This window comes from Capricornis sumatraensis, chromosome 11 (genome assembly GCF_032405125.1).
Source record: "Capricornis sumatraensis isolate serow.1 chromosome 11, serow.2, whole genome shotgun sequence".
NCBI classification, from domain to species: Eukaryota; Metazoa; Chordata; class Mammalia; order Artiodactyla; family Bovidae; genus Capricornis; species Capricornis sumatraensis.
In genome coordinates, this window is record NC_091079.1 from 75,118,362 (window position 1) to 75,257,208 (window position 138,847).

At 37.6% G+C, this 138,847-nt stretch overlaps 1 protein-coding gene and 1 non-coding gene across 3 annotated transcripts; both read left to right on the forward strand.

Moving 5' to 3' along the window:
- Window positions 1-61,787: 61,787 nt before the first annotated feature.
- EIF3E (eukaryotic translation initiation factor 3 subunit E) lies at window positions 61,788-109,272 on the forward strand. Of its 2 annotated transcripts, none has more exons than XM_068983371.1 (13): window positions 61,788-61,887; window positions 67,149-67,263; window positions 68,832-68,949; window positions 73,137-73,179; window positions 74,480-74,584; window positions 79,956-80,081; window positions 80,765-80,889; window positions 90,978-91,104; window positions 92,117-92,218; window positions 93,425-93,534; window positions 107,562-107,664; window positions 107,947-108,081; window positions 109,113-109,272. In XM_068983371.1, exons 1-13 carry the CDS (start codon window positions 61,798-61,800, stop codon window positions 109,149-109,151), a joined length of 1,338 nt encoding a protein of 445 aa, XP_068839472.1. In that variant the 5' UTR covers window positions 61,788-61,797; the 3' UTR covers window positions 109,152-109,272. The 2 variants fall into 2 exon arrangements, with proteins under 2 accessions (XP_068839472.1, XP_068839473.1); XM_068983372.1 differs by having other exon boundaries at window positions 107,947-108,013; window positions 109,142-109,251.
- An 8,281-nt stretch (window positions 109,273-117,553) lies between these two features.
- On the forward strand, window positions 117,554-117,656 carry LOC138088829 (U6 spliceosomal RNA). Its single transcript, XR_011145738.1, has one exon. It is a non-coding gene; the product is annotated as a U6 spliceosomal RNA (small nuclear RNA).
- The last annotated feature ends 21,191 nt before the right edge of the window (window positions 117,657-138,847 follow it).

Sequence of the window (138,847 nt, forward strand, 5' to 3'; positions counted from 1 at the left end):
AATGATCTTAAAGGAACAAAAAGCTATTTGTCAGGCAAGAGAAGGAATGATAGTAAAGGTAATATATCGATTGTAAAGACTCCCAGTTCTGTTTCAGTGGAAAGATTAGCCTGCAGGGCTCAACCACCAGAACAACCAAACCTAAGGGATGATGATGTTGACCTTTTTTGACCCTCATGGTTTCAATCAACTAAAGCCTGGACTCTATCTCCACCCAAGCCCCTTCATGAATATGTGTATACCCTTAACATTGCTGTTCAGGAAGACACTATTTTGGAAAAGACCCTCGTGTTCTTCTTACTACAAGTGATAAATTCTGCCTTCTCCCAGTCTTTGGCTTGGTTGTGTTTTTTGGATAGATGCCCACCATCTAGAGTTGAACCCAGTTTTAGGTAATAGTTGGACATAGTATGATCTGATCAACTCAGAAGGATTTCCCCTCCTATTTCTGAAACTGTTCAGTCCAGATTGGGACTGGGTCGGGATTTGAACCCAGCCAAAACCTGGACTGGGAGTTGAACACACTTTAACTGAGACCTAGCATACCTGGTCTCAGGACTTAATGAAACTCGGGATCTTGATGATTCAACACAGAAAGAATTTAGACAGAGACAAAGTGATAGGTAAGAAGCAGATTTATTTGAAGAGAAATACTCTCCACAGAGTGTGAGCCATCTGAGAAGGCGGGAGCAGCCCCAGGGTATGCAATTGTCAGTTTTTATAGGAGTGGATAGCTGGCACCAACGGTAAAGAATCCGTCTGCCAATGCAGAAGAAATAAAAGATGCAGGTTTGATCCCTGGATCAGGAAGATCCCCTGGAGAAGGGCATAGCAACCCACTCCAGTATTCTTGCCTGGAGAATCCCGTGGATTCAGGAGCCTGGCAGGTTACGGTCCATAGGATCACTAAGAGTCAGAAAGGATCGAAGCCACTTTGCATGCTTGCATGCATGCATGCAACTGGTGGGTGGGGTAGTCTAGCTATTTTAGGAAGTGGTGGGGATTTCCAGGAATTGGGCTACCACCCACTTTTGAACCTTTATGGTCAGCCTTGGAACTGTCATGGCAACTGTTGGTGTGTCATTTAGCTTACTGATATGTTACAATGATCATATTACTGAGGCTAAAGGTCTAGTGGAAGTCAACTCACCTGCCATCTTGGACCTATTTGGATCTCATCAGTTTATGTCTTGTCCTTGTGCTATGTCATTCTTTCAAATATTGTGCCCTGCCCCCTTCCTTCCTGTTTCATTTCTACTTACTTAATTTCTGGAGAATGCTCTGAAAAGTGCTACTATTTTGGCATCAACTAGGTAAGTTTAAATTCTCAGTCTTTGTCCTATGATATGAAAAGCATAGTCACTAATGATGATTATTCTTACTTAAGAGGTCATGCTTGATAAAACTAATATATCCTAAACAGCAGTCTAAAGCTTTACCATACTTACTGCATGTCGGCACTCATTGATTCCCGTGAGATCTGTATTGTTTTCTTTATAGATACCTTTTAAGAATATGGCTCTTCTATTATCTCCTTTTTACAGTTCAATAAATTTTAACTTATTAATACATAAAAATTCACAGTTTGATTGGAACAGAGATGAACTAGAAACTCTAACTAATGACTCCAGATCCATGCTATAATAAGATCAACACTATATTCCTGAAATGGTTAATACATATTTTTTCCTCTAAGATAACTTATCTTCTAGGGTTGTTGTTGTTGTTGTTCAGTAGCTAGGTTGTGTCCGACTCTTTGAGACCCCATGGATTGCAGCACACCAAGCTTCCCTGTCCTTCACCATCTTCCAGAAAGGTGTTTTTTTGATTTGTTTGTTTGTTTTTGTGAAAGTGTTAGTGCAAAGTCCAACTCTTTGCAATCCCATAGACTGTAGTCCACCAGCCTCTTTGTCCATGGAATTCTCCAGGCAAGACTACTGGAGTGGGTTGCCATTCCCTACTCCAACCCAGGGATTGAACCCAGGTCTCCTGCATTGCAGGCAGATTTTTTACCACCTAAGCCACCAGGGAAGCCTCACTATCTCTCAGAGTTTGCTCAAAAGAGTCAGACACTACTGAGTGACTAAATCACCAGCACTTCTCTTGGATGTTCTGTCATTACAGAGACTCAACTTGATGAAACTGAATGCTTCTTTTTCTGAAATAACTTTCTCTTTCAAACTGTCCCCTAATCACTCTGGAGTGGATTTTTCCTTCTTCCTCCTCTAATACATCCTGTCAGTCACGTAATCTTGTTAATTAGTTAACTGATTTAGTCTTTACATAGGTCCTGGATATGCCCTGTGCCCCTAAGCATGGGTCTGGGAGCTAAGAATATCAAGGTAAGTCTCTTCCCTCTAGGCCCACAGTGAGTGGATTTCAAATTCTTATTTAATGTCTTTCACATCCAATACTTCCTTTTCATTTCCACTAACCATATTTTAATACAGTTATGATCTTGTGAGGATCAGACCTTTGCAAGAGTTGTCTAGCTCATGGCCTGTCATCTTCTAGTCTCCCTCCTCTTCCCCAGTCTGAGCCCCCATCCATTGTGCCCCATCTAACCATCCTATTCACTACCAGCAGAAGAATCTTCCTGAACCTTGCTTTGCAACGTTGCTTCTTTGCCCATATGCCTTTAAAGCCTGCTATTGCTGGAAGAATTATGTTCAAAGACATTAAACAACTTCTTTTTATTTTATTTATTTATTTATTTTTGGCTGCACTGAGTCTTCATTGCTGTGCGCAGGCTTTCTCTAGTTGCGGTGCAAGGGCTTCTCACTGAGGTGGCTTCTCTTGCTGCAGAGTATAGGCTCTAGGCATGTGGGCTTCAGTAATTGTGGCTCACTGGCTCTAGAGAACAGGCTCAGTAGTTGTGGTGCACGGGCTTAGTTGCTCTGAGGCATATGGAATCTTCCAGAACTAGGGATCGAACTCATATCCCCTGCATTGGCAGGTGGACTCTTAACCACTGGACTACTAGGGAAGTCCAATTGCTGCTTCTTTACCAATTACAGTTCTAGCATTGCTAGGTTCTTTTCACCCCTAGGTAAAAATTGTTGAGATACATAAGAATTACCCTTGCTTCTCGACAGCATCTAATCCAGAGCAAAGCCCTGCTTCTTTGGACCTTCCCCCAAATCACTAGCACAAACCTAAGTCCTTTTTTTTTTTTAATTTCAACATTTTATTTAATTTTATTTTGCTTTATTGCCATGAATTTTTTTTTTTTACTTTACAATATTGTATTGGTTTTGCCACACATCAACATGAATCCACCACAAGTGTACGCATGTTGCCAATCCCAAACCCCCCTCCCATCTCCCTGCCACACACACCATCCCTCCGGATCATCCCAGTGCAACAGCCCCAAGCATCCTGCTCACTGCATCGAACCTAGACTGGCAATTCATTTCATATATGATATTATACATGTTTCAATGCCACTCTCCCAAATCATCCCACCCTCTCCCTCTCCCACAGAGTCCAAAAGACTGTTCTATACATCTGTGTCTCTTTTGCTGTCTCACATACAGGGTTATCATTACCATCTTTCTAAATTCCATATATATGCATTAGTATACTGTACTGGTGTTTTTCTTTCTGGCTTACTTCACTCTGTATAATAGGCTCCAGTTTCATCCACCTCATTAGAACTGATTCAAATGTATTCTTTTTAATGGCTGAGTAATACTCCATTGTGTATATGTACTACAGCTTTCTTATCCATTCATCTGCTGATGGACATCTAGGTTGTTTCCATGTCCTGGCTATTATAAACAGTGCTGCAATGAACATTGGGGTAAATGTCTCTCTTTCAATTCTGGTTTCCTTGGTGTGTATGCCTAGCAGTGGGATTGCTGGGTCATAAGGCAGTTCTATTTGCTACTTTTTAAGGAATCTCCACACTGTTATCCATAGTGGCTGTACTAGTTTGCATTCACACCAACAGTGGAAAGGGTTCCCTTTTCTCCACACCCTCTCCAGCATTTATTGCTTGTAGACTTTTGGATCGCAGCCATTCTGACTGGCGTGAAATGGTACCTCATTGTGCTTTTGACTTGCATTTCTCTGATAATGAGTGATGTTGATCATCTTTTCATGTGTTTGTTAGCCATCTGTATGTCTTCTTTGGGGAAATGTCAATTTAGTTCTTTGGCCCATTTTTTGATTGGGTCGTTTATTTTTCTGGAATTGAGCTGCATAAGTTGCTTGTATATTTTTGAGATTAGTTGTTTGTCAGTTGCTTCATTTGCTATTATTTTCTCCCATTCAGAAGGCTGTCTTTTCACCTTGCTTATAGTTTCCTGTGTTGTGCAGAAGGTTTTAACTCTAATTAGGTCCCGTTTGTTTATTTTTGCTTTTATTTCCAGAATTCTGGGAGGTGGGTCATAGAGGATCCTGCTGTGATTTATGTCAGAGAGTGTTTTTTAAAACTCTTACTGAGACATCCCTCGGTTCTCCATGGTGTGTGGTCTCCCTCTTTGCAATAAATTAATAAACGCAAACTCCTTCAACCATAGGTGTGTTCCTGGTTGTCTTTGAATGGAGGGCATTGATAGATCACATGAATTCTCATTTTATTGAGCTTCTCAACTGAATTCAAAAGAAGTTGAGAATCATTGCTATTAATACAACCAAGCTATTCTTTATGTTTTCCTGTAAACAAGTTATATGCATTATTACCTATCTAAATCCTTTCTATCTCTTGAAGCTAACTCATGCTCCCCTTCATCCCTCAGGGCCTCAGACCCTGCCATTGCACATCACTTCCTCCTTCACTGCACTCATACCAGTGCACCCATTTGGAACTAAGTGCAAAACATTTCATTGCTTTCTCATCCTTTAACATTGCTTGGAGCTCCTCTACTTACAAATTGTGGCTATTCAACGTCAGACTCTCCAAAGAAGAATCAATTCTAACCAATATCAACAGAAGAATCTTCCTGAACCATGCTTTGCAATGCTGCTTCTTTTCTGGGATAGCTTTGATGGTTGCTATTGCTGAGAAAACTAAGTCCCAATATTTCAGCCTGTGAGGAATGAACAAATTGGGCTGTTCAATATCAGATCTTTGAAAGCAAGAGATAGGAAAGAGAGCATGTACAGGAAAGTCAGGTCTCTGCCAGGGCCAAACCTAGGAAGAGACCCCCAAGAAGGCTCCAGAGGACAAACAGGAGAGGCAAAACCTGGCCTTGTTTACTATTAAGGAGGGAGAAAGAATGAAAGATAATTAACAAGTGCTTGTGCTTCTGGCAGGTTTATCATCAGACGTACTTGAATAGCCTTAGATGTTGATTTCATGTCTTTCTGATGGTTTTCTTGATATTCTGTTTTGAAGAAAGCATAAATATGATAACTGGTCTTTCTTTTTTTAACCCTCTTTTACCCCCATTTATTTACTCATTTTTTTCACTACACACATGTTTTGAGAGCACTTTCTGTGTGTGAGACACTGTGCTAAGGCCTGGAGGCACAAAATCCATCAAGAAAGACAGGCCCCTGTTCTCATTGAAAGCCCACAATATACTGGATGGAAACAGACAATTAAATATTAGATTGCTCTAAATTATGCTAATTATAGGACCAGGGACAATTGGACTACATATGAAGGATTCTTGGAAGAAACAACTTTAAATGGACACCTAACAGATTAGAAGGAGCTAGTCATTTTATAAAATTGTAGTGAATCATTTAATATAAGTGAAAGTCACTCAGTCGTGTCCAACTCTTTGTGACCCCATGGACTATACAGTCCATGGAATTCTCCAGGCCAGAATACTGGAGCGAGCAGCCTTTCCCTTCCCCAGGGGTTCTTTCCAACCCAGGTCTCCCGCTTTGCAGGCGGATTCTTTACCAGCTGAGCCACAAGGGAAGCCCTGATATCTACTACTTGCTCAAATAAAAATTTTCAAATACCAAGGTTTAAGAACTTATTTTCTAAGGACTTACCTCCTCCCTTCAATATGCTCTGACAGTTATGCTAGCTGTGACAATATGCTAACTGCCTACTTTTAAGACACAGCACTATTCTGTGTCTCCAACATTTGTGTTCTTTGCATCATGTTATGTGAGTGCATCTTTCTGTCCTACAAAGCATTCTGTGTTGCAAGATCTTACAAAGTTTTCTTTGGTGGGAAATATCACTTATGGCATGGTGTCAGATTGAAAAATGTATCCTCTATTGGGGAATATCATGGCATATCACGAGTATTGCCTTCACATATTCCCAGAAGCTGCTGCAGGTCCTGTGTATTATTGATTAATTAATGTTTTACCAAATACTGTACAGACTACTTGGGTAGCAAAAAACAGGAAGGCAGGGTCCATGTCTATCCTTATCTATAGAAGTATGGCCTCCTAACACCTAGTGCCATTTCTTACACTACGTCATAATGCCCACAATATAAAGAAAATGATAATACCCTTATGCAAAAATTGGAGAGAATGTAACCAATAGTATAGAAAAGCAGAAGAGGGGTAGAAACGTATAACCCAAGGGTGTTGAATTTTACTAGAGATAAAATGATGGCAACTTGAAATCATTCATGCATAATGATCCAAAATTCTTGTGGTTTCAGAGAAGGTATACAGAAATAAGTCCACATAGGCTCATATTTCAAATGAGAAGAACTTGTGGCTAGAGGAGGATTACTGACTGAGACATGATCCTTTCTTTAAACAGCCTCCAGTCTAGCTGAGAAGACGAGGCTCAAGAACAAGAAACAAGCTGGTAGCAATTAAGTGCGAGGCGTGAGGTGCTGAGAGCCTTAGTTGTGACAGAGGCAGGAGAGAAAGAAGAACATGCGTTTCAGATTTAGTGCCACACCCTTTTATATGCAGGGCTCCCTGGTGGCTCAGATCGTAAAGAATCCACCTGTGATGCAGGAGATCAGGTTTGATTCCTGACTCAGGAAGATCCCCCTGGAGGAGGGCACAGCAACCCACTCCAGTATTCCTGCCTGGAGAATCCCATGGACAGAGGAGCCTGGCGGACTACAGTCCATAGTGTTGCAAAGAGTCAGACACGACTGAAGTGACTTAGCACACACATTTTATATGCTTGGTAGCAATTGTATCTATTTAGATGACTAAACTCTGATAGCGAGGACAACTTTTAAATCAAATGTCTTACAGAGTCTCCTAACCTATGAGGTAATTCTAGCTTCTCTATAACTTCCTCCTGTAGGTCACTCATCTACATCCTCTACTAACCTTTGGGGTTAAAACTCTTTGGTGCCAGCTTTTCCAGAGTGTGCCAGTTTTGCTGGCTTCCAAACCTCTAGCCTTGACACAGTGATGGTCAAGGCCTGTGGCATATATTCGCTTCTCTTAACTGACCTACTGAAACATGATATATTCCTGTTTAGTCCTTCTGCTGAGATGCGTTCTTGGCCTGTCCTTTCCAGCCTAGACTGTGTGTTATTATTCCTGCCCCCTTGTATGAGTTACCTATTGTTGCATAACAACTTACCCCAATGCATAAAGTGGCTTAAAGCAATGAACGTTTATTATCATACATAGTTTCTCAGGATCAGGAATCTGGGAGAAGCTTAGTGCAGTGGTTCTGATTCAGTGTCTCATGAGGCTGCAGTCAAAGTGTCCATTGGAGCTGCAGTCATCCAGTGGCTGGCATGCGGCTGCAGGATGCACTTCCCAGCTCATTCACATGGCTGTTGGCAAGAGGCCTCAGGTCCTTGCACATGGACCTCACTATAGGGTTGCTCATGGTATTAATACTGCAGCTGGGTTCCTATAAAGTTAATGATATGAGAGATAAAGACAGAGAGAGAGAGAGAGAGAGAGGCAGGGAAGGAGGGAAGCACTGCCTCTTAGGACATACACCATTAGTTCCACCTTATTCTGTTCATTAAAAGTGAGTCAGTCAGTCTAGCCAACACTCAATGGGAAGGGATTACACAAAGATGTGAATATCAAGAGGTATGAACCATATGTGGTAGTTTTATAAAGATACCACTTTATAAAGTGACTCCTCCATTCTTCATTTAAAATAGTTACCTTAGTTTTCTCATATATGTATAAGTTTCTGATGAAATTAAAGTGAATTCTAATCTGTTTGCCTGTGAAACTATATGAAGTCAGTATTTTATATGGTAGACTCAAAATAAGAGTTCCCTTTTCCTCCTACTTTTCGAGAGTGAAAATGTATGTGTCTTTCCCCCTAACATTGTCTTCCAGTGAAAGCTGTAGGTTACAATTTTGTAAGTATGTCAGGATAACAGCACAAAACATTCCTTAAACTCACCATGTCAAGAAGCAAATGGAGAACTCTTTCTCCTTGCTGCCAACTAAAAATATTCATATCCAAATCCTTCACCACTTAGCAGGCCAAACCAAATTCACTGTAAAAGCGAGCATTTGCCAAACATTTTCTTTGTTTACTTATATCAAGTAAATAATGAACTGTATTAATGTGAACATTTGTTCATTTCATAAATAACTGAAATAATTCAGGGCTTGAGTCTTCAGTGTTTAGAGGAAGCAAGAATTCAGTAACTCAGATATATTCTACTGTTGCCATGGTTTGACATGTGGCAAGATTCCTTTAAACCAGGTATAAATTGGAAATGGGAAGTCAAGGTCATGGCCTCTTGTCATTCAGGAATTTACAGCTGGTGAACACTTTAGAACTTGGTTCCTGAAACCATACCTGTTGCCACTAAGAAAACAAAGACTGGTCTGATATCCCCTTCTTCTAAGGAAGCAGTGGAGATTTCACTTTCTTAAATGCATGCCAACTTGGACAGCAGTGAAAGGACTGTCTGATGAAGAAATAATGTTGAAATACTCACGATGGTTGCTCCACCAGAAGTCATCTGCATTCATAGATTTGGACATAGATCCCTGGTTGTGTGTATGAATAGAAAGAAGACAGAATTGTACTCCAGTCTCAGTTCCATCACAGCTGTATTAACTTCAGCAGTATTTCTGACCTTAGTTTCCTTAAAAGTGAAATGGGAAAAATGAAGAAGTATACTTGTAAATTTGTTCTGAGGACAAAATATGTTAAAATACTAGTAAAAGGGTTGACACGGAGACATTCAGGAAATGCTGATTCTTCTTCCCTTTGTGTCCCATTGAAGTGTTCTGGAAATACCTCTACCAGAGTGCTTTTTCATGTAACAGCTGTCTGATTTTGTGTCTGTGCTGGTGAATCTGGTGTGGAGGGAAGGTTTTCTGTCTTCCCATGCAGGACATCAGATTGTTAACTGTATTCTGGAGACTTAAGAGAGAATTGTGCTGAATATTTAAGTACTCCCTGAAGTCAGTGCATGATTTAGGAAATTATGTATATTAGAATGTTATGCTGCAACACGATACAGTAAGTCCCAACGAAGCTGTGGTTCCTGGTTCAGACTGTATTAAGTTTCTCTGCTTAAATTTTATTATAGTGTAGATCATCGATATCAAGTGAATCAAGCCAACTATGAAAGCATCACTAATAAGAGAAACACATTTTAATGTATCGAGAAACCACTCTGTGAAATTTTACACAAAATACACCACTTATTTCAGAGACATTTGCTGGAAAATTGCTAATGTTGACCTTTATATTAATTTATGTTTACCGAATGCTTTGCAGTCACCTTTGTTTCCCATCTCCAAGGACTGTTGATAATGGATCAAATCAAACCATCACCTTGGAGATAAGACTTTGCTGAGATGGAAGGTACCATCACACCACACACCAAGTGAAAATTTAGGATAATCTGGTCTACAGTATTTTGCAGAGTCCCTTCTACTGTCAAAATGGGCCAAGCTCTAGTCTTGAACCTTCTCTCAAATACTTTATCCTCCATGTTTGGGAACACATGTAAAAATTAAAGATTTTAAAATTAAAAAAAAATAAAATAAAATAAAATAAAATAAAATACTTTATCCTCCATTAATTGAGAACAATTAGTTATTGTCTCCCAGACTTCCTTCACTTTGCCCACAGAGCCAGGAAGAAGAATCAGCACACTCTTTGCACCTTTTACTCCTTCCAAGCCATTTATTTCCACTGGAAACTTTCTCTCAACTGCCTTCTCTTGCTAGAACTTAATGTACTCAACTCTCTCCTTGTCATATCATCTTGATTTCCTTGTCATATTCTTGCTTGATATGCTCAGCCTTTTCCATCTCACACCATTCAAGTTCACAAAGGACTACTCTGTAAACCACAACTCAGTTTTGAAATGTATAATGATAGATATGATAATGAAGAGAATGTAGTTATTCATGATGAAAATGTCTATCTTACCCCTGTAGACCAGGAATTTATGAGGAAGTCTGGATAGAACCTGATGCTGCTTAGTGAACATGCAAGCGGAGTAGATAAAGTTAGGTGATATTTCTAGTTAATGTCTCTAATACCATGTCTCTAAGCAATGATTGCTTGATGCTCTTCTTCACCAAATACCATGCTGCTAAGAAGACTAAATACTCAACCAGTTCACAGGAGACAATATAGACAATAACTCTCCTGAAGGCATGCAGAGCTTCTATAGTACATTTTGCCTTCCTCTTAATAGGTCCTATGCAGACTTGAAAAAATGGGATATATTCTCTAACTCTAGCCTATCTTTCTTTACTTAAACACAATATGGTCATTTGGGCTTAAGCATTCTTATTTATGACTTCCTTGGTGGCTCAGATGGTAAAAAATTTGCCTGCAATGCAGGAGACCTGAGTTTAATTTTTGGATTGGGAAGATCCCCTGGAGAAGGGAATGGCTACCCACTCCAGTACTCTTGCCTGGAGAATCCCGTGGACAAAGGGGTCTGGCAGGGTACAGTCAATGGGGTTGCAAAGAATCGGACATGACTGAGTGACTAACACTTGGATTGGATTCTTATTTATAGTCACCTTGATAAATCTTGGGTATTCCTATATTACCTTCTATTTGAAAGTAACCACATCTATTGATGGTTATGCCATGTTATTTTTCAAAAATTCATCATGAAAGGGTGTTCATCATCTTGCACCCCACCTCACATTCTCTTAACATACTTCTAGCCTGAGTGTTGGAGAAGGCAATGGCACCCCACTCCAGTACTCTTGCCTGGAAAATCCCATGGATGGAGGAGCCTGGTAGGCTGCAGTCCATGGGGTCACTAAGAGTCAGACACGACTGAACGACTTCACTTTGACTTTTCACTTTCATGCATTGGAGAAGGAAATGGCAACCCACTCCAGTATTCTTGCCTAGAGAATCCCAGGGATGGGGGAGCCTGGTGGGCTGCCGTCTATGGGGTCGCACAGAGTTGGACACGACTGAAGTTTCTTAGCAGCAGCAGCAGCAGCCTGAGTGTTATTATAACAACCAGGCGCACACAAGCATAACGTGACAGCACCTTACAACCACTGCAATTTGTTGCTTTCTACATCAGGAAATTTTTGCTGTAGCACCTGTAGGAAACTGTTCGGCTAAAGTGTGACTCGTACAAATCTGGAACTGCAAGGGATTAACAAAACACAGGACAAGAATTGGTAGAGAAGTAATACTCTCTTCCTCCCCTTGGGTGGACAATTATGGCTGAGTTTCTCAGACCATTCCCAAATGATAAGATCACACTGGTTGATTTGCCATGTTTCTTAAAAAGAATGTTTTTCCCCCTCAGTTGATAAATGTAAGATTTAGGAGTATTTTAGTTATGCCCATTGCTATAATACATTGGCAAGTAGATATGCCATCATGACTTTAAGAAATATTTTATCAGTTCCCAACTCAATATGCATATTTTCAGAATATTTAAACCAATCAGAATATTTGGACTATTAAATAAACACAGCATGAGAAAAGTTTTAATGAGAGACATTAAGTAAATCAAATGTTGAATTGCATGATTCTCTCTTTTCAGTGTTTTGGCATAAAAAAGCAAAAAATTGTGAAGTCCCTGATGGTCCAGTGTTTAGGACCCTGTGCTTTCACTGCCAACAGCTCATGTTCTATCCCTGGTCAGGGGATACCCCAAGTGGAGTGAAGTAGCAAAAAAAAAAGATGAAAATTGAAGATTTGCCCTTAGAAATGTATTATTGTTTTCTCTTTAAATAATGGAAACATGTTATAGAAAATAGTAACAAAGTAAAATTACTGCAGTAAAATATAAAAAGTATAAAAACCCTAGTACATGACATGGTCTTTGATTTTTGCCTCAAAATGATTTCCCATTTAATACCTTCCCTTAAATATTGATATAAAATCAGGGGTCAGCCAAACATCTTGGTAATGCTAAGAAGTTGTACTTTAAATGAAATATGCAAACACTTATTTTCATTTTCTAATCTTAACTCAGAGAAGATAGAAAATACAAGTATTCAGTCCCCAAAGAAATATTAACTCATCAAACTGGGCTGCTTTGGAATAAAAAGACCTACATGTGTGCCCTGTGAACTTAGTTAATATAACTATGAGTACTGTAATTTTTGCATTTCCTGATTTGTACTAAAATTGCAAGTATATTAGTTTAATATTTTATAGGGGGTTTGGAAGACTGCTCTTGAAATTTTTAAGGTATAGGGTTGTTTTTCTTCTGGAAGGAGAAACCCAGCATCTGACAATAATTCTCTGTAATCTTTTACTTGGCCAAAGGCTCTGATTGGTTATAGACATGGCTTTTCCTCACACACAAATTGAACAATTTCACAAGTAAAGAGGCTTCACTTTTTTCCTGTTTTGTTCAAAATAGTAAAAACTATGCATCATACCCTCCTTTTGTGTCTGTCCTAGAGACCCTAACATATTTGATCTAATACCAGACATTCCAATTAGTTACCCAGTCATCATAGTTAGTGTTTTGTATTTTTCTTTTTTAAAATTTTTGTAGGATCTTAATTCCTCAACCAGGGACTGAACCTGGCTCTGGCAGTCGAAGTGCACAGTCTTGACCACTGGGCCACTCAGGCATTCCCCATAGCTACTTTTTAAAAGGTATGGGGGGAAAGCTACTTTTTGTTTTTTACTTTTATTTTCATTTATTTTTTGCAGCATTTATTCCCAAGCCATAAATTTTTGTTTCTTCAGTTTCTTATGGGACAACTTTTTCTTCTGTGAAGCCTCCTCTTCTGGTTTAGGAACAATCTGTTCTTTTTCAGTAATGATCATCTCAGAGTGTCAAGAAGAGCTCACGTACAGGTTGATCCTATCATGAGCTCTGTAAGTGCTGCCCCACATCTTGGGTGCTTTGTTCACCTGGATGTTCTCAATAACCAGAGAATCTACACCTAAGCCCTTAAGTTCAGCATTATTTTCTGAATTTTTGAACACGTGCAGTAAAAATTCAGTACTCTTTTTGGGCCACCCACCCTGCGTCCAGCCCCACTGCTTGGCTTGTGCACACCTGCCAACTCCACCATTGTAATGATGGAATGTCACACACTGCTTCTTTAAAGTGACCTCCTTCAGATACTTGGTGGCTTTTCAGATATGCATACCCTTAATGGCCTGAGTTTCATGCAGTTTCACATGTTCTTAAAGTGAACATGAAGATTTGAACCTCTGGATTTGCATGATTTTGTGGTGTTTCCTGGGTCAAGTGAATAGCATATCAATTTTAGAGGTCACCTCAAGCCATTTATGAGAAAAAAAAGGAAAAGGTACTTTTTGAAAAAACTTTTAATTTTATTTTGGAGTATAGCTGTTTAGCAATGTTGTGATAGTTTCAGGTGGACAGCAAAGGGACTCAGCCATACATATACATGTACCATTCTCCCCCAAATTCCCCTCCCATCAAGGTTTCCACATAACCCAGAGCAGGGTTCCCTGTGCTATACAGTAGGTCTTAGTTGGTTATCCATTTTAAATATAGCAATATGTACATGTCCACCCCAAACTCCTAAAAAGGGAGAGTTTTGATCTGAATGCCTAGAGTGCTTCATGCCTTGCAACAGTTCCACTGACATTATTCTTTGTTCTGTGTGATGTTGTTTGTCTTTGTTTTTGTGACCTAGCACATCCACAGAGCACTCTGTTATTGACTATAGACAAAACTCTTCTCAAATAATAAACATTATCATAATTGTAAATTATTCTGTGGAAATAACAGGTTTATGTTTAGATGCATAGACTGCCTACATAAACCTCTTTCTCCCCAAAAATGTATGTAATTTTGTTTTCACATGGTCATAAGAAACAGTAAACTTCTTGTTTATTTTTCACAGCAACATTCATGGACCTTACATTTTGGCTATATTTATTAAATTACCTAGAAACTTCCTAGAAATCAAAAATTCAATTAAAAATTCAATAAGGTATACAAATGATTTTTATAATTATCAAGGGCTGATTTTATAAACAGTACAAAACAATTGGAGTAGCTGGCACTTACTAAACACTTCTTTTTAGGCATCTGTGACAAATAATAATTAGGCCTCCACAAACACTCTCTCTATATTGGTGATTTTCATCAGCATATTATAATGTCTACCTCCATTAAAAAACATCCTTTGTGCCTTTTCCCTCAAGATATTGATACTGTCTTTTCCTTTACTTCCCTGTAAACACCTTAAAAAAAAAGTTTTATTGGAGTATAGTTGACTTACAATAGTGTGTTCGTTTCAGATGTATAGAAAAGTGAATCAGCTATACATATACATATATCTACTCTTTTTCTTATTCTTTTCCAATATAGGTCACTACAGAGTATTGAATAGAGTTCCTTGTGCTGTTACTAGTTATCTATTTTATAGATAGATAGATAATAATATCTATTTTATAGATAGATAGATAATAATATCTATTTTATAGATAGACAGATAATAGTATCTATCTTTATTAGTTATCTATTTTATACATAGTAGTGTGTATATGTCAATCCCAATGTATCCCTTAAAAACATCTATATACTCACCATCTTCACTTGCTCTCCTCATATTCCTGTTTTCAAACCTGTGTTTAACCCCTCTAGTCAGGCTTTTGGGCTTCCCGGATGATGCTAGTGTTAAAGAACCCGCCTGCCAATACAGGAAAGATAAGAAATGTGGGTTTGATCCCTGGGTGGGGAAGATTCCCTGGGGGAAGGCATGGCAACCCACTCCAGTATTCTTGCCTAGAGAATCCTATGGACAGAGGAGCCTGGCAGGCTGCAGCTCATAGGGTGGCAAAGAGTGGGACATGGCTGAAGCAAGTTAGCACGCACACAGTCAGGCTTTCATTCTTCCACTCCACTGAAATATACACTCTTTAAGGTCACTGTTCTTGCTGAATCCAGTGGTTTATCTTCAGTCTTCATATTATTGTACCTGTCTTAGAGCAGCATTTAACAGTAATTGATCAAGCCTACCTTTTGAAAATTTTCTTCTTTTGGCTTCAGAAACATCATACATCTGTTTTCTCTTCTATGAAATTGTGTTTTTTTCTTTTTCCCCTAGTTTTTCTTATTCTTCCTGGCCTCTAAATTGTTAAGAGTCCTAAAGTTGATCTTCACTCAGATTTTAAGGTTTCTTTGTTATTGTTTACATAGAGTTAAGGGCTCTGTGGGTATAGAGATCGTGATTCTCAGAGGGAGAACTTTTCAACCAGGGGACATATCAAGAGTCCAGTTGAACAACTATGGCTGCTGTTTGGGCACTTCAGCTCTTAGAGTCCAGGGACCAGTCAGCAAGATAAGGAGTCACTATTCTTTTGCAAAGGTAGGACTGGTTAAAATATGCGAGGAGCTCAGGTAATCCACTTGGGCAGACCCTCGGTACTCCTTTGACCAATCATTTTTTTTCCTAAGATTTTTTTTTTTTTGATGTGGATCATTTTTTCAGTCTTTAATGAATTTGTTACAATATTGCTTCTGTTTTAGTTTTTTGGCTGCAAGGCATGTGGGATCTTAACTCTCCAACCAGGGATAGAACCTGCACCCCCTTCATTGAAAGGCAAAGTCCTGACCACTGGACAGCCAGAAGAGTCCCCTCTCTTGAGTAATTCTGATGGTAAATTGAATTTGTTATTGTTGTTGAGTCATTAAGTCATGTCCGACTCTGTGACCTCATGAATTGCAGCACGCCAGGCTTCCCTGTCCTTCACTGTCTCCCTCTGTTTGCTGAAACTCATGTCCATTGAGTCAGTGTTGCCATCCAACCATCTCATCATCTGTCACCCCCTTCTCCTCTTGCCCTCAATTTTTCCCAGGTGTAGTAACTCTGACCAGAGAAAGATATGGTAAGCAGTGCACAGATACCTGAAAAGAAAGGGTCTAGGTCATGTCAGGTAAACCATCGAGACCAGCAGAGCTGCTAGCTGAGGGTGAGGGGATCTGGAATGTATAGCAGAGGGGAGATACAGCCAGTGTTAGCTGTGTCCCCGTGACCAGCTGCAGCAGTGAGAACTGTTGCTTGTCTCACTAACGTTCCCTTTCCGAATTTCCCTCAGGAAGAAAAATTCATGAGGAGCTGCTTCGGAAGCTGTTCAAAGAGTAAGAAATGCAGGGGATGGGTTATGGTGACTCTGACTTATTTCCCCAGCTTCTGAGAATGCTGCTGGAAGATGATCCTCAGCTGTCAGCCTTCTATAGGAATTTCCTCAGAGGAAAACTGCCTTGCCCAAGGTCATGACTCCTTTCCAGGATAGCTGGTATCCTGTGATCCATCAGAGTGGGAATATAAAGGTCTGAACCCATGTTCCAACTCAGGACAGTTCTGAAGGGCTGTCCCGCTGCACAGCTACATGTGGGGTCAGCTGAGGCTTCACTGGGACTGCATTGCAGCTCAGCTTCTACCTCTGCCCGATCCTACTTCATTCTCTTCTCTGCCATGAGTATTGATCCTGAACACACTCCTCAGTAAGCTTCCCACACACTAATCTCCTTCTCAAACTCTGCTTCTGAGGAAATCCAATTGGAGACAATAGAATATTGTCTCCAGTATCCTGAACTCACTACATGCTTGTAACCAGGCATACAACTAATTACAGTTCCTCAACATGCCAAAAGGATCTGTACATGTCCTCCCTGCCTCAAGTACCCAGGCCGTTTTGGTCAGGCCCACTCACATTCATGGTCCAAGACTAAGCTCAAGACAGTTTCACCACCTCCTTGAAGCCTCCTCTAACCCCACTGCCATTCCCAACATGTGTTCCTCCAGAAGCCTGTGCCTCCTTTGATCACATATTTCACTGTACCAATCTGGAATTATAGATTTACTTGTCTGTACAAGACTGAAACTTCCTTAAAGTCAACATTTGTCTGGTCTTTCATTTTTGTATTCTAATGCTAATAACAGGGCATCTGATAATGATGGGCATTCAATAAATGTTTTTTAAATGACTGAATGGAATAGAGACTTTTCTCTATGTCACAGGCAAATGTTTATGCAATATAGATTTGAAAATATAGATTTTGGAGCCAGCCTGTCTTATAATGGAGACCTAGCTCTATATTTAATTAGAGCTCTGTTTAAATAACCTTGGGCAAATTGCTTAACCACTCCAAGCCTCATTTCCCTTAGGCATAAAATGGAAATTATAATAACACCAATTTTATAAGGCTGTTATAAGAATTAAAACAATAATCATAATGGGTATGATATTATGAAATACCATTTTCATTTGTTGCAGCCTACCATACTGCAGACAGAGTGCCAAGGCTTTTTTTTTTTTAATGGGATATAGTTGCTTACAATGTTGTGTTAGTTGTGTTGTGTACAACGTTGTTGCTACAGCAAAATGAATCTACTATATGTATACATATATCCCCTCCTCTTGGACCTCCCTCCCAACCCCACCCCTCTAGGTTATCACAGAGCACCGAGCTGATCTCCATACACTACACAGTAGCTTCCCACTCACTATCTATTTTACACGTGGCAGTACACATATGTCAATCCCAGTCTCCCAATTCATTTCACCCCCCTCGCAACCCCACCCCTTGTCCACACATACATTCTCTACATCTGTGTCTCTATTTCTGCCCTGCAAATAGGTTGATCTGTACCATTTTCCTAAATTCCACATATAGGTGTTAATATATGATATTTTTTTCTTTCTGACTTACTTCAGTCTGTATGACAGATTCGTTTCACCTGTAATTCTCATTCAGTCTTCCAGACAAATCTACAGAGTTAATGACAACACCATTAAGATCAAAAAAAAAAAAAGAAGAAGAAGAAGAACAGCAAACTTAGACTCACAGATGATATTTAGTTTATCTAATATGCACAGTGTGTTCACGAAGATAGGCTATGCCAAGCTGCCGTAACAAATCAACCTCAAAATTTCAAGGGATGAATAAATAAAGGTTTACTTCTTACACATACAATGTATACTGTGAATCCAGTGGTTCTCCTGGGTACCTTCATTCCAACTTTTCTTCAGGGTTATAAGACTGTGTCTTGCATCTATGCCATCTTGAATATATGGCTTGCAGTTCACTGCAGCAGGAAAAGACTGACCTGTGGGAGGATGGTGGCTGCATGTGGGCCTTTAAGTACATCAATCAACTGACATACATCCTTCTAACAATAGCATATTGACCAGAACTACTCATGCGGTTTTACCTGACTTCAAGGAATCTGTAAAATGTGATGAGGGAACATAAGGCTGTTTAGTGAATAATAAATGTTTCTGCTATACCTGGCCTGTAGGCCAGATTCAAAATGGTGATATGTTTGCCTTACATGGGGGCTTCCCTGGTAGCTCAGTGGTAAAGAATCTGCCTGCAATGCAAGAGCTTCAGGAGATGTGGGTTCGATCCGTGGGTCAGAAAGATCTCCTGGAGGAGGGCGTGGCAGGCGACTCCAGTATTCTTGCCTGGAGAACCCCATGGACAGAGAAACCCAGCAGGCTACAGTCCATAGGGTCGCAAAGAGTCAGATACTACTGAAGCAACTTTGCACGCACACACATGCATGCTGTATATGCTCCAAAGCTAGGTTTGCTAGATAAAGTACAGGACACCCAGGTCACTCTGAATTCCAAACAAATTAATATTTTTAGTGTAAGTATACCCCATGCAATGTTTGGAACATTCTTGTAATAAAAAAAAAAATAGCCATTTCCTAATCTGAAATTTTGATTTCAATTTGCTAAATTTGGCAACCTTACCCTAAGGCCATAGGTTTCACACATGACTAAAACTTGGTACTCTTTTCAAGTAGAGAAGTACTTCTTCACCTAAAGTTACTGAAAAATGTTTAGCTAATGAGGACATATTTGCAGGTTGAAATTTGTTAGTTGCTCAGCTGTGTCTGGTTCTTTGCGACCCCATGAATGGTAGCCTGCCAGGCTTCTCTGTCTATGGAATTCTCCAGGCAAGAATACTGGAGTGGGTAGCCATTCGCTTAGCCATTTGCCAATTCACAATTTCAACCATATGTACAATTACACCATATTAAGGTTTAAAAAAAAAAAGTTGAATTTTAAAACCTGGATCTATGTAAACTCCATAACCACCTAAGGATGTAGCTAACTTTCTGCAATTTCAGTTGCCTAAGTCTAACATTTCCTTATTTATTAAAATTAAGAGGTTTGACTGGAAAATCTTGAGTGCCTACTTCCTCTTAAAATCTAGTATCCTATAACTCTATCATGTTTCTTCTGTAGCAAGGTGTCAGGGTATTAATGAAAACATACCACAAACAGTACTTCTCTCACAAATAACACGTTATCTCTCAAAGTTCATTCCTCAGGAGGCCATATTCTTATTTTAATTATAGTGCTGTTGCTTAAATCATTTTTAGAGAACATAGCAACATATTGAGTATCCTCTCTGGTGGCAAATTATTTTTCCATGAAAGTGGATTTGATTTTTGTAACCAAACCAAAAATTATTCAGAGCCAAGTCCGATGGATGGTAAAACTGAAAAATACATAGAAATTGTAAATAAAATATGATATGAGTTTATCAAATATATGGAACTGATTTATTTTTGAGCATCTTAAGCCAGAGGTTTAAAGCATTTAGGAGAACCGATACTGAGCAACAGTTACATCCCTGGAATAAGTGCTTGGCCTCCAATTTTAAGTGGCTCACACTCAATGGGATGTGTAAGTTCTGCCAGTTAGTTACCAAAAGTCACTCTCTATCAAGAAGCTAGGGATTCATGGCTCTTCATGATAAAGTATTGAAAATATGATCCACATGATTTATTACCCAAATGCTCTTTTATCCTGAGATAGTTCCTTTTCGGTGAACTTTTCAACTATGTTTAAGAAAAGAAAGGCCAAGTCCTGATGGTTTTCCACCTCCCAGCAGAATACATACATACATATATACACATGAAACCTCCCTTCGCTTATTCATCAAATGATTTTAAAAGTACCAGGACCTATATTATACCATGTAAAGATGCTATGACAATGGAAGAAAACAGAAAAAGTGCTTCTTTCAAACGGAAAATGTACCATGTTATCATTGAAGATGATTTTACATAAAAGGCAAAGGTTTGAAAATAAAACATATTTCTAGACAGAAACAAAACAGAGATAATCAAATAAATAAATCAAAATCACACAAATTTGGCTGTATCTCTAGGCCTAGTCCAATAGCCTATGTTTTACTGACACAACTGTGGACAGATAAAGGAGTAGAGCTGAAAGCCTTCTGCCTCCACATTTTTTTATTTTCTCCCCACCTCCAATTTTCTCTTCTCTTTTCTTTCCTTTTTTGATTTTTATGGATTACACCTACATTTTTGCATGGTGCAAAAATGCACATACACATATGTAAAACTACATTAAAAACACAATTCATAGTCACGCTCAAGCATGATTTGGAAATATTTATCTAAAAATATTCAATTTTTTACATAACCTGAACTAATAATTTTAATTTTAGAAATTTACCTTAATAAAACTCTAGTGGGTTGAATGGTGCCCCCACAAAGTTATGTGCATGTTCTAGCCCAGCATTTGTTAATGTTACTATATGAAGAAAAAGAATCCTGGAAGTTAGAATTTAGTTAACGATCTTGTGATGATAAAATCATTCTGGGTCGGCCCTAAATTCAATGACAAGTGTACTTGTAAGACTAAGGCAGAGGGAGATTACAGAGACAGATGAGGAAGAGCAGTATGAACACAGAGGCAGATATTGAAGGATGCAGCCACAAGTCAAGCAGTGCCAGCAATAATGCAACGAACCTTATCTCCCTTAAAAGCCTGGCGTATGGGAATTCCCTGATGGTCCAGTGGTTAGGACCCTGTGCTCTCACTGCCCAGAGCCAGGGTATGACTCCTGGTTGGTACACTAGGATCCCACAAGCCACAGGCAAGGCTGGAAAAAAATAAGCCTGGGATCAGTGTGGCTCTGCCAGACATATGATTTTTAACCCCTAGAACTATAAGAGAATAATTTATGTTGTTTATACTGACCAAGTTTGCAGTAATTTGTTATAGCAAATTCTGACAACTATACAGAAACTACCATAAAATCAATAAATATGATAAGCATAGTTTAATATATAATAGCAAGGTGAAAACAGCATCTTATAATATACCCTGTCTATAATAGAGGGACCATTATATCTACTACTGTGGGCAAGAATCCCTTAGAAGAAATGGAGTAGCCATCATAGTCAACAGAAGAGTCCAAAATGCAGTACTTGGATGCAATCTCAAAAATGAAAGAATGATCTTTGTTCATTTCCAAGGCAAACCATTCAGTATCACAGTAATCCACGTCTATGCCCCGACCAGTAATATTGAAGAAGCTGAAGTTGAATGGTTCTATGAAGACCTACAAAACCTTCTAAATTTAAGACCCCAAAAAAGACGTCCTCTTCATTATAGAGGACTGGAAAGCAAAAGTAGAAAATCAAGAGCTACCTGGAGTAACAGGCAAATTTGGCCTTGGAGTACAGAATGAAGCAGGGCAAAGGCTAACAGAGTTTTGCCAAGAGAATGCACTGGTCATAGCAAACACCCTCTTCCTACAAAACAAGAGAAGACTCTACACATGGACATCACAAGATGGTCAATACCAAATTCAGACTGATTCTGTTCTTTGCAGCCACAGATAGAGAAGCTCTATACAGTCAGCAATAACAAGACCAGGAGCTGACTGTGTCTCAGATCATGAACTCCTTATTGCCAAATTCAGACTTAAATTGAAGAAAGTAGGGAAAACCACTAGACCATACAGGTATGATCTAAATCAAATCCCTTACGATTATACAGTGGAAGTGACAAATAGATTCAAGGGATTAGATCTGATAGACAAGAGTGCCTGAAGAACTATGGACGGTGGTTCATGACATTGTACAGGAGGCAGTGATCAAGAGCATCCCCAAGAAAAAGAAATGCAAAAAGACAAAATGGTTGTCTGAGGAGGCCTTACAAATAGCTGAGAAAAGAAGAGATGCAAAAGGCAAAGGAGAAAAGGAAAGATATACCCATTTGAATGCAGAGTTCCAAGGAATAGCAAGGAGAGATAAGAAAGTGTTCCTCACTGATCAATGCAAAGAAATAGAGGAAACAATAGAATGGGAAAGACTAGAGATCTCTTTAAGAAAATTAGAGATACCAAGGGAACATTTCATGCAAAGATGAGCACAATAAAGGACAGAAATGGTATGCACCTAACAGAAGCAGAAGATATTAAGAAGAGGTGGCAAGAATACACAGAAGAACTATTCAAAAAAGATCTTCATGACCCAGATACCCACAATGGTGTGATCACTCATCTAGAACCAGACATCCTGGAATGCGAGGTCAAGTGGGCCTTAGGAAGCATCACTATGAAAAAAACTAGTGGAGGTGATGGAATTCCAGTTGAGCTATTTCAAATCCTAAAAGATGATGCTGTGAAAGTGCTGCATTCAACATAACAACAAATATGGAAAACTCAGCAGTGGCCACAGGACTGGAAAAGTTCAGTTTTCATTCCAATCCCAAAGAAAGGCAATGCCAAAGAATGCTCAAACTACTGCACAATTGCACTCACATCACATGCTAGCAAAGTAATCCTCAAAATTCTCCAAGCCAGGCTTCAACAGTACGTGATTCATGAACTTCCAGATGCTCAAGCTGGATTTAGAAAAGGCAGAGGAACCGGAGATCAAATTACCAGCATCCACTGGATCATCGAAAAAGCAAGAGAGTTTCAGAAAAACATCTATTTCTGCTTTATTGACTATGCCAAGCCTTTGACTATGTGGATCACAAGAAGCTGTGGAAAATTCTAAAGAGATGGGAATATCAGACCACCTGACCTGCCTCTTGAGAAATCTGCATGCAGGTCAAGAAGCAACAGTTAGAACTGGACATGGAACAGCAGACTGTTTCCAAATCAGGAACGGAGTACATCAAGGCTGTATATTGTCACCCTGCTTATTAAACTTACATGCAGAGTATGTTGAGAAATGCCGGGCTGAATGAAGCACAAGCTGCAATCAACATTGTCGGGAGAAATATCAATAACCTCAGATATGCAAATGACACCACCTTATGGCAGAAAGCAAAGAAAAGCTAAAGAGCCTCTTGATGAAAGCAAAAGAGAAGAGTGAAAAAGTTGGCTTAAAACTCAACATTCAGAAAACTAAGATCATGGCATCCGGGACAAAGGACAACATTTCTCCAAAGAGGATATACAAATGACCAAAAAAACATACCAAAAGATTCTCAACACCACTCATCCTTAGAGAAATGCAAATGAAAATCACAATGGGTTATCACCTCACACCCATTAGAATATCTCCTATCAAAAAACAACCAGAAAATAGTAATTGTTAGCAAGGACATGAAGAAATTGGAATCTTTGTGTACTGTTGGTGGGAATATAAAATGGTTCAACTGCTGTGGAAAACAATATGATAGTTCCTCAAGAAATTAAAAATAGAATGATCCAGCAATCTCACTTCTGGGTTTATATCTAAAAGAACTGAAAGCAGGATCTGAGAGATATTTGCACAGCCATGTTCATAGTATTATTCACCACAGCCAAGAGATGAAAGCAGGGAATATGTCACTGACAGATAAGTGGAAAACCAAAATTTGGTGCATTCATACAATGGAATAGTATTTAGGCTTAAAAAGGAAGGGAAGGAAGGAGTATTTGCTATATACTGTAACATCTATGAACCTTGAGGACATTATGCTAAATGAAATAAACTAGTCACAAAAAGACAAATACTATATGGTTCCATTCATGTAAGTTGCCTAAAGTGGTCAAATTCATACAAACAGAAAGTAGGATGGTGGTTGCCAAAGGCTGGAGAAAGGGGAATTGGGAGATGTTGACTAATGGTTATAGAGTTTTGGTTTTGCAAGATAAAGAGTTCTGGAGATCTGTCATACAATGATGTGAATATACTGAACACATCTGAATCGTATACTTAGACATAGTTAAGATGGTTAACAAAACAGCAAAATATACATTTTAAATATTTTCAGTTTATTGTACATATAAATAAGCTGCTGCTACTGCTGCTAAGTCGCTTCAGTCGTGTCCAACTCTGTGTGACCCCATGGACTGCAGCCTACCAGGCTCCTCCATCCACGGGATTTTCCGGGCAAGAGTATTGGAGTGGGTTGCCATTGCCTTCTCCTGATAAATAAGCTATTGGTAAGCAATTTTATCAAGTGACTAAGAATGCAGATTCCAAAGTCAGACTGCCTGGCCTCAAATCTCAGCTTTGCTACCTACTAGTGATGTGGGCAAGTCATTTAATAACTCTGTTCCTCAGATTTCTCTGTAAATAGAGTTTAATTACAATAGTACCACTCTATTATTGTTGTTGTTTAGTTGCTAACCATGTTCGACTCTTTCATGACCCCATGGACTGAAGCCCACCAGGCTTTTCAGTCCATGGGATTATCCTGGCAAGAATACTGGAGTGGATTGCCATTTCCTTCTCCAGGGAATCTTCCTGACCCAGGGGTTGAACCCACATCTCCTGCATTAGCAGGAAAATTCTTTACCACTGAGTCACCAGAGAAGACCCAGGACCACCTTACAGAATTGTTTTTTGAATTAGATGAGCTAATATTCATAAAACAAGGTCTAGAACACTGCTAAATAAATGTGGTGACCTATCAATCTCACTCCTGATGTATTTCTACATAGAAATATTAACAGATTATTTCTAAGGGGATGGCCTATTAGAGATTTTAATCTATTTTTCTCAGCTTATATGCATTTTAAAATCTTATTACACATGTATCAGTTCCATAATAAAAGCAATAGAAGATTTTTTATGAATACAAAATAAGTCAGATGGTCCATCTAGTTTGGAAGTTTGTCTCTCTTGGTAATACTTAGGAAATAATTTCTGAGCCAACATGGATTATTTATTATCTTTCAAAAAAGTAAAAACAAGTGTTAGTTGCTCAGTCACATCTGACTCTTTGAGACCACATAGCCCGCCAGGCTCCTTTGTCCATGGGATACCCCAGCCAAGAATACTGGAGTGGGTTGCCATTCCCTTCTCCACCCAGGTGTTCTGCATTGCAGGCAGATTCTTTACTGTCTGAGCCACCAGGGAAGCCTGATATTTCAAAAATCTTTCTAGTATTTTTAGCACTATTATTGAAAAAAAAAAAGAGAAAGATACTATTATATGTGAGTGAGAATAACAAAGTCTACAATAACAGCCTGTAACTGTTGTTATAAAAATTATGGTCTATAATCCCCTAATTATTTTTTACAGTTATTAACTATGACTGTAATTTCCTCACTGTTTGTAGGCTGGGTGACAGTAACAAATTAAATGCAAGACTGCAGAGGTATCCCATAAGGATGCCTTCCTGACCCATTATTTTTGCAACACTGGGAAAGGCCATGGTAGATTTGGTGTTGATCCTGCTTTTCCCCTGGACAGAGTCAGCTCTGGCCTGCTCTATCTCTCATTACTGTGATGACGGCCCTGTCCAGATGCTAAATACACAAGAGACACTCCAATACAGTAAAAAAACACTCTGAACACTTCATCCCCAAAGAATGTAGCATTCCAAGAGAAAACAGGCCTCCTTCTGACACCAGTAAAATTGTGAAGGTGTGTGATAAATCAGGCATCAAAATGAGAGGCCTCAAATTCTTAAATGTGCTCTGCCCCTTACAGTGAGTCCCTGCCCTTCTATTTCCAAAACAGAGTCATATATTTTAAATAATGATACTAAAGCTTGCAAATACACATCAGTAGAAACAACTGTAAAATATGTTCAACTATAAAGTGTTCCAATCATCTACTATGCAGTTAAGAAGGCTGTTCTAGATGGGAATAAGAATAAATAGAGATGTTCACTAACAAACTGTGTGAAATATCTTAAGCCCCTTGAGGTGATTTATTTTGAGAGGATGTGCAGGAATGTTTTGTCTTAACCATTTGTCTTAATGGTTTCTTCCATTTTCTTTCTTTCATTTCCTTTCTTTTCCTCCCTCCCTCTATTCTTTTCTTCCTCCCTTCTTTCACCCAAAAGTTTTTAATTCTTAGTGTACCATTTACTTGAAATATCAACTTTCTAAAGAAATACAAAATTTTTAAAATCTAAAATAATGACTTTTACTTATATCAAAGAAAACAAAACAATGGCTTGTTTTTCAAACAAATAGATTTGGTTATAAGCTAGAATTATTTTTCCATTAAAAAATAAACCTATTTCAACCAGAAATATATAAAACATTGTTTCTGAAATGACCAGTGCTTAGTTTTCTAACAAAAATGCAAAATAATCTGCCTCAGAACAATGGAAATATATAAATTATGACTACTAGTATTAACTACAATTTGCTAAACATTAGATTTACTTATTTTGCTAAAGCAATATATAATTCCTAGTATTTTTATTCCTCTTACTTTTTACTGAGATAATGTGAAGTAAAGAAGTGTATGCCTCAATGAATTTTTACATCCATGATCCACCAGCCAGATCAAGATAGAGAACACTTAAAAGATTATGTTTCCCTTCAATTTTGGGTGTATAAGTCTCTCCCTGAAGATGTAGACAAAAATGTAGATACATAGGCCACATTCCCAGAGATTCAATAATAATAATCTGGGATAGAGTCACTAAGACTGCATCTTAAATAAACTCCTCTACTTGGAGAATCTTTGCCCTTGAAGGAAGCCTAGCTTGACTTATGACTCAAAGTTCCACTACTCTCAACTTCAAAGATTATTTTTTTTAGGAAGTCTAGGTGTTTGTTTTTTTTTTTTTTTTTTACTGAGGAAGAACATAGATAGGACATTTGGTATCCTTGTGTAATTTTAAGTTTTAGTGTTATTTTCTCTTTTTTTGAGGCAGTCTCCCAAATGAAGTTTCTATCAATCCATGACAAAATGAATAATTTTAGTCCTTAGTGAATATATCCTAGTAATATATCCTTTCTGTAGAAAATTTTTTAAAAATGGGAAAACTTAAATCAAGACCACTAAACCATTGTTTATATAGTGATTTATCTTTTTCAGTGCTTTTCTATGTACAGTTGTTTTTTTTTTTTTTAGCAAGAATATGTGTGTGTATGTATATATATATATATAAATTGAACCTGCTATTACCACCCAATGCGGGAGACCCAGCTTTGATCCCTGGGTCGGGAAGATCTCTTGGAGAAGGAAATGGCAACCCACTCCAGTATTCTAGCCTGGAAAATCCCATGGACAGGGGATCCTCTTAGGCTGCAATCCATGGGGTCGCAGAGTTGGACACGACTGAGTGGCTTCACTTTCACTTTACCACCTGATTTTTCTTCAGCACTTTGCAACATTATTAAAAATTATTTCAATGTAGTTTTATCTAATAGAATGTTCTAACTTTTGAAAGCATCATAATTTATTACTCTGTATTTAAAATTTTAAACAGACACTGTTTCCACTTTTAAAAAATGTAAAGAACACTGTAATGAATATTTTTGTACACATTTTAAAATTTCATTTAAAAATATTTCTTTAAGATAGATTGTTAAAGAAAGAAATTGATATGGAAAGTATAAGCATTTTTAGGGCTTCCCAGGTGGCACTAGAGGTAAAGAACCTGCCTGCCAATGCAGGAGCCACAGGAGATGCAGTTTCGATCCTTGAGTTGGAAAGATCCCCTGGAGGAGGATATGGCAACCCACTCCAGTATTCTTGCCTGGAAAATCCTGTGGACACACGAGGCTGGCAGGCTGCAGTCCATAGGGTTGCCCACAGTCAGACACAACTGAAGCAACTCAGTACACATGCACACAAGCATTTTTAAAGCTTTTAATATATATTGTGATTCAGTTATCTACTGCTATATAACAAAATTTCCAGAGCTTAGTGGCTTAAAATAAAATCATTTATTATATAGATAAATAGTATTGGCTGAGTTCACTCATGCAGCTGCATTGAGCTGAAAGCTTGACTGAGGCTAGAATGTCTAAAATGGCTTCACTTATGTATCTGGGACCTTAGCTGGGGTAGCTGGAATACCTGGGGACTGGTTTGACCTGTTTCTGCATAGTGTCTCATCATTAAGTAGTCTAGCTTGAACTTATTTATATCACAGCTGGATCCCCTAAGAGTAAAAGTGAAAACTGCCAGGCTTCTTAAGATCTGTACCTAAAAGCCAAAGCAAGTCATGGCGCCAACCCAGATTGAAGGAGAAGAGAAACAGACTCTACTTTTTAATGGAAAACCTCCAAAATCATGTTGCAAAAGGGCATGTGAGGTTGAAGGTATTGCTGTGGTCATCTTTGGAAACAATGACCACCTACTGCCATATTATTACTTTATAAAGCACAGCCATTTCTCATCTAACAGATTTATTATAAAAAGTATATGCAAAACATACTTCCATCAGATTGGTATAAATTAAAAAGTGTCAGCAAGGATGTATAGCAATAATACTATACTTTCATATACTCTTGATATGGGGACAATCTTGATGCTCACTTTATAAAACAATTTGGCCTTAATTGCCAAAGGTCATAGGTATATACCCTGATGAAACAGGCATACAGGTAGGCCAAGGTATATGTATAATAAGGTTCATAGCATCATCATTCATACATCATTACATCCCCAAACGAAAACAAACTTAAAGTTCACTGAATCTAGAATAGATTTTAAGAAAGTGTGGAATATTATAGAACAATGAAAATGAACAAACTATACTCACAGCAATATAGATGAATCCTCTAAACATAATGTTGAATATAAAATACAAGTCATAAAGTGATTCATGTAATTTGATTTCATTTATTTAAAATTCAAAAACAATCAAAAGTAAATTGTGTTGTTTAGGGATACATACATAAATAATCAAACTATAAAGAGCAGAGAAATGTTTACTATATTAAAGTCAAAGAATGAGTTTGGTCTAGTAAGGGAGAAGGAGGATGGAGAGTAGCATCCAGGTAGAGGAAAAAGAATAACTGTGTGACAGATGAAGTTGACTGGATTTGAGGAATTTAAAGGAAGCCCATGAGCAACAGGAAGAACAAGAACTCAGAGGCCAATGTAAGGATTTTCAGACTTCATGCTAAGAGAAATGAAAAACCACTGATTGGCTGTAAGCAATATGATCAGGTTTTCATTTTCAAAGAGCTATTTTGTCTGTCATATATAAAACAGAATAGAGAAAATAAAAAATGCCTTCAGGAGTAATATTAGGAATCTATTGTAAATAGCTTCAGGTGAGAGATAATAGGGCTGCAAGTGGTACAGTGAGAGTGAATAAAAAAAGGATGGATCTGAAATGGGCTTGGTGAGTGGAATTAAGAAGACTTGATGATTAGGGGCACATCCCTGGCAGTCCAGTGGCTGAGACTTCGCCTTCCAATGCAGGGGCTGCAGGTTCCATCCCTCATCAGGGAGCTGGGATCCCACATGCCTTGCGAAAAACCAAAACATGAAACAGAAGCAGTATTGTAAGAAATTCAATAAAAATGTAAAAAAAAAAGAAAAAGACTTGATGATTAGGGAGTTCAGAAAACAGAATGAGTCATCATGATTCCTATTTTCTGGCATGATCAGCAAGGTGCCATTGATCCAGAAAGGGGACATTAATGGGGAGTTCGGTCTTGATTTGGATTCCTGGGAAATAAATTATTTGGAGTTCAGACTGAGCTAGAGAGAGAAATGTAATATTTTTTCTTTTAACGTACCATGGTAGTAAATGACATAGAGCATACCTGAAGTACCCAGAGCAGATAAAATGACTCAGAAAGGACAGACGGAAGCAAAAAACAGTGAAAATGATAACATTATCTATGTGCAGGACACTACACATGATTGCAGGATCACAAAGGTAAGCTATGGTGCCTAGTTTACCATGAAGTGGAGGAAACAGACACTTAGATTATACAAATCTTACCTGGTAAATGATAAGAACTAAAAGATAACTCTGGGATCCCAGAGCAGGACAGTTAAGTCTGGAAAGCTGAATAAGAATCAGCAATAAGGGGAAAGATGGAAAAGGCATTCCAAGCAGAAGCAATAGGATGTACAAAAGCACTGAGTCCTGAAACAATGTGGTATATGTGCATAATCACAAGCAGACTAGCAGCATTTATGCATAGGGCTTGAAGTTTATGCAACAGGAGGTCAGACAAAAGAGAGAAAAGCCCGATGATGGGTGGTTTGATGTCCTCCTATAAAGTTTAGGGTTTATCAGGTAGGAAAGAGAGTGTATATTCCTATGTTTGGGAGATTGCTTAGACCAAGCATGAAGGATGAGGGCAAAGCTGAATACAGCAAAGCTGGTTAGGACACAAATAAGCTGCTACATGTATGGAAAATGGTGATAGGGATAAAGAGGTGAGCAACATATTTGATAACTATTTAAGGTTACTCTTTAACTCAAGGAGCCTGTGTGAGGTTGTATGTGCTTAGTTCCAGGTTTCTCCCAGCTTTAAACGCAGTTGTCAGGTATACGAGAGAGATGGCAGAAGCCCAGGTTTAAAAATTTTGAATTTCTACAAAACAAAAAGGAAAAACAAGCAACCAGTAACAAGTAACCACTACATAAGCACAGCAACCACATGGAGTTGCTGTTGCCAAAGCACCTGGGTAACATTTACCACAAAGCTGTTGTTTTTCAGTCACTAAGTATTCCACTCTTTTCCAACCCCGTGGACTGTAGCCCACCAGGCTCCTTTGTCTGTGGGATTTTCCAGGCAAGAATACTGGTTATTCAGTCACTCAGTCGTGTCCAACTCTGTGACCCCATGGACTGCAGCACACCAGGTTTCCCTGTCCTTCACCATCTCCCAGAGCTTGCTCAAACTCATGTCCATTGAGTCAGTGAGGCCATCCAACCATCCCATCCTCTGTCGTCCCCTTCTTCTACCGCCTTCTGTCTTTCCCAGTATCAGTGTCTTTTCCAATGAGTTGGCTCTTTGCATTAGGTGACCAGCGTATGGGAGTTTCAGCTTCAGCATCAGTCCTTCCAAAGAATATTCAGGGTTGATTTCCTTTACAATTGACTGGTTTGAGCTCCTTGCAGTCCAAGTGACTCTCAAGAGTTTTCTCCAACACCAAGTTCAAAAGCCATTAATTCTTTGGTGCTCAGTCTTCTTTATGGTCCAACTTTCACATCCATACATGACTACTGGAAAAACCGTAGCTTTGACTATACAGACATTTGTCAGCCTAGTAATGTCTATGCTTTTTAATACACTGTCTAGGTTGGTCATAGCTTTTCTTCCAAGGAGCAAACGTCTTTAAATTTCATGGCTGCAGTCACCATCTGCAGTGATTTTGGAGCCCGAGGAAATAAAGTATGTCACTGTTTCCACGTTTCCCTATCTATTTGCCATGAAGTGATGGGACCAGATGCCGTGATCTTAGTTTTTTGAATGTTGAGTTTTAAGACAGCTTCTTCACTCTCCTCTTTCACTTTCATCAACAGTCTCTTTAGTTCCTCTCCGCTTTCTGTCACAAGGATGGTGTCATCTGCATATCTTAGGTCATTGATAATTCTCCCAGCAGTCTTGCTTATAGCTTGTGCTTCATTCATCCCAGCATTTCGCATGATGTACTCTGCATGTAAGTTAAATAAACAAGGTGACAATATGCAGCCTTGACGTACTCCTTTCCCAGTTTTGAATAAAACGATTTCAAGATGGCAGAGTAGAAGGATGCATGCTCATCTTCTCCTGGGAGAACACCAAAATCACAACTAGCTGCTGAACAACCATCCACAAGATAATGTTGGATCCCACCAAAAAAAGATACATCACGTCTAAGGGCAAAGCAGAAGCCACAACAGGACAGTAGGAGGGGCACAATTGCATTTAAAATTAAACCTCAAACCTGCCAGAGATGCAAATAAAGGGTGCAAACAAAACCTTGTGCACACCAAGACCCCGGGAAAGGAGCAGTAACCTCCACAAAAGACTGAGCCAGATCTTCCTTTGAGTATTTGAATGTCTCCTGTGGAGGTATGGGTCAGCAGTGGCCTGTGCAGAAATAGGGTCTCTGGCAGTAGCAGTCCTGGGAGGTGCAGTATGCTGGCATTAGTACTTTTGAAGGAGGTCTCCATTACTGCCATTACTCCTACCATAGTTTAGCCTCAGGCCAAACTACAGGGAGGGAACACAGTCCCATCCATCAGAAGAAAATTGGGTTAAAGATTTACTGAGCATGGCCCCTAAAGGAAACCAGTCCTGAATATTCATTGGAAGGACTGATGCTGAAGCTGAAGCTCTAATACTTTGGCCACCTGATGAGAAGAACTGACTTATTGGAAAAGACCCTGATGCTGGGAAAGATTGAAGGCAGGAGGAGAAGGTGACAGCAGAGGATGAGCTGGTGGGATGGCATCACCAACTCGATGGACATGAGTTTGAGCAAACTCTGGGAGTTGGTGATGGACAGGGAAGCCGGGTGTGCTGCAGTCCATGAGGTCACAAAGAGTCAGACAGGACTGAGTGATTGGACTGAAGTGAACTGAGCATGGTCTCACCCACCAGAGCAAGACACAGTTCTCCCCACAGCCTGTCTGTCCCATCAGGAAGCTTCCACAAGCCTCTTATCCTCATCCATCAGAGGGCAGACAGAATGAAAACCAAATTAACCAAATTGACCATGTGGATGGCAGCCTTGTCTAACTTAATGAAACTATGAGCCATGCCATGCAGGGCCACCCGAGACAAATGGGTCATGATGGAGAGTTCTGCAAAGTGTGGTCCACTGGAGAAGGGAATGGTAAACCAATTCAGCATTCTTGCCTTGAGAACCCCATGAATAGTTTGAAAAGTGGTTTGCCATTTCTCCTCCAGGGGATCTTCCTGACCCAGGGATCGAACCAGCAAATCCTGTGGCTCCTGCATTGGGAGCACATTCTTTACCACTGAGCCACCTGGAAAGCCCCAAAATACAAATGGGTGTGGCCATAACAGTCACAGATTCTGAGTTCTGTGCTGGAGGAAGGAAGCTGGCTGGCTAAGGCTACAAAGCAGTGGAATTCAGTTGCAGGCAGGTGTGCCTGGCCATCAGGAGTGTGTGGCTCCCAGCATAGCAGCAACAGTCCCGGCAACAGGGCAGTGGGCGAGGGAGCTTGTGCTTTGTTGGCTCTGCCCCCGCCAGCGCATGCCTGTGCAGGGCTGCAGGGGTCAGAGCAGCTGAGCTACTCAGTGACTCCAAAACCTGAGACTGGCTGGTGCTCTGATATGAGGCACAGCAGCCATGAAATTAAAAGATGCTTACTCCTTGGAAGAAAAGTTATGACCAACCGAGACAGCATATTCTAAAGCAGAGACATTACTTTTTGCCTACAAAGGTCTGTCTAGTCAAGGCTATGGTTTTTCCAGTGGTCATGTATGGATGTGAGAGTTGGACTGTGAAGAAAGCTGAGAGCTGAAGAATTGATGCTTTTGAACTGTGGTGTTGGAGAAGACTCTTGAGAGTCCCTTGGACTGCAAGGAGATCCAACCAGTCCATTCTGAAGGCGATCAGCCCTGGGATTTCTTTGGAAGGAATGATGCTAAAGCTGAAACTCCAGTACTTTGGCCACCTCATGCAAAGAGTTGACTCATTGGAAAAGACCCTGATGCTGGGAGGGATTGGGGGCAGGAGGAGAAGGGGACGACAGAGGATGGATGGCATCACTGACTCAATGGATGTGGGTTTGAGTGAACTCCGGGAGTTGGTGATGGACAGGGATGCCTGGCGTGCTGTGATTCATGGGGTCGCAAAGAGTCGGACATGACTGAGCGACTGAACTGAACTGAACTGAAGGAGGTAGAAGCCTCTGAGAGTAGAGTATCAGCAGCACCTGAACAAGTAGGACAAAGTAAAGGAAAATCCAGGGGGTAGGAAAGAGGGAGAGAGTAAGACACCAAGGTTTTGACCACTGCACAAAACCAACAGAAGAGGGAGCATGCTGGAATTGGAAAAGCTTTTCTCCACCAGTCTCACTGTAAAAAGGCAAGGAGGGGTGGGGTGGGGACACACACACACAAAACCCACAAACCTCCCTGATTTCCCATAGAAATGAGCATAAGGAAAGTAGCCAGGGAAAATCTCATACAACATTTATTATAAGAAAAAATAAGGAGCACACTAGCATCTTTATAGGCGGGAAAAGCAGGCCAGGATGTGCCCACAAAAGAGACCAAACTAGAACCTACCATTTCAAAACAAACCTAATAGACATTAAGCAAATGATTCAAGATGTGAAAGAACATCATCAATCAGAATCAGAAAGGCTCAGCACTGAGGTGACAGAACTCAGAAAAGAATTAATTAACTTATTAAGAAGAATTAGGTTAATGAATGCCTTAAAAGTAATAGGAAATAAAAAGTGGGAGTTCTTCATTTTAAAAGAGAAATTAGAGAATTCTCTGGCAGTCCAGTGATTAGGACTCAGTGCTTTCAAGGCCATGGCCCGGGTTCAATCCATGATCAGGGAACTAAGGTACTGAAAGCAGTATGGCTCAGCCAACAAAAAAGAGAGAAAGATAAATTATTTTTAAAAGATAAACAAAATGAAGAAATAGATTTTTTTAAAAAAGTGACTCTAATACATAGATGTGTTCTGGCAGCTACAGACTGGGAGCCCTGCTTTTTACCTGTTGCTCCATCTTTGTATATTGTGGCCCCACTCAGATCTTGTTACATGGCAAGTATAGAATTATTGTTGTTTAGTTGCTCGGTCGTGTTGGACTGTTTTTGCAACCCCATAAACTACAGCCTACCAGGCTCCTCTGTCCACGGGATTTTCCAGGCAAGAACCCTGGAGTGGGTTGCCATGCCCTTCTCCAGGGGATCTTTCCGACCCAGGGATCAAACCTCTGTCTCCTGCTTGGCAGGCAGATCCATTACCATCTGAGCCACCTGGGAAGCACCAAGAATAGAATACCTTTGTTAAATAAATGGTGCTTAACCCCTATGACAACTCCCTTATTCCCCATCTCCAGGACCCAGAGGAGGCTTCAAAGGTAAGAATACCTCTTCCTCCAGGGCATTGAGTTAATTTTCTAAAGTCACCTAGGAGAATAAAAAAGGGGAGATCTCTCTTTCAGAGATGAAATACCAGGACTCAGGGCATTTTTTTCATGTTTTTTCCTTTTTCAGTATTTCTACTTCTCCTGTTATCCACTGTGTCCTGGTATGTAAGCAGACTTTTCTATCATGTAAGAAATGTTAAGGATAGAGACATATTCATTTGGCCTAAATCACACATATTAATTCATTCAAAACTTCAATCAGGGGCAGTCCTAAGATGGCAGAGGAATAGGACGGGGAGACCACTTTCTCCCCCACAAATTCATCAGAACATTTAAACGCTGAGTAAATTCCACAAAACAACTTCTGAATGCCGGCAGAGGACATCAGGCACCCAGAAAAGCAGCCCATTGTCTTCGAAAGGAAGTAGGAAAAAATACAAAAGACAAAAAGAGAGAGAAAAGAGGTAAAGATGGAGCTCTGTCCCGGGAAGGGAGTCTTAAAAAGAGAGAAGTTTCCAAACACCAGGAAACACTCTCACTGCCGAGTCTGTGGCGAGCATTGGGACCACAGAGGGCAACATAACAGGGAGGAAAAATAAATAATTAATTAAAACCCACAGGTTACGAGCCCAATGGTAACTCCCCCAGAGGAGAAGCAGCGCAGACGCCTGCATCTGCCACTAGCAAGCCGGGACTGGGCAGGGAGGCGCGGGCTGCATTGCTTAGAGTTAGGACCGGGCCTGAATGCCCCCAGGGCAATCTGAGGGAACTAACTTGGGCTAGCAAACCAGACTGTGCGATAGCTACCACGCAAAAAGCTCTAACCTAAGAGCGCCAGGCCCGCTTATAGAACAAAGGACTGAGCAGAGCTACACGAAAAGTCCTAACCTAAGACACCGTCAGGCCCACTCACAGAACTAAAGACTGAACAGAGATAGCAGGCGGCAGATCATCCTCCTCCAGTGATAGGCAGCCAGAGCAGGAAGGGGGCAATTGCAGTCCCGGAGAGGCATTATCTACCAAACTGCAAGCAGGCCTCTTTGCTAACTAAGACTTCTTGGGGTTCTGGACGGTCAACATCCACCTGAGAAGGCGTGCTGGTTGTACACCTAGAAAACCGAGCGGCAGGGACAAGGGAGGTGATAAGTTGCCGTGACCGCGCTCGCCAAACACCTCATCACCTGAGCTGCTTGGACCTGGGAAGGGCACAAAACAGGCCCAACCGAGTCTGCACCTCTGAGGACTACCCGAGTGCCTGAACCTGAGCGGCTTAGACCTGGGAGGTGCATGCAGCCCAGGGCCAGCCTCAGAAGGTCCCGGGCGGAGCAACCTAGAACCTGAGCAGTGTGGGCAGGGAGAGCACATGCGCCGTGAGCGGGGGCAGGCCCAGTGAAGCTGAGACACTGCGAGCACACACCAGTGTTATTTATTTGCAGTGTTCCTCCCTCCCCCCAACAGCGCGACTGAACAAGTGAACCTAAATAAGTGTCCACCACCACCCCCTTGTGTCAGGGCAGAAATCAGACACTGAAGAGACCAGCAAACAGAAGAAGCTTAAACAGAGGGAACCATCTTGGAAGTGACAGGTGCAACAGATCAAAACCCCATAGTTAGTACCAACTACATAGGAAGGGGCCTATGCTGCTGCTGCTGCTGCTAAGTCACTTCAATCATGTCCGACTCTGCGTGACCCCATAGACGGCAGCCCACCAGGCTCCACCATCCCTGAGATTCTCCAGGCAAGAACACTGGAGTGGGTTGCCATTTCCTTCTCCAATGTATGAAACGGAAAAGTGAAAGTGAAGTCACTCAGTCATGTCCGACTCTTCCCAACCCCATGGACTGCAGGCTACCAGGCTCCTCCATCCATGGGATTTTTCCAGGCAAGAGTACTGGAGTGGGTTGCCATTGCCTTCTCCAGGGAAGGAGCCTATGGATCTTGAGAAATATAAGCCGGACCAAGGAACTAGCCGAAAATGACCTGACCCCACGATGCCCACAACAACACCAGAGAAAGTCCTAGAAATATTTTTACTATCATTTTTTAACTTTTAAAAAAATTTTTTAAGTCTTCTATTTCTCCTTTAATTTTCATTTTTATAACCTACTATTACTTTGCAAAAAAAAAGGAGACCCTATTTTTTAAAGCAAACTTCATATATATATAATAATTTTTGTGACTTTGTTTTTTTTTTCTTTTCTTTAATATTGTATTTTTGAAAATCCAACCTCTACTCTAGATTTTTAATCTTTGCTTTTTGGTATTTGTTATCAATTTTGTACCTTTAAGAACCCAATCTACAGTACCCATTTTTACTTGGAAGCGAGATTACCGGTTTGACTGCTCTCTCCCCCTTTGGACTCTCCTTTTTCTCCACCAGGTCATCTCTATCTCCTTCTTCCCCCTGCTCTTCTCTACCCAACTCTGTGAATCTCTTTGCATGTTCCAGACGGTGGAGAACACTTAGGGAACTGATTATTGGCTGGATCAGTCTCTCTCCTTTTGATTCCCTCTCTTTATCCTCCTGGCCACCTCTGTCTCCTTCTTCCCTCTTCTCTTCTCTGTATAACTCCATGAACATCTCTGAGTGGTCCAGACTGTGGAGCGCACATAAGGAAGTCATTACTGGCTAGCCTGCTCTCTCCTCTTTTGATTCCACCTCATCTCATTCAGGTCACCTCTAACTCCCTCCTCCCTCTTCTATTCTCAATATAACTCTGTGAACCTCTCTGGGTGTCCCTCACTGTGGAGAAACTTTTCATCTTTAACCTGGATATTTTATCAATGGTGCTGTATAGATGGAGAAGTCTTGAGGCTACTGTAAAAGTAAGACTGAAAACTAGAAGCAGGAGGCTTAAGTCCAAATCCTGAGAACACCAGAGAACTCCTGACTCCAGGGAACATTAATCAATAGGAGCTCATCAAACACCTCCATACCTGCACTGAAACCAAGCACCACCCAAGGGCCAACAAGTTCCAGAGCAAGATATACCTCACAAAATCTCCAGCAACAGAGGAACACAGCCCTTAGCTTCAATATATAGGCTGCACAAAGTCACTCCAAACCCATTGACATCTTATAACTCATTACTGGACACTTCATTGCACTCCAGAGAGAAGAAATCCAGCTCCACCCACCAGAACACCGACACAACAGGAAACCTTGACAAGCCACCCATACAACCCGACCCACTGTGAGGAAATGCCACAAAAGAGAGGAACCACAAACTGCCAGAATACAGAAAGGCCACCCCAAACACAGCAATATAAACAGGATGAAGAGACAGAGGAATACCCAGCAGGTAAAGGAACAGGATAAATGCCCACCAAACCGAACAAAAGAGGAAGAGATAGGGAATCTACCTGATAAAGAATTCCAAATAATGATAGTGAAATGATCCAAACTATTGAAATCAAAGAGGAATCACAGATAAATAGCCTGGAGACAAGGATTGAGAAGATGCAAGAAAGTTTTAACAAGGACCTAGAAGAAATAAAAAAGAGTCAGTATATAATGAATAATGCAATCAATGAGATAAAAAACACTCTGGAGGGAACAAATAGTAGAATAATGGAGGCAGAAGATAGAATTAGTGAAGTAGAAGATAGAATAGTAGAAATAAATGAATCAGAGAGGAAAAAAGAAAAACGAATTAAAAGAAATGAGGACAATCTCAGAGACCTCCAGGACAATGTTAAATGCCCCAACATTCGAATCATAGGAGTCCCAGAAGAAGAAGACAGAAAGACCATGAGAAAATACTTGAGGAGATAATAGTTGAAAAATTCCCTAAAATGGGGAAGGAAATAATCACCCAAGGCCAAGAAACCCAGAGAGTCTCAAACAGGATCAACCCAGGGCAAAACACCCCAAGACACATATTAATCAAATTAACAAAGATCAAACACAAAGAACAAATATTAAAAGCAGCAAGGGAAAAACAACAAATAACACACAAGGGGATTCCCATAAGGATAACAGCTGATCTTTCAATAGAAACTCTGCAGGCCAGGAGGGAATGGCAGGACATACTTAAAGTGATGAAAGAAAATAACCTAGAGCCCAGATTACTGTACCCAGCAAGGATCTCACTCAAATATGAAGGAGAAATCAAAATCTTTACAGACAAGCAAAAGCTCAGAGAATTCAGCACCACCAAACCAGCTCTCCAAAAAATGCTAAAGGATCTTCTCCAGACAGGAAACACAAAAAGTGTGTATAAACTTGAACCCAAAACAATAAAGTAAATGGCAACAGGATCATACTAATCAATAATTACCTTAAACATAAATGGGTTGAATACCCCAACCAAAAGACAAAGACTGGCTGAATGGATACAAAAACAAGACCCCTATATATGTTGTCTACAAGAGACCCACCTCAAAATAAGGGACACATACAGACTGAAAGTGAAGGGCTGGAAAAAGTTATTCCATGCAAATAGAGACCAAAAGAAAGCAGTAGTAGCAATACTCATATCAGATAAAATAGACTTTAAAACAAAGGCTGTGAAAAGAAACAGGGATAGACACTACATTATGATCAAAGGATCAATCCAAGAAGAAGATATAACAATTATAAATATATATGCACCCAACATAGGAGCACCGCAATATGTAAGACAAATGCTAACAAGTATGAAAGGGGAAAGTAACAATAACACGGTAATAATGGGAGACTCTAATACCCCACTCACACCTATGGATAGATCAACTAAACAGAAAATTAACAAGGAAACACAAACTTTAAATGATACAATAGACCAGTTAGACCTAATTGATATCTATAGGACATTTCACCCCAAAACAATGAATTTCACCTTTTTCTCAAGGACACACGGAACCTTCTCCAGGATAGATCACATCCTGGGCCATAAATCTAGCCTTGGTAAATTCAAAAAAGTTGAAATCATTCCAAGCATCTTTTCTGACCACAATGAAGTAAGATCAGATCTCAACTACAGGAGAAAAACTATTAAAAATTCCAACATATGGAGGCTGAACAACACGCTGTTGAATAACCAACAAATCACAGAAGAAATAAAAAAATCAAAATATGGATAGAAATGAATGAAAATGAAAACACAACAACTCAAAACCTGTGGGACACTGTAAAAGCAGTGCTCAGGGGAAGGTTCATACCAATACAGGCATACCTCAAGAAACAAGAAAAAAGTCAAATAAATAACCTAACTCTACACCTAAAGCAACTAAGAAAACGAGGAGTGAAGAACCCCAGGGTTAGTAGAAGGAAAGAAATCTTAAAAATTAGGGCAGAAATAAATGCAAAAGAAACAAAAGAGACCATAGCAAAAATCAACAAAGCCAAAAGCTGGTTCTTTGAAAGGATAAATAAAATTGACAAACCATTAGCCAGACTCATCAAGAAACAAAGGGAGAAAAATCAAATCAATAAAATTAAAAATGAAACTGGAGAGATCACAACAGACAACACAGAAATACAAAGGATCATAAGAGACTACTATCAGCAATTATATGCCAATAAAATGGACAACGTGGAAGAAATGGACAAATTCTTAGAAAAGTACAACTTTCCAAAACTGAACCAAGAAGACATAGAAAATCTTACAGACCCATCACAAGCACAGAAATTGAAACTGCAATCAGAAATCTTCCAGCAAACAAAAGCCCAGGTCCAGATGGCTTCACAGCTGAATTCTAACAAAAATTTCGAGAAGAGCTAACACCTATCCTACTCAAACTCTTCCAGAAAATTGCAGAGGAAGGTAAACTTCCAAACTCATTCTATGAGGCCACCATCACTTTAATACCAAAACCTGACAAAGATGCCACAAAAAAAGAAAACTACAGGTCAATATCACTGATGAACATAGATGCAAAAATACTTAACAAAATCCTAGCAATCAGAATCCAACAACACATTAAAAAGATCATACACCATGACCAAGTGGGCTTTATCTCAGGGATACAAGTATTCTTCAATATCCGCAAATCAATCAATGTAATACACCACATTAACAAATTGAAAAATAAAAGCCATATGATTATTTCAATAGATGCAGAGAAAGCCTTTGACAAAATTCAACATTCATTTATGATAAAAACTCTCCGGAAGGCAGGAATAGAAGGAACATACCTCAACATAATAAAAGGTATATATAACAAACCCACAGCAAACATTATCCTCAGTGGTGAAAAATTGTAAGCATTTCCCCTAAAGTCAGGAACAAGACAAGGGTGCCCTCTTTCACCGCTACTATTCAACATAGTTTTGGCCACAGCAATCAGAGAAGAAAAAGAATCCAAATTGGAAACGAAGAAGTAAAATTCTCGCTGTTTGCAGATGACATGATCCTCTACATAGAAAACCCTAAAGACTCCACCAGAAAATTCTTAGAACTAATCAATGAATACAGTAAAGTTGCAGGATATAAAATCAACACAGAAATCTCTTGCATTCCTATACACTAATAATGAGAAAATAGAAAGAGAAATTAAGGAGACAATTCCATTCACCATTGCAATGAAAAGAATAAAATACTTAGGAATGCTGCTGCTGCTGCTAAGTCACTTCAGTCGTGTCTGACTCTGTGTGAACCCATAGACAGCAGCCCATCAGGCTCCCCCGTCCCTGGGATTCTCCAGGCAAGAACACTGGAGTGGGTTGCCATTTCCTTCTCCAATGCATGAAAGTGAAAAGTGAAAGTGAAGTCATTCAGTCATGTCCGACTCTTAGCGACCCCATGGACTGCAGGCCCCCAGGCTCCATTGTCCATGGGATTTTTCCAGGCAAGAGTACTGGAGTGGGTTGCCATTGCCTTCTCCGACTTAGGAATATATCTACCTAAAGAAACTAAAGACCTATATATAGAAAACTATAAAACACTGGTGAAAGAAATCAGAGAGGACACTAATAGATAGAGAAATATACCATGTTCATGGATCAGAAGAATCAATATAGTGAAAATGAGTATACTTCCCAAAGCAATCTATAGATTCAATGCAATCCCTATCAAGCTACCAACGGTATTTTTCACAGAGCTAGAACAAATAATTTCACAATTTGTATGAAAATATAAAAAACTTTGAATAGCCAAAGCAATCTTGAGAAAGAAGAATGGAACTGGAGGAATCAACCTTCCTGACTTCAGGCTCTACTACAAAGCCACAGTCATTGAGACAGTATGGTACTGGCAGAAAGACAGAAATATAGATCAATGGAACAAAATAGAAAGCCCAGAGATAAATCCACACACCTATGGACACCTTATCTTTGACAAAGGAGGTAAGAATATACAATGGAGAAAAGATAATCTCTTTAATAAGTGGTGCTGGGAAAACTGGTCAACCACTTGTAAAAGAATGAAACTAGAACACTTTCTAACACCATACACAAAAATAAACTCAAAATGGATTAAAGATCTAAATGTAAGACCAGAAACTATAAAACTCCTAGAGGAGAACATAGGCAAAACACTCTCAGACATAAATCACAGCAGGATCCTCTGTGACCCACCTCCCAGAATATTGGAAATAAAAGCAAAAGTAAACAAATGGGACCTCATTAAACTTAAAAGCTTCTGCACAACAAAGGAAACTATAAGCAAGGTGAAAAGACAGCCTTCGGAATGGGTGAAAATAATAGCAAACGAAGCAACTAACAAAGAATTAATCTCAAAAATATACAAGCAACTCCTGCAGCTCAATTCCAGAAAAATAAACGACCCAATCAAAAATTGGGCCAAAGAAGTAAACAGACATTTCTCCAAAGAAGACATACAGATGGCTAACAAACACATGAAAAGATGCTCAACGTTACTCATTATCAGTTCAGTTCAGTTCAGTTTAGTCGCTCGGTCATGTCCGACTCTTTGCAACCCCATGAATCGCAGCACGCCAGGCCTCCCTGTCCATCACCAAATCCCGGAGTTCACTCAGACTCACGTCCATCGAGTCCGTGATGCCATGCAGCCATCTCATCCTCCGTCATCCCCTTCTCCTCCTGCCCCCAATCCCTCCCAGCATCAGAGTCTTTTCCAATGAGTCAGCTCTTCGCATGAGGTGTCCAAAGTACTGGAGTTTCAGCTTTAGCATCATTCCCCCCAAAGAAATCCCAGGGCTGATCTCCTTCAGAATGGACTGGTTGGATCTCCTTGCAGTCCAAAGGACTCTCAAGAGTCTTCTCCAATACCACAGTTCAAAAGCATCAACTCTTCGGCGCTCATTATCAGATAAATGCAAATCAAAACCACAATGAGGTACCATTTCATGCCAGTCAGAATGGCTGTGATCCAAAAGTCTACAAGCAGTAAATGCTGGAGAGGGTGTGGAGAAAAGGGAACCCTCTTACACTGTTGGTGGGAATGCAAACTAGTACAGCCGCTATGGATAGCAGTGTGGAGATTCCTTTAAAAACTGGAAATAGAACTGCCTTATGACCCAGCAACCCCACTACTGGGCATACACACCAAGGAAACCAGAACTGAAAGAGATACGTGTACCCCAATGTTCATCGCAGCACTGTTTATAATAGCCAGGACATGGAAGCAACCTAGATGTCCATCAGTAGATGAATGGATAAGAAAGCTGTGGTACATATACACAATGGAGTATTCAGGTCAGTTCAGTTCAGTCACTCAGTCGTGTCCAACTCTTTGCAACCCCATGAATCGCAGCACGCCAGGCCTCCCTGTCGATCACCAACTCCTGGAGTTCACTCAGACTCACGTCCATTGAGTCAGTGATGCCATCCAGCCATCTTATCCTGTGTCGTTCCCTTCTCCTTCTGGAGTATTACTCAGCTATTAAAAAGAATACAGTTGAATCAGTTCTAATTAGGTGGATGAAACTGGAGCCTATTATACAGAGTGAAGTAAGCCAGAAAGAAAAACACCAATACAGTACGCTGCTGCTGCTGCTAAGTCACTTCAGTCATGTCCAACTCTGTGTGATATACTAATGAATATATATGGAATTGAGAAAGATGGTAACGATAACCCTGTATGCAAGACAGCAAAAGAGACACAGATGTATAGAACAGTCTTTTGGACTCTGTGGGAGAGGGCGAGGGTGGGATGATTTGGGAGAATGGCATTGAAACATGTATAATATTATATATGAAATGAATCGCCAGTCCAGGTGCAATGCAGGATACAGGATGCTTGGGGCTGGTGCACTGGGATGATCCAGAGGAATGGTACAGGGAGGGAGGGGGGTTCAGGATAGGGAACACGTGTATACCCTTGGTGGATTCATGTTGATGTATGGCAAAACCAATACAATATTGTAAAGTAATTCAGTTCAGTCAGTTCAGTCGCTCAGTCCTGTCCGACTCTTTGTGACCCCGTGGATTGCAGCACGCCAGGCATCCCTGTCCATCACCAACTCCTGGAGTTCACTCAGACTCGTGTCCATCGAGTCAGTGATGCCATCCAGCCATCTCATCCTCGGTTGTCCCCTTCTTCTCCTGCCCCCAATCCTCCCAGCATCAAAGTCTTTTCCAATGAGTCAACTCTTCACATGAGGTGGCCAAAGTACTGGAGTTTCAGCTTTAGCATCATTCCTTCTGAAGAAATCCCAGGGTTGATCTCCTTCAGAATGGACTGGCTGTAAAATAATTAGCTCCAATTAAAATAAATAAATTTATATTAAAAAACTTCATTCAGCAAATAGTTATTAAGCAACAAATAGTTATTGGGCAGTAATGAACAAGACTGAAGATTAGTTTCCTGCTTTCATGGAATTACCATGAGCTGAGAAGGATGTGGCTTCCCAGCTGGTACTAGTGGTAAAGAATCTGCCTGCCAATGCAGGAGATGCAAGAGACACAGGTTTGAATCCTTGGTTGGGAAGATACCCTGGAGTAGGGCATGGCAACCCACTCCAGTATTCTTGCCTGGAGACTCCCTTGGACAGAGGAGCCTGATGGGCTACAGTCCATAGGGTCACACAGAGTTGGACATGACTGAGGCAACCTAGCATGCACGCATGAACAGGATGTAAACCAATACTGCACAACAGCATAGGCTGTGAAAAGAATTGGGAATGAAGTTAACAAGGTGAGGTAATGTTGGAGGGAATTATTCTAACTAGGAAAATCAGGGAGGACCTCTCTAACCACATGCATAGTCTCAAATCATCTGGAAAGCTGGATAATATTTTTCTTAAATATCCATTTATTTGGCTGCACTGGGTCTTAGTTGCAGCATGTGGGATCTTTCATTGCATCATGAAGGATCTTTCATTCCAGCGCAAGGAATCTCTAGTTGTGGTACGTGGGCTTCGTTGCTGCACTGCATGTGAGATCTCATTTCCCTGACCAGGGAAAGGACCCACATCCCCTGCACTGAAAGGCAGATTCATAACTACTGGACCACCAGGAAAGTCCCAGTTGGTTAATATTAAGATATTTAAGTGCTTTCACATGAACCCCAGTTGCTGTTCTACTCTAAGGGCCTCCTTTCCATTACATCATTTTCTTCAAAAGGTACATGGGTATAGACATAAATAGACATAGACATAAATGATCTTAAGACCATTCCTGATCTTAAGAACTCATAGTTTAGCAGAAAAAAACAGACATGTAAACAGTTAAGAAAATACAACATGGCAAAGAGGATACCACCAGCATGAACAAGGTTTCTGTTCCTCATTAACTCTTCTGCTTTAGCCTTCTGGTGTCCCTGAAAACTCTGTTTACCTGTTTGGGTTTTAGGCTGAAAATTCTGCCTGTCTCCCTATACAATCTTAATATTTACTTCTACATTGTTGGCTATATCAAAAGTAACTTGACTTGCATGCTCTGCTAGCTTAATTCCCTCACTGGCGGTAGATTCTAGTGTTGGCTTGAGATATACATAACAAAGTACTGGGGAAAATATTCTAAAAACTTACTTTCTTAAAGAGACCATTTTTTCATGTCAGATTTTTCAAATAAATGCTAAATAAGATGTCTGGCCAGATAATTGAAGCTGGCTGTTATCACACAAGATAATGTGTTCAAGTGATAATTGTCATGATTAGAAGCCTGTACTGCATTTCAGTATTACCATTTCCTGTCAGTAATCATGCTAGTCTGGAAAGCAGGCAGTGAACGTTTATTTGGACTGCAGGAATTTTTAAAGACAGATAACACAGGCACAGAATACTCTATGAAAGACACACAGAGTTAAAAGTATTTGAACAGATACCTAGGTATTTGAATTATGTCCTGAAGTGGCTAGTGGTTTATATTAGCTTGTCAACTCTTAGACTCATCACAACTCTTTCAGATTCCTCTGAGATACTTTTGACTACTGGGAATTGCTACTTTCCCCCCAAGAATGGTGTCGCCACATTCCAGGTCCTAGCATCGGGGAAAGATAAAAAGAGCAGTGATGGTTCCCTTTTCCCAATATCCTTCACTTCACATATTACAACGTCTCCAAATAAGGTAAATTTAGCTGTCAATCCTAGCTTTATATGAGGTGGTAAGTGAAGAAAAAAGGGGATTTAAGTCCTCCAAAGGCACCTTTTCTCTGTGTGATTCTTTAATGAGGATGACAGCAGAATTGAGCTTTCTGGAAATGCTCACAGGCATTAGGTGGAATCAGTACACAGTTCCAATAAGGCCCCCCAGAGAAAAGGAATAAGGTCAGGAAAAAGTCAGCTTCTGAAGATACACACTCCAAAAAGCAATAATTATTTGGAGGCAGAGGGAGACTTAGAAAACACACAGACGTAAGATGTGTCTGTGCTTATGATTTAATTAAACCACTATATTAACACTCCATGCACACCTTCATGATTGCACTTACCACACTGAAATATAAATTGTTTAGGTATCTGTCTCTTCTGCCTAATTATGAGTTCTTCATGTTGTTGTTGTTTATTCACTAGGCCATATCCAACTCTGCAGTCCCAAGGACCGTAGCCTGACAGGCTCCTCTGTTCATGGGATTTCCATGGAGTGGGTTGCCATTTCCTTCTCCAGGGGATCTTCCCAACCCAGGGATCGAAACCGTGTCTCCTGCATTGGCCGGTGCGTTCTTTACCATTGAACCACCATGGAGGCCCTCCTTCATGTTGAAATAGCATTTTAGTTATTTTCTCACTCTCAGGATCTAGTACTGTGTCAGGCATGTTGAATAAATGAGTGGGAAATATAAAAAGGCAGACATATTAAAATGCAATAGGTATCTGCATGCAGTATGTAAAAAGGGTAGCTGGATTAACATAATGTTATTTAGCATTATTTAGAAATATCGAAGAGAGCTATTGAATAAGAAGACGTGAGAATTCTGAATATGTGTCCACTATAGTAGTGACAGGTATTCATTAGACTATTCCAAAATATGGATGAATTTCTATCAAGCATATGTTGTCTGGATATCCAGGTTCTATGCATATCTATTCATTTCTATAGCATTTGTTGAGTACTTGGACTGCAAGGAGATCCAACCAGTCCATTCTGAAGGAGATCAGCCCTGGGATTTCTTTGGAAGGAATGATGCTAAAGCTGAAACTCCAGTACTTTGGCCACCTCATGCAAAGAGTTGACTCATTGGAAAAGACTCTGATGCTGGGAGAGATTGGGGGCAGGAGGAGAAGGGGATGACAGAGGATGAGATGGCTGGATGGCATCACTGACTCGATGGACATGAGTCTGAGTGAACTCTGGGAGTTGGTGATGGACAGGGGGGCCTGGCATGCTGCAATTCATGGGGTCGCAAAGAGTTGGACATGACTGAGCGATTGAACTGAACTGAACTGATATATGTTAGGTACTAAGACAAAAATTGGGACTACAAAGACATCTATTTCTGCTCTAAATCTTTACTATTTCCTTTCTTCTGCTAATTTTGGACTAAGTTCTTTCCTCTAGTTCATTAAGGTATAGAGTTAGGTTGCTTTGGGGGAATCTTTCTTGCTTCTTAATATAGAGAAACAATAAACTTGGTGACTTATAAGAGCAGAACTTAGCATGGAAGGAGTATGTGGCTCCAGAGAGATAAGGTTCTAAAGAACTTTATAGAGTATGAACACATTTTTATAATATACTCCATGAAATAGGAAGTGCAGAGTCTATTAAATACCACAGATTGTGTGGCCTAAACAACACAAATTTTTTGTGTCACAAATCTGAAGACTAGAAGTTCAATGTCAATATTTTGGAAGGGTTGTTTCTTCAAAGGCCTCTCTCATTGGCTTACAAATGGCCATCTTTTCCCTGTGTCTTCACACAGTCTTTCGGTTGTACATGTTTGTATCCTAATCTTTTCTGCTTATCAGGACACAGTCATCTAGGATTAGAGCGCACCCTATTGAAGTCTTTTTAACTTAATTACCTTCGTAAAGATCCTATCTCCAAACATATAGTTGGAGGCTTGGCATTCAACTTATGAATTTCAACAGTTGTTGTTTAGTCACTAAGTCATGTCTGAATCTTTTGTGACCCCATGGATGGTAGCCTTCCAGGCTCCTCTGTCCATGGGATTTCCCAGGCAAGAATACTGGAGTGGGTTGCCATTTTCTTCTCAAGGGGATCTTCCTGACCCAGCGATCTAACTGGAGTCTCCTGCATTGGCAGGAGGATTCTTTACCACTGGACCACCAGGAAAGCCTGAATTTCAGGAGTTGTTATTTAGTCTCTAAGTCATGTCCCACTCTTTGCAGCTCTATAGACTGAAACACGCCAGGCTTTTCTGTCCTTCACTATCTCCCAGAGTTTGCTCAGACTCATGTCCATTGAGTCAGTGATGCTATCCAACCATCTCATCCTTTGCTGTCCTCTCCTCCTTTTGTCTTCAATCTTTCCCAGCATCAGGGTCTTTTCTAATGAGCTGGCTCTTCACATCAGGTGGCTGAAATACTGAAGCTTCAGCTTCAGCATCATCCTTCCAGTGAATATTTAGGGTTAATTTCCTTTAGGATTGACAGGCTTGATCTCCTTGCAATCCAAGGGACTTGCAAGAGTCTCCAACATGACAATTCAAAAGCATTAATTCTTTAGTGCTCAGCCTTCTTTATGGTCCAATTCTCATGTCCATACATGACTCTGGAAAAACCGCTGGCTATATGGACCTTTGTTGGCAAAGTGATTTCTTTGCTTTTCAATATGCTGTCTAGGTTCGCCATAGCTTTCCTTCCAGGCAGCAAGTGTCTTTTAATTTCACAGCAGCAGTCATCATTAGCAATGATTTTGGAACCCAAGAAAATTAAACCATCACTGCTTCCAATTTTTCCCCTTCTATTTGACATGAAGTGATGGGACCTGATGCCATGATCTTAGTTTTTTGAATGTTGAAATTTAAAACCAGCTTTTTCACTCTCCTCTTTCACTTTCATCAAGAGGCTCTTTAGTTCCTCTTTGCTTTCTGCCATTAGAGTTTTATCATCTGTGTATCTGAGGTCATGGATATTTCTCCCTGCAATCTTGATTCCAGCTTGTGCTTCATCCATCCTGGCATTTCACATGATGTACTCTGCATATAAGTTAAATAAACAGGGTGACAATATACAGCCTTGTTACTCCTTTCCCAGTTTTGAGCCAGTCAATTTTTTCATTTAAGGTTCTAATTGTTGCCTCTTGACCTGCGTACAGGTTTCTCAGGAGATAGATAAAGTGGTCTGGTATTCTCATTTCTTTAAGAACTTTCCACAGTTTGTTGCAATCCACACAGTCAAAGGCTTTAGCATAATAAAGGAAAGCAGAAGTAAATGTTTTTCTGGAACTCTCTTGCTTTCTCTATAGTCCAACAAATGTAGGTAATTTGATGTCTGGTTCCTCTGCCTTTTCTAAACTCAGCTTACACATCTTGAAGTTCTTGGTTCACATATTGCTGAAGCCTACCTTGAAGAATTTTGAGCATAACTTAACTAGCCAAGAGAACACACCACTCAAAGCAAACACCCTCTTCCAGCAACACAAGAGAAGACTCTACACATGGACATCACCAAATGGTCAATACCAAAATCAGACTGATTATATTCTTTGCAGCCAAAGATGGAGAAGCTCTATATAATCAGCAAAAACAAGACGGGGAGCTGACTGTGGTTCAGATCATGAGCTCCTTATTGCCAAATTGAGACTTAAATTGAAGAAAGTAGGGAAAGCCACAAGACCATTTGAGTATGATCTAAATCAAATCCCTTACAATTATACAGTGGAAGTGACAAATAGATTCAAGGGATTAGAGCTGATAGACAAGAGTACCTGAAAAACTATGGATGGAGGTTCATGACATTGTACAGGACACAGTGATCAAGCCATCCCCAAGAAAAAGAAAGGCAAAAAGACAAAATGGTTGTCTGAGGAGGCCTTATAAATAGCTGAGAAAAGAAGAGGCACAAAAGGCCAAGGAAAAAAAGGAAAGAGATACCCATTTGAATGCAGAGTTCCAAGGAATAGCAAGGAGACATGAGAAAGCCTTCCTCAGTGATCAATACAAAGAAACAGAGGAAAACAATAGAATGGGAAAGACTAGAGATCTCTTTAAGAAAAGTAGAGATACCAAAGGAACATTTCATGCAAAGATGGGCTCAATAAAGGACAGAAATGGTATGGACCTAACAGAAGCAGGAGATATTAAGAAGAGGTGGCAAGACTACTATACAAGAATATATACAGAAGAATTCAGAAGAACTATACAAAAAAAGAATATATACAGAAGAACTATACAAAAAAAGAATATATACAGAAGAACTATACAAAAAAGATCTTCATGACCCAGATAACCACGATGGTGTGATCACTCACCTGGAGCCAGACATCCTGGAATGCAAAGTCAAGTGGGCCTTAGCAAGCATCACCACAAACAAAGCTAGAGGAGGTGATGGGATTCCAGTGGAGATATTTCAAATCCTAAAAGATGATGCTGTGAAAGTGCTGCACTCAATATGCCAGCAACTCTGGAAAACTCAGCAGTTGCCACAGGACTGGAGAAGGTCAGTTTTCATTCCAATCCCAAAGAAAGGCAATGCCAAAGAATGCTCAAACTACTGCACAATTGCACTCATTTCACACTAGCAAAGTAATGCTCAAAATTCTCCAAGCCAGGCTTCAACAGTACATGAACTGTGAACTTCCATATGTTCAAGCTGGTTTTAGAAAAGGCAGAGGAACCAGAGATCAAATTGCCATCATCTGTTATGTCATCAAAAAAGCAAGAGAGTTCCAGAAAAACATCTACTTCTTTATTGATTACGCCGAAGCCTTTGACTGTGTAGATCACAACAAACTGGAAAATTCTTCAAGAGATGGGAATACGAGACCACCTTACCTGCCTTCTAAGAAATCTGTATGCAGGTCAAGAAGCAAGATTTAGAACCGGATATGGAACAACAGACTGGTTCCAAAACAGGTAAGGAATACGTCAAGGTTGTATATTGTTACCCTGCTTATTTAATTTACATGCAGAGTACATCATGTGAAATGCCGGGCTGGATGAAGCACAAGCTGGAATCAAGATTTCCAGGAGAAATATCAATAATATCAGATATGCTGATGACACCAACCTTTTGGCAGAAAGTGAAGAGGAACTAAAGAACCTCTTGATGAAAGTGAAAGAGGAGAGTGAAAAAGTTGGCTTAAAACTCAACATTAAAAAACTAAGATCACGGCATCAGGTCCCATCACTTCATGGCAAATAGATGGGGAAACAATGGAAACAGTGAAAGACTTTATTTTTTTTGGGGGGGGGGGCTCCAAAATAACTGCAGATGGTGATTGCAGCCATGAAATTAAAAGACTTGCTCCTTGGAAGAAAAGCTGTGACCAACCTAGATAGCATATTAAAAAGCAGAGACTTTACTTTGCCGACAAAGTCCATCTAGTCAAAGCTATGGCTTTTCCAGTAGTCATGTATGGATGTGAGAGTTGGACTATAAAGAAAGCTGAGTGCTGAAGAATTGATACTTTTGAGCTGTGGTGTTTGAGAAGACTCTTGAGAGTCCCTTAGCCTCAAGGAGATCAAACCAGTCAATCATAAAGGAAATCAGTCTTGAATATTCATTGGAAGGACTGTTGCTGAAGCTGAAGCTCCAATACTTTGGCCACCTGATGGGAAGAACTGACTCATTTGAAAAGACCCTGATGCTGAGAAAGATTGAAGGCAGGAGGAGAAGGGGACAACAGAGGATAAGATGGTTGTATGACATCAGCGACGCAATGGACATGAGTTTGAGGAAGCTCCAGAAGTTGGTGATGGACAGGGAACCCTGTGTGCTACAGTCCATGGTGTCACAAAGATTTGGACACAACTGAGCAAGTGAACTTACTAGCATGCAAAATGAGTGCAATTGTTCAGTAGTTTAAACATTCTTTGGCATTGCCTTTCTTTAGGATTAGAATAAAAACTGACCTTTTCTGATCCTGAGGCCACTGCTGAGTTTTCCAAATTTGCTGACATATTGACTGCAGCACTTTAACAGCATCATCTTTTAGTATTTGAAATAGTTAAGCTGGAGTTCCATCACCTCCACTAGCTTTGTTCTTAGTAATGCTTCCTAAGGCCCATTTGACTTCAGACTCCAGAATGTCTGACTCTAGGTGAGTGATCACACCATTGTGTTTATCCAGGTCATTAAGACCTTTCTTATATAGTTCTGTGTATTCTTGCCACCTCTTTTTAATCTCTTTTGGTTCTGTTATATCCTTCTCATTTCTATCGTTTATCATGCCCATCCTACATGAAGTGTTCCCTTGATATCTCCAATTTTCTTGAAGAGATCTCAAGTCTTTCGAGTTCTATTGTTTTCCTCTACTTCTTTGCATTGTTCATTTAAGAAGGTCTTCTTATCTATCCTTGCTATTCTCTGAAACTCTGCATTCAGCTGGGCATATTTTTGCCTTTCTCCCTTGCTTTTCAGTTCTCTTCTTCCCTCAGCTATTTGTAAAGCCTCCCCAATCACTTTGCCCTCTTGCATTTCTTTTTCTTTGAAATGTTTTTGGTCACTGCCTCCTGTACAGTGTTCTGAACCTCTGTCCATAGTTGTTCAGGCACTCTGTCTACCAGATCTAATCCCTTGAATGTTTTTGCCACCTCCACTGTATAATCACACCAGATTTTATTGAGGTCATACCTGAATGACCTAGTAGTTTTCCCTAGTTTATTCACTTTAAGCCTGAATTTTGCAATAAGGAGCCAATGATCTGAGTCACAGTCAGCTCCTGGTCTTGTTTTTACTGACTGTATCAAGCTTCTCCATCTTTGGCTACAAAGAATATAATCAATCTGATTTCAGTATTGACCATTTGGTGATGTCTATGTGTAGAGATGTCTCTTGTGTTGTTGGAAAAAGGTGTTTGCTATGACCAGTGTGTTCTCTTGACAAAACTCTGTTTTCCTTCGCCCTGCTTCATTTTTTACTCCAAGGCCAAACTTGCCTGTTACTCCAGGTATCTCTTGACTTCCTACTTTGGCATTCCAATCCCCTAAGATGAAAAGCACATTTTTGTGTGTGTTTGTGTTAGTTCTAGAAAGTCTTGTAGGTCGTCCTAGAACCAGTCAATTTCAGCTTCTTCAGCATTAGTGGTTGTTGCATAGATTTGGATTACTGAGATGTTGACTGGTTTGCCTTGGAAATGAACTGAGATCATTGTATCATTTTTGAAGTTGCACCCAAGTACTGCATTTCAGACTCTCTTGTTAACTATGAGGGCTACTCCATTTCTTCTAAGGGGTTTTTGCCCACAATAGTAGATATAATGATCATCTGATCACCAGCAGATACATCCACAACTGATCATTGTTTCCACTTGGGCCCTTCGGCTTCCTTCTTTCTGGAGCTATTAATAATTGCCTTCTGCTCTTCCCCAGTAGCATATTCAGTTCAGTCCAGTTGCTCAGTCGTGTCCGACTCTATGTGACCCCATGAATCGCAGCACGCCAGGCCTCCCTGTCCATCACCATCTCCCGGAGTTCAATCAGACTCACGTCCATCGAGTCCGTGATGCCATCCAGCTATCTCATCCTCGGTTGTCCCCTTCTCCTCCTGCCCCCAATCAGAGTCTTTTCCAATGAGTCAGCTCTTCGCATGAGGTGGCCAAAGAACTGGAGCTTCAGCTTTAGCATCATTCCTTCCAAAGAAATCCCAGGGCTGATCGCCTTCAGAATGGACTGGTTGGATCTCCTTGCAGTCCAAGGGACTCTCAAGAGTCTTCTCCAACACCACAGTTCAAAAGCATCAATTCTTCAGCACTCAGCCTTGTTCACAGCCCAATTCTCACATCCATACATGACCACAGGAAAAACCATAGCCTTGACTAGACGCACCTTTGTTGGCAAAGTAATGTCTCTGCTTTTGAATATACTATCTAGGTTGGTCACAACTTTTCTTCCAAGGAGTAAGCATCTTTTAATTTCATGGCTGCAGTCACCATCTGCAGCGATTTTGGAGTCCAAAAATATAAAGTCTGACACTGTTTCCACTGTTTCCCCATCTATTTCCCATGAAGTGATGGGACCGGATGCCATAATCTTAGTTTTCTGAATGTTGAGCTTTAAGCCAACTTTTTCACTCTCCTCTTTTACTTTCATCAAGAGGCTTTTTAGCTCCTCTTCACTTTCTGCCATAAGGGTGGTGTCATCTGCATATCTGAGGTGATTGATATTTCTCCCGGCCATCTTGATTCCAGCTTGTGTTTCTTCCAGTCTAGCGTGATGTACTCATGATGTACTCTGCATATAAGTTAAATAAGCAGGGTGACAATATACAGCCTTCACATACTCCTTTTCCTATTTGGAACCAGTCTGTTGTTCCATGTCCAGGTCTAACTGTTGCTTCCTGACCTGCATACAGATTTCTCAAGAGGCAGGTTAGGTGGTCTGGTGATTCCCATCTCTTTCAGGATTTTCCACAGTATTGTGATCCACACAGTCAAAGGCTTTGGCATAGTTAATGAAGCAGAAATAGATGTTTTTCTGGAAGGGGCTCATCTTCTGGTGCCATATATTTTTGCCTTTTCATAATTCATGGGGTTCTCTCAGCATGAATACCACAGTGGTTTGCCATTTCCTCCTCCAGTGGACCACGTTTTATGAGAACTCTCCACTATGACCTGTCCATCTTGGGTCGCTCATAGTTTCATTGAGTTTTATAAGCCCCTTCACCACAACAAGGCTGTGATCCATGAATGGGGATTTTCAGGAGAGGGGGGCGCAATTCAGCCCATAACAAGGTTAGATATACATTTAGGTCATCCAAACAGAAGGGTGGATGACAGACTTGATTGGTGCAGGACTTGGGACAGGAAAACCCTTTGGAAGACAATCACAATAATCTGTGTGAGTGATGATCAGAGCCTGAGCTAGAAAGTGGACAGTGTATTGAAGTGAGATGCTAAAAGATTTATCAGGAAAAAAGGGCTTGCAGGATAGAATTCAAACTCCTCAGTATAGTCCGTAGAGCCTTTGACAATTCAGCCCTGAGCCCTCAACGCAGCTGAATGTTCTGCCACTCACCATCAAGCATGCTACCCTCTAGGCGTAAAGACCTTCTCAAAGTCTCCAATCACTTTTTCTCCAGGTCAAGTCTGTGTGCCTGATCTTCCCTCTTCAGGAAACATTCTTTTCCCTTTTCTTAGTCAGCTAAACATCTATTCCGGCAGAGGTAGCCCAGTGTTATCTTCCCCATGAAACTCCAACTTTATCTGGCAGCGAATCACTTCCTCCTCCAGACACTCTGTGCATAAACTCTCTCACATGGTGCTCTGATTCTTTTATATTTTACAGCTTGTCACCCCCACTAAACTGTAAACTTCTTTTGGGCTGGGATTGGTTCTCTTTCTTTGTTTCCCCAGAGGCTGACATGGTGATCAGGAAATGGAAATTGTGAAGGTATCTGATGAATGTATGAGAATACTACTGATATCCTACGAGGTGAGGCCTTGCCTGTCATTCCTCTGTAATATCTCTTTTTAACTATAACACTAGGAAGAGACTAAAGCAAGAAAGTCAGACTTTCCATATTTGGGGCTTAATCTCTCTTATAAAAAGAAGCAAGATATTTTCACAAACCAGCAAGGAAAATTCCAAGGGAAAAGCCAGGCAAATCAGCAGAGTTTCCAATTTGTCACCATTTTAATCCTTCTTGTAAATCACTTCCAGTATAATTTTAAAGGACAAAAATACCACTGTCTTGATGTCTTTTTCTATTGAAGAACTTCAGGAGTGACTCCCATTGCCTATCTGGTTAAATCCAAGTTTCCCAGTCTGGTTTTGAAGATTTTCTACAGCCTGGCTGTGTTTCACCTATCCAATCCAATGTCCACCCAACAGTCAGAATTAACTTCCTGAAACACAGATAAGATTATTACTCTCACACTCAAAAATACTTTAAGGCTCCTCATGACCACAGATAAATGTCACATTTCTCACAGAAGCTTTCTACTATTTGGCCCTGGTCTTGTGTTTTCTACAACATCTAGTTTTCTATATAACATCTAGTTTTCTATCTCCAGCTCTTACCTTTCTCCTGAATTCCAGATTCATATGCACCACTGCCTAATCAGTATTTCAACTTACATGTCTAATAGACATCCAAAACAGTGTGCCCAACTCTTGATTTCTCTCTTTTAAATATGCAGCTATCACATCCTTCCTTACCTCAGCAAATGGTCTCTAAGTCTAGAAAGACCTTAGAGTTATCTTGGACCCTTGTCATCTAATCTACTGGAAATTTTTGCTAGTTCTGCATTCAGAAAATATTCAGAATTTCACTACTGTCCACAACTCTTTCAGTGCTACCACTCTGATCTAAGCCACCATCACCGCATTTGAGTTATTTCAGCAGTCCCTTAACTGGTCCGTCTGCGTATATGTTTGTTCTCCCACCCTCTTTCAAGCCCTCAAGGCTGTGTATTATATTATTACATTCATATGACAGTCCTGAATAGTTATGCTTTTTAAAGTATAACTCTGATTATATGCCTTCTCTACTCAAAACCCTCCGATAGCTTTCCACCTCCTTCAGATGCAATCCAGTCTTTAATATGGCCTACAAAACAGTATGTCATCTGTCCCACCCCTCCCTTTCTGAACTCATCTTCTACCACACTTCCTCTTGCTCAATCAGCTACTGAATTTCAAGCATCCTTGTTATCCCTCAAGGATACAAATCGCACTTTTGCTTCCATACCTTTATACTTAATATTCCTTCGCCTGGAATTTTTCTCTTCTAGGCAGCCACAGGCACCCTCACTTCCTTCAGATCTCTTCAAATTCTACTTTATCAGAAAGGCCTTCCTGACAACTTTATATAAATCAACAACCCTTCCCATCATTTTCTAACTTCTACCTTGCATATTGTTCTTCATAGCATTTGTCACCACCAAATTATGCATTTGTTAATATGTTTTTATCTGTCTCTCCCAACTTGAATATAAGCTTCTTTAGAGAAGGCAGTTTGTTTTCTTTACTGACATATTCCCAGGACCTAGATCAGTGCACAGCATATTGTAAGCACTCAATTTATACTGAATGAATGAATAATTGCCCCTCATTAGAGTGAAAGCTCCTGTGGCCAGAGACTAGCTCTCATAAATTATATATCCCCTTTAACACCTAGCTTAATACCTTGAATATGGTAAAAGTTCAAAGTGATAATCAAATTGAAGTGCATCTTATTTCTCTCTGCTTCTCAAAGATGCTCACTGTTCCTTTTTGACAAGTTTCCATACTCTACCTGCTTCCTTCCCTCCTTTGTTGAAGCTCCCTTCTGGTGGAAGCCTCAGTTCCTGCAATTTCTCTCTTTAATGTCCTCTTTCCTACATGCATGCTAAGTCGCTTCAGTCACGTGGGATTCTTTGCAACCCAGTGGACTATAGCCTGCTAGGCTCCTCTGTCCATGGAATTCTCCAGGCAAGAATACTGGAATGGGTTGTCATGCCCTCCTCCAGGGAATCTTCCCAACCCAGGGATTGAACCTGCATGTCATGTGACTTCTGCATTGGCAGGTGGGTTCTTTACCACTAACACCACCTGGGAAGACCCCTCTTTTCCTGTCTATATTGTTAAAACTTTGGTCTCTGGTTGTCCAGGAAACTTCATATTACAACTATAATTTCTCAACCCTAAGAGGCTACAAAGACTATTCCCTATATTACAGCACGCTAGAATGTCATTTATTCTCTGCTTCATGGAAATTCAGCCTTGCTTTCCTGATAATACTGAAGTGACACTATGGCAAAGATCATGTTGTACTTCCAAATCCTTGAAAACAGCTAGTACAAGGCTCTACTCATGATAAGTGATTAAACTATATAGATCCAGAATAGTATTTCCCTTTGCATACAAGACAGCATCACTTGGATATCTAGTAGGGATCTTATTCCTTCTGAGACAGAATTCCTGATTTTAACACTCATACATATTCCTTTGTCACCCCCCACCCACCTGTCACCAGTAGGTATTCAATTTTTTAAGCTCAAAGTCTAGGAATCAGTTTTTTAATTAAACTTTAATCTGAGATCATAGATTCACAAGCAGTTGTAATAAATAATATAAAGATTCCATATATCCTTTACTCAGTTTCCTCCAGTGGAAAATTATATGCAAAATGATAGCATACTCTGACAGTTCCTCAAATGATTAAACAAAGAGTTACCATATAACCCAGCAATGACACCTCTGAATATTAAGAGAACTGAAAACTTATGTACACATAAAAATGTGTACACAAATGTTTATAGCAGCATTATTCATAGTACTCAAAAAGTAGAAACAACCCAGATGTCTATCAGCAGATGGATGGGTAAACAATATGTGGTATATCTGTGTAAGGGGATATTATTCAGGCCTAAAAAGGAATGAACTACTAATACATGCTACAACTTGGATAAACATTGAAAACATGGTGCAAAGTGAAACAGATCCAAAAAGTCATATATTATAGTATTCCATTCATATGAAAGTCCTGAATAGGAAAATCTTTAGAGATAGAAAGTAGAGTAGTAGATTAGGGTAGAATGAGCAAGAAGAGGAGATGGAAAAGTTGAAGAGAGGTAATGTGGCCAGATGATTTAGGGATTTCTAGGCTATTTAAGCTGAGAAGGTGATGGCACCCCACTCTAGTACTCTCGCCTGGAAAATCCCATGGACAGAGGGGCCTGGTAGGCTGCAGTCCATGAGGTCGATAGGAGTTGGACACGACTGAGAGACTTCACTTTCACGCATTTGAGAAGGAAATGGCAACCCACTCCAGTGTTCTTGCCTGGAGAATCCCAGGGAGAGGGGAGCCTGGTGGGCTGCCGTCTATGGGGTCGCACAGAGTCGGACACGACTGAAGCAACTTAGCAGCAGCAGCAGGCTATTTAAGGGGCTTCCCCAGTGGCTCAGTGATAAAGAATCTGCTTGCAATGCAGGAACTGCAAGAGATGTAGGTTTGATCCCTGGGTAGGGAAGATCCCCTGGAAGAGGGCATTGGAAAGCACTCGTTTTCTTGCCTGGAGAATCCTATGGACAGAGAAGCCTGGCAGGCTACAGTCCATAGGGCCACAAAGGGTAGGACTCAATTGAAGCAACTTAGCATGCACAGGCTATTTAAAGACTTACACATTTTTCTCTGAGTGAGATAACAAGGCCTGGAGGGTTTTGAGCATAATTTGACTTTTAAAAGTCACTTTGTCAGACTTAGAGAACAAACTAACGGTTGCCTGCACAAATTTAAAATGGATAACCAAGGACCTACTGTACAGCACATGGAATTCTGCTCAATATTATGTGGCAGCCTGGATGGAAGAGAGTTTGGGGGAGAATGGCTGCATCTATACATGTGGATGAGTTCCTTTACTGTTCACCTAAAACTATCACATTATTAATCGGCTATACCCCAATACAAAATAAAAAATTTATTTTTAAAAAGTCACTCTGGCTGCTGTATGGAGTAAAAATCAGAGGATGAAAAGAGGGAAAGCAAGGTGATTAGTGAAGTAAAGTAAGTAAACTCGCTCAGTAGTGTCCGACTCTTTGCGACCCCATGGACTGTAGCCTGCCAGGCTCCTCTGTCCATGGGATTCTCCAGGCAACAATACTGGAGTGGGTTGCCATTTCCTTCTCTGATTAGTGAAGAGGTTATTCTAAAAATCACAATAATGGTGGTTTGGAGTAGGCATTAACCTTGTAGGTGTTGTGAACTGATTGATCAGGACATGCTTTAAAGGCAGAGCCAGGGAATTTGTTGATGGGATCAACGTAGAATAAGAGAAAAGTCAAGGATGACTCGAAGATTTTGTCTGAACTGGACAGATGGAGTGGGCATTCACTGAGATGGGGAAACGTGTAAAAGAAGTAGGTTTTGACCAGAGAATTACATAGGGAATTTGGTTTTGGACACGTTATATTGAGTTGGCTGTTAACTACTAGTCTTGTTGGGGCTCTAATTAGGGAGTTGTCAATGTGTAGATTGGCCTTTTGGTTGGATGACATCACTTAGGGCAATGGCCTAGAGCACTCTCTAGGAAGAATGAAGAGGTCAAAGATACCAAGGCACTCCACAATGAAGAGGCCTGAAAGATGACAAAGAGGGCAAAGGAGACCAGATTCCTTAGAATAAAGCTCACATTCCCTACCTTAGTCATCACCTGGCCCTTCTCCGTATCTTTAACCTCACTCTCCAGTCACATAGGCTACTCAGTTTTTGAAGAACACCAAGTCCTTTCCTGTCTCATTGTCTTTGCTGTGCTTCCACCAGGCATGTTTTCACCCAGGCTCTAATTTTGTTCATCTGCCCCTGTTACCGTAACTTCGGCTAAATTGTAACCCTGAGTTTTCTCTAAACTCCGTAATTAAAAAGGACCAATCTGGCATCGCCCCACTCCATGACCCACACACACATCAAGTTGTGATTCTTACTATAATCTCAAATTATTTCACTTGTTTTTTGTCTAGAAACCAATCCTACCTTAATTTAACAAATGCTTATGAAGTGATTACTATACCCCGAATATAAACTCAGCTGTTCCTCCTTGTATGTGATTTTCTGGAAAGCAGGAGCCTCAGTATCTTGTCCTCCCCCGCACCTCCAATACAAATGACATTGCCTCAGCCAATCAATTCTTGAGTTTTCAGTATTTGTTAATGGAACGGATCGCAAGGGTGGCTCAGCCGTAAAGGGATCAGCCAGCAATGCCGAGACTTGTAGGAGACGCGGGTTCCATCCCTGGGTTGGAAAGATACTCTGGAGTAGGAAATGGCAACCCACTCCAGTATTCTTGCCTGGGAAATCCCATGGATGGAGGAGCCTGGTGGGCTGCAGTCCATGAAGTCACAAGAGTCGGACAGGACTGAGGGACTAAACAACAACTTCAAGACATTTATTAGCCTTGAAGAAATTTCGCCTGCCGCTCCACCCACGCCCATAGTTGCTAGGAAGGATGGAGGGACGAGGCAGGGAGGATCTCACGCATGCGCTATTGTTCTCTGAGCGCTTGCGTTTGAACCCCGCCCCTTTCTTCGACTGGTTTAGCCACTGCACTTGCGCAGTTCAGGACTGTTTGTTCCTTTGTCGGCGCTATCAATAAAGTTTTAGCGAGCGCACACTTTCCTTTTCCTTGGCAAGATGGCGGAGTACGACTTGACCACTCGCATCGCGCACTTTTTAGATCGGCATTTAGTCTTTCCGTTGCTTGAGTTTCTCTCCGTAAAAGAGGTAAGGGTTTTTTTTGAGCGCGCGGAAGGCGTGGGAGTGCGTGAGATGCGAGGTAAGGCCAAAAAGCAGTGGCGATAGCCTTAGGCCTGACACGTGGGAGGCGGCCGCGAGTTTGGTCTTGAGACGAGCTGTAAGGACCTGCTAGTAGTTTAGCGTCAGCCCTGTTGATTAGCTACGCGGAATTCTGCCGTGAGCATGGGTAAGGTGACAATACGAAACTCAGGGGCGAAAGGGAGTGATCTCTGCTTCACTTTTTGAGGTGCCGGTGCCGTAGGGACTTCCGCGTCATCCCTCTCGGAAGTTTACGATTGGCTGGCTCTGCTGTAGTAATGCTTGACTAGCTGGCTTCTAGAAGCAAAAAATTAAATTTTTTTTCGGGCACTGTAGGAAGGGTGGCTTTGGCTCTGTGCTTTTCATTGCCGGATAGTTTGGAATGATTTTCTTACACTTAAATATCTAGTCCCTTAGTTTCCGTAAAGTTATGAGTTCTTTGCGAGTAGTTTAGTGTTTCTGTCGATAGCCACTTCCTAGAAGCGTCGCATGTTTTGTTCGATGGGAAGGGGGACCCAAAAAATAACAAACCAGCAATTTTTATCTTGAAAGTTGGTTTTCAGCGTATAGATGTATGGACTTCGAGTGATTGGAATTGGTTGCTAATGTTCATTTAGCTATTCAAGATACCTTGAAAAAGTATTTGGTTCTGGACCTCATTTAAAAACATGTCTCAGCCCTAAAAGTTTGAAACTCTTAGGCTTAGTTACACTTTCGTTTATTGGGAAATTGGTGCATTTTAGTAGTTACAATAAAGCGATAGTGTGAGGAAAGAATTAGAATATTGACTAGAAAAAATAGACGCGTTCTGTTTCCAGAAGCAGATTAAAACTCGAGTCTACTTAGGGCACTCTAGATTTGGGGAGTAGATTTTGTGTGTCCGAACAGCAAAAAAATTAAAAAGCCCTACAAATAAACATTAAATTGTTCTGATAAGTTTTCAAATTTTCCCATGGTGCATTGGACAGGTATAACCCTCAAATTCGTATGAACCTTTTCTAAAAACCTACAGACAACTCTATAGTTGTTGAAATTAGAGAATAGCCAAGTTTATTTTCAATACTGTTCAAAAATGTCTTGCCATATAACACTTTGTTCTGTCTTGGTTTTTCTTTTATAGGATGTAGTTTATATTATAGAGCTTGAATAAAACAGTTTAGTTTGCCATCTGTTGTCTTTTTTGGATAATTGAGGAAGATTCATCAAAGATCAAGGAATAGAAAAATATCAAACTAGCCAGACTTCTTATTTAATGGTCTTTACACTTTGGTTTTTCAGGGCAGACAGATGAAAGGGAAGAATACATAAGTGTAAATTAGTTTTTCATTGGACAAGACCAAAACTGAACAGCTGAGAATCAGTGGGAAATAACAGCTCAAAACATGTTTTCTTGGAGAGAATATTGGTAATTTGGCTGTAATACTTCGAGAGGCAGAAGATGCTGGAATATTTATCAGCCATTAAGTATAGGATTACCATGGAATTATGAGAAATCCAAGATAAAATCTCATCACTAAAAAACTTACCCTTTGGTGCAGAAAGGTCTGTAATTATAAGTCCAAGAGTAATAAATGTCAGAGAAGTACTAGCGGAGTGTTATCAAAATTGAAGAGGTACTATTCTGTGGGCAAAAAAGGATTTTGAGGAGGGGAGTCTTTGAGTTTTATATGCTAGATGGTTAGGATAGATACTCAGTGATGATGAGGGTATTAATTAAATATATTTATTGTATGTTGGAGAATATAAGCTCCATGAGAGCAGGAACTGTGTTTTCTCCCTTGTGTTCTCAGTAAAGAGAGTCTGGTATAAAGGCTTTTCATGATTATTTAATAAATGTGTGAATACTTATTTGAAGCTTGATGTTCTTTATTCTCAAGTGAAGTAGAAGGCCAGATAATTTTTAAGAGCCTGGGGAATGAATTGAGACCTGGACTAGGATCCTGTCTCTGTCAGTACTCTGGTGCACTTAGGAGCTGTCTTTCCCATCTTGACTAAACCTTTTCTCATGCATCAAGTGTTGGAACTGCCATCACCCTCATGGGGTAAGTTAGAAAAATTAATGAACTAGTGCGTGTAAAGAATTTAGCCTTCTGGTACAGAGTAGCTACTCCAAAGTGTTTTCATATAGGAGGCTGCTGCTGCTGTTGCTAAGTCGCTTCAGTCGTGGTTAGGCCGTGCTATATGAGGGGAGCGAGGCATTCAGTTGGGGTTTTGAGGAATGAGGTCAAGCATGGAAATGGTGACTGAAGAAACTGACCAAAGACAAGTGCAAAGATTGGTGAGTGTGAAGAGCCTTTGATTGGAAATCTTACATTTGTAAGTAGTCATTCTTGGAATGAGAGAAACAGTAGGTTATTTGAGTAGCATAGACAATATGGTGGATAAATGTCATCTCAAGATTGATGAAAAAGAATTGCTGATTTGAGAAAAGCAGAGATTTGATTGAATAACATTATTGCCTCTTTCTGAAATGTTTTATGATTAACCTTAGCCAGAACATAGAAAAGAGAAATTTTTCCAGTGCTGGCGATTGACATTGAATTCTATTTGGTTGGAGAAAATGAATGAAATAAATGATTACTACTATAGAGAAGAGCTTTAAAATAGCCAAAACCTGGTGGGCTACAGTCAGTCCATGGGGCCACAAAGAGTCAGACGCAACTGAGCACACATTAAAGAGAAGAGCTTGGAAATAGCAGAACTATCCAAACTAACGTGGAAAGTGACAATCAAAAACTGTAAAAATTAGAACAGAGGGTGTGCTGAGGGTGATCAAGCATTTCAGAAACAGTGGTAGAAGAGGTGATGAATTTAAGTTAGAAATGTTAGAGATGAGGTACTGGATGAAAGTTGTTATAATTTGCAGGATAAAGAAGCTTTAAGGCTTGAGTTTTTGAAGAATCATCAGTGTAGATGTTGGATTTGTAAAGGATAGCAGGAAGAGGTGTTGAAAGACTTTTAGTTTATTAATAAGTAGGAGTTGTTTTCAAGAGATAGATAGACTGAGTTGGCCGACTGTATCATGTGAACCAAATACAGCCTTCTCTGCCTGTTTTGTATGGTCTGAGCTAAAAAAACAAATTTAACATTTGCAGCTGTTCTCAACTATAGAACACTAACTGTACACCAGTTGAGTGAAATTCTTTCTGTCTAGAAAGAATTCCATTCTTTTCATTAGTAGAACTGTGTTGCAAAAAATTTTATTGTTATTTTTTTTATTTCAAAAAGAAAATTGTAACTCTTCTTTCTTATCGTACTTATATATAGTATTCTTGATTTTTGCGTTTTGGCTCACAGAATTTAAAATGTTTACTATCTTTTCTTTACAGAAAAAGTGTGCCTATAAGATAAAATTTAGAGAGAATGATATAAGTGGGTGTAGATTTAAGAAGGGGCCCTTGAGGTCTGATGCAGAGCAACAATTCTCTGGATCTACAGTTGGGAGAAACATTACAAATTAAAGGCTATTGATAAAGTGATGAGGAGAGGTGACATGCCAGGAAAAGGATGTATTCCCCTAAGGTTAGAGTTTCCATAGGGCAAACTGAAAGGAAACTTTGTTGTTGTTGTTGTTTTAAGTAAACTTCTTACCAAGTATAACATACATACAGAAAAATGAGCAAATAAAATGCTTTTTTTCCTCCTAAGGAAGCACACTTATGTGTGACCACCATCCAGATCAAAAAATAAAATGTTGCAAACATCCTAAAAATCTTTCTTCTGACCATTCTTAGTCATTACTCACTCTTCCCAATGGTAAGCACTAGTTTGATTAGTTTGGCCATTAAAAATTTTATATAAATGGAATTAAGCATTCACCAGCACCTACTGCTTTGTATGACTTCTTTCAACATTGTGAGATTTATCAATTTGGGGCATTAATCCATCATATGAATATACTGCTGTTGATTCATTCTAATGTTGATAAACTTGGCTGTTACAAATAATGTTTCTGGGAACAGTCTTGGTGATGTCCTTTGAATGTATACACCCATTTATTTTGGGTACCTAGGAGTAGAATTGCTAGGTTAAAGAATATTTTAGCTTTGGAAGATAAAAACAGTTTTCCAAAGAGGTTGTAGTTCTGGCAGCAGAGTAAATTGTTCAGTTTCTCTACATCTATACCAACACTGATATTGTCTGTTTTTTTAGATTTTAGTGTGGTTTTACTTTATATTTTATTTTTATGAGGAATTAATGAGGTTGAGGACCTTTCTCGGTGTTTATTGGCCATTTGGGTGTCCTATTGTGGAGTGCCTATTAAAGTCTTACAGCCGTTTTCAATTGGATTGTATTTTTCTTACTATTTTGTGGGAGTTCTTCATGTAGTTCAGAAGGTTCAGGTTTGATCTCATGGCTGTACCATTTGACCACCTTTATCTTTTCTTTTCATTTTGTAGAAATTATCTGCATTTTTCTTTGCATGGCAAAACTAGATTTAGTACAAAAATCTTTTGCTGAAATGTTATCATCTTGACTAATTAAAAATTGTTTTTGAATTACTTTACCGTCTCTCTTCCTGAATGCCGCTATGTAAAATCCTTACATGTTGCTCAGTACACGTCTGTTTATGTGAGTTTGCTTGTGTATCTATTTGGTCCCAGAACTGTGGGCTGAATTAATGTTTATTGAACTTTTTGCCAAAGCGAAACCTGTTATGACAAGATTGGCAGAATGGGTGCTAGTTTTGTTTCAGGGGTGTGGATGGAAGGCATTATGAAGGATTTTAACTATTTAGAGAAAAAGTATGTGGAATATAAAGGAGAGACCACCTCAATGAGAAATGGGTAGGCATCTTGTGGATGTGAGAGTGACTAAGAAGGTAAAACATTTAAGAATTGATTCCTAATTACCTGATTGTGGAAAGTTGTCAGCTATACCATGTGCTTCTCAGTGGGGTTGGTATGGTTGTTTACCAATAGCCTTGTTCTTTCTTGGCTAAAAGGTGACTTGTAGGAATACATAAAAGATCAGAAGTTGGTGAGAATGGTTTTGCTTTAAAGTTGATAGGTAAACAAAATATTTTGTCTGTGTAAGTTGATTGCTTGCCTTTCTTGTAGGAACATGAATTAATAGTATATGATATTTTACTAAAATTTTGTAGTTTAGGATATGTTTCCAGATACACTCATCTTACTATTAACTACTTTTTTTGAGGGAACTTCAATTTATTCATTGGAAAGTTTGTGGGTTTTTTTTTTTTTTTGCAGATATATAATGAAAAGGAGTTGTTACAAGGGAAATTGGATCTTCTTAGCGATACCAACATGGTAGACTTTGCTATGGATGTGTATAAAAACCTTTATTCTGATGATATTCCTCATGGTAAGTTTTGTCATTACATCTGAAGTTTGACATGAGAGCTGAGGGCACGTGTATTAAACATTTTGTGATTTATAAAAGAACTTTAGCCAGAAGTTTTAATAATTATTTGAATGATTTAAAAGTTGTTTGAGTGAAAAGTAAAAATATAAAGGCTACAGGTCTTCAAAAAGAGTATTTTCTTTCATAAAAGGTGCGAATCTACTTTAAAACATGGTCATCAATGCTTTCAGTTCATAGTATGCATCATCAGAGTGGTACTTACTAATCAGATTGTTTCCTTAGAATTATCTGGGAATGTTGCAGGTTTTTTGGCTTGCTAACTTTATCAGTTAGCATCTTGTATGCCTTAGAGATTTCCTGTTTGTCTTGAAGCATCTGAGAATAGCCATGATTCTCAAAAGCTTGGTCCCCAGAACCACCATCTTCAGCTCACCTGGGAGAGCTTGTTGGAAATGCGAATTCTTGTGCACAGATTTACTTAGCCAGAGAAAGTTGGCCAAAGACCAGCCCTCAAATTAGGGAACTACTGTGGTATAGTGTTTTCTAAACCCCTGTTTTCTGTAGTATTAAGTAAGTAAAGTCGCTCAGTCGTGTCCGACTCTTTGCGACCCCTGGTAGGACTCTTTCCTACCTGGTAAGATGGTAGCCTACCAGGCTCCTCTGTCCATGGGATTTTCCAGGCAAGAGTACTGGAGTGGGGTGCCATTTCCTTCTCCAGTAGATATTCTTTAAAAACAAAAAAACACTGCAAGTAGTAGTAAAAGATTCTAAGAACTCTTCAGTAGAGAAATAACAATTTGCTCTGTTTAAATTGACATTTCTCCACATTTGATCACAGATTCCCTCTGTGTGTGAGAAACACTCTTGTAGTATATACTTTCTAATATAGAATGTAGAAATTATCTTAAACATAATCACTGTTTTGACTTCTACTAAAATTTCCTGCAAGAACCATAGCTCTTTAAATTTTAATTTGTGGTGAAAAAGTAGACTTAATATTTCTCTGAAACTTTAAAACATGCTAGCAGGATAGGTTACGTGCAGGTTTCCTCTGACTTCATAGTGCAGTAAAAAGAAACTATAGAATTGTTTGTGAGAGATTGCCGAACTAGATTTATAGTGAAAAGAGAAGTTACTGATTGGATTTAAATTCCATTCAATCTAGTTGAAAACCTGTGGTAATAATGTATGTAAACCCTTTTGGGCCTCTGTTCAGAAACTGTGATAGTCTGCTGAGAGAATGCAATGACAGCGAATATAAAAACACCGAGAATGAAGTCTCTGAAATGTAAAGTTAGGTAATTGGTTCCTCAACAGCTTCTTTCAGACTGTATCTGTATATTCCTCAGTTTTCTTTGAGAATAAGAAGAGGATTCCCTCTGACTTTGTGATGCTAGAAAGAAACAAATTGGATCTAGGGGAGTTACTGATGTGGTGGCTTCTGGCATGTGAATATATTGGGGAGAAATAAATATGTGTATAATTTAGATAGATTGAAAACTGTCCAAGACATCCTCATAGTTAGCAGTGTAATTCAACATTGTAGTACTCCTTTGCATTTTTAATAGCTTTGAGAGAAAAAAGAACAACTGTTGTTGCACAGCTGAAACAGCTTCAAGCAGAAACTGAACCAATTGTGAAGATGTTTGAGGATCCAGAAACCACAAGGCAAATGCAGTCAACCAGGTAGCCTCTTTCTTTTTTAAGAAAGTATTTTATTGAAGTTGCATTGATTTATAATGTTGTGTTAATTTCTGCTGTACAACAGAGTGATTCGATTATGCATATATATACACATATACATATTGTGTTCTCCAGCATGGTTTTTTCCACAGGATATTGAAAATAGTTTCTTGTACTGTATAGTAGGTCCTTGTTGGTTATCCATTATATATATTTAAAGCTTCCATCTGCTAACCCTTCCCTCTCCCCCTGCACCCCCCCCACCCCCCCTCCACGCAACTACAAGTCTGTTCTCTGTGTCTGTGAGTTTACTTCTGTTTTGTAGTTTATTTGTGTCGTACTTTGGATTCCACATCCAAGTGATGTCATATGATATTTGTCTTTCTGTTTTTGACTTAGTATGATTTGGGTACAATCATGTTGTTACAAATGGTGTTACTTCATTCGTTTTATGGCTGAGTAGTATTCCATTGTTTATATATACATCTTTATCCATTCACCTGTTACTGGACATTTTATGTTGTTTTCATAACAACTTGGTTACTGTGAGTAGCGCTGTTATGAACATAGGGGTTCATGTATCTTTTCGAACTACAGTTTTGTTTATATGTATGCTCAGTAGTGGGAATGCTGGGTCATATGGTAGCTTTGTTTTTAGTTTTTTGAGATGCCTCCATACCGTTTTCCACAGTGGCTGCAGCAATTTGCATTCCCACCAACAATGTAGGAGGGTTTCCGTTTGTCCACAACCTCACCAACATTTATTGTTAGACTTCTAATAATGGCCATTCTCACTGCTGTGAGATGGTACCTCATTGCAGTTTTGATTTGCATTTCTTTAATAATTAGCAGTGTTGGGCACATTTTCATATGCCTGTTGGCCATGTGTATGACTTCTTTGGAGAAGTGTCTATTTAGACCTTCATGCCTTTTTTCAGTTGGGTTGCTTGCTTTGTGGTTGTTGAGTTACATGAGCTGTCTGTATTTTTTTTGTTTGTTTTTGCCACATTGGGTGGCATGTAGGATCTTAATTCCCCAACCAGAATTCAAACCTGTTCCTCCTGCAGTAGAAGTGAGAAGTCCTGAGCACTGGACCATCAGGGAATTCCCTTATGAGCTGTTTGTATTTTGGGAAACTAAGCCTTTGTTGGGCGCATCATTTGTAAATATTTTTTCCAATCAGTGGATTGTTTTTTCATTTTGCTTATGGTTTCTTTTGCTGTACAAAAGCTTATAAATTTGACTAGGGCCTCTTTGCTTATTTCTGTTTTTATTTCTATTGCCTTCAGGTAACCTCTCCTTAATTTGAATTCTAAAATTCTCTTTTCTGGATTAATACAAACATTAATTCATGCTTTATCTAGTAACTCAGTCTGAAAGGTCCTGGTCTAAATGATCACTTTGTTTACTTTCCTTTATCTTTATTGTGTAGGGACCAAGAAGTCCTTAATTATAACTGATAATACTAAATGTTTTTAGAACTTCTTGACCAGTTAATCCAGATCTCATTATGCTGAGCACTTCCACCCCTCTTTCCAGGGACTTCTGGGAATGTCTGAAGACATTTTTGGTTGTCACAACTGGAGAGGTGCTGCTAGCATCTAAAGAGAGGCTACGGAATGCTGCTGTACATCCTACAGTGCATCAGTTATTATCCTTCCTTCCCCCTAAAGAATCACCCAACCCAAAATGTCAGTAGTACTGAGGGTGAGAAACTCTGTGCCTAGGGAGGATCTGTTTGGGAAACCCTGAGCTCTCTTACCACATTGCATCATTCTCGTATCCTTCCGTGCCCAGCCCACGGAGGGTGGTGGAGAGCTGATAGGTTATTTTTTATTTGTGACTTCCTCTTAGCTAGAAGTAGACTTATTGTTTGGTTTCCAAAGAAAGCATGTTACCTTACTCTGACTTTACTAAGTGAAGACCTTTGTGTCATTAAAAGTGTTTAAAAATAAAATCTTCTAGTAAAATTGAATATTGCCATCATGGAAAATCTTTTCTATCAATATATTCACTTGAGGAGTTGTTCAGGGTTTTTACCATGTTGCACCTTGAGTTCTTATGATACATCATTGAACCAAAATTTTAGAGTGATTGGCTCTACGTTTTTATTTGTGATTTGAGAAAGTGTTACCAGATATTTCTTTTTAGAAAAGCAGCAAGTACTATAATGTACTTGCTATACATACATACTATACATGTACATACTATAATGTACCATATTATACTGCATATATATACACAAAGATAGTTATATCTTAAAATACTGTTATCTGTGTTTTCATATATTTGTATATAGCTTTCCCTGTTTGTCTGTGTTTATTTGTATACACTTAGAATTAAGTCCCAAGTAAGTGCCCACAAAGGGACACCTGAAATAATCTAGATGTTAGGGTACAAAGAAAATTTAAGGTTTAAATTCTAAGCTTAGTGTGGTCACTGAACAACTGGGAAGTAATTGGATTAGGGTTTCAATAAGATAATACAGATTTGTTCACCAAATTGTCAGAAGAGAGAACTCTTTGTGATTTAATAAACAATAAATTGGAAATAAATGAAAGGATGAAATTATGGGTTAAAATCATAATCTAAGTTTATAACCTTTTCATTTTCACATTAATAACCTCTCCCCACCAATTCCCCATTTTAAAATGTCATTGAGCATATAGTACTGTACTTCTCATATTTGCCCAGAAATACCCAGTTAGCTAGAGGACAGTGGTTATATACTTTATAATAATAAAGGGTGTAACACAAAGTTCTTCACTGTGATCTACAGCAAGTATTAAGTGAGGTTTGTTTTTTTTAATCTTTTTATGTTAAAATGTTGTAAATGTTTCTATTATAATATGTTCATATCCCCTTCCCATTAAATCTTCAAGTAAAATTATGCTTCCCAAAGACATGCAACAGTAAACATAAGGAAATGGTTTCATTCTTGAAAATGTGCAGAAGGCGGGCAACTCTGCCACCTGTCATTTGTCCCTTGGTGTCTTTGTCACCAGTTTGTTTTTTACTAGGCTGCCAGCATCTCAAGTTACGCTAATTTTAGAAAAGTTAAATTGGGTTTTTTGACACTTTGGTATGAATTGTATATTGATAGAATGTGTAGCACAGATAGCCTGTAAGTTAACTCCTTGCAAGAAAAGTTATGACCAACCTAGATAACATATTCAAAAGCAGAGACATTACTTTGCCGACCAAGGTCCGTCTAGTCAAGGCTATGGTTTTTCCTGTGGTCATGTATGGATGTGAGAGTTGGACTATGAAGAAGGCTGAGCACTGAAGAATTGATGCTTTTGAACTGTGGTGTTGGAGAAGACTCTTGAGAGTCCCTTGGACCGCAAGGAGATCCAACCAGTCCATTCTAAAGATCAGCCCTGGGATTTCTTTGAAAGGACTGATGCTAAAGCTGAAACTCCAGTACTTTGGTCACCTCATGAGAAGAGTTGACTCATTGGAAAAGACTGATGCTGGGAGGGATTGGGGGCAGGAGGAGAAGGGGACGACCGAGGATGAGATGGCTGGATGGCATCACTGACTTGATGGACGTGAGTCTGAGTGAACTCCAGGAGTTAGTGATGGACAGGGAGGCCTGGTGTGCTGCGATTCATGGAGTCACAAAGAGTCAGACACGACTGAGCGACTGAACTGAACTAAGCATGATTTATTAGTCTTATAAATTTGCCAAATCACTGTCCTTATGAAAAATACTAACATTGTGGAGGGGGGCCAAATTAATATATAGGATTAATTTGTGCTTGTTTGTATTGTCCATTTATTTCCTTCTCCATTTTAATATATTATCAATTAGAAATGTGTCCTCAAGAGAGCAAATAGCATTTTCAGTAGGTTACCACCTAAATAGATCTCACTGATGTCACTATAAGAATAGTCAGAATGTTCTGGTTTTATTACCTGAAAAACTGAGATCACGTGGTGAATCAGAACATATGGTTTTCAATTAGGGCTTAAGAAATCTCAAAGTGAAATTTTAAACTTTAGTTTTCGTTGAGTTCCTGTTCATTATGTTCAAAACATGTAATGTTCTGTTTATTTCTGGAAGTCTTATTTTTAGTGTTAAATATTAAAGTAATTATTTCGCTTTATGTGAGTAATAAGATAGAAGATGAATATGCTTGTTTTCTGTGGCCTGTGAAAGATAGTAATTTAAAAATTTTTTTATTAAGGGATGGTCGGATGCTGTTTGACTACCTGGCAGACAAGCATGGTGTAAGTAGTCTTTTAAAAAACTGTTTAGTTGTCATGTTGTAATAAAGGTAATTAAAGAACAGTGCTGAATAGTTAGATTCATGGCTTGAAAAAGATGTAATTTCCCGATTAATGTGTTAGATGTAAGACGAGGTATGTTTTTGAAGCTTTAAAAATTAGTCTTGATTGGAAATTAATATGTTTGTAATTACCTTTAGATAACATGTTAGCTTTTTGTATTTCTGATGGATTAACAAGTAGGTAAAACAGAACTAAATTTGAATGCTTTGAAGAATAGCATTAAGTAACACTTTGGCTGCCTTGTGGAATGTAGTAGCCCTTGACATTATCAAGACCTTTATAAATCCTCAGATAAAGGAATGTTGTTACAGGCTTGCCTAGTCATTTTCTAGTCTCCTTCCCTTGCATTAACTCAAAGTTTGTGTATAATCATTTGCATATAATTAATTATTTAGCTTGCATTCAAGTTTTACAGAGAAGGCAATGGCAACCCACTCCAGTACTCTTGCCTGGAAAATCCCATGGATGGAGGGGCCTGGTGGGCTGCAGTCCATGGGGTCGCTAGGAATCAGACATGACTGAGCAACTTCACTTCACTTTTCACTTTCATGCATTGGAGAAGGAAGTGGCAGCCCACTCCGGTGTTCTTGCCTGGAGAATCCCAGGGACGGGGAGCCTGGTGGGCTGCCGTCTCTGGGGTCGCCCAGAGTCAGACACGACTGAAGCGACTTAGCAGCAGTAGCAGCAAGTTTTATCTTTTATTTAACACATAATTATTGTAACAGGAGGCATGTTGGCTACTGTGCATGATTACTTTTTCTAGTTTCTATGTAAAATGTTTTGATATATTTGTTAATGTTCTAGTTTGGAGCCTTTCTCTTAGATTTCTTCTCTTTCACTAGGTTTGCATCATAAACTCTAAAAATGGATGTAATTTGGGGGCCAGTTTTTGCAGGGAACTGAAATTTACTGTACACATTATTTATACAGAATCAGAAAATCTCAACAGGGATGCATATGCTAGATAGTTGTCTAAGCTCCTTTACCAGCTAAGGGATTCACACATCAGACCTTCAGCTGTAATTCAAGTTTGTATCACAACTTAAGGCCAGAACTGTGAATGTGAAATTCAATAATTCCTGATATATATTTTAAGGGTCATGTGGTTTTCTGATATTGGGCTGGGAGAGGGATCAATTTTTGAAAGAATTGCTATCTGGGGACATTTGAAAGAATAAATGATTTGAATCTTAAAACTCAAAATTAAGAAGCATAACCTAAGCTTTTTTTCTGTTTTTAGTTCAGGCAGGAATATTTAGATACACTGTACAGGTATGCAAAATTCCAGTATGAATGTGGAAATTACTCTGGAGCAGCAGAATATCTTTACTTCTTTAGAGTGTTGGTAAGTAATCTTTTCTTTTCCTTTTCCCTCTCTTTTGTAGGTTGCCTTGGTTCTTCAGAACAGGTCTATAGATTTGGGTCTGTCCATTAAGTTTTCAGCCATCATTGGCAAAAGAAAAAATAAACTTTTAACAAAAGCCAAAGAGAAACAGGAAACCTTAAGTCAGGGCCTCAAAATTTGGAGGGAGATTTAGCTTGTCCTTGAAATCCAAAAGTAGGAACCACTGATTTGTCATTTTATATATAGCATATGATTTTAACGTTAGTAGAGTTCTATCATGTAATAGATTTGTTATAATAATACTGCCCGGCACAGTGAGTAGCACATTTTGGGTGGCATGTTACTTAATTTTTGCTAATTTTAGTTCAACATTTTATGCTGCACGTATTCCTTGAACTTGTTCTAAACAGCTGTGGAATTCTAATGATATTTTAAAAAGATTTTATGCCTTAATAGTAACTTTTTCTACTTTCCGCCCCTCAGGTATTAGACCATAAACTTCCATTTTTTCTCCCCCATTTTGTAGGGAGTAGATGAGTTTAAATGGTATTGCTAGGTAATAGCAATTTTGTCTTATTTGACAAGTTCTAGTTTCATTGCTTTTGTCAGGTAGAGAGAGCTGTGTGAAGCTAAAGGAAAAATCAGGCTTCACACTGACAGATTTCTTTCTCATTCTGTCTTCTGTTTAGGTAATTATATTAATAAATGCCTTCTAAAATTTCCAAAATTCTCATTTTAACTAGCTTCTCATTTGAGAAATTATAGTTTGTTACTTTGGTTTAGTAAGAAACTGCTTACATCTCTGATAACTTAGTTAATCCTAGAAGTTGGGAAATTACCTCTTAAGACAGGGACTTTTTGTTTTCTAACCTTGGAACAGTCCCTTCTTTCTGTCTCTGTTTTCTGGTACCTTTTTCTTTTAGCCCCACATGTCACAAAGAAAACATTCAATGGCTGCTATCTTTGGTGGTTTTCTAGGAAATTAAATTTTCCTTTTTTTGTAAGGGAAGGAAGAGTTTGGTGTTATTAAATAAATCTTACACTTTAAAAAAATACTTAGACAACTTTGTTTTTTAAAAGTACCATCCTTTCAGAGAAATAGATTTCACTTTATTTCTGAGTTTGATTTGAAAGTAAAAAAAATTTTTTTTTCTTTTACTCCTATTTGTAAATGAATTCTTAATTTGCAGTTTAGCTGTGGTTAGCTTGCAAGTGCATTGAAGGTAATGGATGATGCTAAATTTGTAGTGGCTTATCAGAAAATTCCATCAGTTTTACTTTTAATATTATGAAGGATTTAAGAGAGCAAAAGTTGATTACTTTGGAAATGTAAACAGCTTAGAAGAGGATTGTAAAATCAGAAGCCTGATATGATTACAGGTACATGAAAAGAGTTGGTTATTCATATCATTTGTTAATGCTGGGAGTGAATTTTGAGAATGAAGATTTAGTGTCATGTTAGAGTTCTAGCACAGTAAATTTATTGTTGCTGGTCAGTGAGTGAATGTGCCATTTTGCTAAGACATGGAAACTTAAGGTACCTGCTGGAAATCCAGATATTGAAACTCTTCTAGCATATCCACCCTTGAAAGCAGGTTGGTATGAAGAGCCAACTGTAATGACATGGACTTGAGCCAGAGTAGTATGCATGAACCTTTTGGGAATTAAAAAAAACTTGCTGCACTGCTACAAAAAGCTTTTTATCCTAACATGTATTACATATTTTAGTTTTAATAGTATTATCATGTTTACGTAGTGTGGTTTAGTCTGAAAATTTCTGCATGTGATTCATGTATGGGGCCTCCCTGGTGGCTCAGATAGATGGTGTATACTTTAAAAGTTTGCAGAGGTATTATATTTACTTTTGTAAAATATGAAGATCTCAGTTGGTTTCCTATCTTAAAAATTCTAGATTGATCTTAAGCTTTTGCATCACCTGGCAAATCTTATGATAGAACTCAGGTGACATTCTAGTGGTTGAATACCATGGTCCAGATACAAAATTAATGTTTTATGTTAAGAATCAAAATACAGTGATTGGACAGTACTCAGAAATTAGGTGCAATTCACCTTAAAGTTTTTGACCCATCTTGTGCCACAGAAAAATTGAGTTACATGGAGTTGGTTATTTCATGTTGGCATATTGACAAAGGCTAACCAAGCTAAGTTTTAAGCTGGTTTATTTTACTTTTTCTTTTGATATAGATAGACACCGTTATAAAATCTATGTATTTGTATTATAAAATCTATATTAGATTTGGGATAAATACTGTCAGTGTTTTTGCTTATTGGTTAGTTAATTTTATTTTTTTGCAAAGGACCTGTTTTCATTTCTAAATTCTTTCCTAGCGGTTGATTAGTCTTTTAAATCTATGGTTAGGGAAACATAAGCTATGAAAGAACCATTGTAACTATGATACGAGATTAGAATTTGACTCTCTGAGTGACCTATTGTAGGTTAGTGTTGTATAAATTAAAGCTGTGTGACCCTAGAATCTACTTTTATTTTTAAAAGATTTGGTGGCTTTTAGAAAATACCAACTAGTACTTAAATGCATCCTCTTTGACTGCGAAACTTCTTTGACTAATTCTGTAAGAAATTCATTAATTTAAATTGAAATGGTGGAATAAATTTGGTAGGAATTTTTGAAATTTTTTTGTTTCGAAAGTTGTTATCACTGTATTTTAATTATTTTGTTAGAATTTGTCCTCGCTGTGGTCTTTGGTCTGGCTTCAAAATATAACCCCTCCCCTCATCCAACAGCTATTTGAAATAAAAGTAATTTTAAGATGCTGGGACTGTTGGTGATCATATTTGTGTATGTGATTCACTTAGAAATTAAAATTTCCTACTCTTCAGTACTTGTCATTCAATTTAAAGTTACTTGTCCTTGAGTCAAGAAAGTTTGAGTAATGATGATTTGGTGGATTTTAAAATCTTCTCATTTCTTTTTTTTTTTTAGTGTATTTATTTGTTTATTTTGAGTTTTAGAATCTTGACTGAAGATTTGGATCTGATGTGTTCTGCTTGTCACTGTAAAAGATGTGTATTTCATACATTGTTCATCCCATTTTAACATCTGAAATTGAGATGTGTCCTAAATTGACCTAAAATAATTAATATACCTTAAAATTGATGACATCTTAAATTTCAGTGAAATATTAGTACTTAGATTTCTTTGTAAGGATCAAACATCTTCTCTTTTGTGATTTGAATAATAGTTTTATGGATATTTGTGTCAAGTGTTTAATTTCAGTAAGTTTTAACATGCACATACCTGTGCAGCTACTACCAAATCAAGATAAAGAATATTTTACCCCAGAAAGACCCCTTGTTTCCATTTGCAGTCATAGCTCATCTCTTGTTCATCTACTGATTGGTTTCCATCCCTATTAGAGTGGCCTTCTAGAATTTCATATTAAGAGGAATGATATTTTTAAGCTTGTGCCTGGCATATTTTGGCTAGCAAGTTTTTGAGATGTCTTTGTGTTATTGTATGTATCAGAAGTTTGATTCTTTACATTCTAGGAATATATTAGTTTTTCTGTTCATTCATTAATAAACATTTGGATTAGTTCTGGATTTTGTCTGTTTCAAGTAAAGATAAGAATATTTATATACAAGTTTTTTTGTGGACATAAATTGTAACAATAATAAGAACCAGTGGTTTCATTATGTTTCCAATTTTAATTTGCAAATTCTTCTGTGCTATTCTCCTGTTCTAAGAGTTGGTTACTGTTGCAAATTCAGTCTCTGCTATTTGCCTGTTCTAAGAGTTTTCCTGTTCTAAGAGTTTGTTATATACTTTTCAGTATATTTGGATTAGTTATTGCTGTCAAAGGAAGACTCTCAGTGTAGGCTGAGTCTGAATTAGGTGTGGTTTTAATCCTCATAGTTAAGGCAACCTATAGCACTCTGTATCGTCATTTCTATTCTCATTATCGTTTTGGTAATGACTCACCTTTTCTGAGTTTTTATTATGTGTCAGATGATGATGTAATATTCTTTACATGTATTACGTCATCTAACTCATACAGTAGTTGAGGTGGGTTCTGATAGTATCTTCATTCTGTAGATGAAGAAGCTAAAGCTCAGATGGTTCAGCTGTTTATAGTGGTAGAGCCAGAATTATTAGTGGTTGGATTTCCAGTCCTGCCCATACAATTTTATTTAACTTGTAATTATAATATGTACTAATGGCACTTTACAATTAATACCACCATGTAAATGCTTCAATGAAAATGTTATTCTGCCTCCAGTACACTCACTTGCTTCTGCTGCTTTAGCACAGTTCAAAGTCATTATATAATCAGCTTTTCTTTGCCTTGCTTTTTGAGAGTCCGGCTTTACTTGTTTTTGTTGTTAACCTAGTCTTTATAGATTTTGGGGTTTATGATACTCTTCCGCCAATGGCAAGAGGAGATAGCATGGCCCTCATTTCTCTTTTTTGGTAGGTTAAAATTGCAGTGTGAAATCTATAGCTTTTATGAATAGAGGTATAATTTTCAACAAGTTATGCTCTCCATGCATCATTTCTGCCCTCTTTTTTAATGAAAATAAAAAATTTTTATTTACCTTTCATGGTTTTAGGATTGTATAAGAAAATGAACTTTTGTTGCTTGTTGCATATTCCTTTGATAATTATTAATGTTATTAGCCAATACACCTGCTTTTCTTTCTGTGACTTTTTCCATTTGTATTGTAATTTGGAAAGCTTTTTGTTCTGAAAAATTTTTTTAAATTGTAAATGAGATCCACAAGTCTATTTCCATATCTTTACTCCAGGAATTTTTAGCAACAAATTGCTTCTGTATCTTAACTCTTGGCAAAGATTTAGGGCTCTAAAATTCGATTAGTTGTGTATGTGCTGTGCTGTGTACTTAGTCACTCAGTCGTGTCCAACTCTTTGCAACTCCATGGACTGTAGCCCACCAGACTCCTCTGTCCATTGGGATTCTCTAGGCAAGAATACTGGAGTGGGTTGCCATGCCCCTCTCCATGGGATCTTCCCAGCCCAGGGATCGAACCCAGGTCTCCTGCATTGCAGGCAGATTCTTTACCATCTGAGCCACCAGGGAAACCCTGATTAAATTATCTGAAATGGATTATGCTAAAACACTGGTGCTGTATCCTAGTTTTAGGTTACTCTTTATTTTCTGATCTAGACTGAATATCAAAGACCTGAGTATTTTTAGTAAATTAAGTTAAATGAAAGCTGTTTGAGTCAGCTTAACCAGTGTGATCCAAATAAAGGGCAGTTTTGGGAAGAGAGCTTTAGATTTTTTAGTAGGCTGGGTGGATATGTAGGGTATAACATTATCTATTTCTCCAGAGTATTCAGAATATAATTAATTATGATGGCTTCAACAGGTTCCAGCAACGGATAGAAATGCTTTGAGTTCACTCTGGGGAAAACTGGCCTCTGAAATCTTAATGCAGAATTGGGATGCAGCCATGGAAGACCTGACACGGCTAAAAGAGACCATAGATAATAATGTGAGTTACACCTTTTTAAGGTGATTCTCTGAAATTTCTATGTATCCTTCATACTTCTTGATAGGAAAAGCACTGTGTACTTTTAAAAGGAAGGAAGAATGGGAGGGAGGAAGACTAAACTAAAATGTTCACCTGAGTTAAAAATCACAGTGGGTTAGTGGGTTGATTAATTTTACTGAATCTCCTTGAAGGAAGTTGTCAAACCTCTTTTGGCTCTTAGAGAAAATAACTCAGCTTTCATTTTTGTTAGAGCTATAATGCCTCTTTTACCTGTTTCAGTGGAAAAGACATAATACTCTTAGTGCTACCCTTTATTGAAAGTCCTATGCAGAAGACATTTTTCATCTCCTATTAGTGTCTAATAAAACCTCTTTTTATGGAGTATTTAATTTAGTGCTTGCTTTTAAAAATGTTTTCTGAAATGAGTGTAACTTAGAGTCTCTGTAAAAATGGCTCAGTGGACATTGTTGAATTTGTCTCTGAGAACAGGGAAATTTTGCATGTCAGGGGTCATGTAGAGAGCAGTCTAGTCTCGGAGATTGGACTTTGATCATAATGATCACAGTGCGCATGCTTTAGAAGGTTCTCATTTTAACTAAAATTCCGATATTAGCAATAATTTACTCCCTTTCCTCTTTCTCATATATTAATATTTCCTTTGTATACATTTTTTAATCCTTTAGTCTGTGAGTTCTCCACTTCAGTCTCTTCAGCAGCGGACATGGCTCATTCATTGGTCTCTGTTTGTTTTCTTCAATCACCCCAAAGGGCGTGATAACATTATTGATCTCTTCCTTTACCAGCCACAGTAAGTTATTTCACTGTATTTTTAAAAAATATTTATTTGTTTATTTATTTGGCTGCACTGTGTCTTTGTTGTGGCATGGGGGAGCTTTTAGTTGTGGCATGTGGGATCCAGCTCCCCAACCAGGGATTGAACTGGGCCCCCTGCATCAGAGCTGCAGTCTTAGCTGCTGGACCACCAGGGAAGTCCCCACTGTATAATTTTCACTTTAATTATATGAAATCAAATGGAATTTTTAGAATTTAAAATGTTCTTCTCTCTAACATTTAAATTTGTTTTCACGTTTTTTTCCCTTCTTCATGTGGTAGATGTGCTTGTTCATGGAAAAAGCTTACATATAACTCTTAAGTAAATTATTTGATAAAAGTACATTCTGAGCCCTTTAAAGTGCTCTTTAAGTGTGGTCCCTGGGCCACCAGCATCAGTATTTTGCAGAATCTCAGGCCTTATCCTAAAAGAACTGAATAGAATCTTCTATGTAACAAGAATCCAGGTAATTCATACTTGCATGAAAGCTTCAGAATTAGAAGGCTTTCAGGCTGTATTATTTGGAAGGAAGATAATACATCCCAGGAATCCCTTTTATATCGCCTTTGCTCTATCATCCAGCTTTTGGTAACAAGAAATACACTGCTTTGTGAACTGTACTGTTCTATCATTAGGTAGAAGTCATTTTTAAAATATATTCTTCCATTTGAGATAAATGCCTCTGGATCTTCAGCCTGTTATTTCTTAATATTTTGGTTGGAGCAACAGAAAACAAGACTTACTTTATGAAAATATTTCAGATACCTGAAGATAATTTTCCTTATTTTTCTTTCCTTCAAGCTAAATATCTCTGGTTTTATCAAGTAATGTAGTTGGTTACGTTCTTTAGTATTATGGCTGCTGTTCTTAGAGAACCACCAGTTTATCCATAGCCTTTTAAAAATCTGGATGTTTAAAATGGAAAGCTTATTCTAGAATATCTAAGCTTTATAGAAAGCAGTGGCAGTATTAGCTTCAGTGACCAGTACATATACTTTTATTAATTTAACCCAAGATTTCATTAACTTTTGTTTCTGGGTATGACTTACTAACTGCATTGTTGACTAAATCACACATAAATACTTTGAGCCATATTTCTGTTATTTTTAACCTAAATTAAGATAGAGATCCTAATACATTTCACTTGATTTCTGCTTATTGTTGTCTGTCAAATTAAGATTTTAATTTTTTTCTAAAATGTATATTTACTTTACAGAAGTATAGTTTAGGAATTGATGGTGTAATACCCTTTTAATATAAAATCAGTGAACATTGAACAACCTATATTTTTGTGTGATTTTCTAAGTTTTAAAAATAAGGCAGTAGTACTCTAGCAATATTTTTGCATAAGTTGATGAAATATAATCATCTAAACTGATCACATTAGTAACCATGTTCTCTAAATGCTCAGTTTAAGATTTTTAAGACTGAAATATTTGACTTCTTCAGTTAAGTTGTTAACATGAACATCTGAACTTTAAATTTAAGAGAAATTAAGTTATTGGTGGTGATAAAGATGATAAATATTTGCCAACCAAGAAGTGCCAGTAATTTTTAAATGTAGAAATAGGGAGCCAGTTTTAAATGGTATAAATTGTGTTTCTGCATTAAATGATAAATATTCCCCTAAATCTGGCAAATAGAAGCACTTTTATCAGAAATCTGCTTGGCTTATTTTCTGTATTAATATTATAACTTAAGTTCAGTGTTAGTGTATTTAGTCAGTATTTGCATGATAGTGAAAGTTGCTCAGTTGTGTCCGACTCTTTGTGACCCCATAGATTATACAGTCCATGGAATTCTCCAGCCCATAATACTGGAGTGGGTAGACTTTCCCTTCTCCAGGTGATCTTCCAAACCCAGGGATCAAACCCAGGTCTCCTGCATTGCAGGCGGATTCTTTACCAGCTGAGCCACAAGGGAAGCCCTTGTATCATGATACACTAGTCCAGTTTGTTAAAACTGAACACAGGCAAGGAAGTTTTTGTAACAGGAAATTATTTTGATCTTTCCTTGAAAAAGCAAAAACTACATGGCATTAAGTGAGGTAGAAGACAGTGTATGATTCCAGCATTAAATTTTAAATGTAAATTACAAGAGATAAAATTTTTTATAACTTACATGGTTTATAGTAATTCATTTTATTAGAGATCATAGCATTCAGGTATGCCATCTAGATTCACAATAGTCGCTAAAGCGGGCATAAAAGCTTGTTTCTATCTGAGCTGCTGTTCCTCCTTAAAGAAACCCTCTTTGTAGGAAATTGAACGTTGCTCAGTCTTGTCCGACTCTTTGCAACCCTAGGAACTATACCGTCCATGGAGTTCTCCAGGCCAGAATACTGGAATGAGTAGCCTTTCCCTTCTCCAGGGGATCTTCCCAACCCAGGGATCAAACCCAGGTCTTCTGCATTGCAGGCGGATTCTTTACACGCTCGTGCACCATGGAAGCCCCCAGAATTTTATAGTTGGATACTCTTTGCTGGATGTAATAATAGATTGTAATCTGGAAAGTTAAGTTATAGTACATTTGTTGCATTAAGTAAGCTCTTAGAAAAGGTTAAAAAAGGAAAGTCACTGTGTACTAAAGTAAGATCCTACAAGGATGTTATATTTTTTTCTGACTTTTGATCTAGGAAGCCCACAACTTTATTTGGTAGTATTTTAGGGGTTTATTTGCAAAGAAAAGAGCTGAACCAACCTCAAAAGAACTGATGTATAAAACCAACATGCCATCATTTGCCATGAGAAGTGCTAAGAGAAACTAAGAACATGAAACATTGACCAGATTGTTCTGACCCTATAGGTTTAATATTCATATAGGAAGTTACGGAGTACAGAAGATTTCTTTATGAATACTTGGAATCAGGATAGACTATTAATTTATGTGACTAGAATGTTTAATAGCACAATCAGATTAACATATCCATTTCCACAATATTTTTGTCGCTAGGTCTATCCAGGATCCAGGTCAGGAACATGTTTTGGTGTGTATGTCACCCTAAATATTTGAGTGGGCTTTTCCGAGGTTTGGTTTTTTCTATACTTCTCTTTTTATGATTCTGTTTCAGATCACTGCCTCTCAATTTGCTCCCATCTTTCTTTCCTGGTCCCTAGTGTTGGTTTAAATATTTTTTATCAAGTTCTCAAGTCTTCCTGATAATGATAGTTTTCTCATGCTAAATTGATGAGCACTACCTATCTTTAATTTTAAACTATCCATGCATCTTACGAAAAAAGATGTTTTGTAAGAATTTCAAATTCAAAAATTAAGGATATAGTTCTCAGTATTTATGGAGATTAATCAGACATGCATTCAAATGAGGAGAGATTAAAAATAAAATTGTCATGTAGTATTTTGCCTTCTGAATGATAAACCTGTAAGATTGTCTTATGAATTCATTAATATCTCTAAAGTCATGAGTGGAAGTATGAACCTTCCCTAAATGAGCAAGTTTGATTCAGACATTGGATACTGTAATAGCTGGCTTTAATCTTGATACCTAGCAGGTGGGTTATAAGGACAGGTTTTCTTGTACAAAGTCATAGGGATCCCTAGGTATTGGCCTTCCACGCTACTACTTATGGGTAGACTCACTCTCCTATAGTTTTTATAGTTACATGTGTATCCAGAGAGGAATATTATTGAGCTGATTTTAAAAACACATCTTTAAATAAAGTAAACAAGAAAAGTAAAAATATTCAAACCCACTAAAAATTCTATAATACAGATCAAGGGGAAATAGTATATTCATTCCTGACAACCTTATGGCTTTTATATAATTAAAACTAATTCCTTAGTAGAATCTTTTATTATAAATACTAGAAATATAAAGGTAGTAGTTGAGATAGCAGAAAGTTTTGTTGAAGATAAAAAATCAAACTTATAAAGGAAAACAATGCAAAAAATAGATTTGTTTTTTAAATTTTAAAGTAAGATAAAGGTTCATAGTTATAGAGATACAATTAAAATAACAACTTAGAATTAAGACAGTTAATTATGAAGCTATATTCTATAAGTAGGCTTAATGCTTTCATTTGTATTTCCATGGTTTCATGTATAAAAAAGAATACCTTATGCCATTAAAAATCTCTGAATAAGTGTTTAAAAACTAGAAATTTCATAGCATGTGCTTTCTGGACAAAAATACAGTAAAACTGGGCATTATTAAAAGTTTTATAAATAACTGAATCAAAGAGATTAAGTATTGATAATTATGAAATACCTGCCACAGCAGCACTCAGAAATTAGTTCATAGCCTTGAATACTTGTTCAACTTTTAAAACCTTGATTAAAAGTACAGAAAAACAGAACAAAGTCAGTGAAAATAAAATTAGCAATGTATTAGTAAATGTTAAACATTTTCGTCCTCCCAACTCAGTATTACAACTTTAAAATTTCTCCAAAATATGGTGCTTATCATCTTCACTTGCCATAGGGTCAGGTTGCCATCATATTTTCTTCCTTATTAGTAATGTCTTAATGACATATTCCCAGTTTTGCCTGATTATAACTTTTTCATGTGAGAAAACTCCCAGTTGGCTTGACAGATTTTTGTTTCATTCATTTTCCTAGGCTGCATATTCTTTAAGTAGAGTAGGTTTTAGTAAGTAGTGTGTAATTTGCATTTGTGTCTCTATAGTCAGTATGTCTTTTTCAATTGTCATTGATATATAGTAGGTATTAATGGAGAAAGTATCATATTTTTCTTTTTCTAATTTCTAACAGCTCAGGAATAGGGCTTCTCTGGTGGTGCAGAGGTTAAAGCGTCTGCCTGCAATGTGGGAGGCCTGGGTTCAATCCCTGGGTCAGGAAGATTCCCTGGAGAAGGAAATGGCAACCCACTCCAGTATTCACAGGAATGCAGTTTACTGTGGTTCATTGAATATATGTTAAATTGATAGTTTATATAGATTGTGATTTCAGGCTTTTTTCAAGTACGAAAGGTACTGTGATGATGATTTATACTTTTGTCCTTGAAGTGAAAGTTTAGATGCCAGTGCCAGTTGAGTCTCTTACATCATATACATTATCATTTCTGCCATAAGTTATTCTGAATCTAAAATGGAGATGATTTACACGTTTGAAAAATGTTGAACTTTTAAATGTAATATAATATATAAGATAAGGTATCAAGTGTAAGCTGGAACAGTGTTCGTAGGCTATTAGAGATGAGGCTCTGCCACCAAACATAGATGCTATTAGTAAGAAGAATGCATATGTAATACAATGCTCTCGTTACTCTCCATTTGTAAAAAAAGAGTTAAAGTTCAGTTAGCAAAAGAATGTTTGATTTGTTTTCTAAAGAAAAAAATGTATATTTCCTAAGAAATTTCAGGTTTTACTGTTAACAGTCAACTAGATTGTGCCCAGAATTTGTCCTCACTTACCATCTGCCATTATTTTTCTGAAACTTCCTAATTGTTCCTGACAAGAAAACTTTTTTATGCAAGTATTTTACTTGCTTTAGCTTGGGATGATCTCTAAAAATCCATCCTCTGCAGTTACAATAAGTTTAGCCTTTCTGGAAATACCCTTTTCTTCTTTTTTGTACCAATTCAAAGCCTGCCTGTTTTTCAAGATCCAGCTCAGGTTTACTTGCTACGTAAGGTCCTGTATATTGTGCCTGCCTTATACTTGGATTAATTAATGTCTTTCTAAAAAAACTTACAATTGCCTTATCACCCTAACTAGATTATAAGCATGTTTGAGAGGAGAATTTTATTTGGTGGTTTATTTTGTCTTATCCTTTGATTACTAAACGTTCTAACTTATAATCAAAAAATACTGTAAGAACACTTCCATAAAATTATACAATTAGAACAGGGTTGTGCTAGAAAAAGAATAAACTTTCTTATTTGACCATCCTGAAATTGCACTTCAGAGCACAATAAATACTGAACCTCTTATTTAAAGGAAAAATAGTTTTAAGTTAGATTTCAAAAATAGAGAAGGTATAGGCTCCTTTCTTACATAGTTTATAATGCAAACAAATAACACAAGTAGCTTAAGAACATATTTACATATAGATGTGCAATTTATGACACCAGTGAGACCAGGAGAAGTTAGAAGAAGATGAAAATTGATTTGACTTTTAAATTTTGATTGATAAAGAAGAAAGGAGATGAATGATAGAGAAGTAGAACAGAAGAGCACAGTGGTTACTGGCAGGCTATTAAATAGCGATACCTATGGTTTTTTTATATTTGAACTAAATCATATGATTACTGATCCTACAGGAGTGTAAACTAAGATGACTTGCCCAGAATCACCCTTAATCCTCACTCCCTTCCTTTTTGTACTGATCAGTATAGATAACTTACACCCAGACATAGACAGGATCGCTTCTTTCCTAGCAGGTAGGAATTCCCTGCTATGTTTGGAAGTCTGCTGTGGTATTGCTGTATACCAAAAGCTATGGACCGCGAGCTAAAAATTGTGGCCCATTGCTTTTTTTCTCATGGCCTGCAATCTGAGAATGACTTTTGCATTTTAAATGGTTAGGAAAAAAAATAAATTTTGTGATATGAAAATTATGAAATTAGAGTTTTAATGTCCATAAATTTTTATTGGAACACACATTCATTGATCTATATTGATCTGTCTGATCTGTGCATGTATAGAGATAGATGGATATAGAGAGATACAGAGATGATCTGTATCTGCTTTCGGACAGTAACAGCAGAGTGGAATTGTTGTGACGGAAATGGTCATACATTGTTGCACTCGCCTTGCTTCACTACTGCTCAGTGCTCCTTGAATCCCAGTGACGCTGCCCTAGTGCTTGGCCCTTTTCAAGTGTCATGTATATCACTACACGGCAACATTTTATCAGTGCTTACTCATCATGTCAACAGGAGAAAAGTGGATTTCAGATGTGCTTAAATTTTAAGGCACAATCCAGTGGAAATATTTTGTTTCAAATTAGAAAGCAAAGCATTGAATTGACTGTGTAGATATGCTGAAAGTGTACAGTGTTCATCCATATAACTAGGCCGTAAGCTCTCATTACAGTATTCCCAACTGATTACAAAGCAGCTCTCAGAAAAATTAGGAAATTTAAAACAATACTGCAGCAGAGTTTCCTCACAAAATTAAGGAAAATGAGGCTTCAACGAAAGTATGTTTCTGAACGGCTCTTTTGTTAACGAAGTAAGGAAAGCCATTTACTAGTTATGTTCAGTTGCAGCAGCCAAAAAAATATGTCCAGAAAAAAAGAATTGGTTTAAAACTTACAGCCTTCTACTGAGAACTGTTCCTCAGAATTGAAGATATTGGGAGCACATCAATAGTCAATTAAGAAATAAAATATATGATTTTTTAGTGATTTCTTAGATTCTGTTGATGGTTGTTTATCAATATGGCTAGTTGGTTTGAGGAATCACTGTTGGATTTGAAGTGTCTGAAGAACATGCCTTTATGAATAGTCTGTGGAACAACTACAGTTGAAAATATTTTCAGAGTTAAGAAAGCACTAATTTAGTACAACCTGAAGTGGAACCTGCTAAACTGTTAAAAATATTGGTGACAAATATATGTGGGGGAGAAAATTGGTTATTATTGGACAAATTTACAAAGCTTGTGGAAATGTGAGGTGTTGAAAGCCTATAGTTGTCCATTGCATTAGACATTTCCACATATTTCGTGGAAGATTCCTGAATCCATGGTGTATTATTAAACCATTAGCGTCAACAGTGAACTTCATTTTCTGTTGTGGGCTTAACTGTTCGTGGTCCCTGAATTTTTGTTTGATCGATAGAATATCTTGACTTTCCCTAGTACCACAATGATAAAATGGCTTTGCAGTGGTAAAGTTTTATTGTGACTTTTTCTAGGCTGGAGTAAGGTGGAAATTTTCTTAACAAAAAATTGCCCTCAACCACTATGAGCAAGCCCTGGATGGCTCTGGAAGTTATATTTTGCTATAGACTTAATGTTTCTTAGTTCAACCTAAAATTATAAATCTGAACAGTACTTATATGCAGACTTATACTGCAGCAGGCATTTGATGATGAATAACATAGTATGAATCCTAAGTAATGTCTAGCTGCTTTAACCTTTCCTGTTCTTTCAAAAGTTTAAAGAAGAAATGAGACCTTCATTCTCACACAGATTTGTAGCAGATAGATTTTTTTAAGCTCAAGTTACATTTCAAAAAAGTTTTAGATCTCATTGTAAGTACAAAGGAAATTTCTGTGTATGAAAATCCATCTAACTGTGCATTTGAAATAGAAATGATTTATTTGCAATGTAATGATAGCTATATCATTACATTTGATAGCTAAAAGGCAATATCAAAAGATCTTAACAGAATTCTTAAAAAAGCCTTCCCCAAGTGATAAATATGCTAAATTAAAGTCTTATCATTGATACCAATGTTTGGTAGTACCTGCATACATTAAAAAATCATTGTCGGGTTAAATATGTAAAATCTCATTACAGATTAGCATTAACAAACATTTGTAATAAATTTTAATAGGGATCTCTAAATTTGAACCCAATAAGCAAAGTTACCCTATTAAGGGAATTTTACTATTTTTATTAGTAGACTTGAATTATGAATATTTGTAGTCAACTATTATATTTTGAGTTTTTATAATAGAATATTTTAGAAATTTGTTTTATTTTTATATAGGTGCCTGATTAATATTCTGAGTCTTGCTTCTTGACCTGCAAAACCTAAAATATTCATTGTCTGGCCCTTCACAATAATTTTCTAACCCAACTATATACTCACATAGAGATGATTTCTTAAGGACATCATTTTCCAATAAAAACAGTGAAATTATACATGATGCAATAATACAGAGAAAGGATAAGTAAAGGGGGGGGTTACCATCATATAAAATATACTTTAATCTTGTAGGAATAAATCTATGAATGAGTTCCATAAATGTGTACTAAAACTACCTACTTCAAATCTGATTAAGAAAACCAGTCATGCTCTCCTATACACCATGTCTCTGCAGTCACTTGTACTGAACAACAACATTGCATTTAAAATTTTCTGCCTGAAACTCATACTTAATTTTTCAGATAATGAAGCTTTTAGCTGATTTGTTTAGTTATCTTTTCTTAGAAATTGTTTTGTTCTTGAGTTAATGTTGATTATTTTTATACCTTGCCTTGTTTAGAGGGAATTTAAAGAGGACTAAGTGAAACTAGATTTTATCTAAATGTTTGGTTATTATCATATTGTAGGGTCCTCTGATGAGTTCAAACAACATTTTATGGGGATCTACAATATGACAAAGTATAGAGATTTATTAACATTATAATCTGGGAGAACCTGGGAGATAAGGTTTCTCTGCTGGACCTTGAAGAATGCCTAGAATTTAGACTTTCAGAGGGATGTGTTTGGGAGAGCAGTGGAGTGAGCTTTAAGAAGTGAGGAAAGCAGGAGGCAGTCAGTGGTGTGCTGGGAGATAGAGCTGGATGGGTACCTTGGAGCTTGAAGATTCAACTAAGAGAAATGGACTTTGTTGACAAATATTTCCAACCTGGTGCTCAGAGGTTCTTACCGGATAAAAATTAGGGAGCTGTAAAAGGAAATTGAGCAGAAGAAATACAGGATAAATACCGAATGACCAGGGTGGTCAGCTGCTGATCATCAAAATAGTTTCCAGTCTTCCATCCCCTGAAATTAATTGGTTTTAATTGTTTGTGTAAGCGCCTGATTCTCTTAATTATGAGGAGTGTTTTGCACGTAGCTCTTCATACATTTGTTCTTACAGGTAAATGAAATCTTTTGAAACAGACTGACGGCTTATATAAGAGCCTTTCAAAATCCTTTTACTCGGCAGTGGTAATAGAGGTAATATTTACCTCTTAAGTAAGTCTCTCATCTCACTCCAAATTGAGAAATACCAGCTAGCATTCTTACCATTTAAACTTTTCCTTGGTGAAGATGGCCCTAATAATACTCATTTGTAATTTTTTACAATCCTTGCTTACTGAAACAGTGCAGTCTGATGGACTGCTCAAGTGTTTTCTTTAAATCACAGATGATTATAGATCTAGAAAAACTTGGTAAGTTATTAAGTAAATTGCATGTTTTTTTTTAGGTATCTTAATGCAATTCAAACGATGTGTCCACATATTCTCCGCTATTTGACCACAGCAGTCATAACAAACAAAGATGTTCGAAAACGCCGGCAGGTGCTAAAAGATCTGGTCAAAGTTATTCAGCAGGTAAAAAGTAAAATCTGTATTGATTTTTAAAATGTGCCTAAACTTTAACCTCTTTTTCTTGAAGAAGTAGGACTCTTAGATCTTACAGTGAAAAGAGTGAAAGTCGCTCAGTTGTCTCCGACTCTTCTCAACCCCGTGGCCTATACAGTCCATGGAATTCTCCAGGCCAGAATACTGGAGTGGATCGCCTTTCAATTCTTCAGGGGATCTTTCCAACCCAGGGATCGAACCAGGGTCTCCTGCATTGCAGGCAGATTCTTTACCAACTGAGCTATCAGTTTAGCTGTCAGGCTAAAAATCTTTTAAAAAGTAGGAGGAAAGTATACATGAAAAGAAAACAGCCCCAAATGGGCATATGCTGCCTTCCAGTTCAAGATACATTTATGGTGGATGTGGCATGAATGAATACTGCTCTCTGCTAGTTGGATACTTAATATACGTTGTGTATTAGTGTTGTTCTTACTGCAAAGAGTAAAGGAGATCTGGAGCCTGGATTCTTTTTTGAAGGACACTACCTACATAATACCAGAGTAGTTAATCTTTACATAATTTTAATAGTACCCATGTTGTGCAAAAGCTATAGCACTACTGCTTGGTTTTTAGTGAATTTCTCAACAATAACTAACTGTGGGTTCAAAAAGAACTTAAATATTTATTTTATCTAAGAATAATTTAGATAGAAAAAGGCAGTTTTATTCATCAGAATATGAATACACTGTTACTTGGAGAAGTTCATCACTGTTCATTGACTAACGGAGACTTTTGGCAGTAGAGGAATTTGAAAGCTTTCGGAATGGTTCTAGGATGACCATTTAGAGAACTTAGTTTAGAAGGCATCATAAGGTTAAGGTGTGGCCTTGAATTAGGATATAAGCAATTGCTTTGAGAAGATAGTACTTGGTAATTTGTTAGAAACTAATGGTAAGGGAGGAGAAAATAGGAAGATTGGGGGCAGTCTACTACTAAACAGTGTTGAATCAAATCCAGCTTAACCTTTGACTTAATTTTACAGGAGTCATACACGTATAAAGACCCAATTACAGAATTTGTTGAATGCTTATATGTTAATTTTGACTTTGATGGGGCTCAGAAAAAGCTAAGGGAATGTGAATCAGTAAGTATAAACTTTTGCTTACAAATTAATAATTCTTTAATTTGAGGGTATTATAAGAATTAACCTAACAGGGTTTTATTAATTATGTCAGAAATGTTTATTAATCTTAAAATGGCAGACTGTTTAGAAATGTGTTGGGTCAAAGACATTTTTGATTTTATTACCATGTGTCTACCCCTTTTGTTAACAGTTGGTTAAAACATTAAGGGCTTCATAAATTTACACATAATTTCATGTCTTATCCTGAATGAATAAAAATATGTGAAATGCTTTATTTGTATAAGCAAGATAATATCAAGTTTTACATCACAGTTATGGTTCCAGCTTGTTACATAAACAGGCCTAATTTGAAATTTTTCTTAAGATTGTATTTTAACATTTGCTATAAATCAGTCAAGCTAAGAGTGAATTTTTAAACTAGTGTCTTCTGTTAGCTGGCAGAAACTAAGGTACTGTCAGAGCATCTGAAAAAGTTGGGCTTACAGTCTTTTTTCTTAGTAAGTTAGTTTTCAAGTTTTGAAAAACTAAGAATTACTTGTTAAATGCACTTACCAAATCTGTAAATAAGTATGCTTTTAGAGGTGATTTTCAAACATTGAACAAAGTTTGTAACAACTTGTGTATATGTAGTACAACAACTTGTGTACATGCAATCAAATGCGACATTATTAAATATTGGTGTTTATTGTAATACTAAGTATCTAGGCCATGCCAGGCAGTGGGGCACTTGGTTGCTGTTCTTGAAGTTAAAATATTGTCTTTTAATTATGATACATCTGTGAAATAGGTGTCACCCTTTGAATTTTTTTCTCCTGTGGCTTTTCGGTCTACTTATTATCACAGAAATATGCATATCTTTAGTCCATATCTACGTTAAAAAGCTGGAAATACGTTATCTACAGAGCATTTCTTTAGGTTAATGACAGGACAAAGCCGCTTTGTTGTAAGGTTGTTGAGGTCATCAGTGGAACAAGGAAACGTAGTTTTTAGCTCTTTTTCTTGTAGCATTCATTTTCTTATTTGCATTTTTAGAGACTTGAATATAGTGTTCTAAAAAGTACTATGAAGTGTAGAACCTATGATATTAGATGAGAGAGTTGTAGTGAAAGGAATAATGAGTAAAGAACAAAGAACATATTTGAGACAAATTTTTAAAATTGCTCATCGTCATTTATAATTTTTTCCTCTTATATTTTATTCATATAGGTACTAGTGAATGATTTCTTCTTGGTGGCTTGTCTTGAGGACTTCATTGAAAATGCCCGTCTCTTCATATTTGAGACTTTTTGTCGCATCCATCAGTGTATCAGCATTAAGTAAGAATACTGATTTAATTTATACTTTCTACTTTTAAATTCCTATAAACTTTGATTTATTGTAAAGTTACAGTTACCAAGATTCCAGTTAATTGGATTTCTATTGTATTTCTCTGTGCTATAGTAGAAAAAGGAAATGTCATAGTGATTTATTAAAAATCCTAACTTTTGTTTGAATTCTGGGATGCTTCAGATCCTTCTTATTTCCATATGTGTGGGAAAGCATGATTTTTGAAAATTACTTCAAGGCAGTATTATGATTGTCAGAGAGTTACCTTTTAAAAGAATACTATTACACCATTACATAGGGAGAAAAGAGTGATGACCAGTTTTAGAATGGTTTTCAACATGAGTTCACTTAAGGAATCAGTCCTTAGTAAATTGGAAATGCTGTTGAAAAGACCACATTTGGTAATTATTTCAGTTAATTGAATTTATTTTATTTAATTATATGTTTGAATTCTCATAGTAAACTCCTGTGACATCCTAAAATGTTGAAACATGGAAAAGTTATGGAGAATTTCAGTTGAAATTTTCTCTGTTATGTGAGGAAATTGTTGGGAAAAATTGTGAAACTTACATAACTTATTAGAAGCTGATTTTATGTATTAGGAATTGAAAAATAGCAGTGCCCCTTGACCACAGATGAAGTCAAGCAGTAAATGCTCCTTAAATGTTTAAAAACTTACTATGTTAATGTTTGCCTCTTAGGAATTGTATGTACACCAAAGTTTTTCTTTAGAGCCTTTGGTTTTCACTAAGTCATCCATTCTTGCTTGCCTTATTTTAGTGGGTTGTCATTGAAGTGGTTATTCAGAGTTAGAATTACAGTGTGAACATGGGTCTTTTCCTTTGGGAGTTGAAGTTTTGACCTTATTTAGTACTTTATTATAGCTAGCAGACATACTGATATAATTTTAAGAATCTGGCTCCCAATCTAGTTCCCTTAAGGAATACATGGAAATACCTAGCAGTCATTAGTCATGAAATGCATTAGTCATAAAATGCATTATCTATATAAGTATACATATTTATGTATATGCACAAGCAGATAAAGGAAGAGCCCCCTTTCACTTTGTTTTGCTTGCACTTCTGTTCGGCTTTCCTCCTGACTCCGTGGAACCATATGACTGACTCTGGAAACCCAGTTTTACGAAACACTGATTGAATACAACTCCTTTGTTTTGTAGCTCCCTCTTTATAGCTGAGAAACTGAAGGCTCAGAGACATTAAGCAGCTTAGGTCTTACTTAATGCAAGATTCTGAGCTAATAGCTCTCTGACATTCATTGTCTTGACCCTGGTTATAAATTCTTTCTTTTTCATTGTGAGCAATTGATATTTTTAGAAATAGCCGATTTAGACTAATTTGTCATTAGTGTATCATTTGAGCCAGAGGATAAAGATGGAAAAAACCATGAGTCAGTGTTTAATTTTTTGTCCAGAATCTGTAGAGTTTTGTTTTTTATCTTACAAATATAGATTCCCTGAAGCCACCACAAACTTTCTGAATCCAGTTTTCTGTGTTATGCTGTGTAGGACTTCTGTGTTATACTAAATAGGGCTACTTTACTGTTCTAGTTAGGGTGATTATTCCAAAGCACATCTAAGATTGAGAACCATTGCATCAGGTCACAAAATTTTTTTAGGCACATAGTTATAGCCTGCTAGGGTAATGGATTGAAAAATGAGTGATTTAATATTTTTAGTATGCAGTGAATTAACAGGGTAGAGGACAAGCATAAAGTACAGCTTCATGTGAATAAACAGTTATTCTTAGTGCAACAATGATATCTCAGATTCTAAGGTTTGGGGGGTGGTACCGGAGAGTATGGGGGCCAGTAGGACTCAGTCCAGGGGCCTAGGCTTCTTCATGTTTTTGGAACTGCTTTAATAGGTTAGAAATATGACTGAAAATAATGTTAAGCATCTAAGTTGGGCTTTTATAAATACAGCAAATATCTTCAGTCAAACACCAGGGACTTGGAATCCATGATAATGACCAAACTAGCTATTGTTTACATTCAAACAGTATATAGAAAAAAATTGCTGTTCTCTAGTTCAGAGGTTTTTAAGCCTAGCTATACATCAGAATCATCTGGAGAACTTAAAAAACCACCAATAACTTAAACTTAAGAATGGATTTTTCTGGCTTTACCACAAACCTTCTGAATCACAATCTCTGGGATCAAGACTTGAGAATCTGGTTTAAAGGTTCTCAGGTCCAACCCCTAAAAAATTAAAGCATTCTCAGAATGGGAAGGGGCAGATCTCAGCACCTGTAATTTTCAGAGCTCCTCTCAATAATTCTGGTGTAAGAATTAATGAAGAAATATTCTGTGCCCTTTACAATTTCCTTCAATGGTAACATTTGGTGAACATAGTAAAATGCCACAACCACCCTACTGATGTTACACATTCAGATACAGAACATTTCTGACACCACACAAATTCCTCAGATTGCTCTTTTATACCCATACCGACTTCCTTCTCGCCTCTTATGAACCCTTGGCAACCACTCATCTGTTTGCTATTTCTGTAATTTTGTCATTTAAAGGATGTGCAGAACTTTTTAAAAAGTAGTGTTCAGGGTAGTCCTCTTCTTTCTGAAGAGGATAAATGCATATGATACAGATTATGATATAACTAGTAAGAGCAGTTTAACTATGACAATTTTTGAAAGAAGAAAATATTACAGATGTGAATGAGTGCCAGGCACTGGATAGAAAGTAGAGAACACAGCCTCAGAGCTTAAAATCCAGAGGAAGAAACAGATAAGATTATAATTAGGATAGGCATTTTGAAGAAAAATACAGAGTAATTAAAATAACATGGACATAATTTGTATACAGAAAAGTCAGAGAAGTAATTTGGATTGAAGTTTCACTGAACCCTGATAGCTCTCTAAAATATCTTTAAGTAGACTCTTTTCCATCATATACTAATTATGACAAATCACTCCATTTACTAGTTTACGCTGGCCTATCTCTGCTTCTAATTAATTTAGTTATTTGATATTTGATCTTTTTTAGGGCTAGGGGGAAGGATTTGTTTCTGTCTTCCTTTCTTTCCCCTAGTGGACACAAATCAAATGCTATTCAGCATTTTAAAGCCAATGGTTGTTTATTAAATAACCCTTTCCATTTGTGATTTGGAACATTCTCTGTTGATAGGATTCTTCACTAAATGGCACATGTGACAGTCTTATCTTTATAAAAATGTATATTAAGAATGTTTTTATCAGTTTATACACAGCCCTATAGATTTATAGGATAAGTTACAAATCTGTTTACCATGAAGTATACAACATCTGTCAAAAAAGATTACTGTGGTGGGATTTAATTTAGTATAGCCGAATAGTTTATCAGATATGGTGTGTCTGAAATTTAAAAGCTGTTCTAGAATAATCCTTGGACCAGTTTTCAGTTGTAGATAAAAACGAAGTATGGAAGTAATATTTTGAATGTGTATGATAAACATGTTGGAGCATACATTAATATAATTTCCCTATGGGGGTTAGTTTTGGCTTTTCACAAAAGTATGTATTTGCCAACTGCTCTTGCATTTAAGTTATGAAGTCATTCCACTTTGCTTACTTTATTCAGTAACGTTTTAGATCTTAATATTTTTCTTAAAGGCTTTATTACCATATAGCAATTTATACTTAATTATACTTTGATATTAGAGATAAAAGGTGTGTTTCCAGATGGAGATTATTTTAAACAGCCATTATCGTTGTATTTCTGTGTTAATTATCAAGTAATATAGTGTCATTTTTGACGAATGAGATGTTGGTAAATTCAGTGAGAATTTTCATTTGTCATACAGAGCATTTCATGTCTCAGTTTTCTGCTGTTTTCTTTCTCCTATTTCCTCCTAATCTTACAGTTAAATACAGTTTACACTTAAGACTTACTTTTTAATTAATTGTCATAGGATATCCTTATAAAACACTGGAACTCCTTGGATATATAAAATAGTTAGCCACAGTCTTCAGTAGAAAACAGGCCAGAGATTTCCATGACTTAATGGCTTAAGTCAGTATTTTTTTAAATAAGTTGTGCTTATCAACTAAAATTTGGAAAGCCAGGTTATTAAGCAGGTAATTGATAAGCTTCTGAAATTCTGGACCCCAAATCTTTATTTGTTAAGATACATCAGGGTAAGGGCTGTGGAAGGGTTCAGAAAAAGACTGTCGAAAAGATTAGTCATTGAAAACCTGATAGACAATCAGCCTAGAGTTGATGAAAGCCTAATTGGTTCTCTAGATTTAGATTTATATACCTTATGTTCTTAGGTGGGATGACTGGTCTTAATGCCTTCCCAGAAAAGAAAAGTATCTGATTTAAGCTAAGAGTTATGAATATGTTTTACTAATGAAATTGAATAGAGGATAAAATAATAAATTTTTTTTTATGCCTTAAAATAGCACTTAGGATTCTGTTTTTTCCCCTCTGCCCCAAAGGAATGAAGGCTTCCCAGGTGGCAAAGTATTAAAGAATGTACTTGCCAATGCAGGAGACACAGGGTCAGGAAGATCTCTGGGTCAGGAAGATCCCCTGAAGTATGAAATAGCAACCTACTCCCAATATTCTTGCTTGAAAAATTCCATGGACAGAGGAGCCTACTGGGCTAGTCCATGGGGTCACAAAGAGTTGGACATGTATGAGCATGCACACACATGCCAAAGGAATGATTTACGTATTTGTTTAGTCAAAGTTATTACTAAGCTTTTCCTTTATGGTACTGACTTTGTATTTTATATAAAAGTTGTTTCTCGTAATAGGTTTATATGCTATTTACCTAATTTCTTCTAGGACCTCTGTGACTTTATTTCCTCTGTTTGAATCCAACAAGGATTTATTTGGAAATAGAAAGTAGCTCCTCTCCCTATCCCCAAAATAGCCATCATGATTTATTGAAAAGCTGTTTTCTCCCACTTATTTGAAATGCCATCCATATTGTATTTGAAATTATTACTTGTTCATGGGACTTTTTCTCAATTCTTTAATCTTTTATAAATTTTGTGTTAGTGTCTGAACTTAACATCAAATAAGTGCTAAGTTAATTTAGCACCTTGTTTCAAATAAGGTAGATTTGTAGTATGTTTATCTAGTATTCAATATTTGTTTTCTCTGGAATTGATAATGGCCACTTTCCTGCCATTTGCTTTGTTGTTTTCCTTAATGACTTTTTCATTAATTCCACTTCCGACTCTTTGCCAGTTTATAAATCTCTTTTCAAAATTGATTATTCTCTGAAGGAGCCTGATGTCTATGGGGTTGCACAGAGTAGGACACAACTGAAGTGACTTAGCAGCAGCAGCATCTCTTATACAGGTGTTTTGTTTTCCTCTCTAGCAGTGGGGAGAGGGGAGGTTTTTCTGGTGCCCATTGTCTGAAATTTTACAGTGATATGCCTTTGTATAGGTCTGTTTTAATTTTTCATATTTATTGTTGTTGTTAGTCGCTAAGTTGTGTCCAACTCTTTGCAACCCTATGGACTGCAGCATGCCAGACTTCCCTCTCTTCCACTATCTCCTGGAGTTTGCTCAAGTTCATGTCCATTGAGTCAGTGATGCTTTCTAACCATCTTATCCTCTGCCACCCTCTTCACCTTTGCCTTCAATCTTTCCCAGCATCAGGGTCTTTTCTAATGAGTTGGCTCTTGGTATTAGGTGGACAAAGTGTTGGAGCTTCAGCATCAGTCCTTCCAGTGAATATTCAGGTTGACTTCCTTTAGGATTGACTGGTTTTATTTCCTTTTAAGGAGATCAGTTCTTCATATTAGACTCTTTAAATTTAGAAGTTCATGGCCTCCAGGTCTGGGAATTTTTCTTGAATTACAATTATTTCTTTAACAGTTTCTTCTTTATGTTCACTGTTTATTCTTCCTGGAACTTCTGTTATTCAGGTATTAGACCTCCTGGATCAGACTTCTAATTTTCTTATCGTTTCTCTATTTTCCATCACATTATCTTTGTTTTCTACACTCTGGGAGATTTTCTCCCAGAGAAATCTTCTGTGGATTAAAAATAGTCTCTGATGTTATTTTTCAATTTCCAAAAGAAAGACCTCTGTCACTCTTCTTTTTCTGAATATTTTTTATAGCATTCTGTTCTTACTTGATGAATGTAGTTCCACAGTTTATAATTTTACTAAGGATATATTAATGATACTTTTTGTTCGAGTTTTCTTAAAATTAAAATATAATTTAACGTATAGCAGAACATTAGTTTTAGGTGTATGACATAATGATTTGATATTTGTGTATATTGTGAAATGATCACCTTACTAGGTGTAATTGACATTCATTGCCACACATAGTGGCAATTTTTTTCTCTTGTGATGAGATTTACTCTTAATTGTAGTCCCCATGCTATACATTATATTCCATGGCTTATTTCTTCTATAACTGGTAAGTTTGTACCTTTTGACCCTTCACCCAGTCCCACCCGTCCCCATCTCTTCTTTGTATCTATGAGCATTTTTTGTTTTGTTTTAGAGTCCACATATAAGTGAGATCATATGGTACTTGGTGTTTTTTTTTTTTTGGTCTGGCTTAATTCACTTGGCATACTGCCCTCAACATGCAAATAGTACAATTTTTTTAATGGTTAAATAACTGTGTGTATGTGTGTGTAATCACATTTTCTTTATTCATTCATCCATTGATGGCCACTTAGGTTGCTTGGTATTATAAGTAATGCTGCAGTAAACATGGGTTTACCTAAATCTTTTCCAGTTATAATTTTCATTTCCTTCATATAAATTTAAGTGGAATAGCTGGGTCATACTGGGTTCTAGTTTTAGCTGGGTTCTATTTTTATTGTTTGAAGAATCCACTTAGTATCTTCCATAGTGATTGTACCAATTTACTTAACTACCAGCAATGCATCAAGAGTTTCCCTTTCTCCACATTCTTGCTAATACTTATTTCTTACCTTTTTAATGATAACCGTTCTAACAGGTATGAGATGATATCTCATTGTTTTGATTTGTGTATGTTTCTCTGATGATTAGTGATTTGAGCATGTTTTCATGTACCTCTTAGCCCTCTGTATGTCTTCCTTGGAAAAATATTTATTCAGGTCCTCTACCCATTTTTAAATCAAATTGTTTGGGGTTTTTTGTTTTTGTTTTTATTTTTATTTTTGGATGCTGAGTTAGTATGTGTTCTTTCTATATTTTGGATATTAACCCCTTATATATGTGGTTTGCAATACTTTCTCCTACTTGGTAGGTTACTTTTTCATCTTGTTGATAGTTTCTTTTACTGTGCAGGGGCTTTTTAGTTTGATGTTTATTTTTGCTTTTGTTACCTTTGTGTTTGAATTTATTTTGGTATCAGATGTAAAAAGTCCTCACAACGACATATGTCAAGAACTTACTGCTTGTGTGTGTGTGTGTTTTTTAAAGGAGTTTTATATTTCCAGGTTTTTTAATGTTCAATTCTTTAATTCATTTTGAGTTAATTTTTGTATATGGGGTGAGGACTGGTCTAGTTTCATTTGTTTGCATGTAAATTGTCCAGTTTTCCCAGCACCATTTGTTGGAAAGTGACTGTTCTTTTCCCATTGTATATTCTTGACTCCTTTGTCATAAAGTAATTTACCATATATGCTTCAGTTCAAGCTCTCTATTCTGTTCCATTAATCTATGTGTCTATTTTTATGCCAGTAGCATACTGTTTTGATTACTATAGCTTTGTGATATAGTTTAAAATCAAGGAATGTGAAGCCTCCAGCTTTGTTCTTTTTTCTCAAGATTTGTGAAAGGCTGTTTGGGGTTTTGGGCTTCCCTGATGGCTTAGATGGTTAAGAATCCACCTGCAATGTGGGAGACCTGGGTTCGATTCCTGTGTTGGAAAGGTCTTCTGGAGGAGGGCATGGCAACCCACTCCAGTATTCTTGCCTGGAAAATTCCATGGACAGAGGAGCCTGGTGGGCTACAGTCCATGTGTTTGCAAAGAGTCGGACATGACTGAATGACTAAGCATGCATCTGGGGTTTTATGTGTTACTTAACATATTCAAGGACTTCCCTGGCAGTCCAGTGGTTAAAACTTCACCTTCCAGTGCAGGGAGTGCAAATTTGATCCCTAGTTGGGGAGCTAAAAATCCCACGTCCCTTGGGGCCAAAAAACCAAAACATAAAAAAGGAAGCAATATTGTAACAAAGTCAAAACTTAAAAAAAAATGATCCACACTAAAAAAAAAAAACGTTCAGTATCTTGTGTCACTTGAGCAGGAGAGCTTTTCAACTAAAAGGTGTGAATAAGGAATTTAGACAAAATATGTAATGTATCTTTATTTTATTGAAGTATAATTGATTTATAATGTGTTAATTTCTGCTGTGCAGCAAAGTGATTCATTTATATATGGGCTTCCCTGATAGCTCAGTTGGTAAAGAATCCATCTCCAACGCAGGAGACCTGGGTTCAATTCCTGGGTGGGTAGGATCCCCTGGAGAAGGGAATGGCAACCCACTCCAGTGTTATTTTATTGAAGTATAGTTGATTCATAACGTGTTAATTTCTATACAGCAAAGTGATTCATTTATATATATATAAAATTGTAACAAATTCAACATATATATATATATATATATTCCTTTTCATCTTCCTTTCCTTTATGGGTTATTATGGGACACTGAATGTAGTTCCCTGTGCTGTTTTTTCATAGGACCTTGTTGGTTATCCATTCTGTAGTTAACAGTTTGCATCTGCTAATCCCATATTCCCAGTCCATTCCTCCCCCAGCTCCCCTCCTTTTTGGCAGCCACAAGTCTGTTTTCTATGTCTGAGTCTGTTTCATAGATAAGTTCATTTGTGTCATATTTTAGATTCCACATGTAAGCTAAATCATATGGTATTTGTGTTTCTAACTTAATTCACTTAGTATATCTCTAGGTCCATCCATGTTGCAGCAGATGGCATCATTTCACCATCTTCTTTATGGCTGAATAGTATTCTCTTGTGTGTATATACCACGTCTTTATCTGTTCATCTGTCAGTGGACATTTAGGTTGTTTCCATGTCTTGGCTGTTGGGAATAGTGCTGCTGTGAACATAAGGGTGCGTGCATCTTTTTGAATTACGGTTTTTTCTGGCTGTATCTTCAGGAGTGGTATTGCTGGGTCATATGGCAGCTCTGTTGTTTTGAGCAACTTCCATACTGTAGTGGTTGCACCAATTTACATTCCCATCAACAGTGTAGGAGGGTTCCTTTTCTCCACACCATCTCCATTATTTGTTTGTAGACTTTTAATGGTCGCCATTCTGACTGGTGGTCATTGTAATTTTAACTTGCATTTCTCTAATAATTAGCAGTTATTAGCTATCTGTATGTGTTCGGAGAAATGTCTGTTTAGGTTTTCTGCCCGTTTTTTTAATTAGGTTTTTTTGTTGTTCTTATTTAGTTACATGAGCTGTTTGTATATTTTGGAAATTAAGTCTTTGTCAGTCACATCATATGCAGGTATTTTTCACAGTCAATAGGTTGGCTTTTTGTTTAGTTTCTTTTACTATGCAAAAGCTTGTGTTTGATTATGTTCCATTTGTTTACTTTAATATTTATTGCCTTGGGAAACTGACCTAAGAAAACAGTATGGTTTACGTTAGGAAATATTTCACCTATGTTCTCTTCTCAGAGTTTTAAATCATGCCATGTCTTAAATATAAGTTTTTAAACCTAAAATATCTTCTTTAAGCTGCCTGCAGATACGGTTGAGATTTTAATGTTACCTGAATAATCTGGAAGTTATTTTTGAGTTTAAAACTTAGATTGAATTGGGATTTTTTTTTCCCCAGAAATTCTGCCTTTTGATATAGTTTGTCTTTTAATTGATAAACTGAATTCTTATAAATAACACAAAGTAAGCATGGTGTAGGATAGCTAAAGGCAAGTTTTTGTTTCTTCAAGCTTTAATAAGATACTTATTTTTTATTTTTAAATCTTTACTTTTTTTTTTCATAAAATCAGCAAAATGTAAGAGAATTGTGGAGTTAGAGAACTTCCCTCTGTTATTTAATTTCTTTTACTGTGTATATTTTCCTGTTACTTAAAATGGATTTTTGCCACATTCTCTTATTCTTAAAGTGTTGGTAGCCTAGATAAGCTGAGAAGGTATCAATAATTTACTAATACTTCTCAGACCTTATTTCAGATTTTTCTTTGACTTGATTTAATAAGTAGAGGTTCAACAAGCATATTGCAAAACAGTAAGTCCTCAAAAGTGGGATTATGAGTCAGACCAGGCACGTTTGTGGGTCTTGATGCATGTTGTCAGATTGCTCCAGCCATGACGGAGTAGAAGACTTAGAATATGTATGTAAAGAAAGAAGAGGAATAGAAAATTCTAAGTAGAGTTATACAGAATAAAATTGTCTTTCTTTTGTTTTATAACTTGACATTAAATATTTCCATTCATAAATTATCCCCAAACCTCCAAACTAGAACTGGTTAAACCCTTTTACACTCACATAGCTCCTTCCTCTTTTTCCTTCTTATACTTAAAATAGTTTATATATTTGGAGGATTAGGTACTTGTCCCCTACTCCCCAACCCCACCTTTAAACTTTTATTAAAGTGGAAGACAGACTGTATGTTGTCACAAGCATCTAACACAATTCATGTTTTGTTGAATAAGTAACAGGAAAGGAAAAGAATTGGTTTGGTTTGGGTGGGCTGTGGTATTCATGAGGAAGAAGACTGAAAAGTTTAATTGTAGCTAAATTGTAGAGAACCATGAAACTTGGAAGTTTGAATTTTATTGTTTTGGTAGAAGGGCTCATATTTTTGAAAGGAATTTAGGACTAAGCTGGCAACTATGTAAAATAATAAGGTGAGACTCAAGAGGCAGATTAGTTAGAATATTATGAAACAGTCACAAAGCCTGCACTGGGGTAGTAACTAGGGTAGGAATCAGACAGTAAGTTTTTATTAATTGCCTCCTCTCTACTGGGCATCATGCTAATTGCTGGATATATAGACATGAACAGGGAAGCTGTGGTGCATGCTCTTGGGTTACATGGTCAGTCTATCATGAAAGCAGATACACTGGTACACAACTACAGCTCTATGAAAGTGAAAGTGTTAGCTGCTCAGTTGTGTGCAACTCTTGCAACCCCATGGACTGTATCCTGCCAGGCTCCTCGGACCATGGGATCCTCCAGGCAAGAATACTGAAGTATGTAGCCATTCCCTTCTCCAAGGGATATTCCCCACCCAGGGATCAAACCCAGGTCTCCTGCGTTGGACGTGGATTCTGCACCATCTAAGCTACCAGAGACTATGAATGCTCTGCAAAAAAACAGAGAATCGTGAAAATATCAAACTGATACATAATGGTTGGGAGAAGTGTCTTGGAAGGCCAGTGAGGGTACTGTTGTCTCTGATACCCATGTAACACATCACTAAGTGAAGAAAAAGGTGTATTAGCCTTTGAAACAAAAGGCACAACATTTGCAAAGACCCTGAAGTGGTTTAAAACATGTCATAGTTAATGAACAGTGAGGTTTAGTCTGTTTGGTGGAGAGGAGAGTCTTTCAAGATGAAAGTAGTTTGGTAGGGAAGTTTGATTAGAGTCAGTGGTTAAAGAGATAACTGATAGGACTTCTCAATGGCTCAGATGGTAAAGAATCTGCCTGCAATGCAGGAGACCTGGGTTTGGTCCCTGGATCAGGAAGATCTTGAGAAGGGAATGGCTACCCACTGCTGGCGGGCTACAGTCCATGGAGTCGAAAAGAATCAGATACAACTGAGTGACTAAGCACAGCAGACATTATGCAACTATAAGGCCTTGGTTACTCTGCTTGAGTTCTTAGTCACTCTATAATATCCAATACAGTAATCCTGAATGTTTCATTATAATTTTAATTATGTAAACAGCCTCCATAAAGAGCTTTTATTTATAGTTTTAAAAATCTTTTAAAAACTGACTATACCCACTTAGTAGCTACTAGGAATAACATATCTGTTTTTTAAAAGCAGTGTATGGAGATCTTGAAGATTGAAATTTTAATATATTTCGTACAGATTGTTTCATTTGTGCTTTTCAGAGTAAAATGGTCTTGGCTTCACTTTAAAGAGTTGTATTTTGGGGAAATGGAGGAGACATACAAAAGAGAAATTGTTACAGGAGTTGATAAAATAATGTTTTGGAAAATATGTTCTTTACCTTTAGAGTAGCAGCTTCAGCTCAAAGTATTAGGCAATAGCTTATTTTAGCAGTACAGAAGAAAATGAAATGTACCCATTTCTAAAATAAGTTAAGTACCAGTAGTAAAAACACGGAGTTTATTGAGAAGCCATAGGAAACACCAGCTGCAGGAATTTTTCCTAGTCAAAAAAATGCCTTGTTGTTTCAGTAAAATGACACACTTCCCTATTTTTAGTAACATAAATAAAATAGGGTTTGCTTAGAGAATAATGATAAAGAGAATAAAATGAAACCTGATCATGAAATTGAAGTAGTAGTCATGGGCTAATTGTTCTTTGTTTGCTGAGAATATGTACTTAAGGCAAAATTGATCATAAAAAGAGAACAGAACTTGACACGTAAATCCAAGGAGTTTTATGGTCGAGTTGGCTCATACTCATCATCATGATGTTTTTTTAACTTCAAGCTTATTTTAGGGATAAATTTTAAATGATTGCCTTCATTGATTTACCAGTAACTTTAATGATAGCCTAACTTTTTATATTTGGAACGAGATCCTTCTCTTTGTCAGTAAACATGAAATAGAAATAGCACCGATTATATTATTCCCATAAAGGTATTTTTGTTAACTTGATTGATTACTTTTGGATTAAGACTTCTACAATTACATAGCTATATGATTTCCAATGTATTAAAAATTTATACTTTAAAATTGGGAGTGCTATCAGATTAGGAATTTTTATATTCTTTTTTTTTTTTTTTCGTTAAAGTAGTGATAATATTAGAAGAACTGCAAGTGTATAATATCTTCATTGAAGACAAGTAAAAGAGGAGAGTTAATATTTGTGTCCAAACACCTGTATTTAGGGCTTCCCTGGTGGCTCAGAGGTTAAAGCGTCTGCCTGGAATGTGGGAGACCTGGGTTCGATCCCTGGGTCGGGAGGATCCCCTGGAGAAGGAAATGGCAACCCACTCCAGTACTCTTGCCTGGAGAATCCCATGGAGGGAGGAGCCTGGTAGGCTACAGTCCACGGGGTCTCAAAGAGTCGGGCACAACTGAGCAACTTCACTTCACCTGTATATGCGTATATGTATACCATCCTTTTAAATATTATACATGCATACATAGATACTCTTTCATCATTTGACTGACTGACTTACCTGCTATGAAGGCTTGTGTTTGTGTTAATCCTGAGAAGTTAAGCCCTGCAGTGGCCTCTTTTTCAAGAGGCCTCTGATCATTAATTAGAAAATGCAAATTGGTTGATGACATCAAAGACTTTAAATCAGGGTCTTGGTGTCTGTCATCTTTCTCCTTCCCCCTCTCCTCCGTTCGTGTTTTCTCTGTATGTATGTCTCTTTTTACTTAAACTCAGTGGCCATTTAGGTATCTATAGTGTACAGTTCAAGGGAGTGTCCTTAGTGCAGAAGAAAATGAAATTCAGCAGCCCTGAATTTTAGTTATGTGCTGCATTTTATTATTCTTAATTTCTGATGCTCCTTGTAATGGGTTTAATGTCTGTAATCATTACACATTGTACAACATTTTTCTCCCTTAGATCATTAGTAGTGGAGCACTACTAAGTAAGATACTTTTATGGAAGTTAGAAGGATTTGTGTAAATACAGAATATGGGGCCCTCCCTTCAAAAGCCTTAAATCTGTTAGGTGAAATGAGCTAGATTGTGAACAGCTCAAGAAAATAGCACAAACACGAACAATGCAATTTTAAGAGTCATAATATTTAAGAGAAGATGACCCATAAGTACTTAAAAGTTTCCATATAGAGTATAGGTCAGAGACTGTGTATATAAAACTAAGTTTTTAACTCAGTTAATGTCATTTTATTTCTTTTTTCTTTTCCATTAGCATGTTGGCAGATAAACTGAACATGACTCCAGAAGAAGCTGAAAGGTGGATTGTAAATTTGATTAGAAATGCAAGGCTGGATGCCAAGATTGATTCTAAATTAGTGAGTGTTGTCTGTGCTATGTACTAGATATCAGTTGCTGATTATTTTATATTTTGGGAGGAAGTTTTTGTTGGGACATTTATTCTAGAATTTTTGTTTTAATGTATAATAGTTTTTTTGAAGGCAGCAGCAATTTCCTGTTTTTTTGTTGTTGGATGAATATTGTCATCTGTTCTGTGCATAAAAATATTTGCAACATACATGTAGGTTGTGATGTCATACTTACAACTTAAGAAACTCGATTGTTAACGTTATAGGACCAATTTTTCTCTCTCATTTTAGGGTCATGTGGTTATGGGTAACAATGCAGTCTCACCCTATCAGCAAGTGATTGAAAAGACCAAAAGCCTTTCATTTAGAAGCCAGATGTTGGCCATGAATATTGAGAAGAAACTTAATCAGAATAGTAGGTCAGAGGTAAGAACCACACATCTTCTGTTGTCTCAAATTTGGCAATAAATAATATAATTGTTACATGGGTATCATTTGAGAACAAATTAATTTTGGTTGTGTCTGGTTTTGTATTTGGGGGTAATTTTATTTAAGAATTACTAAACTGAAAAGATTTTTCTTAGATTTTTGTGCATTAGTTAGGAAACAAAAATTAAATTATGTGTTCCTAGTTTTATTACAAGTGGGTTTTTTTTCTTTTACCCTTCCTGTGTGCCTTCATTATGTCATTTCCTTAGTGTTTTCAACACATCATTTTGATACTGGCAGATGATAAGTTACATGTGTTATCTCTCTTTCAAGTACTTGAAATTTGTGTTCCTTTAAAGAACTACTTCTGCAACAATGTTGATCTTATTATGTTAGTGTTGATTTTACAAAATTTGACTTTATCTGATACTCATATTTAAGTGTCAGAAAAATAGATTTCCACTTTGGGTAGAAATCCTGCATATTAGATATTAAAGGAATTTGAATAGCCTTGAAATTTTGGGATTCCAAACTACCCCTAATACTTTTCAGGCATTATGATTACTTATATCTGGAGGGTAGAAAGTTTTTAGAAAACAGTCAAGCTGCGTTCAAGGATCTCATCTGATTGAAGTTTTTAACAGATTTGTGTCCTTAGCATAGTCCTTCAGTTTTAAACTTTATTGTCCTTTCCTATTCCATCCAAGTGTAGAATTAACTGAGCCTGAAAAATAACTAACGTGTAGTTGTTATTTCTGTATGCTGAAGGGTCAAGTTGTATTGTTTGGGGTTATAATATTGGTGATATTGTCATTGTTATACTTTTAATTGGTCAAAAACTATATCAGATGGTATTTTGTTGTGTTGTTCGGAAACACCTTACATTTGGTAATTGAGGAAGTTGTTAAAGTCGTGGAGAATAGATTGGCAGAAGTGTGGCTAAAAAATACTAGTGTCACTTTTTTTCAAAGTTGGCTTTTCAGAAATTATTTCTTTTCATCCTGTTGATTTCTTTTTGTGTATTTTAGGCTCCTAACTGGGCAGCTCAGGACTCTGGCTTCTACTGAAGAACTGTACAGAAAAATTGAAAAACCTTTAAAAGAAAGGTGAAATAATAAAACCATTATATAAAGGTGAAACCTTTTAGAAACAACATATTTAGTATAATTTTGGAGAATTTGAATAAAATTGACCACTTCATTTTATTTCTTTGTGTATGTAAGTGTGTGATTTTTTTTTTTAACTTTTCATTTTGGAATAATTATATCAATAGTTTTCCAGTAAGTTGCAAAAATAGCAGAGAGAGGTCTCATGCAACCTAAATATAGTTTTTCCCAATTTTTCCCTTGTATGTTACTATAATCCAATCTCAAACTGGGGTATTGATATTGGTACAGTGGTATGAATAACTCTGTGTGCCATTTTATCACTTTTTGTGTTCCATCTCTACAGTCAAGATACAGAGCTCTCATCATCATCAGGAAGTTCTCCTTATGCTACCCCTTTGAAGTCATGCCTACTCCAACCAGCTCTTAACACCTGACAGCCACTAATCTGTTCTCTTTATCTGTAGTTTTGTTATATGAAAGTGTTAGTCACTCAGTCGTGTCCCACTCTTTGTGACCCCATGGACTGTAGCCTGCCAGGCTCCTCTGTCCATGGAATTCTCCAGGAAAGAATACTGGAATGGATAGCCATTCCTTTCTCCAGGAGATTTTCCTGACCCAGGGTTGGAACCCGGGTCTCCCACATTAAAGGCAGATTCTTTACCATCTGAGCCACAGTGGAGATATAATCTTGTCATTATGAGAACGTTATAGCAACATATATGACTTTTTTTGAGGTTAGCTTTTTCTACTCAGAATCCCCTTGAGATCTGTTCAAGTCATCATGTATGTCTGTGGTTTGTTTCTTTTTATTTCTAAGTTGTATTCCATGATATTAATGTACCACATTGTTTGACCTGTACCTCTTTTAGAATAGTTTGATTGTCTCCAATAGGGGCTATTAGCAAATAAGGCTACCACTTCTTAATGCCTTAGTTAAAGTGGCTCTTTAGTCACTCAGTAGGCTACTACAGAGACTTAAATAGGAGTGTAAGCTGAATTTTGTAAATACCTTATTGAATATGATGTACGTGTGTGTGTGCACATACACAGAGTTAAACACACAGAATATTAAACAGTTAAATATTCAAGAAGTATATACAGTCCCCATTAGTCTCCTTTACCTACAAGTGGTTTGATTTTCCACTTTGTTGAACTAAAGCCCAGTCACATAACAGAAATATCTATTAACTGGTCTCAACAAATGGTACAAAGATAAAAGATACATGCATATTTTTCTTTTATTTGACACCTCATCAGGCCACCATTAACACACAGTTAAGTTTGGAGAATACAGGTCAGATCTTGTGCTTGTGTTGTGTTCAGATCTCTGGTTTGTGGTATTGGTTCTTCTAAACTATAATGCAAAGGTGCTGAAACTAGAGGGGAAGATTCCCAAAGAGGGTAAGCCAAATGCTAATTTTTGACTCATCTATAACCAATGTTGTGAGAATGCCAAGTTTAGAGGACCGCTTATAGTACAAAATGATCAAGGTTCATAAAGAAAATACCAAAAGGTGGCATATCAGTAACTAGATAGAAGTAGACCCTCATTACCTCATGTAGGAGCTAATTCCTTGGATCAAAAGTACTGATCTGTAATAAATGGAGCAATAGTTATATAAAATTGCATGTGTTAGTCAGGCTATATTGAAATGGAAAGGGTGTTAAGATGCCTTTGTTTCCATCTTCACCAGTGACCCGAGGGCAAAATGTTCTGAAAACATCATTAACACTCACTTTTTAAGTCAGTTGTTCAACCAAGGTGTTAATAGCAAAGATTTCTAGGTGATTATATCACTAGCAATTAAAAGCAAGTCTGGCAGTTACTTCATTTGTCATAGTGGACCAATAAAAACTGTAGGGAGGAAAGAGAATTTGTCAGGGATTTTTAACACCTATATGTGTAAATAACCCAAAGGGAAGAAAAAGGAATCAAACATTTGACTGCCTCACTCATGCCTGGAAGCACTGAAAATTTGGTGTTAATATTTATATATTGTTGATGAGGAAACATACACAGATGGTTTACTCAAGGTCATACCTAGTAAATGTTAAAAGCATGGAATTGAAAACAGACTTTTTCAGTTATATCACACTATCTCTCCTTACATCATTATTGCTTTATAAATTCTTCCAGACTAAGTTTACATAGGGTTAGAGGATATATGTTTAGTAGGTTGTAAACGAGGATCTTGATTCACAAAACCATCTCATTATCTTGAAATGAGAGCAGAGGGTGTATTTTTTAACCAATATAATCATTTGATACTATTTGGTTCCCAAAAGGACCTATTGGAATATATAAAACTTTAATGACTATTTGATTTTTTTTATATTTAAATGTTCTTTCAAGATTATATACTATATAAAGTTCAATTCAGTTCAATTTAGTCACTTAGTCGTGTCTGACTCTTTGCGACCCTATGAACTGCAGCATGCCAGGCCTCCTTGTCCATCACCAACTCCCAGAGTCCACCCAAACCCATGTCCATCCAGTCGGTGATGCCATCCAACCATATCATCCTCTGTCGTCCCCTTCTCCTCCTGCCCTCAATCTTTCCCAGCATCAGGGTCTTTTCAAATGAACACCACATCAGCTCTCCACATCAGGTGGCCTAAGTATTGGAGTTTCAGCTTCAACATCAGTCCTTCCGATGAACACCTGGGACTGATCTCCTTTAGGATGGACTAGTTGGATCTCCTTGCAGTCCAAGGAACTCTCAAGAGTCTTCTCCAACACCACAGTGCAAAACCATCGATTCTTTGGTGCTCAGCTTTATAGTCCAACTCTCACATCCATACATGACTACTGGAAAAACCATAGCCTTGACCAGACGGACCTTTGTGGACAAACTAATGTCTCTGCTTTTTTATATGCTGTCTAGGATAGTCATAACTTTTCTTCCAAGGAAAGCATCTTTTAATTTCATGGCTTCAGTCACCATCTGCAGTGATTTTGGAGCACAGAAAAATAAAAGCCTGACACTGTATACCCATCTATTTGCTATGAAGTGATGGGAGGAGATGCCATGATCTTAGATTTCTAAATGTTGAGTTTTAAGCCAGCTTTTTCACTCTCCTCTTTCACTTTCATCAAGAGGCTTTTTAGCTCCTCTTCACTTCCTGCCATAAGGGTGGTGTCATCTGCATATCTGAGGTTATTGATACTTATCCCGCCAATCTTCATTCCAGCTTGTTCTTCCAGCCCAGCGTTTCTCATGATGTACTCTGCATATAAGTTAAATAAGCAGGGTGACAATATGCAGCCTTGATGTACTCCTTTTCCTATTTGGAACCAATCTGTTGTTCCATGTACATTTCTAAATGTTGCTTCCTGACCTGCATACAGGTTTCTCAAGAGGTGGGTCAGGTGGTCTGGTATTCCCATCTCTTTCAGAAATTTCCACAGTTTATCGTGATCCACACAGTCAAAAGACTTCGGCATAGTCAATAAAGCAGAAATAGATGTTTTTTCTGAAACTCTTGCTTTTTCAGTGATCCAGGAGATATTGGCAATTTGATCTCTGGTTCTTCTGCCTTTTCTAAAACCAGCTTGAACATCTGGAAGTTCATGGTTCATGTATTGCTGAAGCCTGGCTTGGAGAATGGTAAGCATCACATTACTAGTGTGTGAGATGAGTGCAGTTGTGTGGTAGTTTGAGCATTCTTTGGCATTGCCTTTCTTTGGAATTGGAATGAAAACTGACCTTTTCCAGTCCTGTGGCCACTGCTGAGTTTTCCGAATTTGCTGGCATATTGAGTGCAGCACTTTCACAGCATCATCTTTCAGGATTTGAAATAGCTCAGCTGGAATTCAGCCGTCACCTCCACTAGCTTTGTTCGTAGTGATGCTTTCTAAGGCCCACTTGACTTTGCATTCCAGGATGTCTGGCTCTAGGTGAGTGATCACACCATCGTGATTATCTGGGTCATGAAGATCTTTTTTGTATAGTTCTATGTATTCTCGCCACCTCTTAATATCTTCTGCTTCTGTTAGGTCCATACCATTTCTGTCCTTTATCGAGCCCATCTTTGCATGAAATGTTCCCTTGGTATCTCTAATTTTCTTGAAGAGATCTCTAGTCTTTCCCATTCTCTTGTTTTCCTCATTTCTTTGCATTGATTCCTGAGGAAGGCTTTCTTACCTCTCCTTGCTATTCTTTGGAACTCTGCATTCAAATGGGTATATCTTTCCTTTTCTCCTTTGCTTTTTGCTTTTTCATGGCTATTTATAAGGCCGCCTCAGCCAGCCATTTTGCTTTTTCTATTTGTTTTTCTTGGGGATGGTCTTGATTCCTGTCCTGTACAATGTCATGAACCTCCGTGCATAGTTCATCAGGCACTCTGTCTATCAGATCAGTCCCTTAAATCTATTTCTCACTTCCACTGTATAGTCATAAGGGATTTGATTTAGGTCATACCTGAATGGTCTAGTGGTTTTCCCTACTTTTCTTCAATTTAAGTCTGAATTTGGCAGTAGGGAGTTCATGATCTGAGCCATAGTCAGTTCCCAGTCTTGTTTTTGCTGACTGTATAGAGCTTCTCCATCTTTGGCTGCAAAGAACATGATCAGTCTGATTTTGGTGTTGACCATCTGGTGATGTCCATGTGTAGAGTCTTCTCTTGTGGTGTTGGAAGCGGGTGTTTGCTATGACCAGTGCATTCTTTTCACAGAATTCTATTAGCCTTTGCCCTGCTTCATTCTGTATTCCAAGGCCAAATTTGCCTATTACTCCAGGTGTTTCTTGACTTCCTACTTTTGCATTCCAGTCTCCTATAATGAAAAGGACATCTTTTTTGGGTGTTAGTTCCAGAAGGTATTGTAGGTCTTCATAGAACCGTTCAACTTGAGCTTCTTCAGCATTATTGGTCGGGGCATAGACTTGGATTACCGTGATACTGAGTGGTTTGCCTTGGAAACGAACAGAGATCATTCTGTCGTTTTTGAGACTGTATCCAAGTACTGCATTTCGGAGTCTTGTTGACTGTTTCTTCTAAGGGATTCCTGCCTGCAGTAGGAGATATAATGGTCATCTGAGTTAAATTCACCCATCCTAGTCCATCTTAGTTCACTGATTCCTAGAATGTTGATGTTCACTCTTGCCATCTCCTGTTTGACCACTTCCGATTTGCCTTTGCCTAAAGCTAATATTCATATTTTACTACTTTATTTTTCAAATAATGATGTCACTATGGATTACCAGTATCAGTCAGAAAAAAACTATATAGCTAATGATCATATTTGCATATTACCAAAATGTATTTATTGATGAAATGTATATTTGAAGCATGTATAAAAGCAAATTACTTGGTTCTGGATTTAACGTTAGGTTTTGATAACAGGTAAACTGTCCTAGTAAGATGTTGACCTCAAATGATGTACTAATTAATATTTTTGTGCTCTTTATTTTTTTCCATTCTACAATAGGTACTTCTTTGTGTCAGCAGCTTTTACAGGCACTGGGAACACGTCACAGAAACTTAAATAGTTTCTTGTGTATCTTTTTTAAAACTTTATTTATGTTCATAAACATGTTTGCTTGTTAAAATATGAAATATACAAAAGACTGTATTTAACATCTCCAGTTTAAAGAAAAATAAAACCTATACCCATTAACTAATATCTCCTACCAATACTTGGCTTGAGAAATTGAGTGGTTCTCTTAACTTTGAAGAGCTTGTGAGCCCCTCACTGATTGTATTTTCCTCCTTGTCCCTAAGAAGTAACCATTACCATGACTTTGTGTTATTTCTTTGTATATCCCTACAAAAAAACCTATTTCTTTTCTTCATATTTTTGATGTATATTTAATTGAAATGATTTGTATTCTATGGGTTGCATTGTCAGCACTGAAACTTACCCATGTTAAATGGATAAATTCATCTATAGTCCATTCTTTTTCACTGCTTTATAGTATTCTCTGGTCTGACCATACGATAACTAATTCAGTCAACTGTTGTTGGACATGGGGTGTTTCCAGCTTCTTACCTGGAATTTATGAAACTAGGCTGATAGTCATGTGTCTAACTGAAATGTTAAATCCATTTCCTCTTATATGAGTTTCTTTCTACCATCTTACTATAAAACTTTCTATATGTTCCACTTTGGCTTTTTTCACCTCCATTTCTTGCCTTCTTCAGTTCAGTTCAGTCACTCAGTTGTGTCCGACTCTTTGCGACCCCATGAATCGCAGTACTCCAGGCTTCCCTGTCCATCACCAACTCCCGGAGTTCACTCAGACTCACATCCATTGAGTCAGTGATGCCATCCAGCCATCAATGCTCTGTCGTCCCCTTCTCCTCCTGCCCCCAATCCCTCCCAGCATCAGAGTCTTTTCCAATGAGTCAACTCTTCGCATGAGGTGGCCAAAGTACTGGAATTACAGCTTTAGCATCATTCCTTCCAAAGAAATCCCAGAGCTGATCTCCTTCAGAATGGACTGGTTGGATCTCCTTGCAGTCCAAGGGACTCTCAAGAGTCTTCTCCAACACCACAGTTCAAAAGCATCAATTCTTCAGCACTCAGCTTTCTTCACAGTCCAACTCTCACATCCATACATGACTACTGGAAAAACCATAGCCTTGACTAGATGGACCTTTGTTGGCAAAGTAAAGTCTCTGCTTTTTCATATGCTATCTAGATTGGTCATAACTTTCCTTCCAAGGAGTAAGTGTCTTTTAATTTCATGGCTTCAGTCACCATTTGCAGTGATTTTGGAGCCCAAAAAAATAAAGTCTGCCACTGTTTACACTCTTTCCCCATCTGTTTCCCATGAAGTGATGGGACCAGATGCCATGATCTTCGTTTTCTGAATGTTGAGTTTTAAGCCAACTTTTTCGCTCCCCACTTTCACTTTCATCAAGAGGCTTTTTAGTTCCTCTTCACTTTCTGCCATAAGGATGGTGTCATCTCCATGTCTGAGGTTATTGATGTTTCTCCCAGCAATCTTGATTCCAGCTTGTGTTTCTTCCAGCCCAGTGTTTCTCATGATGTACTCTGCATAGAAGTTGAATAAGCAGGGTGATAATATACAGCCTTGATGTACTCCTTTTCCTATTTGGAACCAGTCTGTTGTTCCATGTCCAGTTCTAACTGTTGCTTCCTGACCTGTATATAGGTTTCTCAAGAGGCAGGTCAGGTGATCTGGTATTCCCATCTCTCAGAATTTTCCACAGTATATTTTGATCCACACAGAAGCAGAAATAGATGTTTTTCTGGAACTCTTGCTTTTTCGATGATCCAGCAGATGTTGGCAATTTGATCTCTGGTTCCTCTGCCTTTTCTAATACCAGCTTGAATATCTGGAAGTTCACGATTCATGTGTTGCTGAAGCCTGGCTTGGAGAATTTTGAGAAATTCACCCTAGAAATTTTAATAACCATGTGGGGCCTTAAGCTTGCACTGCATACAGGCTTTTTCTACTTGCGGAGGGTGGTTTCTCTTGTGGGGCGTGGGCTCTAGGACGTGCAGGCTTTAGTAGTTGCAGTTCAGGCTCTAGCATGTGGGCTCAGTAGTTGTGGTGCACAGGCTTTGTTGCCTCAGGGCATGTGGAATCTTTCAGACCAGGGATTGAACCCATGTCCCCTGCATTTGCAGGTGTATTCTTTTCCACTGGACCATTTGGAAGTCCTTAACATGTAATTTTGACCTTAGTGTCATGAAGAAAGCTGCTGCTGAAGTCATCTTGCTTTTCACTTGTTATTTGTGTCGTCTGTCTTTTTCATTGTAACTCCATAAATTCAGACATGCTTTGGTACAGTCATATCCATTCCCTTGTTCATTCTATTTTGTGATTAGACTTTTTTCCTCGAATTGCTTTTAGCATTTCTTTTCCATTGGTGTTCCTCAGTTTTACAACACTGTGGCTAAGTGAATTTTACTTATATTGACAGTATTTATTGGGCCTTCTGATTCTAAAAATGGATTTTGTCTTGCATTAGTCCTGGAAAAGTAACTCTGGATATTTCTCTTTTTTTCAGTTCCTCAGGTTTTGAGTTCTCACACCAGATAAACCTCCCTACCTTCCATATTTTTTATCTCCGTGTCTGTGCTGCATTAGATTTGGGGTAATTTCTTCAGATTTGTCTTCTGATTCATTAATGATCTCTTCAGCTATTTTTGATTTGCTGTTACACATCCATTCAGCTTTTTATTTCAATGATTTTCATTCATTTTGTATTTCGTGTTTTGAATCTACTTCCCTGCCACTACTCTTAGCCATGCTGGCATCCATTGTTTGATGAGTACAGTAGCTTCTGAATTACTCTCCCTGTAAGTATTGACGTTTTCCCTCCCACCATTCCCAGCTATTTTCCATACGAGAGTAGTCTTTTAGAATTTAAATCTGATTGTTTTGTCCTCGCTTTGGCAGCGCATATACTAAAATTGGAACGATACAGAGAAGATTAGCATGGCCCCTGTGCAAGGATGACATACAAATTCCTGAAGCATTCCATATTTTTCTGAGTCTCATTTTAAGTACATTGTGACTGTGTGGGAGTTACAGGCTGCTTCATGTTGCAGGTGGGGGAACCTTCCTAGGTTGGTGTGAACTAGGACAACAGATCCCCCTGGCCCCTTGCACTCATCATCTTTCTCCTGTGGTCACCTCTTAAGAGGGTCTCTTATTTTCTTTCAGAAACCAAATGCACAGCTTTGTTCTACTATGGAAATTCTGCAATCTTGGAAATCATTACTAGTATCAACTATTAGTCACTTTTTAAAGCCTCAAAAGTGGAGTGGGGATGGGGGCCAGTGGAAGCCTTGTTTGGGTCTTACTTTACCCAAACTGTGTATAAAGAATAAAGTTAGCAGAATGACAAAAAAAAAATCTGATTGTTTTTCCTCCCTGGTTAAAATTCTTCAGTGGCTCCTCATTGTTAGCCTAAAGACTGAATCCTTGACTGTCATTATCTAATATCTGCCTGCTGCATCATCCTTGTATACCAGTCTCAAGCCACACTGACCTTCTCTGCCCTTCAGAGCAGTAACTTCCAGCTATTTTGGCTACTGAAGAATAAGAGAAACATTACATTATAACCCAATACTATAAAAACATATTTGATGCAAAAGTTTATAAAACAATACCCACCCTTTCAATATGTGGTGATCTCTTTTTCTATTCTGTTCGTATTCATAATCTAATTGGTATCAATTCACATTTGAAAAATACTTCTCTAAAGAGCAAGAGTCCTCCTTGTGCTTTAATGTTTGTAATGCTGTTCCCTACCTGGGAATAAATTTTTTCTCCTGTCTCCCTCTTTCCAGAAGCACGCATGTACTTTTAGTTTATTTTTTTCTCCAGAACTCAACTCAGTTACCAAAGAAAACTTGACATTTCCTTACGAAAGGAAAATTTCTTTTACCCCTAAACTAGGCTAGATTCTTCTATTACAGTTTTATCTCATTTGTATTACTTATGCTCAAAATTCTCCAAGTTGGGCTTCAATCATACATGAACCGAGAACTTCCAGATGTTCAAGCTGGATTTAGAAAAGGCAGAAGAACCAGAGATCAAATTGCCAACATCCATTGAATCATAGAAAAAGCAAGAAAATTCCAGAAAAACATCCACTTCACGAAAGCCTTTGACTCTGTGGATTACAACAAACTGGAAAATTCGCAGAGATGGGAATACCAGACCACCTTACTTGCCTCTTGAGAAATCTGTGTGCAGGTCAAGAAGCAACAGTTAGAACCAGACATGGAATGACAGACTGGTTCCAAATTGGAAAAGGAGTACATCAAGGCTGTGTACTGTCACCCTGTTTATTTAACTTATATGCAGAGGACATCATGTGAAATGCTGGGCTGGATGAAGCACAAGCTGGAATAAAGATTGCAGAGAGAAATATGAATAACCTCAGATATGCAGCTGACTCCACCCTTGTGGCAGAAAGCAAAGGGGAACTAAAGAGCCTCTTGATGAAAGTGAAAGAGGAGAGTGAAAAAGCTGTATTAAAACTCTCAGAAAATTAAGATCATGACATCTGGTCTCATCAATTCATGGCAAATAGATGGGGAAACAATGAAAACAGTGACTTTATTTTCTTGGGCTCGGCCTCCAAAATTACTGTAGATGTTGACTGCAGCCATGAAATTAAAAGACGCTTATTCCTTGGAAGAAAAGTTATGACCAACATGGACAGCATATTAAAAAGCAGAGGCATTACTTTGCCCACAGAGGTCGGTCTAGTCAAAGCTATGGTTTTTCCAGTAGTCACATATGGATGTGAGTGTTTGATCATAAAGCTGAATGTCGAAGAATTGATGCTTTTGAACTATGGTGCTGGAGAAGATTCTTGAGAGTCCCTTGAACTGCAAGAACAAACCAGTCCATCCTAAAGGAAGTCAGTTCTGAATATTCATTGAAAGGACTGATGCTGAAATGGAAGCTTTGGCCACCCAATGAGAAGAACTGACTCACTAGAAAAAAACTGACGGTGGGAGAGATTGAAGGCAGGAGGAGAAGGGGATGACAGAGGACAAGATGGTTAGATGGCATCACCAACTCAATGGACGTGAGTTTGAGCAAGCTCCGGAGTTGGTGATAGACAGGGAAGCCTGACATGCTGTAGTCTGTGGAGTCACAGAGTCAGACATGACTGAGCGACTGAACTGAACCCAACTTACGTTAATAATTTTATAATTAATTGGTTAATATTTGCCCTAGACTATCAGTTTCATTTGTTTATGGATAATATTTGTCTTATTCTTTGCCAAATTCCTAATGCCTGGCTTGTATTAGGCCCTTAATTAACTATTGAATAGACTTTGCAGGTGGTGTTAGTGGTAAAGAACCCGCCAATGCAGGAGACGTAAAAGAGGTGGGTTCAGTCTCGAGTTGGGAAGAGCCTGTGGCGGAGCACATGGCAGCCCACTCCAGTATTCTTTCCTTGAGAATCCCATGGGCAGAGGAGCCTGGCGGGCTACAGTCCATAGGGTCGCAAAGAGTCAGACATAACTGAAGCAACTTAACACGCACAAACTATTGAATGAATGAATAAATGTTGTTCAGAATGGTAGAGGAAAAATTGTGGACTTGGAGGGAGAGAGTTTGATAAATGTACCTTTTCAAAAGCTTACAAAGAGTTCCCCAGCACTTCTTTCCATGAGTTTACAGTTGATGTCTGATACACAGACACAAATGTAATACAGTTTGTTAGGTACTGTTGTATTTGAAACTGAAAATAGACTGGTGAAGTGTCACAGTATCCTTTTTTTTTTAATGGTTAAGGTCACTGGAAAACTTGTTAAAATCTACACAATACTGCAATTTATGAGAAGTTTCAAAACTCTCTTGGTCTTGGCTCTTTCTTGGTAGAAGCAAAGATAGAAGCAGATATTCTAATGATCTCAGATATTTTCCTTCCTTTGTACTTCACAGCTAAACAGCGTATAAAACTATTGCCTTCTAAAATGACAATATTCTGAACTTGGAATTCTGTTTGTCAGCCTACTGTTGATCTCCATATCTAACCAATATTTTGTTTTCCAGTTGGATGTGTGGACAAAGGAAGAGAGAACAGCTATCCTCACAGATCCTCATGCATCTTGAAGAGGTCACTTGGAAAGTAAACCCTTGATTTTAGTACCACTGCTAATACAGGAGCAGTGGAAGCCCTAAATCAGGTTTGCCTCAGCCTTAGACGTCGGTGGTAAAATCCTGAGCAGTAAAGACCATCAGGAAGAGAAGGAAACAAGGTCAGGGCTAGAGGGAAATGTTTAAAACTTCCAATGAGTCTTTAATTAGACTCTCAGAAGGAGCCTGCTGTTAAATTGTTTTATGTATTTTCCATGCAAATAATTTACTCCCACACATTTTATTTCTCTCAGAGATCAAACCATCCTCTGGAAAAGTGTTAACTTACTGGAGAGGTAGCACAAACACTGTTAAGTTTTGTTAATTTTTCATCTCCAGTATTTAATAAACTGTTTGACTATTTGAATCTGCAAGAAATAACATTAAGCATCTCCTATTTTGGTTCTAAAACTGTGACTCTCATGCTGACTTCCATTTAGCCTAATGAGACTGGTAGAACAATGCCAGATTGATTAATTTTGTTTTTAAGTATTGTGAGGACAATGGAGAAGCTGACATTTTGAACTGGGAAGCAGCATGGGTGCTTAGGCACAATTCCAGCTAAATAAATGAAGTATATGTCTGTGTATGCATAAGTCTGATGACTTGAAAGTATACTTCTAAGATTCCATGTGCATCAGTGTTAGATAGCAGCTGTTTGAGGACCAGAGGACGACTTGTGTGCACAATAGCATGGAAAAAAACAAATGGATTGCAGAAAGATAGTCTTACTTGATCAGGGCTTGAAATGTGGTGCTCTTCTGAGGGAGTAAAACAGTATTCGATTGCATTTATTTGTAGATATGTTGTTTTTCTTAACCTCTACATTCCCTTTTAAGCCTGGTAACCATAATTTGTTCATCTTTGTACTCACTAAACAGTAGATACTCCCTAAATAGTAGATACTTAGTAGATATTTCCTCCACTACCTATTTGTTTATTCAAGTGATTTCCTCTGGTTTCCTCAACTTAGGGAGTATGTCTTTATTTTAAAGACAAATAATCTGCATAGAGAGGATGCACTGATTAGTTATGTCTGTTCACTTTGCCAATTAGAATGGAGCTGTTGGTCATCTGTGCAGAAGTCAATCAGTGTTTCTCTACTCCTAGCCAGAGACTTGCACCTTGAACCTTTGCCAGTGTTCCCTAAGTGTATGCCATTGGATGCGAGAAGACCAGAAAAGGGTCACGTAGATCTGCTTAAAATTATTACAACTTTTAAAAACAAAGCAAATCATGAATCTCCTAGTGGCAACTTAGAAGTTTATCTTTGTATATCGAAAGGTCAGTACATTGGCACCATATATGCTGCCGTAAGTAGCATACTTACGGTACGCTACTACATTAATAGGGACAGAACTTTAAAAGCTGTGACAAGTATTGAAACTTATCATTCTTACTTAAAAATTAAATTTTCTGCTGGTGGGTTAATATAATCAGGCCTACTAAATACTGGGCAGAATGTGTGAATAGCCATCCAGAATTCTAAGTGATCTGTATGTTTCAATAGATGTTTTAATGTGCTGTGCTAAGTCACTTCAGTTGAGTCTGACTTTTTGCAGTCCTATGGACTAGCCCACCAGGCTCTTCTGTCCATGGGATTCTACAGGCAAGAATACTGGAGTGGGTTGCCACACCCTGCTCCTGAGGATCTTCCCAACTCAGGGATCAAACTTACGTCTCTTACATCTCCTGTATTGGCAGGTGACTTCTTTACCACTAGTATCACATGGGAAGCCCATAATTTTTTTATTTTTTTAAAAAATTTATTTATTTATTTTAATTGGAGGCTAATTACTTTACAATATTGTAGTGGTTTTTGCCATACATTGACATGACTCAGCCATGCATGTTCATGTATTCCCCATCCTGAACTGCCTCCCACCTCCCTCCCCATCCCATCCCTCAGGGTCATCCCAGTGCACCAGCCTTGAGCACCCTGTCTCATGTATCGAATAGATGACATAATTAGAGATCATTCTTTGTTGTCTAGACATAACTCCCTTGTCTTGGAACTTGGGGCTTGTTCTCTGAAGATCTGTAGGACTCAAATGAGGTTTCACTGACAGCCAATAATAATGTCTCGTATTTGCTTTATTTTCCACTTTTAGTTAACATTCACTTTTAATGAGTTACACCATTTCAAGTGAGTCTCAAAACAGCTTTGTATTGTAACTTGGCCATTAGTTTTCAGGTTTACCGTTTGATCACCTGGCAGCCATTTCTTGTCTAATCATAGTGACTTAAGGAACTCTGGGAAGAACAGTTGACTATATAGTTTATTATTTGTTTTCTTTTTAAGGAAGTCCCATACTGACGGAATTTCTGTTGTGAGATGCTACATTCTTTTACTAAGTAACAGAATGAAATTTAAGTTCATCATTCATCAAAGTTTAAAAAATGTTGAAATGATTTTCTTCCTTTTGGAGCATCTAAAGAAAAAAATGAGAGAATTCCCTTTGGCATCTCTGGATGTTTGAATAGACAACAAGGAAGAACTGTAGCTTTTTTCCTCTTTTTTCAGCTAAATTATCCTAAGAACACTCTGCCCTGACATAGGAATGCCAGTGGAATAAGAGATGGTAACCTAAGATGTACCAGGAGACTCGAGGTTTTGTGTGTTTGAAACTTATATTCTACTATAATGACTAAATTGTAGAGAAGCAGAACTAATGTGTGTATGTGTGTGTGTGTGTGTTTTAATTTACCCAGTGTTTTTTGGGTTCTGTCTTCTAGGAGTAGACAAACTTCTTTTGTTTTTTGTTTGCTTATTTTTAAAAGTTCACTCTTAAATTATATAAAACAATGAAAGAAAAAACTTTAAAGTTGTACTACATTAGAACAATATATTTGCTCAAAATAAAAATGCCAAAGACAAAGGAATAAAGTTTTATGCAGTGTTTCATATAACTTACTTACATTTTTTTTTTGTCTTTCAACTTTTAATTGCACCGTAAACAAAAATGAAGTAAATACAACTCACTGAATTTCTGAATAGTAGATGGAGTTTCAGTATTTAAAAGAGCATAACTCTTATGAACTTGCTTTTGGTTTTAATTCAAGAATAATTGTGCTAGGTTCTTATGTATGACTGGACAAAAAAAACATGCAGTTGTGTTTTGGCATGTGTTCTTGCAGATTTTTCAGTGATAATCATGATAACTAAGAAAGAAAATTTAGATCGGAAGGCCTTTTTCTGTACAAGATTCTAATCATCACCCTAAGAATAATTCCAACATGTATAGGTTACTTGTACTTGAAGTCCTTCAATATATGTACATGACATAAAGTCACTGACATTAAGTGGTGAAGAACACGGATGTGGAGTTAAGGATAAACTTTTGGGACAAATACATATAATACCATGCTCTTTTCCAGCTTCACTGCTGTTACCAGAAAAATATTTGGGTAAGTAATAAATAATAAATTAGTAAAAATATAATGGTTTCTATAACAGAATATTTTCTATCAGACTTTTCCCCCCTATCCTTCATGTTTAAAGCTTTCCTCAGTGGAATAAAAATTGTAGATCTTAGCTTTAACATACATTACCATAAAGTAAAGGAATCTAAACACACACACACACACACACACACACACACACGTAGAACAGAGACATGGGTGTTGTGCAATCAACAAAACACAGTTGTGCAATAATTAAAGAATTTTTAAACTGAAGATTAAATTGGAATGTTGTTATAAACATAAGGGAAATGGCCAACATTTTTCTTTGTATGAAAAGAAAATGCATTTCTAAAAATAAGCACTCTCTTTGTGATGACCCTTTAAAATAGTTTTAAGTGATTCCATTCACAGATGAGCTTTTGGGTCTGCAGTACTTTGCTGTAAGTGGTTTGCTCTTTGATCCTGTAGCCTTTAATCAGGTGTGTATCGAGAAGAAGAAAGCACTGGCTTGGCAATATCACCCTCCAAATTCTGCATCTCTCTGAAAGTGAATATGCCATGACTAAAACAGGCTGCTGGGTCCTGAAAGGTTTCCTTTGGTGTATGAATTTAAGAAAACATTGGTTAAAGCTAATTCCCATTGGTAAGCTTTATTTTACCAAATTGAGGCAAACATGGATCTTTCTAAAATTACCAAATTTAAAAATCCCCTTGACTGAAAAGAAAGTGTTTTTATCGTCCATGTTTCATTTTACATTCCCAGAAATTAGAATTAAGTAAAAGGATTGAGAATGTTACCTAATCTTTTAAGTGTTGCTCTTGACCTTTACCAGTCAATTCCTTTGTGATGCAAAATTTATTTAGTGTAATCTAAAGGTCTTTGTATATATATACATATATATATATTTAGAGTGTCTTGGATAATGCCTTCAGAAATGCAAAAAGCAAAGAATTATTTTTATTCCCCGCCTGCTCCACTCAAATTGACACTTATCTCTACTGTGTCATTTAGATTCCAGACCTTCATCCTTACCTAAACAGTTTTTCCCCCTAATAATAACTTAATCTAAGTAGTTATTAAGACTAAGAACTAGGTTTCATTTCTTTTTGGCCAATTAAAAATTGTTACAACTTGGTCCTGGATAAGTTTAACTTCTCTAAAGACTTTTTCCAATACCTGTTTCATAGAGTTGTGAGGTTAAATGAAGCGATTTGTGCACAGTGCCTGCACTCAGTCCATGTTAGCGAGCACTAAACAACTTTCCTTTTTGCCCTCCCCCTCCCTTCTCTTATCTACTCTCTCATTCTCCCTTCTCTCCCTGCCCTTCCTCCTCCTCCACTCTGAGTGAGTAGTTGGTACAGGGTTAACTGCTCAGTAAAGTGGTCGTTTTCATTGCTGTGAAACTGTTCTCTCTCAAGAATCAAACCCTCATCATTTCTCTCCGGGAACACTGAACTTTGTTTATTGATCCACATGCCCTATTAATATTTTTCACAGTAAAGTTCTGTGTCCACTGATTCAAATTTCTAAAATTCAGTGTTTAAAGTCATGCACTGAAGACAATGAAATATTGCAAAGTGAAAGTGAAATCGCTCAGTCGTGTCCAACTCTGCGACCCTGTGGACTGTAGCCCACCAGGCTCCTCCGCCCATGGGATTCTCTAGGCAAGAATACTGGAGTGGGTTGCCATTTCCTCTCCAGGGGATCTTTCCGACCCAGGGATCAAACCCAGGTCGCCCACATTACAGGCAGATGCTTTAACCTCTGAGCCACCGGGGAAGCCCAGTATTGCAAAAACCACTGTTGATAACGTATGCTTTCTATTTTTGTGTAGATGCTCCATATAATTGCTGTCTTCATAAAGACATTCTGGTGATTTTTAAATGACTTTGACAACATTTTATTTTATTTTATTTTATTTTATTTATTTTTTTTGGACAGCATTTTATATAAAGTTTTACTTGAAAAGACCACCATGTGCCAGGCACTGGACTTAAGTGCTTTACATACATTATCCTGTTTAGTTCTCAGCAATCCATGAGATGTTTAGTACTATTGCCATCCATTTTACAGAGAAGGAAATAAACACAGTCATGCTCAAGGTCATACAGCTATATATGGTACAGAAGGATTGGAACCCAGATGCCCTGATTCCAGATCCTGTGCTCCTAAACACTAGCCTATACTGCCCCTCTACTTCCAGAAGTCATTATATAATTTAATAAAATGCATCCTTAACCTAGTATTTTCTGAATATGCTGCGATTCATGGGGTCGCAAAGAGTCAGACACAACTGAGCGACTGAACTGAACTGAACTGAGTTACAATGAAGAATACTTCCTGGAAATTAACTTTTAAAAGGAAAACATTTTTTTTCTAATAGATAGCACTGAAAAATAAAACTAAAACCTTACCATTGACTTTTCATCTTTTTGATGGCTTGTCAATAAGGTTTTCTCATTCACTGTGTCTGAAATAAGGGAATATGTCTGAAGGATGGCATCAGTGTTGTAGAGACAAAATCATGACCTATGAGAAACAGTTGAAGAATCTGGAGACATTCAGACTTGAGAAAACCCAGGGGGGATAAAAAGTTTTCAAATATTTGAAGGGCTTGCATGTGAAGGAAGGACTAGACATATTCTGAGAGACCCAAGAGGACAGAATTAGAACCACTTGATGAAAGCAATTATATGAGAGCTATCTAACAATTAGAGCTATAGCACCACTGAAAAATCCCATGCTGAAATACAATGATAAAACCTTTACCAATCACAGTTAATTTCTACTCACTTTCTAGCTCACACTTTCAAGAAAAGAAAAGGCAGCTCATTTTTGGCAAGAACCCTCGGACACCTTAAAGAGTGCTCAGTTGGTCTCTGAGATGAGGCTATAATGTGAAAAAGATGATTTTCATTAAAAGTCAAATTATAAACTTCAGTTGCTCAGTCATGTCTGACTCTTTGCGACCCCATGAATCGCGGCACGCCAGGCCTCCCTGTCCATCACCAACTCCTGGAGTCCACCCAAACCCACGTCCATCAAGTCAGTGATGCCATCCAACCATCTCATCCTCTGTCATCCCCTTCTCCTGCCCTCAATCTTTCCCAGCCTCAGGGTCTTTTCAAATGAGTCAGCTCTTCACATCAGGTGGCCAAAGTATTGGAGTTTCGGCTTCAACATCAGTCCTTCCAATGAACACCCAGGACTGACTTTAGGATGGGCTGGTTGGATCTCCTTGCAGTCCAAGAGACTCTCAAGAGTCTTCTCCAATACCACAATTCAAATGCATCAATTCTTCAGCGCTCAGCTTTCTTTATAGTCCAACTCTCACATCCATACATGACCACTGGGAAAACCATAGCCTTGACTAGACGGATCTTTGTTGGCAAAGTAATGTCTCTGCTTTTTAATAGGCTGTCTAGGTTGGTCATAACTTTCCTTCCAAGGAGTAAGTGTCTTTTAATTTCATGGCTGCAATCACCATATGCAGTGATTTTGGAGCCCAGAAAAATAAGGTCAGCCACTGTTTCCACTGTTTACCCCATCTATTTGCATGAACTGATGGGACTGGATGCCATGATCTTAGTTTTCCTAATGTTGAGCTTTAAGCCAACTTTTTCACTCTCCTGTTTTTTTTGTCAAGAGGCTCTTTCGTTCTTCACTTTCCGCCATAAGGGTGGTGTCATCTGCATATCTGAGGTGATTGATATTTCTCCTGGCAATCTTGATTCCAGCTTGTGCTTCCTCCAGCCCAGCGTTTCTCATGATGTACTCTGCATATAAGTTAAATAAGCAGGGTGACAATATGCAGCCTTGACATTCTCCTTTTCCTATTTGGAACCAGTCTGTTGTTCCATGTCCAGTTCTAACTGTTGCTTCCTAACCTGCATACAGGTTTCTCAAGAGGCAGGTCAGATGGTCTGGGATTCCCATCTCTCAGAATTTTCCACAGTTTATTGTGATCCACACAGTCTAAGGCTTTGGCATAGTCAATAAAGCAGGAATAGATGTTTTTCTGGAACACTCTTGCTTTTTCGATGATCCAGCAGATGTTGGCAATTTGATCTCTGGTTCCTCTGCCTTTTCTAAAACCAGCTTGTACATCTGGTAGTTCACGGTTCATGTATTGCTGAAGTCTGGCTTGGAGAATTTTGAGCATTACTTTACTAGTGTGTGAGATGAGTGCAATTGTGCAGTAGTTTGAGCATTCTTTGGCATTGCCTTTCTTTGGAATTAGAATGAAAACTAACTTTTTCCAGTCCTTTCCTGTGGCCAGTGCTGAGTTTTCTAAATTTGCTGGCATATTGATTGCAGCACTTTCACAGCATCATCTTTTAGGATTTGAAATAGCTCTACTGGAATTCCATCACCTCCACTAGCTTTGTTTGTAGTGATGCTTCCTAAGGCCCACTTGACTTTACATTCCAGGATGTCTGGCTCTAGGTGAGTGTATTATAAATTTATTATATTTAAAAAATTAGAATTTCATCAAACCAGAAACCTGCCCAGATCCCACCATCTAGGGACAATAATTTGAAATATTATTAATAGCATCTATATTTGTGTTTATAAAATGAATATCATATAAAATGTAAATACACAAAAGCATAAAAAATATATGGAAAGGAAAAGAGGGACTTTCCTAGTGGTCCAGTGGCTAAGACTCCATGCTCCCAATGCAGGAGGCTCAGGTTCAATCACCCTGGTTGGGGAGCTGAGTCCCACATTCTGCTACTAAAAAAGATGTCGTGTGCCACGCTAAAAGATCCTGTATGCCACAACTAAGACCCAGTGCAGCCAATAAATAAATAAACATTAAACAAAGAGAAAGTAAAAGTAATTAATCACAATCCTTCATATAATCACTACTTAATTTTGACATACTTGTCTTCTAGTCCTTTATTTTACTATTTATATATGATGTTTTAATGAAGCAATACAAAGTTTTGCAGGCCATTCTTTTCATATAGCTTTATATTATAGACATTGCCTCATTATTTTAGTAATTCAAGTATGTGATTGTTAATGGAGACCTACATGTCTATCTTATGAATGTACTTGATATATTTAACCAATTTCCTATCACAAAAATTACGTTATGCCACAGTTTGTTAGCTTAGTGACATTGCAGTGAACATCTTGGTTTATTACTAATTATCTAAATGCTAATTGTGCTCATAAGTTAGATTTCTAGGAGACAAATTATTAATTCCTCCAATGATTTTGATGTCTGACCTAACTGACCTCTGAAAAACATGAAAACCATGTATCATTCCAATTATTTCTTTTAGCTTATTGAAAAGACTGCTATTACTTTTAGCATGTTTATCTTCTATTCTGCTACTTTGCTGAAAACCCATTAATTTTAGAGCTTTGGTTTTCTCTAGTTTTCTAAGCATATAGTTATATTATCTACAAACAATAGCCTTTAATCCTTTCTGTTTTCGTTTTATCTCATTGTTCCGGAACTACTAGTTGGTGCAGTGTCAACCAATAGTGATGGTAGTGGGTGTCCACTCAGTTTCCTGCTTTTACCAGATATTTTAAAAACCTTGAGCAGCTACTTCTGGTTTTGCCTGTTTGTTCATTTCCAAAATCAGGAATCTGTGTGGAATGCCATTGGATGTCTGCTGACATAGGTGGTAGAATACATTCATAAACTCAGCAGTGGACTACCTGCATTCCTGGAATTAATCATGCGTCATCCTGGTGAGAGATTTATCTGTTAATTCACCTTTGAGATGTGTTGTTAATAACTGACTTTTTAAAATCAGTATTTCTAAGTGACATTGGGTCAGTTATTTATCTGGTCTCAGTTTCAGAATTATGCTAATTTAATAAAATAAATTCATTAGCTTTATTTCCAGATTCTGTGGCAGTCTGTATAGCTTGAGAAATATCTAGTTTTTGAAAATATAAAAGACCTTGTCAGTAAAGCTAATATCTGGCATTTTTGTAGTAGTTTTTAAAAACTAACTTTTTATTTAAAAGTAAAATATATGTATAGTAATGTGCACAAGCCTAATAAAATTTTAAGTACAGACACACACACACACACATGCACTACTCTGTAACCACCACCTAAATCCAGATATAAATCATTTCCAACATCCTAGTCAAGATTTCTACAAAGCTAATTACTATTCTGGCTTGAAAATTATTTTTAGTCCTATATTTTTTCTCTTGTGAGTAGTTTCAGTGAACACATGCCCTACCTCTTTCACCACTGTATTAGTCTGTCAAAGCTGCTGTAACAAAATAACACAAACTAGGTTGCTTAAACAACAGAAATTAATTTTCTCACAATTCTAGAAGCCAAGCATCCAAAATCAATGTATTAGCGTGTTTGGTTTCTGTTGAGGCTTCTCTTCTTGACTTGCAGATGTTCTCCTTCTTACCGTGTCTTCACATGGCCTATCTTCTGTGAGTGCACATCCCTGACGTCTTTTTTGTATGTCCAAATTTCCTCTTTTGAAGACATAAGCCAGATTGGATTATGGCCCATCCTAAAGGGACAAAGGCTTCAACATACGAATTTTGTAGGGAGCATAATTCAGTCCATAAGAGCCACCTAACATTTCTAACACCTCTGAATCTGGGGAGTTTCCCACTTCAGTAGTCCATACCTTTAGAATTTAGAATCCAGAAACTCTTTTTTCAAGCATGTGCCATGTGCCAAGGCTTCTGCAAACTCCTATGATTGTATTGCACAGCTTAGGGAGATGGTATTCACCTCAACTCCATGAGAATGATACTTTACAGTTCTGCTGTGTTCAACCTCTCTATCATGTGACTTAGGCCCATTATTCTCCATCATTTTGAAACTAGTGTCACAAAGGAGGTATTTCAGAAATCAGTTCCAATGCTGAAGAGAGAAAGGCCATGAAACTTCCAGAGACAGAAAATCTAGTGACACTGTCCACTGCACATTGTGTGCAGAAGTAATATCTACCCTGTGATCGCTGAAAACAATCCAGCAGAGTAACCTGGGCATCATTCTGCCGTCAGAGTTTTCATGTTGGACTAGCCGCTTCTAATAGAAATTCAGCATAATATACTTTACAAGATAGATTTTTTTCTTGAGTTCTTTGTAGTGCATTCTTTTGCTTACAACCAAGAGCCCTACTAGATACATTAGTTTTTGCAGGAATTTGCTTCTTAGAAAAAAGAAGGATTTCTTGGTGCCTATTTGTAAAATATAGCACATACCTAAACAAGACGGATATGAGTGTATATGTACAATTTGAAAATAGATTTCTATGTACTCATTACTTAAATCAAGAAATTGACAGTGCCTTTTTGTGTTTCTGCCATTTGTACCTCTTCCCTTTCTGATGTTTGTGTCAACCAACCCCTTGCTTTTCTTTAAAGTTTTTACCACCAGCATATGTACAACTAAAGAATTTGTTGCGAGGTTGTGAGTGTTTATGAAATTTATGTAAATGGAATGATATTGTGTGTACTTTTCTATGGCTGTTTTTCTTTCACTTAACACAATATTTTTGAAATTTGTCCACATGGATGCACATAGTTGTAGCTTACTCATATCACTGTGTTGAGATTCTTTGTGTGATCCCATAACTTATTTATCCATTTCATCAGTGATAGACTTTTAATTATTTTATAAATAATAAAAGAGGCATTATTTCAAGAATTTTCCTAGAGATTTTAACATGCATTAGTTAATTAATTTTACATTATTAAGATCTCGACTTCATAAAAAATATTTATTCCCCCTGGACAATATACAAAACTTAGCACAGCTTATTTCAGTCACCTGTCCCCCATTTATATCCTATTGTTGTCATGTATTTGAATTCTAACTTATATTGTTTTTATTTTAGTCTGGAAAGATATTAGTGTTGTTGTTTTATACCATCAATATTTTATTGAACTTATCTATATAACCCTCTCCTTGAAGTTTAAACTTTTCATCAGATAGAGATCCTATTCCATGTGTCTGAAACACATATTTTAGAATTTTCTTTAGTAATATTTTATTGATAACAAGCTTGCTGTTTATCCATCTCTGAAGACATTTTTTATTTCTTTTAGTTGTAATGACTTTTTCGTTACAGTCATTCTAGGTATAGAATTCTGATTGTTCCCTTCTTTTAGCAAAATTGAGCCCCTCATTTCATAGACTTCTGGGTTCCATTGTTGCTATTGAAAATCTGTTATCAGTTTTATTTTTCATCCTTTGAAAATTGTTTATCTTTTTCTCTTAGGCTTCCCTGAAGATCTCTCTGCCTTTGAAGTTCTGTAGTTTCATTATGATATCTAGGTGTTATCTTTTTTTTTTCTTTTAACTTTAATTAGAATTCATGAACTATTTGAGTGAGCTGATGATGATAGAAGATGATTTTCATCAGTCTTGGAAAAATTTTCAGTCAGTATCTCTGTTTTTCTCTATACTTAATGTGATTTTTTTCCGAAGTGTTTCTATGTATGTCTCTTTCATATGCCTATCAAAATCTTGCATTAGTAATCTAATAAATACATCAGTCTAAAACAACAATAAGTGATTTATTATCTCTCATAGTCTCTGTTGGTCACATTCAGTATATACTCAGTGAATTAGTCATCATTTGGGGTCATGAGATTACAGTGCTTTGTTGGCTGGGGCTGTAGTTATCTGAAGGTTTAAGGGACCCTGGAGTACCCATTATCAAGGTGGCAGAGGCCTCATTTCCTCTGTTTAGGACTACTGGAATAGACCTCACGGCATAGCAGTCATACTTGTTCAGCCTTTTTCTCTTTATAAAGATTGGATAGATGACTTCCAAGCTCTTTTCATGTCACAGCAGAAACTGGAAGTGCTGATTTTGTCTGTTAAACTTCAGTTTGAAATTTTTATTCTATTTCTATTATGTTTTAGATTTTAAAATATTTCTTTAATTATATCACTTGCCACATAAATGGCAAATGGAACAGTGGGAATGGAAGAAATTGCCTCATAACAGAATGGGAAAAGAATCTAGGGCTGGGAAACTGTAATATTAAAACATAAAGAAGGCAACCCCCCTTGCCTGCTCGCCTGCATCCCTCACATGCACCCTATATTAATAAATCCACTTCTTGCCTATCCAAAAAAAATAAAAGATACAGAAGGAAGCACATTATTTTTATAGCTTCTTGAATGCTAGTATTGAATTTTCCATTTGTTATTTTATAAAAGCAATAATAAAGATTAGGCATTTTTGCCTTTCGACAACTTTGGCTATATTCTATAACATGTGATCCAATAGAAGAAACACTTCATTTTGAAGTTGTATAGGTTTTTTGGTTTAAATTTCAATTATAAATTTTTCTTTTTATTGCTTTGCAATCTATAAACTAACCAGCTATGTTTTAACTTTACAGAACATATATTTCCTTTTTGGTCTTGTGAAGGTTAGCATGTTAATTTTACTTTGATACTTTAAAAATGATGTGTTTTCAGAGTGAATCATTAATTTGATTATAAATTAATTTTTCAAATCTGTGACTTTTTTCTATCTGATATGACAGAATTTATAGTGGACTGGTAAAATTTTCTATCAAGTATATTTCTAAATATTTCATATATATTTTAATGATTCTACATTTTAGTGCTGAATAATTTGATACACAGACTTTTATACAGTTATTAATTTTTATAATGTATTATTATACACACATATATAACTGTGTGTGTATCTTTTTTCCTCACATAATGTTTTCTTCCCTTATCTCTCCTTTTTATGAAATTCAATCTTTTGACATCTATTTTAATTGTGTTTACCTACTATGGCAAAGCCTTTGATTGTGTGGACCACAATAAACTGTGGAAAATTCTGAAAGAGATGGGAATACCAGACCACTTGACTTGCCTCTTGAGAAACCTATATGCAGGTCAGGAAGCAACAGTTAGAACTGGACATGGAACAACAGACTGGTTCCAAATAGGAAAAGGAGTACATCAAGGCTGTATATTGTCACCGTGTTTACTTAACTTATACGCAGAGTACATCATGAGAAACGCTGGGCTGGAGGAAGCACAAGTTGGAATCAAGATTGCTGGGAGAAATATCAATAACCTCAGATATGCAGATAACACCACCATTATGGCAGAAAGTGAAGAGGAACTAAAAAGCCTCTTGATGAAAGTGGAAGACAAGAGTGAAAAGTTTGGCTTAAGGCTCAACATTCAGAAAACTAAGATCATGGCATCTGCTCCCATCACTTCATGGGAAATAGATGGGGAAACAGTGGAAACAGTGGCAGACTTTATTTTTCTGGGCTCAAAAAAACTGCAGATGGTGATTGCAGCCATGAAATTAAAGACGCTTACTCCTAGGAAGGAAAGTTATGACCAACCTAGATAGCATATTAAATAGCAGAGACCTTACTTTGCCAACAAAGCTCCATCTAGTCAAGGCTATGGTTTTTCCAGTGGTCATGTATGGATGTGAGAGTTGGACTGTGAAGAAAGCTGAGCGCCGACGAATTGATGCTTTTGAACTGTGGTGTTGGAGAAGACTCTTGAGAGTCCCTTGGACTGCAAGGAGATCCAACCAGTCCATCCTAAAGGAGATCAGTCCTGGGTGTTCACTGGAAGGACTGATGCTGAAGCTGAAACTCCAATACTTTGGCCACCTCATGTGAAGAGTTGACTCACTGGAAAAGACCCTGATGCTGGGAGGGAGTGGGGGCAGGAGGAGAAGGGGACTTCAGAGGATGAGATGGCCGGATGGCATCACTGACTCAATGGACGTGAGTCTGAGTGAACTCTGGGAGTTGGTGATGGACAGGGAGGCCTGGCGTGCTGCGATTCATGGGGTTGCAAAGAGTTGGACACGACTGAGCAACTGAACTGAACTGAACTGAATAGGTTTTATGGTATCTGTTAATATTAAACTGGTCTGTTATTTTTATATTTGCTTCTCTTTTCTGAACATTTGCCTTTATTTTTATCTACGTTGTTGTTACTGTCTTTAAATCGAGGCAGTTCCAGTGCTAGTTCTATGTATATTTTCATATAGTTGAATGCGTAGTAAATATACAATTTTTTTATACATTTTTAATTTTGCAGTGTGACAAAACAGTTTTCCTTGTAAAAAATCTTCTTACAATTTTAGTGAATGATGTTGGTGTCTTATAATTTTACCATACACTTTCTTTTATTGTGTATTAGGTTGATTTTTTTGTTTCTGTAATTGTTTCAAGTAATATTTCAATAAACTTCTCTATATTTTGATTTAGAATAATTCCAAAGTGGAATTAATGAGTCAAAGTGGACAAACATTTATAATAAGGCTTTTGTTTATAGTTCCATTTTAAAAATAAATGTATTCTTTTCCCATCAGTGACTGAGACAGAATCCAAACAAATATGCTAGAGCTTATATATCCTAAGGTATCATCCTCCTCAAAGTGGACATTCTGCACAGATAACATGCTGCAAATACTAAAACTCCCCTTTATGAGTTGCTCCCAGAGCCTAACACGTAACTTTTTAGTGATTTTCATGTGGTAATCTTAATTTTTGAGAATACATTTGATTTTTAGAAATGGAAGTCTTTCAAATTCATATCTTATGACTCAGAAGGAAGAACAAACCCTCCAACAGAAGTTTTAGTATATACATACCTGAATAAAACAGGATTTTGACCCAAGTATTTCTGACTTCCAAGCCCATGCACTTAACTAAACTTATATCCAACAGACAAGTATTTGTTAAGTTTTATTGCTGAGTATTTTTATTCTAAGCATTTGCTAGGTGTCAAGATAGAGTAGGGACCATAACGGATATGTTGTTTTGTTCTTATGCTGCCAAGACTTTATTTGATACTCAGTGTTCTTCTTTCAGTTATACTCTTTTAAGCATTTAAGTAATGGTACTTTAAAAAACTCTATCTTGTTAATTGATAAGTAATGCTTATATACACCACCTTATGATAATATCATTTCTTTAAAAGCAGAAGACATTAAATCCTTTTATCACTTGACTGCTATGCATTTAGTGTTGGTCAGTTAGTATTTGCTCTAATGAATGTCTGATTGTATACTGATAGTTTGACTCAAACTCATTTTATGTAGGGTGACATTATAATTTATCATCTAAGCTGACAAATATGATTGCCCTAACTTTATGTAGTGTGTTAGAGAAAGGGTTTTATGGGGCAGCAGACAGGTGCTTTGAGGATTTTTAAAATATGCTAAGAGGATAGGAAAATGAATCTGATTTTAGAGGATTTCAAGGTAAATTTCTGTTGTGAAAAATATTTTCATCAAAATAAAAAGTGGAAGTTTATAAATATTTCTTAGGATGTCTTTTATTCCAACATCTTTATTTTATCAAGTCAAATTTTGAAAATAAGCCATAGCTTAAAATATAGATTACTCTTTTTTAAATCCAGTACAATGGTATAATTGCTTTAAGCATTATGGGAACAGCAGCAATTGGTCCTAGACTTACAGAAAATAACTTAGTCATAAATTTTGGAACCTCCAAAAAGAGGATAAGCATTGGGCATTTTCCAGCTCATTTATCTTGCATTTAGCATGTAGGGTCAAAAGCATCTGAATTTTAATAGCTTAGATACTTAGATCATTTCTTGAGCCCTACTTTGTTTTCCTCAAGTCAGCAAGAGTATATGAAGAAATAATCAATTTTAAATGACATCTGAAAAACATTTGATATCATCTCCTACGATTCCCATTGTTTTATTTTTTAACTCGGGGTCATGTGGGCCATAGTAATTCTTTGGCTAAGAAAAATTAGTAATTAAGATATTTAATATTTTACTCTGAAAAATGTCCATAGCTGTTTAAAGTATAAATAAAGGTTAAGTAATGTGTATTTTGGAAAGATGAAAACCCATCCCATTTACTCATTTGAAGTGTTTGGTGAGTTTCCTAGGTAAAGTTGGTTCTAACAATTAAGTGATATTTAAATTAACATAGCAAAATGATGCCATAGGTGATGAGACAGGTTAGAGTTAAGTAAATCATATGAGCTCTAATTTAAACATGAATCTTATTTTGGATTTGCTTCTTATTAATAGTGAGTACTTTGTAGGCCATAGATTGGAGTCTCCTAAAGACACATTAGAGTGATTAGTATCAGAATCTTTGGAAATTCTTGTTTAAAATGCATCCAGTTTGAAACATCATTCTAGTTGATCAAGTTTCTGCAAGCCTGACCAAGAGAAAGAGAGAAAACCCAATTTACCAGTATCAGCAATGAGAAGGGATATTTCTACAGACCCTGAAGAAATTAAAAGAATAAAAATATATGCTCATAAATCCTATAACAGATTGAATTGACAGAATCCTCAAAAGACACAAATTATCAAAACTCACTCAGAAATAGATAACCTGAACTGTTCTATAACTATTAAAAGAAATTTAATTTATATGTTAAATGCCTTCCCGCAAAGAAAACTGGTTCCACTGACAAATTATACAAAACATTTAAGAAAGAAGTAAATGAATTCTATACAAACTGTTTTAGAAGATAGAAGAGGCAGAAACACTTCCCAACTCTTTTTAAGAAATCAGCCTGATGGCTCAGAAGGTAAAGAATCTGTCTGTGATGTAGGAGACCCAGTTTCTATCCCTGGGTCAGGAAGATCCCCTGGAGCAGGGAATGGCAATTCACTTCAGTATTCTTTCCTGGAGAATTCCATGGACAGAGAAGTCTAGCAGGCTACAGTCCATGGGATCTCAAAGAATCTGACACGACTGAGCAACTTAACACTTTCACTTTTCATTATTCTGATACCAACACTAGACAAAAACATTACAAGAAAAGAACACAACAGACCGAGAAACCTCATGAACAAAATGACAAAAATCCTCAATGCTATATTATCAAATGTAGCAACATATAAAAGAGTAATAAATTACAACAAAGTGAAGTTTATCCCAGAAATGGAAGACCAGTTCAACATAGAATAAGAAATCAATATATTTCACAATATTAACAGGTTAAAGAAAACCACATAATACTTTAAATAGATACTTTAAACAGATTCAGGAAAAGTGCTTGAAAAAATTCAACAACCATTCATGATAAAAGTTCAGAATAAAGTAGGAATGAAAGGAAATTTCCTTAATCTGACGTAAGGCATAAAAAAAAAAAAAAACTACAGCTTGCATCACCACTGAACATCTATATGTAGAAATAAAGCACCTTGATCTATATCCCATATCTTATACCAATTTTACCTTTAACTGTACCATAGATATAAATATAAGTGGTAAAACTATAAAAATTTTGGAAGAAAATGTAAGAGAAAATTTTGTGGTCTTATGTTAGAGAAAGAGTTCTTAGATACATCAAAACCATAATCTATAAAAGAAACATATTGACTAACTGAAATTCATAAAAACATTTTTCTTCTCAAAATGACACTGTTAATAAAGTGAAAATGCAAATCATAGACTTGGAGAAAATATTTGAAAAGGACTTGGATCCAGATATGAAATGAAAACTCAAAAATAAGAAAACAACCTAATTTTAAAATGGACAAAAGATTTGGAGAGACAGTTCACCAAAGACGGTATACCAATGGCAAATATGCACAACATCATTGGCCTTAGGAATATGCAAATTAAAAATGCAATGTGATACCACAACTTATAGACCAGAATGGTTGAAATCAAAGACTGACCATTCCGCATGCACAGGAAGGTGTG

What these genes read in the sequence shown, in the direction of transcription:
- EIF3E (XM_068983371.1), top strand. Translation starts at nt 61,798, where the DNA reads ATGGCGGAGTACGACTTGACCACTCGCATCGCGCACTTTTTAGATCGG. An exon ending in AGTTTCTCTCCGTAAAAGAG is followed by an intron (nt 61,888 to 67,148) that starts GTAAGGGTTTTT and finishes TTTTTTTTGCAG; the next exon opens with ATATATAATGAAAAGGAGTT. An exon ending in TTTACTTCTTTAGAGTGTTG is followed by an intron (nt 74,585 to 79,955) that starts GTAAGTAATCTT and finishes TGGCTTCAACAG; the next exon opens with GTTCCAGCAACGGATAGAAA.